Raw genomic sequence first — 144179 nt, 5'->3', positions numbered from 1 at the left:
ATCTGCCTTTGCCGTGTCACTTCCCTAGTCATAAAGGCACACTCAAAGGAATATGCATCTTCCGCAAGAGCTTGGGAATCCCAGGGTCATCAGGCGGACATTGTCCGTTCGTCGGCTACGTGAGGGCAAGAAACAAAATGGATGCCGTATCTAAAATGGAACCCGAAGGTTCAGATGGAAAACCCGTAAATAAGACGAACCCTTCCAAGTGGTGTAGCGAAAACACGTACATCTACTAGTGTCAGAAACCTGCCAAACAGAAGTAGGTACCCGTACGGCCCTACGGCCAACCCAGATGGTAGGTTTAATCAATTAAGCATCCAATTTCATATAAGTCACCTAGTTGCACAGAAAAGGAACACACATGATATGTAAAACAAAGTTAAAGAACTCAGGATCAGAAAAAATACAAATGTCCACAATATCCATAGCAACAGGGAGTGGGTAATGTAGATTCAAAAACAAAAGGGAATTTTTTATTTGTCCTTAATCACGCGATCGAAGGAAATATCGACCTTTTCCAGGTCGAGTTTGTTCTTCAAACAATGGTTCAGGTGGCAAGACAAAGTTTGATTGTTCAGATAATTGTTCAGGACTTGAATTCTCCAATGCTGAAGACAAAGGTACAGTTCCAGATGATTCAACAAACGTATCTGACTGAGCTGAATCGATCTCTACAGGTTGAGCATCACTAAATGGCACATACTTTGGGATGACATCAGTTTCAGTCGGGGCAAACCCTTTCCATATCCAATTATTTGCTGGCAATGGGAGCGGTACTCTCTTAGTGTGGGTGGCGTGCACCCAATGTTTCCTGCCGTCCATCCGAACTGCAGTCCTCATTGCCAACAAGACTTGGTAGGGTCCCACGAACCTTGGCTCGAGATTTTGTTTTCTCCCAAAGTTACGAAGCAGCACCCACTCTCCAGGTTGGAGTCGATGTCCAGGTCCTTCTGTTTGTGCCGGTAGAGCTTCAAAAACCTGTTGATGAATCAAACTCAATTTAGCAGTCAGATCGTAAAGATAGTCAATCAACATTGGATATTCAATTCTGCTAAATTCCTTAGGCCTTGGAACTCCCCAAATGTTCGCAGGACAGCCGAACACAATCTCATATGGGCTAAGCCCTACTCGAGAGTGCACAGTCGCCCTGGTTGACAGGAGAGCTAGAGGCAATGCATCAGGCCATGATAACCCACTCGTTGCTTGGATTTTGGCAAGTTTCAGTTTCAGAGTACCATTGTACCCTTCTACCAAACCCGCCAATTGAGGATGGTTAGCACTATGAAATTTTTGGCGAATACCCAAACCCGCACACACACTTTTCATTACATTTCCCACAAACTCACTACCATTATCTGACCATACGATCCGTGGCATTCCATACCTTGGGAAATACTCTTTGAGTAGAACTTTCGCTGTGGACAGGGCAGTATTATCCTTAAGAGGGCAGGCCTCGATCCATCTGGAGAACGCACAAACCACAACCAATACATATTTCAAATTATTGCATCTCTCCATATGGATGAAGTCCAACTGGATAACTTCAATGGGGCATGTAGGAGGAGCAAAATGACCAGGTGGAGTGGGAGTGCCCTTGCCAGGATTATGCATCAAACATACCATACAGTTCTTAATCACTCTCTCAGCACACTTAGCAATCCCATCATTCTTCCATACGGGAGACAATAACTTACATATACCTTTCGTGCTAATATGTGACATGCATGGGCCATAGTAACAACAGCAAGCACATACGCATCCGGTAACATCCATCTCTGATACTCTGACAAATCAACCCAACATCCATTCATGTCTAACTTCCCCGTGCTCTCTTTCCACTTAGCCTTTTCAGTTTTGGTGGCCTCATTCTGAATCGCTTTCACACTTTCAACTGTGTCCTAACACATACCAGTCTCCGCCGGCCATCTCACTGAACTCGTAACATACATTCGGTTTGTCAGATTCTTGGCCGTTTCCTTAGCAATCTCATCTGCAAACGCATTACCACGACCAACATCATCTGTAACCTTTCGATGTGCGCTGCATTTAATGATTGCCACTTGCTTAGGCAATGTAAGTGCATCTAAAAGATCGTTCACGAGCTGTCCGTGCTGAATCTTCGTACCATGAGACGTCATGAATCCTCTCTCTCTCCACAATCGACCAAAACTATGTGCTACGCCAAACGCATACTGACTGTCAGTAAACACATTCACTCGCTTTCCCTTAGACAGAACACATGCTCTCGTTAAAGCAATCAACTCTGCCGCTTGTGCCGAATTCTGACTCAATCTCGCAGTTTCCACAACCGTACTCAACGTCACTACAGCATACGCAGTCGTCACATCACCATTCGGCAACTTGAAGCATGAACCATCTACATACAAAGTACCATCGGGATCTACCAATGGAGTGTTTTTCAGGTCAATACGACCCTTCGTCTCTTCTTCAGTTCTTAATTAACAGTCATGTGGTGCTACATCACCTGATTCCATATGAATCAGCAACAATGTCGCTGGATTCAACACATTACAACGTTTTCTCTGTATATGACTTGCCAAAAGTGTCAACTCATAGCCGGACAACCTTGCACTCGTCAAGTGTTGAGTCTTCGTTCGATTCAAGAGAGTGTCAACTGCATGCGGAACCATCACTGTAAGCATATTATCCATGACCAGACCTGCGGACTGTCGAATGGACACCGCAGCTGCCGCTGTCGCCCTTAAACAACTCGGCAACGCTCTAGCTACTGGGTCTAAAGTCGAAGAAAAATATGCACATGGACGCTGTTTGCCGCCAAATTGTTGCGTCAAAACACTTAACGCACAACCTTCTCTCTCATGAACATATAGTGTAAACGGCTTACTGTAATCAGGAGTACCTAACACAGGAGCCGAACACAACGCATCACGCAATTCGGAAAAACTTTTCTGACAATCTTCAGTCCATGGCAAAGGAGTCGGAACATCCTTGCACGTGAGAGCTAACAATGGCTACGCTAACAATGAGAAGTTTGGAATCCATTGTCTGCAGTATGACGTGATACCTAGAAAGGCACGTACATCTCTCTGAGTTGTTGGCACAGTCATTCGAGCAATTGCTGCAATTCTTTCTGGGGTCAACCATCTTCCCTCCTTTGACAATAAGTGACCTAAATAGGTTACTTCTTGACAACAATACTGTAGCTTAGAAGGTGACACCTTGTGATGTAAGGCACATAAATGCTGTAGCAGTTTTACAAATTTGCTCAGTGTTGGCAGCCACTAACAGATCATCGACATACTGAATCAAGGACGCGCCAGCAGGTAACACAAATGCATCAAGTTGACTCTTAAGGGCCTGACTGTAAATCGATGGACTCTCACAGTAGCCCTGTGGTGCGCGTTTAAACCTAAAACTGCGACCACCTAATGAGAAGCCGAATAGATCTCTGCTTTCCTCGGCAATTGGAATACTAAAGAAAGCATTCTTTAGGTCTATCACCGAAAACCAGGAGGCAGAGGCTGGAATCAGGGTCAGCAAAGCTGTAATGTCAGGCACCACTGGAAACTGTGGAATCACGATATTATTCACTTCTCTCAAATCAAATACAAAACGGTACACAGGAGGCTTGGATGGGTCAGTTTGTTTCAAAATAGGTAACACAGGACTATTACACACATTTCCCCGAGTTTCTTCAATAACATCCTTTTCGATCAAGTCATAAATGATCGCTAATAGCGCTCGCTCGCCATCAAGAGAGATACGATACTGGGGGATACGTGGTAATCTCACATGTGATTTCAATTGGACTACATAAGGTGGTATGTCTAGCAGGCCCACATCATTGGGACCTGTTGCCCATAAAGAACTCAGGAAGGGAACTCAATTCCGGTGGGAGCTTATCAGTTGACAAGTACATAGGAGAGATCAATGTAAGCTCCACTCCCGTAGGAGAGCAACACAGAGTCGCATATAACCGCTTCAACAAATCCAGACCCAAGAGATTCTCACCACAACCAGTAGTTAAAATCAAAGGAGCCTCTAGCTCATGTGTCCCGATCGTAAGGGACAAAGGGCTAGAAACTGGATTGCTAACCGGGGCGCCAGAGAATCCAACAGAAACATTTGTTAAGCCAGACAAAGGTGCGCCAGGGAGTTTCGAATGCATGATGGAACTTTTTGCTGCACCAGTGTCCAACAGAAAAGGCTCAACTACGGCTGATGTGGCAACTGCGGCGTAAGGCCCTCTGTGATCAACCGGAACTGATACTAATCCCTCTCTTTGTCTATGGCTGTCCTAATAATCGTTGTCTGCACCAGTCTCATGCTCAACATAATAGTCATCCACATGATACTGTGCAGATCTATCAGACAATGCATTCCGCTGATCAAAACAATTGCTCATGTTCGATGAAGGAGCAGAACGCTCATTTTGATTGTGAGAGGTGCCACGACCTCTACCTCGAGAGACTTGCTGATAAACACCACGACCTCCTCGAACCGAGACACCATTCATTCGGTCACGTAAAACAGGGCAATTAAACTTATGATGGCCCTCACCCTTACAATATGCACACTGATTATTCCCAAGCATAGATCTGGATGCAGGATATTCTGAGCGCGACTGCATCCTAGAAGACTGCGCCTGTGGTCGATACTGCACATGCTGCTGTTGCGAGTCATTCTGATTCGAGCGCGGAGGATACGCTTGCTGCAATAATAACTTAGTTTTTAGCTCCTTCGTTTTCTTTTCTGCACGATCATTCTCCTCTTTTTCTCTATTCTCATAATATTGAGCCGTTGCTAATATTTGAGCTGTGGTTGAAACAGCCCAAGCACTTTCAGAATTTTTCAATTTGTTGCATAACTCAGGCAACAGATTGAACACGAACTTATTGACAAACAATCGCTGACCTCCCTCAGTGCTCATGTCCTGACCACTATGATCAATAAACGCCTCCTCAAACCTAGTAAAGAAATCGGAGACACTCTTGTCTTTCTTTTGTTTGCAAGCAGACAATTTATCCCAGTTCACCTTCATCGCTTGCATGAGTGTTTTCATGAGCGTAATGATTCTTTGGGGCAGATCCGTAATTAACTGATCAGGCTTGGCCCCACCAACTTGCTGTCCATCGGCCGCTACAATTGCAGGCCAATCACCACCTAACTCAACTGCATGATTCTCGTTACGAATCTTCGCCCAGATCGGTTGCGGTACTACATTACCAAACAACATGTCGATATCAGCAAGGTTCATGATAGAAGCATCCACAAATTGGGATAACTCCTTGTAATAACCTGCCGGGTACTTCCGTGGGTCAGGCAAGGATTTTTTCACCTGCAAGACTTCTGATCGTTTCCATGGGAGGTGTATCCAAACCCTCTGGAAGTGTGGCAAAATTGGAGGATTGACAGTAGCATCACCTGGCCTCCACACTGGGGGGACCTCTCGCATGGGATACTGACCAGATTTCGTTTTCGGATCACCGGAGTCGTCGTCAAACGACACTCGTGAAGGCACTGTGGACCTAAAAGCTAACAAACGCTCTAATGCACGCCGTACATCACCACCTATAATATTACTGTTCGAAAACTGACTCTGAAGTTCAGTCAAATCGGGCAGTACAATATCTAACTCATCATTATCCCACTCTTCTGTCAATGATTTGCACATCTCTTTGAACACAAATCTCTGTGTGGGCTCATTAAACTGAGAGAACGTATCGAAAACTATGCGTGAAGTGTACTTAGCAGGGTGTCTAATCCACCTACGCGCCATAGATACTAACATATCACTTTCCCTTACACCCGGCATTTGACTTCGCCTCTGAGAGATTTCAGAGATAACGGATTCGAATAACGATCCGAAAAGTGGAGAATAAGGATTAGCAATAGAATGAGGTATACGTTTACGAACAGAAGGAGAAGAGGAAAGAAGAGCAGGAGCAACAATATTAGGATTAAACGTAGGAGCAGTGGAAGTAGCCAAGATAACAGGAGTTATAGTAGCAGTAGACTGAGAGGTTACGGGCAGAGGAGCAGTAGGAAGAAGAGGTGGTAAAGGAGCAGGGCCCACTTGAAGAACAAGGGGATTTGGAGGAACAGGGCCAATTACAGGCTGTCCAGCAGCCACCGGAACGACGGGCGGAAGAACAGGAGGAACTATAGGGGCTATAGTACCCTGTACATAAGGAGGTGGTGACTTTAGTAAATAAGATAACAAAGGATCCTCTTTCGATTCATCTTCCTTCTTTTCAGAGCTAGACGGTAAAACCGGATAACAATTATCCACCGCCATGCTATGCTGTCTAATAGAAACTTCCCTTTCCTTCTCTGCCGTGTCTCGCTGATGCTGTTCTGCACCTTGCATTATCGAAAGGACACCCTCTTTCTTATTTTGCTTAGTCAGCTTGATTTCTTTCTGTCTGGCCTCTTTGCGCCACAACCGAAAGGAATCAAACATTGCTGGCCTAGCTTTCTTTTTAAACAATTTTGCTTCGAGATTATCTAAAATCTCAGTTTCAAAGCTACCATGGGGTGGCCAACTAAGGACACCATCATTTCTCGTATAACGAATCCAAAATGCGTTATATATAATGGGGCCCACTCCATGTCAAATATAGAGCTCATAAATCGGAGTTCCAACTGGAGGTATCGGACACGAGTCCTCCAGCTGGGAATCCGTGTTGCAACATCTAAGGAAACCAAACAAAATACTACGGCCAGGCATCATGCACACTAACCGACTTTCAAACTTCAAGGGTTATCAAATTACGATATCCTCGCCAAAAAAAATACAAGACCCTCGGTTTTTGGCAATTGCAATTGTCAAAGAACCCAAACAACAAAAAGAAAGAACCAACAACTAAGGACCAAAAATGCAATGGAACCATGCAATCAACCAAGTTTCAACAATCAACAACCAAGTTTCAAAGTACGAAGCAAATGTCAAGCAAATGCCAAGTTTTCAAGTTTGAAACAAATGTTCCAGAAAGGAACCAAAGAGCTAACCTAAGAACTGGGAGCGACCCACAAATACTTAACTGAAAGAACAATGGCGTCACCAGGAAGGCCCGTCTATCGTCTCACCGTACAAAGGACTACGCCAGGCGCCAAAACAGGTCGACGCAGCCGTCGGGAAGCGGGAATCTTCGCGGGAAAAATCTTCGGACCACTTATTTCGACAACAGGATCGATGAAGCGGGGTGCAGCGGGAAAAATCTTCGGACCACTTATTTCGACAACAGGATCGATGAAGCTGGGTGCACCTTCCCTCGGAGATTTCACACGAAGTTCCTCACGATCGTCAGGCTTTGGACCGGTACCGCATGATGTCGCCCCATGTTGGGCGCCAACTGAAGGACTGGGCTGATTTAAAGCCCAGCGGTGCCAGGGGACAACACCTGAAACCTTCGTGGTATACCTGTTCCGGCGTACAAATTACAGAGACACGGGACACTTCCTTCGGCGTCAAAGATCAGCGTTTATTTATTGCAGGGACACAGAAATCACTAGAAGTACAACATAGTGTATGTTCAGAGAGTCTGCTTCAAATTGCAAAAGTGGATCGCTCCTTTTATACACATTTTTACCATTGCACAACATAACGAACAAAAGGTTACAGCTCAGTTCCCACAGTAAACTTCAAAAGGATTGCATTCATGTTTTCAGAAGCCCGGAACATAATTACAGAAACATGTCGGTTCCCAACTGTAAAAGCACACTATCCCACCATTAGGCACATTCCATTCTAGTCGTAAATGACCTAAGAGAAGGGACAGAAACAGGTGCAGGGAAAACAAAGACAGACAACAGATTGAAAAGAGTGTGGGGGCAATATCGGAAGCGTGATCACAGGATCAAAGGATTCGAGCCTAACGTATGCAAGGCTGAAACAATAGACCGGCACGGCAAGATGAGCCTCGAGCGGAGCCATCTGCCTTTGCCGTGTCACTTCCCTAGTCATAAAGGCACACTCAAAGGAATATGTATCTTCCGCAAGAGCTTGGGAATCCCAGGGTCATCAAGCGGACATTTTCCGTTCGCCGGCTACGTGAGGGCAAGAAACAAAATGGATGCCGTATCTAAAATGGAACCCGAAGGTTCAGATGGAAAACCCGTAAATAAGACGAACCCTTCCAAGTGGTGTAGCGAAAACACGTACATCTACTAATCTCATCATTTACGGTTCATAGATACCAGACTCATCCATATCTGAACAAGCCCAAAACGTTGTTCCGATTTTCACCGAACCTCAATCCTGAGGGACCCTGGGGGCCAACTAGCCCACCAGGTGCATCCAGTAACAACCACTTTGCTGCATTGCAGAGAGGTGGTGCCGGCAGTACACTTTTTTATACCTCTCTGTAATGGTGCTTACTGGACGTACCTAGTGGGGTAATTTTCCCCTAGGGACCCTCAAGATTCAAGGGGAGTTACACTCTCAACTTAAAAGGCCACAGGGCGTGTTTACACAGTGCAGAAGGGAGGGGACGGGGCCTAAGATGAAATGTGCAAACACTCCCTATGGCGCGTTTTAAGTTGGGGAAATAATTCCCCTTCAATCCTCAGGGACCATGGGGGCCAACTAGTCCACCAGGTGCTTCCAGTAAGTGTCACTGTGCTGCGTTGCAGAGAGGTGGTCCAAGCATTGCCCATTTTTACACCTCTCTGCAACGCAGCTATGTGGTGCTAACTGTATATACCTGGTGGGCTAGTTATACCCAAGGGACACTCAGGATTGAAGGGGCACTTTATCACCCAAATTAAAATGGCCACAGGGCATGTTTGCAAACGTCACCTCAGCCCCCCTCCCTTCACCAGTGTCCGAACACGCCCTGTGGCACGTTTTAAGAGGTTGTTTTAATCACCCTGCCCTAACTAGGGGCTTACAGAGGAGGTCATGCTAAGAACAGGGGTACCCCAATGGATAGTGTTCCCTAGTGTATGTATGAATGAATGAATGAATGAGTACATGCTTATATAGCCCATGGCTACCCTGAGGCATCCCAGCGCTTTAGACCTAAGACTGGCAGCCACCACTCAGCGAAACAGAAAGGTCTTCAACCGTTTCCTAAAGGCAAGATGGTTAGATTCTAACCGAATATTATTGGGAAGTTGATTCCAAAATTTAGCTGCCTGAAATGCAAAACATCGGCCACCCATCCGAGTCCGCTTGACCCTGGGGACTGCTAACAAGTTGCAATGGTTAGATCTTAAGGCTCTAGAAGATTGGTAGAGGCAAAACAAAGGACGCAAGATGGCGAGGCCATCCTTTGTTGTTGCCTTGTGGGCCATGCATATAGCTTTGAACCAGACCCTCTCCTGCACCGGGAGCCAGTGGAGGGATTGCAGTGCCGCCTCTGCCGAGGTGCGTCTGGGCACATCCTTAAGCAGACAAGCTGCACAGTTCTGTACTGATTGTAATATTTTAATGGTACCTAAGGGTGCGCCCAGATAAACCGCATTGGCATAGTTCAGGCGGGACAGAACAAGGGCCTGGACCAAAAGGCATCTGGCCTCAAATGGCAGAAGGGCCAGAACCTTCCTTAGCTGCCTGAGAAAGCCATAGCATGTCGAGGCATCTCTTTGTGCCTGTACTTGAAAGCCCAGAGTGGGGTCGAGCCAGACCCCCAAATTCTTGATCTGGTTGTTAGGGGTGGGAGGGGGGCCAAGGCCCTTGGGTCACCAAGGGTCAAGATTGATGGGGGCCTTAAATCCCAGCAGCATAATTTTGGGTTTAGCACCGTTAAGCTTTAGGAAGGAGCAGTCCATTCACTCAAGAACCTTGGTCAGACAAGGGGACAGATTGGTTATCCTCATATCAACAGCACACGCCCTAGCAATGGAAACAACTAACTGCGTATCATCGGCGTAGGTGACCAGCTGAATTCCCCATGGAAAAACCACTTCAGCCAAGGGCCTCATGTAGATGTTAAACATGGTAGGGCTCAGCGAGGATCCCTGGGGAAAGCCGTACTGCAAAGGAACTTGTTTCGACATTGCTTGGTCTTCAAAGACTGCGAAGGTTCTCTCTGAGAGAAAAGACTGCAGCCATTGAAGGGCCGACCTTGTGACTCCTGCCTCCTAAAGGCGATGAATCATGAGTGGGTGGTTAACCGTGTCGAAGGATGCGCTGAGGTCCAACAGGACCACCGCATCGCAGCCTCCTGCATCCACAATTTTTCTGGCTTCCTCTATTACTGCAACCAGAGCGGTCTCTGTAACTTGCTTAGCTCTAAATCCCGTTTGGGTGGGATGAAGAGCTCAATTTTTCTCAATGAATGAGGATAATATAGAGTTGACATGTTTCTCTGCTATTTTACCAAGACCCGGCAACAGAGATATAGGTCGATAGTTGGACCAGTCTTCCGGGTCAAGGCTAGGTTTTTTCAATAGTGCCTTGACTCTGGCCTGCTTCCATAGAGGCGTTACTATGCCCGCAGTCAAGGAGGAGTTATTAACATCCCTAATGACTGGGGAAACAGTTGCTGAGACTTGTTTCAGGACAGAAGGAGGGGCGGCATCGGAGGGGGAACCAGATTTAAGATTCCCAAGGAGTCTTTCTACCGTAGCTAGCTCAAGTAACGGGAAGGAGTCGAGTACTGCGGAGGGTGGTATCAAAGGGAAGGTAGTATCAGTAGGGAGGAAAGCGGAATACATTTTGGCAACCTTCTTGGCAAAGAAATTGGCCAGGTCGTCGCAGCGTTTCTGCGGGTCAGAGGATTCATTAGAGGGACAAGGGGGGTGACCAGAGATTTAAAAATTTAAAAAATTACCCTAGGAGAGTTGGCAGCTGCCGCTATCTGAACTTGATAATAGGAGGATTGAGCTATTTTTAATTGGCTTTTGTATGTCCTTAGTGCCTGACTATTTTCAATTTTGTTATTGACACCAAAATCTTTCCTCCATGCTCTTTCGGCCCATTTTGGGAAGAGTAAGATCTAATGAGGTCTCTATCCACTTATTGAAAGCAGCATTCGCTATGACAGGATTATCCCCAATGAACGGGGGGACTTATTCAACTTGGTTACCCAGTCATCCAAAGAGAGTCTAGCCCAGATCCGACTCAGCTTTGTAGATAATTTAACCAGATGATTAGGGTCTGAAGAGGTCCAACTGAAGGAGAGTAGCGCATGGTCTGACCATGGGATAAAAAGGGACTCCTCACAGTGAATATTATCAAGATTAGTGAAGCAGTGATCGATTAAATGACCAGCTAGGTGGGTAGGTCCAGATACGATTTGTGTAAGTTGAAGCAGCCCTAGTCCTTCCAAAATATCTTGCGCGGGAAGGGCCTCTGGTTCATCTAGGTGTATATTAAAGTCACCTATTATGGAAAAGTTAGGGGAGCTGCTAATAATGTGGGTGATTCTATCGTGAAGATTATTGCAGAAATTATTATGTGCTCCTGGGGGACGGTAAACCAACATCCCAGAGAAGGTACACGTGGGGGAAAGAGAAATGGCAAACGCCATACTCCCCGTCCCCCTGAGCGGTCATACCTACAAATCACATAGCCGGGGCTTAAAGCCGAACTATGTCTGGATCCGATGTCACCGTTAGCCAAGTTTCCGTTAGGAAAAGGATATCAGGGTCTCGCTCCTTCAACAACAGACGAATTTCCAGTTTCGGGAGAGAGCGACAGTTAAGAAGCTCTAATAAGTAAGGATTGGTGTTGCCGTTGATCAAAGAATTGCTTTCTGGGGGGCCAATGGTAAATTTACAATAAGGACAGTGAGTTGTTACCTCCTTTGGTGCTATGGTGTGGGGGCAGAGAACAGTAGGGTCACCTCTCAGAGTCCGGAGCTGTTCCCCACTATATTTCAGAAAGCCTGCAGCAATAGAACCCCTAATCCCGGCCCCTGGACCCGTCCTGACACAGACAGGCACAGACGGGCTTTCCTTAGGCGCTCCTGTGGCGCGGGTAGGGCGCGCCCCCTGAGCATGTCCGCTGCGCGGAGAAGCCCCCATCTAGATTTATGCGCTTTCAGCCCGTGTGCAGAGCTATGTCCCCAAAGCCTAGACTGGCAACCTGCATACCTCCCAAGATGGCCGCTGTTTGTTGCTGGCTGCCTCAGTGCAGAGAGAGCAACTCAGTGCCTAATCGGCTGAGCGCGATCAGTCCGCTCACAAAATATTAACAAGAAAGCGGCGCAAATAAAATGAAATGCCTGCTCAGGGGAAATGGTGAGAGTAATAAGAGTTAAGTTAAAAACAATACAATGCTTTAAAAATGCAGTAAATTCTAAACTCCCTAGTTGTTTTAACTGTATTTTAAGTGTCTTTTAGCATAGCACCGGCTCTAGGACTGGTTAGTCAGAGTCAGTTACCACCAGTAGCCATCTGAAAAAGTTGGGGGTACAGGATGATTTTGCAACAAAGCTTCTTTCTGCTCGTCTTCCTTCTTCCTGCACTTTTCTTCGTCTTTGAGGACTTCTGTTGCTTCTTTCGGCATTTATTTTTCTTCTTTCTGTTTGTTTTTTCTTCTTTCTTCACATGTCCTACCTCTGTAGGCACAGTTAGAAACTAGCATTTAAAAAACCTTTAAAATTCACTTAAAAACCATAGGTTTCAGTTACGTTAACGTTAGAAATTAGCATTTAAAAAACCTTTGAAATTCACAGAAGAAAACACAGGTTTCAGACATGTTATAGTAAGGAATTAGCATTCAAAAAACCTTAGAAATTCACTGAAAAAAACATAGGTTTCAGGGACGTTATAGTTAGCTGGACATTCCACTCGTACATAACCATTGATATTGCCCCTTTATAGTGAGTTCAGCTAACTATAACTCGCCCGCCCGCAATGCACTGCTGATGACGTCACATATGACATCACTCATGATATGGTCAGTGACATCACTCATGACATCTGATGACATCATCCTTGTGATAGAGTGCCAGACCTCCTCTCACCCTAATATAACCTTTGATACACAAATTCAAAAATAGAAACACAAATTTAAAAAGAAATGGACATACCGATACCTGTAACAACAACCTATTCAGTAATTCCAAGATCTACATACACATCCGCTCATTCACCAACAGTCCTATACAGACACTCATACATCATAAGTACTCATACACCTATACATCCTGTTACACAATGACACTCATCCATAGATTTACTCACACACATAGTCACACATGTAAACAAAGTATCAAACATCTGTTAAATGGCATATACAGTTATACACACACCACCACACTTACTGGTATAGAAACTTATACACACTTACTCTCTTAAGCAGTCACCTTTAGAAACACAGACTAATTTATACAGGAACTCTTCCAATCTCTTACTCTCACATATACTCACTTATATACTCCAAAACTCACACATACTAGTTTAAAACATATGTAGTTGCTCATAAAGACACCATTTAGACAGTCATTCACTCACTTAAAAACACACCCATACATACACTCATCCACCCATACAGTCCTGCAAACATACTGTCTCAACACAGGCCCTGATTCATGCATCTATGCACCAAGTAATAACCCCACTGAACCATACACACACTCAGACACTCATACTGATACTCGAAAAACCAACTAATAACCTATATAGACACTCATGTAGCTACTCACCAACCGATGCAGCCACTTATACACAAAGTGAGAGACTGATACAGATATTTACATATTTATACATTAGTCACAAACCCTTGTAATCACTAAGATACACTTAATCAGCCCGTTATACAATCAATGTTACAAAAAAAATCATCCATTTAGGCACTTATGTACCCACTTATTCTTCCAACGAACTTGAGATATACATATATAAAAAATATTTAATTTTCAGAGAGACACACATTCACTGGATGATGTCATCAGTGATGTCATTTGAGATGTCATCAGTTATGTCATAGGTGATGTCACTGACCATGTCATGAATGATGTAATACGTGAAGTCATCAGCAGTGCATTGCGGGCGCACAAGTTATAGTTAGCTGAACTAACAATAACGGGGGAATTTCAATGGTTTCGTACGAGTGAAATGTCCAGCTAACTATAATGCCCCTGAAACCTAAAGTTTTTTCAGTGAATTTATATATTTATATATATTTCTTTTGGTTTGCTCAGAGACAAGTCTGCACTCTTCAGGCAGGTAGGCAACAACCTTTATTGGAATTAGCCAAGCAGCTTGTGTGTCCATTGGCCTAACTCGTTTCGGGGAGATTCTTTCCCCTTCATCAGAGGCCAGCGTAAGCCATCTTTATTTCTGTGCACTGCAACTTCCCCTGCGTGCTGCTTCTATTGATTATTGGCCTCCGGTGTGCCAATATGCTCATTCAGGCTTCTCAGTGCACGCTGGGACTTGCAGTCATTCCTCACTCCTTACAGGCCTCCAGTGGGTGGAATGACTTTCGCAATTTCTGGATCAGTTTCTGCAGCCCATCGTTGAGCCTCGGATGAGACTCTGCTTGCTACATCAATTAACCTGCCCCGCAGATCACAGAGAAATGATTCCCCCCATGTGGCGTGTCAACACATCTCTTTTTTTTAACAATACTAAAAAACAAAGGATACTTGGATAAGAAAAAAAATATTTTACCAACAACTCCCTGTGTATAATGTACTGTGTTTGGATCTCATGGATTACTAACAGAATATGATAACTGTATTTTGTGGGTCGTTTTGCAAATGTTTTTTTAATTCTTTTTTTCAGAAGATAATGTACTGTAGAATTTTTTTTTAAATTGTATGTAATATATCATGCCTATTAATAAGTACTTGAGAAAGTTTTTTAACTGTCTATCGATGGAGGTACCTTTTGCACTTTTTTATTAATAAAAATAATAAAATAATTTTTAGGCCACTTATCGGGGGATTATAGATGAGTATCAGGGGATAGTATCAGGGGATACAGTGACAGGGGTGGTACGGTGTGATTTGAATGTCTGAGTAAAGGGTGTAAATGTATGTTACTCTGTCTCCAGGGAATTCCTTCTCTGCTTACTGGTTTTAAGAGCTCAGTTCCCTGGAACTATTTGAGCCTTCTCTCTTGGTATTTACTTATCAAAGCTCTGAGGTCGTCAGTGTGTTGAATGCTTGTATACAGAGTATGTACATCTATTGTCATGAACACAAAATTATCTTTCCAGCTGTATTCATATATTTTTGTTAAAAAGTCATGAGTGTCTCTGATGTAAGCTGGTAGTTCACGGACATAAGGCTGGAGGAAGTAGTCTATAATTCTGCTGGTGTTTTCGAAAAGTACCCCAATTGCAGTGATAATCGGTCTACCTGGGGGGCGCTCAGCGTCTTTGTGTATCTTAGGTATAAGGTATAGCTGTGGAGTTATGGTATAATCGTTTTTTAAGAAATCCAGTTCTTGTTTGGATATCAGACCTACTCCTCTCCATTGATGGAGTGCCTTGTGGAATTTTCCTTTTATTCCTAATATACTTGTGGCATTTGTGCGACTGTAGCACTCCTGGTCCTGTAGTTGTGTATTTTCTTCATGATTGTACATCTCTATAGGCAATAGGACTATATTTCCGCCTTTGTCTGACCATCTTACCCCAATGTCTGGTCTCAATTTTATCTGGTGGATTAGGTTGTTATATTCTGTCCTTTTGTTGTGATTTTTCTTGATAAATTCTCTGCTAATTAGTTTAGATAGCTCCTTTAGATCCTTGATTAGGTTGTCAGAAAATATGTCTAATCCATCTTTGGGTAACAAGGGAGTAAAAACTGAGTTAGGTTTGAATGGTGTGCGTATATTTTCATACATGTCTATTTCAAATCTTATTGCTGCATTCAATGGGGATATTTGACTCAGTAATTCCTCACCTGCCAATGCTGTTAGGTACTTCAGCAGGCTGATGTCCGCAACACATAGGGTCTCCGGCTGTGTTGGTTCTGTTTCATGTTCTTTTGCATTCCTGGTCACATTAAAGAAATGTTTTTGCAGTTTTAGCTTCCTTATATATTGATACCCATCTACTCTGGTTTGCGTATAGTCAAAATTAGGGTCTGTACAGTACATAAGTCCTAACAATAAAATTCTTTGCTCTTCAGAATTCAGATCCCTGTTTGATAAATGTATTTCTGTGTTATCAGTGTCCGTGCTTGTCAATATCTCCATCTGTTCCTTCTGTATGGTGTTTTTGTTATGTTTCGCGCTGTGTTTTCCCCGTCTTCCGCCCTTCCTTCTCCTTCTCCTTCTCTTTGATTTTGTGTTTTGTTTTTTTGCTGTTCTTGGCTTGTCAGTCCTGGTCGCAAGCTTATCATGCGTTCCATCCATAAAAAAACAAACTCTTGGACTGGGGTCATCGTGCTTTGCGATTTGGAATGCCACTCCCAGTGGCTTATGGTTCAGACTCGGAGCTCCATTCAGAGTAACATGGTTCTATTGGTCTCCCTTGATTACATGTAGTGGTTGACAGTTATTGGCGCCTAATATTTTCAAATTTCTTTGAGAAGGTGTATATTCTACTGTTGAGACAAATCATTTCTGTCTCTTTGGAATGTTACCGCTTTTCTGTCTTTTATTGTTTACTCACATTTTGTCACTCTTGTTTGTATGTCATAAAGGATTTTTCTGACGTCCTCCTGCTTGTATAATGTTTCCAGTACTCTGCAGATTTCATATAAATATCTGGAAGCCAAAAGCCCTTGCCAGGTGGCACATTCGCCGGCGGAGAAATACAGGCATTCAATTTATGCCTTTCATAAATACTTGCTCTCAGGCCAAAAACTCCAGAAACATCCCAATTAGAAGAAAGGGGATTTATTAATCATCATAAATCCTTTGTGACGCGTTCCGACCAGAGATGGTCTTGATCACACACTGGAGTCAAGTTTCTGAACATGAACAAAGGACTAAGCACACGTATATGTAAATCATGAACAAAACATGTCCGCCATGTTGGAAAACTAAATCATATATAAAAAAACTGGTAACGTAGTGTTCCGACGTGTAACATAATCCAATAGTGACTGACCTGACTGCTTGATCTACACACAAACATGAGAAATATACATTACAATCCCCACTCAGAGCGTGTTCCTGCATACAAGGTTATCGGTAACATCATGATTGTCAACAAGTATGTGTCGCATACTCAGTGTACCTTTTTTTTTAAAATTTTATTTTATTATTTTATTGCAAGGAAATACAGCGATACGTGACTAATGCCATAAACAAGTAAATAAGAAAGAGACAATCTTCATGAAGTACATAACATCTTATAACAGAGAAATGAATATAAATCAAACAGCAAAGTAGCTTAAATCCATTCAGCAATTGGTGCCCAAATTTTCTCCCCCAGAGCTCTTTTTTTTACCCCCTTCAACTTATCTATGGCGGTTTCAATATTATACATAAAAAATAATTTTTCACCCCACATAAAGATAGACGGCGGAGCTGAGCTGATCCATTCCTTGGTAATACAAGACCTAGCTGCAGCCATGCAAATAAATAAAAAATATGAAATTGATCTTGACCTGATAACAGTATGATCAATACCCAGTAACAGCAACTCCGCTGTTAGCTTAACCTCATATTTAAGAATAATAAATAAAAAAAATTCAATATGTTGGAACAAATTAGAAAGTTTAGGACAAGAAAAAAACATATGTAAATCATCAGCTGAAAATAGACCACATCGACTGCAGTTCGTACTGGTCGTCGTGCTCCACTTGGCAACTTTACTAGGGGTATAGTACAGATTATGAATACACATAAAATGTTGTGATTTCATCATCCCTGTTATTAAACAATCTGATGCCATTTTGATCGATAGCAAAATATCAACTTCCGGTATACCTAAAATATTGGCCCATTTCTGCTGACATTGTCCTCAATCAGTACCATATTCCTGAATTAAACTTATATAAATTGCTCCTATACGGGGTTTCTTTTGCAAAAGTTCTAGCAGTGGGACTTTAGATGGGGGAATAAAAGGATGATTTTGTAGGTAACTTCGTAACTGGAGAAATTTAAAGAAATCTTTTCTTCCCACAGCAAATGTGTTCATTAGCTCCTGAAATGACAACATTTGATCATTACTAAACAAATCTCCCAGATAGCATATTCCTCTCTGTTGCCATCTATACATAGTTAGATCACAAAAAATTTCTGGTAACAAGCCCTTTGATATAAGGGGGGTATAAGAGTTCAATTTACATAATTTCAGATGTTTTCGAACTTTTTGCCAAACTCCAAAGGCCGCTTTCAATATCTTATATTTTGTTTTTTTATGGTAGCTGGGCTCTACAATCTTCAGAAAGCTACCCTTAACTTTCTCACCCAAGATCATTTCATAGATTGACGGAGTTTGATGTTTCTCGACCTCTACTCTATCTCCCAAAATCAAGGAACTTATATATTGCAGTACGGCAGAAAAATAATACAGAAGAAGTAAGGAACATTCCATCCACCACATTCATTACTCAGTATCATTTTCTTTGATGATTTCCAATGGCGTTTATACCCCCATAAAAACCAAAAGGTAGTTCTTTCTAAATTTTTAAAACAGAGCGGTTGGAATTCTAGTGGTATTGTAGGATACAAATACAGCACTTTTGGTAAGACCATCATTTTTAAAATGTTAAGTCTGCCATAAAGTGATAAATGTAAATGGTCTAGACACTGTAGTGAAGCATTAATTTGCGTTATTATGGGATTTATGTTGCGTTCTGGCATCTTCTCTATGAGGAGGGAGATCTTAATTCCTAAGTATGTAACCTCTGAGGTAGTGGAAATGTTTGACGGTGGTTTATCTCCTGAACAAAGAATTTGAGTTTTCTCCAAATTAAGTTTGTACCCTGAGAAGGATCCAAATTGCCTAGCAATATCATCAATCACCGGTAGGGCTGACTGAACATCGGTGGTGGTTATCACTATATCATCAGCGTAAGCTAAAACTCGGTAATTAACGTTAGCTAATGCAATAGGTTTAATTTTTTGCTCCAAAAGAAAACGATTAATCAAAGGATCAATATAAAAAGCAAAAAGTAAAGGGGAACAAGGACATCCTTGTCGGGTGCCTCTGGTAATTAAAAAAGGAGGGGAAATCTTCCCATTTATTCGAATATGCGCTTTAGGAGCAGCATACAACATTTTTAAAGCTCTCATTATACCAGAGCCTAGTCCCTTCCTAGATCAAACATCCCACAAGTAGTCCCAAGCAACCCGGTCAAAGGCTTTTTCAGCATCTAAAAATACAAGTCCTACATTAGACCGAGTTGCTTGGGACCAATCCAAAAATGAGATCACTCTCCGAATATGGTCAGCAGTTTCTCTAGTGGGAATAAAGCTGTGTTGGTAAATAGAGACTAAAGGGGAGATAATGTTGGACAATCGTATGGCAAGGATTTTAGAAAATGATTTACTGTCTGCATTTATAAGAGATATGGGGTGAAAAGATGAGGGTAATAACGGAGGTTTACCTTTTTTAAGAAACACAGTGATTATAGAATCATGCCATGATTTAGGGGCATTTCCCTGTTGAGCTCTTAAACATAGGTCCATTAATTCTGTTTTTAGGACAGATCTAAACTGTTTAAAAAACTCTAGAGGGATAGCGTCTGGGCCCGCTGCTTTTCCTGATGCTAAAGACATTAGAGAGAGTTCAATTTCTTCCCAGGTAAATGGTGAATCTAATTTCTCCTTTTCCTCACTAGATAGCTTGATATTCAGAGCTGAGTCAGCAAACTGAGTGATCTGATCTGAGCAGACTAACCTAACATCTTCTGTATACAATTTAGAATAAAAATCCTTAAATACTTCAAGAATATCTTCTATTTTATCAACTGTCGTTCCTGTCAGATCATTTATTTTATCAATGCTGGCAAATGTCGCTTTCTGTTTAGCCCTCTTAGCCAAATGTTTACCGGTATTTTCTCCCACTTCATAAACCTCTGTCCTAAAAACAGAGATTTGTTGAGCAAATTTTGTAGCAAATCCCTGATGAATCTTGACTTTAAGGGTCATTAGCTCCTTTATAATTGTTTCAGTAGCTGATCCTTTATTGTACGCCTGCATACGTTGAATCTCTAACATTCTTAAATTTGTCATTTCTACTACTTCTCGCATTCTGGCCTCTTTTTGTTTTCTTATTGAAGAGCCCAATGTTTCTCCCCGAACCCCACATTTAAAAGCATCCCACACTGTTTCTGCAGATGCAGCGCCTCTGTTATGTAAAAAACATTCCGGAATCCAGTTGCTCATATGTTCAATATAGGATAAATCGTATAGTAATTTGCGGTCAAAAGACCATGATTGGGGGGTGAAAGGAGTAGTTAATTCAAACTTAAAAATAATAGGGTTATGGTCTGAAATAATTTTCGGTGACACCTCATATTCCACTTGAGTAAGCTCATTGTATAAACATTTGGATATAAAGAAATAATCTAATCTAAAAAATCTCTGATGCGGGGCGGAAAAAAAAGTATAGCCACACTTCGCATCCCTTTTCTCATACCCCACATCTATCATTCTGAAATCCTGAATTATCCCTTGAAGTGCCCCAAACACCTTCTTCTTCCTACCTTTATATGGAATACTGCCATTGATATCATAGGTTTAATCTAAGTATGAATTAAAATCTCCACATAATATGATATTAGATGGCCATTGAGCTAACTCCACGTTTAGAAGAGTGGTGGGATCATCCAGTACAGATGCATAGATTGAGCAGATAGTAGTAATTAATCCTCCAATTTTAATTTCAGCAATAACCCATCGTCCTAATAAATCTTCTTTAACTTTTTTTATTCCCCCCAATCCAAATCGCTTTAGTATTGCCACTCCTCTTATAGTAGAGCTTTGACGAGAACATCCTACAACTTCCAATCCGAGATCTCTTAACCCCCTTCAATTAGGCCAAGCAATATGAGTCTCCTGTACGCAGACTATATCCAACCGCATGGTTTTAAGTATCTGAGCCAGTATACCCCTTTTTCTTTTATCATTTAAACCACACGCATTGATGGAACATATGTTCAATTTAACCATTATTTGTTTTTAGTAATTTGGTACAATTAAACTCATAATAACAAAAATAGCAACATTTTCCAAATTTCGACACCTGCCTTAAATTGATCGTAAGCTTAAATTGACAACACCTTTCAGCTGTATGTCCTTGCACCCCAAAACAAATTTTTTTTACCCACCCCCAGCCCCCCAGCTCACCCCCCCAAACCCACCCTTTCCACAAGTCCCCCCCACCAGAAGCGTAAGGGCTATTGCCCTCATCGATGGAAAGTGAGTAAGAGCTGTAAATTCCGCCTGAGCCAGCCCGACCTAAAAGATAACATACCTCTACCAAAAAAAAAAAGAAAAGAAAAGAAAAAGGCATCAAGATAAAGCACAACTAGAAGGACCAGCCACTCAATCTACGTGTAATTCTGGTCTTTATCATTTATCCTATAAGTCATTACTGCATAGTTTCTAGAAATTGTTGTGCCTTGATTTCGGAGACAAAAAAAATCGTTCTCCCCTTATATACAACCTTAAGCTTGGCTGGATTTAGAAGGAAGGCTTGTCCCCCTTTAGGGGGACAAAGAGGGGGCATACTCAGTGTACCTAAGGCATAACATGCATCAGCTAGAGAGACGCAGAACCCCTTTCGTTGTGGGTGCATGTCTGTATATCCCTATACTCAAAGTTCAAGGCGAGTGATGCATTCTGGTATACTTTGTGGTGTGCTGAGCCTCATGACTGGGAGTCCTAAGCAGATAAAGACATGTCCCACATGTGCAGAGTAAGTTCACCCTAGTGGTAAAATGCAGTATGAAATATGATGTCACTCTCATCTGAGACTCCTGAAAAGACCCAGTGGCTGAAATAATCACGCATTGTGCGTGATTCCGGGGTCATAAACCTTGTGTATTCCCTAGTTACACGTGCAAAGATGGCAATGATAGTAACACGCCCAGTGTCTGTGTGCAAGGCCCCCTCCTAGAACCGAGAAACTAGATGAAAAGTCCACAGCACATCTGTGCTTCTCTAAGAACAGTATATTCTAAATGCTCCCTATAGCAACCTCATCCAAGTGCACACTATAAAAGATAAAATACAAATAGAAACTTGAAAAGTTGTCTTATCTGGGAGATGTGATACCACCCGAGGATGTCACGAACTAAAGGGTAGGGACCCCAGATTAGCAGGTACCGGAGTTGGATCCCTTCCTTTCCTCCTGAAAGAGATATAAGAAAAGACAAAGTGTGAGAAAGTCATATAAAGGCTTTGAGCAGAGTTAGAAAAGATAAAAGTTGCAGATTCAGTGTTAAAAAATAAAGAAACAATAAAATGCTATATGCTTTCAAGAAAATACGACAGTTTAAACAAAACACAGTTTCAAGTACCGTTATCTTGATCTTTAAACATGCATAGGATATTGCCCTTGGGGTAATGGGCCTATAATTCCTGCAGATGCATGACCATTTTATGTCTATTTGGGTTACGTGCACCCATTCCTATGATGGGTCTGGACTCACGCTGTCTGAATTTGAGAATCCGATTACCCCCTTTCCTGTTGTTGACCACCTGTTCAATAGCATAATATATCAGTTTGGAGCTGTCAGAAAAATGGTCCGTAGTGTCTCACAATGAGATATTATTTGTCTCTGTTTGTAATGGCTCTCACATGTTTAAGAATTCGTTTTTTATCCATGTGTATTGTGCTCTCCATGTGTCTCAACTTACACAGACATTCTAGGACATACTCTGCAAAGGTAGTGCTGTATGTGAGGAACTGCTTAATGGGGATCATGCAATTGGTGCTGGTATTAAATAATTATTTTTTCATGCAGCTGCCACCGCAGGCCTAGCACTGGCTGCATGGAAAAAAAGCCTTGCAAGTTCACCCCCTAGTAGTGTGTTCAGTATGAGTGAGGTCTCACTGGAATGGTGCTTCCTATGACAGGATCCTCCTTACCCATGTCCCATTTCCGTGCAAGGGTTTTTCGAATCATATCCGAGTTGCCATTGTGCATAAGTATGACTCTGGTTTCACTCTTGTCCGAACTCGCTTGCTCACGGTTGTTTTTTTTCCCAAGAATGGTGTTTCTGTCTATACCCTTGATCCTGTCCACAGTTCTTTTAAGAACCGATTTGGGATAAACCCTTTCCTTGAATCTAGCAATCATGGTCATTTGCTCAATAGTAAAGGCATTTTTCGAGCAACAGTTACATTTTGTGCAGAGCAATTCCCCATAGGGAATGCTCCATTTAAGATTGTCTGGGTGGCTGCTCATTGCGTGTAGCAGTGTCTTTTCAGCTGTGCACTTGCTGAAAAGACTTGTGTGGATATTGTTGGAGATAATTTCCACCTTAGTGTCCAAATATTCTACCTCCTTCCTACTGATCACACTGGTAAGTTTGAGATTATGGGAATTGTTGTTGAGTTTAATCATAAACTCTAGTGCTTCCTGTCGGCTGCCCTTCAAAATTACAAACAGGTCATCTATATACCTGAGTCATAAGTTGGCATTGGTAAGATTGTTGTGTAGATCACTGTCCCTTCTCTTTTCTTTTCCCCATGCTCCCATGAACAGGTTGGCAAAGCTAGGAGCAAAGCACATGCCCCTGGCAGTGCTGAGGGTTTGTCTGTACAATTGATCATTGAACAGAAAAAAATGTGTTAGTTAAACAGTATTTGGTCATGTCTAATATATATATATATGTTTGTTTCAAAACTTTTTTTAAAATATAAAAATGCAGTTGTGTACCGGATGCAGTTCTGAGCGATTTGTACGCGAACCTATTTATATCTTTAAAAGTGTCATATAGATAGTGAAATTAATACTTTATGTATATCTTAGGGGTAGTGTTTAGTTGTTGAGTAATATAATGTATAAGCATTTATGCTAAAAGTTAATTAAACATTACATTTATGGATTTTGCAATACCATAGCGGACACTACAGGCCTTACCTCCAGATTCGCGTATAAATCGTGGCTCCAGCTTGATTTTCAACAGTTATATTTTACAGAATGTATAATTTACAATTGATTATTACTTTATTATTTTGGTTTAAATTAAATGAAATCTCCTTGTTTTTTTAAACTGTAAATGCAGAATTGCGACCCTGACACTACTCTTTAATTTGTATTTATAAAATGAATACATAGATATTTATAGACAATAACAATCTTATGTTCAAGACTCCAGTTTTGCTAAGATAGTAAATAAACTTGTATATTAATAAAGAAAAGTTATTAAAACATACTCGGCAGCACCACGTAGGTGTCGCAGTCCCCATCTGACACAAAATAAGAGATTTGATTGGTCAAAGATGCTGTCATCCTTAAGTTAGCTAGATCCCACCCTCTTTCTTCTACTTTTGGGTGTGGTTGGCACCAGTCAATCCCATTTAGTAGGAATCTACTTTGCAGGTGTGTTGTTGCTTTTTGGTTTTCTACTTTAAACATTTTAAATGGAAAACACAAGACTTGCAAGAGGAGGAGGAGCAGGCCCTTTTGGAAGAGGAAGAAGAGCCACCGCACAAGAGGGAGAGTGTGGTCTGGCAATTTTTTTACCATTCCATAGGGCTAGAAAAAAGTCAACGCACAGAAGGTGACCTACAATATATGCCAAAAGGTGCTCTCTCGGGGATCTGAGAAAAAATATTCTTGCGGTACATCTTCTATGTACAAGCACCTGAAGACAATGCATCAAAAACGTCTTTCTTAGAGTTGAACTTACAAGACTTAATGCAACTGAAGGTGACCAAGATGCACAGCCTTTTACATTTAGAGCTGGTGACAGACTCAAGAGCATTCCACCAACTCAAGAGTGCATAGGTAGTGGCTGAATGAATGGAGGAGTGCATGAGTGGTGGACTGGTGATTAGATGACTGCATAGGTACTGCCTGGGTGATTGGAACAATGCATGAGTAGTATCTGGGTGACTCGATGCGTTTATGCATAGTGCCTTAGTAAATAGTTGAGTACAAGGATAGTGCCTGAGTGATGGGATGTTTAATGGGCTTGAGTGAATGGATGCGGTGCAAGGGTAATGCCTGGATGATTGTCTGAGGGCATGGGTAGTGTTGAGTGATTGGATGAATACATTGGCAGCGCCTCAATTATTGCATTACTGCATGGGCAGTGCCTGAGTGAATGGAAGTGTGTATGGGTAGTGCCTGGATGAAAGTGTGAGTACAAGAGCAGCCTCTGGGTGATTCCATGAGGTCATGGATAGTACCTGAGTGAATTAATGAGTCTATGAGTAGTATCTGGGTGATTGGATGAGTGCAATGACGGTGCCTGGTTGGGTACATGAGTGCATGGGTAGTCACTGGTTGATTACATGAGTGAATAGGGGAGTTCATGCGTAGTGCCTAAGTGATTGGAAAAGTGCATGGGTAGTGTCTGGGTGACTTAATGAGTGTATGAGTAGTATCTGGGTGATTGGATGAGTGTATGCATTGTGCCTGAGTGAATGGATAATTGCAAGGATAGTGTTTGAATGATTGGATGAGCGCATGGGTTGCGCCTAAATGAATACATGAGTGGAGCTTTAGTGTCTGGGTGATTGGATGAGTGTATGGGCAGTGCCCCGGTGATTGGATGAGTGCATGAGAGGTGCCTGAGTGAATGCATGAGTACATTGGTACTGCATGAATGAATGGTTGAGTTAAAGAATAGTGCCTCAGTAATTGAATGAGTACATGGGTAGTGCTTGAGTGAATAGATGAGTTCAGGGAGAGTACCTGAGTGAGTAGAGGAGTGCATGAGTAGTGCCTGAGTGAATGGTTGAGTGCAAGGATAGTGCCTGAATGATTAAATGAGTGCATGGGCAGGACTTTGGTGATTGCATGAGTGCATAAGTAGTGTCTGGGTGATTGGATGAGTACATGGGTAGTACCTGGGTGATTGGATGAGTGCATGAATGGTGGCTGAGTGAATCGATTACCAAATACATACAACAACCTTCAGGAAAAAAACGGCAACACAAACAGTATATTGCACGAAGCACATTACAGTACAAACGGCTACGCACCAAGAGACTCAATGTCCCAGAAGACAATGTTACATGCCCACTGGGGGCGTGCATACTAATAAATGCTTTAAATGAAAAAAACAACAAGGTGGTGGGCTTTTCATTTACCTGCCTGCTGCCCATGAAGAAGGGATTTGTATCCTGAAACGCGTCGGCATGAAGTCAAATTAAATGAACTAAGAAAGCAGGCTGCATCTCACTAAAGCTATGTCGAGTGATATATATATATATATATTTCAACAGAGGAAATCGGCTGGAACAGAGATCAGGCGAGCCCACAGATCGATTTAAGCAGGTAAGGTCTTTATTTTAGCAGCTCGGGACAATGCGTTTCGACTACAGCTGTAGTCTTGGTCACCTGACCCATGCCTCCATGTTTACATTTTTTAAAGGGACAGTATGATTACATCATCATAGACATAAAATAAATATTTTTGTTATGTTTAAATCGTCACATATTTTTTTCATTTTTTAAAACAAGGTGAAAAGTGAACTTCATTACTGTGCATACTTGTACATCAATGCTGCTAATCTGACATGTTCTGCAGGTACTGGGATGGAACTATTTATAGCATATAGTATGCGTGAAAGTATGTTAGTTGGTGTCAGATTGACCTGGTTAGTGTTGCACATAACTTGGAAATCAAGCGCATAGGATTTGTATTGATTTTGCTAATTGGTCTAGTGCCCAGATTATATATGTATATATATATATATATATATATATATATATATATATATATATATATATATATTATGTAACACCAGTCCCGCTTTTGCCTTTAAATACAGGTCAGACACATACCGGAGATGACCATCACCATTCGCACTTTAAAAGCAACGCGTTGTCCTCATATAACAGCTCCGGGCAAACGCGTGTCGGCGGATGCATTTATCAATGCCGGTTTTCAGCTGAATAGTCCAAAAGTGAGGATTTTGGTGGGGTAGTGTTTAACCCTTTCCATGCTCATGACGAGCTCAGCTCGTCATGATGCACGGTTGAGCTGTGCTGATGACGAGCTGAGCTCGTCATGAAACAATGGGAAATGGGCAGCATCCAGCACAGGAGGGGAAAACACCTAGCAGCGAAGGTGTTAAATGTCTGTGGGGAGGAATCTCATTGGCTGCCTGGTGTAACTATCGAGAGGAGACAAAGAAAGTTCTGAAAAGTCAGTACTTTTCCTCTACCAATATGTCAATCAAGGTTCCTCCAATCAGCCCAGTGCGACGATCTCGCCAAAAGGAACAAACATGTCCCAAATTGCGAACGCAGTATAATAACCCGCATATAATTGTGCCCTCAATTACTCAGAATTTGTACTACTTGTTCCTTCAAACTGGCGTGGTCGATGGCGGACTTCGTCACTGTTGAGCAACTCTATCAGCAGACCAGCTGCTGCTCTTTCCCCAGTGCCTACACCACAATCCAGGCTGGGGGGGGGCGCTGCGCTGTGCAGTCCGTGCACTCCAACACAGAGTTTGTCAGAAATGCACAGAGCTCCAGAACAAGAGGAGTGCCTGACTGCGGAGCTGACCTCCGCCATATGTACAACACCAGTCCCGCTTTTGCCTTTAAAAACGGGTCAGACACATGCTAGAGATGCTCTGCAGTAAGTTTTAATGCCACCATTCACACTTTAAAAACAAAGCGTTGTCCTCATATAACAGCTCCTGGAAGACGCGTTTTGGCAGATGCCTTTATCAATGTCGGTTTTCAGCTGGATATATATACACTGAAAAAACCATAGGTTTCAGGCATGTTACAGTTAGAAATTATCATTTAAAAACCTTAGAAATTCACAGAAAAAAACATAGGTTTTCGGGACGTTATAGTTAGTTGGACATTTTTCATCTTACAAAACCATAGAAATTCTGCCGTTATATTTAGTTCAGCTAACCATACCTCTCTCCCCCGCATTGCAGTGCTGATGATGTCACATATTACATCATTCATGACATGGTCAGTGACATCACTGATTATATCACTGATGACATCTCAAATGACATCTCTGATGACATCATTCAGTGACTGTGTGTTTGTTTAAAGTTTAAATATGTTTTATATATGTGCCAAGGTGTATCGAAGAATGAGTGTGTGTTTTAGTGTCTGGATGGAGGATTTAGGAGGGGCGTGACTGACTGTTTAAGTGAGTGATTAAATATGTCTTACTGAATACATGAGTTAGTGACTAAACTGTGGGAACGTCTATATCAGTCTGTCTGTTTTTGTATAAGTTGCTGCATGAGTGTTGATATGGGTTATCAATTGGTTGCCTGAGTATTTGTATAGGCGCCTCAGTGTGTGTGTGGGTGGGTGAAAGGTGTGTGACTTTGTGCATAAATGTTTGAGTGGTTGATTCACTGCGTGTATGGTTCAAGAATGCATGTAGAAACAGCTGTATGGGTGGGTGAGTGTGTGTATGGGTGTGTTAGTAACTGAATGAATGTCTCAATAGTACATGTCCAAGTAACTACATATGTAAAAGGCAGTGAATGTGAGAGTTGGAGTATATATATGACTATACGTGAGAGTCAGTGATTGTGAGAGTGGCAGTATGGATGAATGTGTACTTGTATCAGTCATTGTATAAGAGAGTAAGTATGCATTTGTTTCTGTTTGAATAAGTGATGTGGTGTGTGTATAACTGTATACGTGAGTAAATGGAAGTGTGACTGATTCTTTGCATAACTGACTAGGTGTGTGAGTAACTCTGGATGAGTGGTGGTGTGTGGGTGTCTGTTTAGGTGTATGAGTGCATATGATAGTGTTGTATTGATGAGTGACTGCATGTATGAGTGATTGTATGGGTGAAGGAGTGGATGTGTGTGTAGACCGAGGAATCAGTGATTACATATGTAATAACTGTTATTAATGTATCGATGGTTTCAAAAAAGGTAGTCTGTATTTTACAGTGGGTGTATCAAAGGTTATATTAGAGTGTGAGGAGGTGCATCAGATTTTTTATGTGGATGATGTCATCAGTGATGTCATCATTGAAGACGGCCACTCGACAAATGATCATTGCCTAGCATTGTGGGCTGTCGCACGGAAGTCAGGTGAGAAAAATGGGAGGCTGTATTGCTACTTTGTCGACTTCCGTGCGGCATTCGACCTAGTGGATCGGAAATGCCTGTGGGAAACCCTTAGAAAGAATAACATTTCCGAAGTGCTCCTTGCTTTAATAAAAGAGCTACATACTGAGAATTGGGCTCAGATTATTACGGATAAGAAAGGGTCCTTAACTCCCAAAATACATATTGGAAATGGCCTTAGACAAGGCTGCGTGCTGGCGCCGCTCTTGTTTGCCATTTTTCTTGCTGACCTCCCAAGAATTTAGAGATTGATAGAAGCGCCAGCCCTAAAATGAATGGTATAAAATTATCTTGTCTGCAGTACGCAGACGATTTGGTGATTTTTGACCGGACAGCCATGGGCCTTCAAAGGAAATTGAATGTCTTCCAAGAATATTGTGTGTTAAAGTCCCTAACTGTGAATGTGGCTAAAACTAAAATCTTGTGTTTTGGAAAAAGACACTTAGGTTTTAGTTGGTATCTAGGCCCCTTAAAGTTGGAGGTAGTAAAAGAATATAGATACCTTGGGGTCTGGTTCGAAAGCTCCTTAAAGTGGAAAGCACACTTGACAGCCCAAAAAGCAAAAGCTCTCATTTCAGTGTGTGGGCTGAAAACATTTAACACCTTGGCTGCTGTGACTTTTCCCCTCCTGTGCTGAAATTCCTTGAATACTATAGCTTCACGACGAACCCAGCTCGTCATAAGCACAGCTCAACTGTGCCTCATGACGAGCTCAGCTCATCATGAGCATCGAAAGGGCTAATAGTGAGTTTGGCGACATGTCACATATACCTGTGCTTCAGGCGTTTAATGCAATGGTCCCTCCTCAAGCCCTGTATGGCTCAGGAGTACTTTGGTATGGTGGCAAAGATAATTGGGACTTTGAGGAGGGTAAATGCCTGAAATCCCTACTTTCACTACCCAGCTCAGCAATGGTTCAGACGATTAGATTAGAGCTCGGCACGACTTCATGAAATATACTGGCCCAAATAAATTTATTGAGGTTGTGGAGCCGGCAGGACCCGGGGGGTGCAGAAGGTCTTCCTCTGGTGTAGGAAGGAGATCGAATCAAGTCATCTAAATTGGGCCAAGGAGATAAGAAGGAAATTGATTAAGGTTGCAGAGAACTTAAAGGTGAGATTCTGCCAACAGTCACTTCATGCTGAATTTTCCAAGAAGGATCTCAGGACGCAAGGCGTTGAGCGGTCCAGAACAATTGATCAAGGCTATTTGAGCGGGAAATCGTCTGTTCAATTTATGTTGTCAGCCTGGCAAAATGAATCTTGCTAGACTTATTTGGATACCCTACCGAATAAGTGGCTTAGATCTGAAGTTTTAAGAGTTAGGATAGGTATTAATCCATGGCTGTCAAATCAGAGGGAGAAGGCCATTAGGCTCCACCCGGATGGGAATTGTAAATGCATGCTAGGCTTTAAGGGTGATATGCTACATATTTTGGTAGACTGTATGGCGCTTGTCTCTCAGTGTCAATTACACTTGAGGCCTCTTTTTGTAAAATATGAAATACGGTCTTGTGCGCAGACAATTGACTTACTTACAAAAATGTCTAATTTAGAGATTGCTATAGCTATTGGAATATTTATGAAGGCTGTAAAAAGCTCTTAGCAAAATACTGTAAAAGTTTTAGATATATTTTGGATTTTAGTGATTTTATGATGATTATTTATACATTTTAAATTAATATGAAATAATTCTTCCTTCTTGGTGCCATACGGGTAGAATTGTAATGTGTAAGTACGTTTTTGTTACCACTCTGTGAACCTTAGTTTGAATTGGACATCAAAAAGCCTATCCTGGAACAAGAATCTATTGATGAATATGTTGTTTCTTATCGTGTGTTACTGATTGTGTATTTATCCTCTGTTTTAATATTTTTATTGTGGGTACTGCAGTTTAAAGACTAAGGTCTAAATAAACATTGCTTTTGACTGACTGAATGTGTACTTGTATCAGTCATTGTATAAGAGAGTAAGTATGCATTTGTTTCTGTTTGAATAAATGATGTAGTGTGTGTATAACGGTATACATGAGTAAATGGAAGGGTGATTGATTCTTTGCATAACTGACTAGGTGTGTGAGTAACTCTGGTTGAGTGGTGGTGTGTGAGTGTCTGTATAGGTGTATGAGTGCATATGATAGTGTTGTATTGATGAGTGACTGCATGTATGAGTGATTGTATGGGTAAAGGAGTGGATGTGTGTGTAGACCTAGGAATCAGTGATTGCATATGTAGTAACTGTTATTGATATATCGATGGTTTCGAAAATGGTAGTCTGTATTTTACAGTGGGTGTATCAAAGCTTATATTAGAGTGTAAGGAGGTGCATCAGAATTTTTATGTGGAAGATGTCATCAGTGATGTCATCATTGATGTAATTTGAGATGTCATCAGTGATGTCACTGACCATGTCATGATTGATGTAATATGTGACGTCATCAACAGTGCATTGTGGGGGTGCAAGTTATAGTTAGCTGAACTAACTATATTGGCAGAATTTCTATGGTTTTGTAAGAGTGAAATGTCCCACTTATAATGCCCCTGAAACCTATGTTTTTTTCTGTGAATGTCAATGTTTTTTTAAATGCTAATTTCTAACTATAACGTCCCTGAAACCTATGATTTTTTCAGTGAATTTCGATGGTTTTTCAAACAAAAAATTCTAATTATCATGTGCCTCAATCCTATGGTGTTTTAGTTAATTTCTAAGGTTTTATAAATGCAAATATTTAACTATAACATCCCTATTAGGTCCCCTTGAATCCTAAAGGTCCCTGGCGGCCATCTAGCCCACCAGGTACCTCCAGTAAGCGCCACAGAGCTGCATTGCAGCAAGGTGTTCCTAGGCCACAACCCTTTTTACACCACACTGCAAACGCAGCTTCTGGTGCACTGCTGCTCAGGCGATGAAGTCCACGTGTTTCCTGACGTCCTGAGGACTCAAGAGAACACCATCGCCCCACCAGCAGTGCACCAGAGTTGTGTTTGCAGGGTGGTGTAAAAAGGGGCGTGGCCTCTGAACACTCCTCTTTAATGTAGCTATGTGGCACTTAATGGAGTGTCTGTATAGGTGTATGAGTGCATATGATAGTGTTGTATTGATGAGTGACTGCATGTATGAGTGATTGTATGGGTAAAGGAGTGGATGTGTGTGTAGACCTAGGAATCAGTGATTGCATATGTAGTAACTGTTATTGATATATCGATGGTTTCGAAAATGGTAGTCTGTATTTTACAGTGGGTGTATCAAAGCTTATATTAGAGTGTAAGGAGGTGCATCAGAATTTTTATGTGGAAGATGTCATCAGTGATGTCATCATTGATGTAATTTGAGATGTCATCAGTGATGTCACTGACCATGTCATGATTGATGTAATATGTGACGTCATCAACAGTGCATTGTGGGGGTGCAAGTTATAGTTAGCTGAACTAACTATATTGGCAGAATTTCTATGGTTTTGTAAGAGTGAAATGTCCCACTTATAATGCCCCTGAAACCTATGTTTTTTTCTGTGAATGTCAATGTTTTTTTAAATGCTAATTTCTAACTATAACGTCCCTGAAACCTATGATTTTTTCAGTGAATTTCGATGGTTTTTCAAACAAAAAATTCTAATTATCATGTGCCTCAATCCTATGGTGTTTTAGTTAATTTCTAAGGTTTTATAAATGCAAATATTTAACTATAACATCCCTATTAGGTCCCCTTGAATCCTAAAGGTCCCTGGCGGCCATCTAGCCCACCAGGTACCTCCAGTAAGCGCCACAGAGCTGCATTGCAGCAAGGTGTTCCTAGGCCACAACCCTTTTTACACCACACTGCAAACGCAGCTTCTGGTGCACTGCTGCTCAGGCGATGAAGTCCACGTGTTTCCTGACGTCCTGAGGACTCAAGAGAACACCATTGCCCCACCAGCAGTGCACCAGAGTTGTGTTTGCAGGGTGGTGTAAAAAGGGGCGTGGCCTCTGAACACTCCTCTTTAATGTAGCTATGTGGCACTTAATGGAGGTACCTGATGGGCTAGTTGGACCCCAGGGACCCTCAGGATTGAAGGTGAATTAATCCCCCAACTTAAAATGCGCCAGTGGGTGCGTTTGCACAGCGGTGCGAAGAGGGGACAGGGCCTGTTGTGACTAGTGTGCAAACGCACCCCATGGCATGTTTTAAGTTAGGGGATTAAGTCCCCTTGATTCCTGAGACTCCCTGGGGGCTAACTAGCCCATCAGGTGCCTCCAGTAAGTTCCACAGAGCTGTGTTGAAGAGAGGTGGTCCGAGGCCACACCCCTTTTTACATCTCTCTGCAACACAACTCTATATTAAGTAGTTATAGGTAGGAGTGTAAACAAATCAAAGCAGTAAACAATATAACCAGACATTACATGAACATTGTGCCTTGCATGCCATTAATTTGGGGCATGGATTAAACAAAAATGAGGTGAAGAACCTGATTAATTAAAGGTGTGCAGTTAATCTCTGCTTGACAAACATGGCTCATAAGTGCATCCCAATATGTGGATCTCTGCATTTCAACCTAATGAAATAGAACTAGGTTAATTGGTATTTTATCCCCCTACCCCAGAAGTATGAACTGCAAAAAATTTATTTTAAAAAAGGTATATTATATTATGAACTTAGAATGGAGCTCATAGGCATTTGCTAGCACTGTGTAACATTCACATACTTTGCAATAAACATTGCCCTCCTGAAGTAACTGGCAGAATTCCATGGGATATTACATATAAAATGACATCCCATCACCAAAGTTCCATTAAAGCTCTAACTTTTATTCTCCAGAGACACAATTCTAAATATGTAGAAATATGTTATTCTGACACTTATTGGTTGTTCCCATTATACTGTCTTCACTGTGAGACATCATCTATTAGGTTCAATGTAAAACATCTTAAAATTGGCACTTTCATTTTTTTATGGAAAGCATAAAGGCAAGTCATCAAATATGTCTATATAACGTTTTGTTTTTAAATTGTATATTTGAAAACTCTGAGAGTTTCACAGTGTGTCCTCAAATTCAGACTGATGGTTGAAGCTAAGTGTTTTTCAAAACAACGTTTGCTTATTATCCAAGCAGGATATTGTGGCAAAATATTCGATAGGTGGAATGAATTTAATTAAAAAAGTGTGTTTGCTTGAGTTACAACATCCATTTATTTTAGGATGGATCGGTATTAATGTACTTATAAATTCAATGCTCTTTGAATTGAATTTCTATCTAGCAGGAGGTTCTCTGCAATATGCCATACGAGTATTGTATTGCTTTCTCTAAAGGTGACATCCTTTTGTGTTCTTTCATACTCAAATCAGTTAATTGAATCTAAAAGTGTTAACTCTGAAAAATAACTCAATACGTTAAAAAACAACAGCAATCACAAGTGGGATGAATTGAGACTTAAAATATGTATTCCATACAATAATATTTGCATGCACATTCTGTGCCATGTCTCATACTTAATATGTGTGCCAGTCCCAACCTGGGACAGTGCGCCATTTCCCAGCAAACGTGATGTTCCCAGTGAAAGAGTGTCTATCAGTCTGAAGTTGCTTGTCTGCCTTTCATTGTGCAAGCAGAAACTGGCCGAAAATTCAAAAGGGGCACAGATCACCATGCACACAAGTTCAGTGAGTGACTGCATCCACCCACAAGGGATACCCTTGAGATTTCTGGGACACTCTTTCCACTCTTGCGAGGGGCACCATTGGGGGTGCACAAATTATATGCCACCTCTTAAGTACACACATAGTGCATCGCCTGGCGACGTATTTGCCTCTGTATTGTGGTGCAGACACAATGCAAATGATTCCCTCCTTTGCCAGGGTCGCAAACACATGAACATCTCTGAATTCCACTTCGAGAACGCACTGGAATACATTTAGTGCCAGAGAGATCTGAATTCTGCCCAGTTTAAAAAACCTTTATTGAACCTAATTTAATTCAAATTGACTGAAATTTGGTGTGCCTTCTGCTAATACGATTTCTGGCCACCCCTGATACTAAATTCTAAACCAAGGTAAACAAATTCAGGCACAACCTCCTGTTCCGTTGATTTTACAAAATTTCCCAATTGTTAGCACTTTTATTTTGCTGTAATGCAGCCAATAATTTTCAAAATGCTGCTGCATACTAGATCAGTACTGAATCCGTGAAGAAGGGAAAGACTCCTTTCCAATCCAAGCAATTTCTAGGGTAACCACGAATAACGCTTACACCAGTTCTATAATAAGGTGGCAAAATGTTTCAGGAGCCCATGTACTCCCCTGCCTAACTCCCTTATTCAAGTCAAACCGAGGAATGCATTTGTCAGACTAAACATTTTACACAGGCCATATTGTTAGAAGGAAGGGAAAATATTGTGTTGCAAATATGGAATTGGACATCACATGCACATACAATGTCATACTCAATAGATATTATTAGTAGCAGCCTGCAAAACAAAAAATGTGAAATAGATGCTGCCTTCCCCATCATGGACATACTTAGAGATATTCAGGGAGTGTTTACAACACTGTTTAATGGTGCCATAACAGCCTCGAAAACGTTCTTGGCTATTTCTCGAGGTTGCAGTCAACTGATCCAAAGGTTGGGAACATAAGAGCTTCCCCAAAAGTTTGGCCATCTTATCAAGAAGGCTTGTCCCTCCACAGGGCATGAAGACAGTTATGAGCCTCAACAGTGCTAAATGCTGGCTTGGGGCTATATGAATTATTTCTGTAACTATTCGTTGTGACTTTGGGGGTCTGACTCACAAAAATAAATGTTCACTTTTGAGTAAGTTTACGATTGTTTGCTATTCACAAACATATTTTACAAGTAGTATATTTACTGTGGAGTCTTGGCATATAAAAAGATAGGACAGACCTTTTTGGGATAACCTAAAATAAGCATTCCATCTGCTCCTGAAACTTACAGGAACCACAAATGGGGGCAGAAATGACAAACTTGTCACTTTAAAAAATACAACAACACATTATTTGACAAATACAGCATAAAGTCAAGTCACGTTTTTGGCTCAGGTGGGATTTAACATCTGCTTCAGAATAATAGCTCAGAATTTGATACTTGTCTTATCATCTAGTGTACATCAAGGTGCCATCCCACACATAATTCAAATTATGCCAGTGTTGGACCTGCGATGGGCACGCCCAGCACAAAGGGGGTAGCTTGGCTCAAGTGTCAAGGCAAGTGAAGGCTGTCGTGTTAAGCCAGCTTTGACCCAATAATATCTCCTTGTACAACCACCAAAAAAAGGACACCACACCACTGTTGTATAAAAATACGATTCCTTTATGTAAAAATTCTCTGTTGTGAATAGGGATCAATTAGGAAAGCACATACACATTTCTTTTGGCCACAATTTGCTGGGTTTCAATTCCAGGTTAAATACAATAAATAAGCTCAGGAATATATATCATCAATAAACAGAATAAATATCAGGAATAAATATCATCAATAAATAGAATAAATATCACTTGTTGTTTAGCAGAATAAATACTGGTTCATTTAAATAAACAAACACATGTTCATTCTGGTATTGCTGCCACCAATTAAATACTTCAGGAACATTAACTTGCAATACGTTTCAGGATGGAAAGATTACTCTTACAGTTTATGATGACTTCACTGAGAATGAATGCAGGCTTCTCTGGGCACAAAAGGAGTGTTGGGACTCTTTAAGAAGTACTCGGGGGATATGCGCGTGTATCTAAAAAGGCAAGGAAACACAGTGAATACTTCATTTACACTCGGCTGCCACCGGGTTGAGATCTCTGTTTGCCGGTGGGGTGTAAGCACGCCTACGGGCTTTGTCACCGCTAGCACTCAGGCGGCACCAGTTCAAAGTCTTTAGGTCTTTAGACTGACGAACGGGGCTGCCGAAGGGGTCAAACAATCTTCGCGCTCAGTCAAATAAATGCCGGTTCACAGTTCCTTTATATCACCGCTTCCCACCTGAAGAAATGGGCCCACCTCACATCGGCTGCAATCGGAAAGCGATTCAGTCAGGTTCAGTACTTCTCTCGCCAGAGATGGGTTCTCAGGGGCTCCAGGGACCTCCCCCGACTTCCTCAAACAGGGATGGTTCCCGCCCACAGCTACAGCCGCCGATTCACTGGGGAGGGGCAGAGACAGTAGTCCCGCCCAAGGAAGGCCGGCCTTTCCCCGCCCCGGCGCACCACCTCACCTCAGTCTGCGCGGGAAGCACTCTACGCCGGTAGAGCTCGGAGACGTCCGAGCTCCTCGCTGGAGGCGCCTGTCACAAAAGGGGCACTGAAGACGCTTGCGGTCGCGGCGAACTTGCTCTCGTCTCGCGACGCGAGCCTGTTGTAATTCACCACCGGGGGGCGGGGAGGCACACGAACACGGTCACAGTCTCTTTAGGGGGGTGACGAGGCACTCGCTGGGCAGGCACTGTAGGCGCGAGGTCACCGCACTCACAGCTGACTGGAACGCCAGTCAGGATCCACGCCAGTGACGATTGCTTGCTCTACTGCCCGCGCTACTAGCCGCCTCAGGGGTCAACAGGGCAGGTGTCAATCTGGTGTCAAGTCTGGAATCTCCTTCTTCACCTATATCTGGAACATCATTATCCTATCTAGTCTTCTGGTCATCTTCTAAAATGGCCGCCAGGGACTGGACCTTATATAGCCAGTGCCCTGAGGTGCTGGCTCGTGCCAGAAGGTTCTAGAACCTTCTTTCGTCTAAGCCAATGACATGGCGCTTCTAAAATGTATTTGGGACCCTAACAGCCACCATACTGGGGTTCTAGAGCAGCCATTTTGTGTACCTGAGGGAAATAAAGAAATTCCTGTCAGGAATGCGCGCCAAGCAAAAGAGCGTCAAAACCTTGAAAGGTCAAGGTTCATGGGGGCTCCAAGGGGAGTCACTCACATGAGGAAAAAGGATGGCCACCATTTTGAGGACAATCATACAGGTTGCCAAACCCAGTCTATAATGTCACAGGTCTCGCCGGGTGCCTTGTAAATAGGTGCCAAAAACCTTGTGAACAACTGGGTGTCAAGGAACATCCAGCCTCATGAAACAGCACACAAAAGGTCCTGGTAGACAAAGAAAAGCGACAAATTTTGGGAGGTACAGGGGAACAAAAGAAATCATAGTGGTGAGGGGACTCTCTGAAGCAGACGGGTCTAACACGCGTCCCCCCCAGCTGAAAGTGGGGAGAGCTACCCAACCCCTTAGGAGTTCTCAACACTAAGGTGGAAATACCTGGAGAGACCGTCTGCATTGGCGTGGTCAACTCCGGGTCGGTGTTCCACCCGAAAGTCCATTCCCTGTAGGGAGACAGACCACCTCAACAGTTTGGGGTTTTCCCCCTTCATCTGCATGAGCCAGTGAAGGGGTCGGTGGTCTGTCTGAACAAGGAAGTGTGAACCAAACAAGTATGGTCACAGCTTCATCAGTGCCCAGACCACCGCAAAGGCTTCCCGCTCAATGGTACTCCACCTCTGTTCCCGGGGAAGCAGTCTCCGTGACAGAAAGACCACGGGTTGATCCAGACCCTCTTCATTGAGTTGCGATAACACCGCCCCAATGCCAATGTCGGATGCATCTGTCTGGACAATGAATTCCTTCATGAAGTCTGGAGCCTTCAAGATGGGAGCGTTACAAAATGCTTGCTTCAGAGTGTCGAAGGCTCGCTGACAAGCCTCCGTCCAGATGACTCTCCTGGGTTGCTTCTTGGCCGTGAGTTCAGTAAGGGGCGCCATGATAGTGCCATACCCCTTCACGAACCGTCTGTAGTAACCTGTGAGGCCCAGGAAGGCTCAGACCTCAGTCTGGGTCTTGGGGGGTTTCCAGGCCATGATTGCCTCAATCTTCGCCTGAAGGGGCTGCACCTTTCCCCTGCCCACCAAGTGACCTAAGTACACTACCGACCCCTGTCCAATCTGACGTTTGCTGGCCTTGATTGTCAAGCCAGCCCTTTCCAGGGTTTGGAGAACGGCTTGCAAGTGCTGCAAGTGATCCTCCCAACTGCTACTGAAGACAGCTATATCATCCAAGTAGGCAGCAGAGAAGGACTCCATCCCGGTGAGGATCGTGTTCACCAACCGCTGAAAAGTGGCAGGAGCGTTCTTGAGCCCAAAGGGCATGACGCAGAACTGGTAGTGTCCATCAGGTGGGGAGAAGGCTGACCTTTCCTTGGCTCCATCAGTCATGGGAATCTGCCGGTACCCTGCAGTGAGGTCAATGGTAATGAGATATTGGGCAGCTCCCAACCGGTCAATCAGTTCATCCTCCCGAGGGATCGGATGAGCGTCCGTTTTGGTTACTGAATTTAGGCCTCGGTAATCCACACAGAATCGCAATTCTGGTGTGGCACCAGGTGGAGCAGCTTTGGGCACCAAAACCACCGGGCTAGACCAAGGGCTGCTTGAAGGTTCAATGACTCCTAGCTCCAGCATCTTAGCTACTTCACTTCGAATGCTGTCTTTCACCTTGTCAGACAGCCGGTAAGACATGGACTTCACAGGTGGGCTGTCTCCTGTGTCCACATAATGGGTACACAGGTGGGTCTTACCCGGGACAAGGGAGAACAGAGGAGCGAATGACCCCAAGACCTGGCGACATTCCTCCTGCTGCTCGGGAGTCAGGGATGGCGAGAGTTTCACTCCCTCCACCGACCCATCCTTTTCTTGAGACGCCAAATGGTCAGGGAGAGGCTCTGTGTCCTCTTCCTCTGATCTGTCAGTCACCATAACCAACATGACGTCGGGCCTCTCGTAGTGGGGCTTGAGGCGGTTGGCATGTAACACCCGATGTGGGTGCCGAGGGGTCTTCACGTCCACCAAGTAGGTAGCCTTGCCCATCTTCTCCAACACCTCATAGGGGCCTGTCCAACGGTCCTGGAGGGCACTCAGCTCCCCAGGCTCCATCACCCACACCTTCTGACCAGGCTCCAGCTTTACCGGGCTAGCATTGTGGTCATACCACGCTTTCATCACAGACTGGCTGGCTTCCAAGTTGTCAGAAGCTTGCTTCCAAAACTTAGCCATTTGGCTCCGGAAGGCCAGCATGTAGCTCACCACGTCCCGGGGAACTTTCCGAGGAGACTTTTCCCAGGAGTCCCTCACCAGGCTGAGAGGTCCACGTACAGGGTGCCCGTACAAAAGCTCAAAGGGGCTAAAGCCCACCCCCTTCTGCGGCACTTCCTTGTAAGAAAAGAGCAAACAGGGTAGGAGGACGTCCAATTTCCTCCGCAGGCTTTCGGGTAGACTTCTGATCATACCCTTCAAGGTTTTGTTGAACCTTTCCACAAGGCCATTGGCATGTGGGTGATAAGGAGTGGTAAACCTGTAGGTCACCCCACACTCCTTCCACATTGCCCGCATGTACGCTGACATGAAGTTGGTCCCCCTGTCAGACACAACTTCTTTGGGGAATCCCACTCGGGTAAAGATCCCCATCAGGGCCTTTGCCACTACCGGTGCAGTAATGGTTCTCAGAGGTATTGCCTCCGGATACCTTGTGGCATGATCCACCAGTACCAGGATGAACCTGTGACCGGATGATGTCGGTGGATCCAGGGGCCCAGCAATGTCGATGCCCACCCTTTCAAAGGGGGTGCCAACAACGGGAAGTGGTTCCAGGGGAGCCTTCAGTTTCATCCCTGTTTTCCCACTAGCTTGGCATGACACACACGACCGACAGTATGTGTCGGACGCCACCCTCATTCGAGGCCAATAAAAGTGGGGGACAAGCCGTGCAAAGGTCTTGTCCTGTCCCAGGTGTCCTGCCAAGGGAATATCGTGAGCCAACTCTAATAGCAAGGCTCGGTAACACTGTGGGACTACCAGGGCCTGTGACAGTCCGTGCACTGGTGCCCTGGGCTCACTGTAGAGGAGACCATCCTCCCATTAAACACGATAGTTCCCAGACTCGTTACCTGCTGCCTGGGCTTCAGACTTGGACTTCACAGGTGGGCTGTCTCCTGTGTCCACATCATGGGTACACAGGTGGGTCTTACCCGGGACAAGGGAGAACAGAGGAGCGAATGACCCCAAGACCTGGCGACATCCCTCCTGCTGCTCGGGAGTCAGGTATGGCGAGAGTTTCACTCCCTCCACCGACCCATCCTTTTCTTGAGACGCAAAAAGGTCAGGGAGAGGCTCTGTGTCCTCTTCCTCTGATCTGTCAGTCACCATAACCAACATGACTTCGGGCCTCTCGTAGTGGGGCTTGAGGCGGTTGGCATGTAACACCCGATGTGGGTGCCGAGGGGTCTTCACGTCCACCAAGTAGGTAGCCTTGCCCATCTTCTCCAACACCTCATAGGGGCCTGTCCAACGGTCCTGGAGGGCACTCAGCTCCCCAGGCTCCGTCACCCACACCTTCTGACCAGGCTCCAGCTTTACCGGGTGAGCATTGTGGTCATACCACGCTTTCATCACAGACTGGCTGGCTTCCAAGTTGTCAGAAGCTTGCTTCCACAACTTAGCCATTTGGCTCCGGAAGGCCAGCATGTAGCTCACCACGTCCCGAGGAACTTTCCGAGGGGACTTTTCCCAGGAGTCCCTCACCAGGCTGAGAGGTCCACGTACAGGGTGCCCGTACAAAAGCTCAAAGGGGCTAAAGCCCACCCCCTTCTGCGGCACTTCCCTGTAAGAAAAGAGCAAACAGGGTAGGAGGACATCCAATTTCCTCCGCAGGCTTTCGGGTAGACTTCTGATCATACCCTTCAAGGTTTTGTTGAACCTTTCCACAAGGCCATTGGCATGTGGGTGATAAGGAGTGGTAAACCTGTAGGTCACCCCACACTCCTTCCACATTGCCCGCATGTACGCTGACATGAAGTTGGTCCCCCTGTCAGACACAACTTCTTTGGGGAATCCCACTCGGGTAAAGATCCCCATCAGGGCCTTTGCCACTACAGGTGCAGTAATGGTTCTCAGAGGTATTGCCTCCGGATACCTTGTGGCATGATCCACCAGTACCAGGATGAACCTGTGACCGGATGATGTCGGTGGATCCAGGGGCCCAGCAATGTCGATGCCCACCCTTTCAAAGGGGGTGCCAACAACGGGAAGTGGTTCCAGGGGAGCCTTCAGTTTCATCCCTGTTTTCCCACTAGCTTGGCATGACACACACGACCGACAGTATGTGTCGGACGCCACCCTCATTCGAGGCCAATAAAAGTGGGGGACAAGCCGTGCAAAGGTCTTGTCCTGTCCCAGGTGTCCTGCCAAGGGAATATCGTGAGCCAACTCTAATAGCAAGGCTCGGTAACACTGTGGGACTACCAGGGCCTGTGACAGTCCGTGCACTGGTGCCCTGGGCTCACTGTAGAGGAGACCATCCTCCCATTAAACACGATAGTTCCCAGACTCGTTACCTGCTGCCTGGGCTTCAGCCTGTTGCCTCAGACCCTCAAGGGTGGGACATTCCCTCTGTCCCTTGCTCAGTTCCTCCCTGGATGGTCCCCCCTCCACTCGCCACTCAGCAGGGATAGGCAGATCCTCCAACGGAACCATGTCCTCCTCCGTGGACTCCGGGTCCATCTCCTCCGATGGCCTATCTGTCTCATGGGGCACGGACATCGAGGCAGGCTCCTCCTGTCCTCGAGATGCTCCCTCATCGGCAGCTGGGTGGGCCATTGTTCCAGGCTCCAACCCATGCGACTTCTCCTCCCGAGCAGCCGCCGACCTGGTACTCACACAGGCCCAATCAGGTGTACCCAGCATCTCAGAATGAGTCCGGTATTCCACCTCCTTCCAAGCATTGTGCTCCATATCATTGCCCAGCAGACAATCGACTGGCATGGCGGGGCTTACGGCAACTCGAAGTGAACCTGCAACCCCTCCCCACTCAAAGGGAACCTCAGCCACGGGATAGTGGCTCATTCTGCCGTCAGCCATCGCGGCTGGATGAAGTACGCCTGGAATCACCTGCTCTGAGGACACCAGATGACTCCTGACTATAGTCATACTGGCTCCTGTATCTCTCAGAGCTTCCCCTCTATGGCCATTAATGGTGACCCATTGCCCATACTCGGTAGTATTTGGGGGCACCTGGATCTTTGGAACCACCTCCCGATCACCCAGGGACACTAAGGTGACACCCACCCACTCCCTCCCCTTAACTAAGGGCATCTCCTCCCCGAGCGCTACACTAGCAACTCCCGGGGCCTTTCCTCCAGTGGGAGGGGGTGGTCACTTTGGGCATTTCGCGTCACCCTTATAATGTCCAACACCACCGCACTCAAAGCAATGGACAACCCTTGGCTGCTGACCCTGGCCAGGATTAGGGTTCATTTGCGGGCTAGCCTTAGAGTTGGAGAAGAAACCTTTCCCCTTAAAGTTATTTTGGGGGCCTTTTGAGAACTCCTGTTTCTTATTATCTCCCCCCTCTTTCTTCTGGGGGGCGCCCTGTCCGGACTTCTGAGAATCTCCTCCCGTCCCCTTCGTGGACACTCGGGTACTTACCCAAATGTCTCCTCAGCAAGCTTACGGGGGCAAGTAAGTTTGCTGTCTACCAGGTGCTGCCTCAGCTCGGGAAGACACTTCTCGAGTAGATGTTCCTTAAGTATGAGATTGTACAACCCTCGATAGTCTTCCACCTCACTACCTTGGACCCACCCATCCAGGGCTTTCTTGGCATAATCCAGGAAGTCAACCCAATTCTGTGAGCTCAGTTTGTGGCTGCCCCTAAACCTCTGCCGGTATTTCTCGGGGGTCAACCCAAACTTTCTGATGAGCGCCACCTTCATGGCAGGGTAGTCTACCTGATCCTCCCGGTCTAGGGCCAATAGGGCATCCCTACCTGTGGGAGGCATATAGCGATACAATCCACCAACCCAATGCTTCTCATGGATCCCATGGGCTCTTAAGGAGACCTCATAGGCTGCCAGGCACTTAGCTATATCATCTCCAGCGGTATAACTGGCGACCACGTCCTTGGGTAAGTGAGGCCTGAGCTCCCTGGCAAATTCCTTAGACTCGACACCCTCCGGAGTGATGTTATGGGCCCTGAGGTCGAGCTCTCGTAGCTTGAGCTTGTGTTCTATGCTCTTCCCTTCCATCTCCAGCTTGGCTAACTCTCACCTCAATTGTCTTTCCTCTCTTCTGTCAGCTAACACGGTCTCTGATAATCCTCCTGTTGATGCACTGCTGCCCTCCCGTGAGGCTACCTTGGGGCTGATTATCATATCACCCACCCCAGGGAACATTCCGCAGTCCTCTCAATGACAGTACCCCTGTCTGACTCTTCCTCCTCTACCATTCCCTCCGGATGCGCTTCCACCCAGGCTCGCAGACTAATACGGAGCTCCTCCCTTTTGGCCCCTCGCCTAACGAACACTCCCCTTTCCTGACAGAAATCCTTGAGCTGCGCCACAGTATAGGTCTCCAGCTCTGACATATCGAATTCCATCTTGTCAGTGAAAAGTGTGGACAACCACCTCGAAGTAGGTTACAAGGATAGGAACTCTGAGGGTCACCTCCACCCACCTCCAGAAGAGAATTTGGAAAAAGCAAAATATTGAATTGGAGGGCCGCTGGGAGAAAACTCCGGGTGTGTATCTGTGGCGCACACTGAATTATTATGGGGTCCAAAAAAAGCACGGCTCGTAATCCCACCCGCTGAGCACCAATTTTATGTTGGACCTGCGATGGGCAAGCCCAGCACAAAGGGGGTAGCTTGGCTCAAGTGTCAAGGCAAGTGAAGGCTGTCGTGTTAAGCCGGGTTTGACCCAATAATATCTCCTTGTACAACCACCAAAAAGAAGGACACCACACCACTGTTGTATAAAAATACGATTCCTTTATGTAAAAATTCTCTATTGTGAATAGGGATCAATTAGGAAAGCACATACACATTTCTTTTGGCCACAATTTGCTGGGTTTCAAGTCCAGGTTAAATACAATAAATAAGCTCTGGAATAAATATCATCAATAAATAGAATAAATATCAGGAATAAATATCATCAATAAATAGAATAAATATCAGGAATACATATCATCAATAAATAGAATAAATATCACTTGTTGTTTAGCACAATAAATACTGGTTCATTTAAATAAACAAACGCATGTTCATTCTGGTATCGCTGCCACCAATTAAATACTTCAGGAACATTAACTTGCAATACGTTTCAGGATGGAAAGATTACTCTTACAGTTTATGATGACTTCACTGAGAATGAATGCAGGCTTCTCTGGGCACAAAAGGAGTGTTGGGACTCTTTAAGAATCACTCGGGGGATATGCGTGTGTATCTAAAAAGGCAAGGAAACACAGTGAACACTTCATTTACACTCGGCTGCCACCGGGTTGAGATCTCTGTTTGCCGGTGGGGTCTAAGCGCGCCTACGGGCTTTGTCACCGCTAGCACTCAGGCGGCACCAGTTCAAAGTCTTTAGACTGACGAACGGGGCTGCCGAAGGGGTCAAACAATCTTCGCGCTCAGTCAAATAAATGCCGGTTCACAGTTCCTTTATATCACCGTATCCCACCTGAAGAAACGGGCCCACCTCACATCGGCTGCAATCGGAAAGTGATTCAGTCGGGTTCAGTACTCCTCTCGCCAGCGACGGGTTCTCAGGGGCTACACGGACCTCCCTCCGACTTCCTCAAACAGGGATGGTTCCCGCCCACAGCTATAGCCGCCGATTCACTGGGGAGGGGCAGAGACAGTAGTCCCGCCCAATGAAGGCCGGCCTTTCCCCGCCCCGGTGCACCACCTCACCTCAGTCTGCGCAGGAAGCACTCTAAGCCGGTGGAGCTCGGAGACGTCCGTGCTCCTCGCTGGAGGCGCCTGTCACAAAAGGGGCACAGAAGACGCTCGCGGTCGCGGCGAACTTGCTCTCGCCTCGTGACCCGAGCCTGTCGTAATTCACCACCGGGGGGGGCGGGGAGGCACACGAACACGGCCACAGTCTCTTGGGGGGTGACGAGGCACTCGCTGGGCAGGCACTGTAGGCGCGAGGTCACCGCACACACAGCTGACTGAAACGCCAGTCAGGATCCACGCCAGTGACCCTTGCTTGCTCTACTGCCCGCCCTACCAGCCGCCTCAGGGGTCAACAGGGCAGGTGTCAATCTGGTGTCAAGTCTGGAATCTCCTTCTTCACCTAGATATGGAACATCATTATCCTATCTAGTCTTCTGGTCATCTTCTAAAATGGCCGCCAGGGGCTGGACCATATATATCCAGTGCCCTGAGGTGCTGGCTCGTGCCAGAAGGTTCTAGAACCTTCTTTGGGCTAAGCCAATGACATGGCACTTCTAAGATGTATTTGGGACCCTAACAGCCACCATACTGGGGTTCTAGAGCAGCCATTTTGTGTACCTGAGGGAAATAAAGAAATTCCTGTCAGGAATGCGCGCCAAGCAAAAGGGCGCCAAAACCTTGAAAGGTCAAGGTTCATGGGGGCTCCAAGGGGAGTCACTCACATGAGGAAAAAGGATGGCCACCATTTTGAGGACAATCATACAGGTTGCCAAACCCAGTCTATAATGTCACAGGTCTCGCCGGGTGCCTTGTAAATAGGTGCCAAAAACCTTGTGAACAACTGGGTGTCAAGGAACATCCAGCCCCATGAAACAGCACACAAAACGTCCTGGTAGACAAAGAAAAGCGACAAATTTTGGGAGGTACAGGGGAACAAAAGGCCGCGGCTTGGGCGACTGACTCCGGAATCTGGGGATCACGGTTCGATCCCCGGCACCGGCGGCAGATTAACCCAGCACCATGTGACTCTGGGCAATAGCTTGCTTAATCTTCAAGACGGCCCCCAGCGCCTAGAGACCCTTACGGGTGATTGTGCACTATACAAATGTGGATTATTATTATTATTATTACTCTCAGAAGCAGACGGGTCTAACAGCCAGCATTTAATTTCAGAAAACTGACATTTAACTTGTTAAATAAAATTCTCAGAATTGTGACGTTTGCGGCAATGCCACTTTGCACAATTATGCAACATTGGTGGAAAAATGCGCCATGACAGAAGCAATTTGTGGGAATTGGTGGTAGGCATTCAAACTACAGAGCACAAGTGCCTGTTGTTCATGGTGCCAAGAACTGACAGGAGGATGCATTATGCATGAAAATGTAGCATGAAATGATGGATTTGCATCTCAAACAATTATGCGTAATTTCACATAAATATATGAAAGCACATTGGCGAATTTGCAACCCCCTCATTTTCAAACACTAGTAAAACGCACGTGTAACGTGCTTCATAAAGAACAGGTCCTCATAGACTTTAATACACCGAAATGCAAAGGGTAGCAGCAGTGACATCACACACCTTTTGACCTCCACTTTCACTCACACTTGCATACTCACAAACACAATTTCACACATACACACTCTCACATTTAAACTCACTCTCACCAACAAGAGAACACACAACATACATTTAAAAACATTTTTAATTACCTCCGCTGCTATGGAAGAGCATATTTCAGTTTATTGTACTTCATTGTTATTACAGTATTAGTGAATAATATATTTTATTTATTCGCTATTAGTGTAATGAAAATTTGACATAAAGTAAAGAGAGTGGACCCCCAGCTGCCCCAGTGTTCCTGCCACTGAATTTGCCACCTCTGAGGCCAGGGTTCGCACAGGCACTGCAAGGGTCGCAGCTTCGACCACTGGCGGCCCCTAAATGACGATCCAATGTTTGCATTCCTGTTAAAAATCGAGTAAGGCTGCTTTCTGCATTTTTGAGGCACTGTGCAGCCAGTAAAACAACAATTCAAATTAATGTTTCCTTGCTGAAACAGTGAAGCAGCCTTTATGGTTAGCTGAATTTAAGGCCATAGTGCCCCTGAACACAATGTCGAATTGGCCTCAAAGGGCATGATTACAAAGATGATAATGTCAATGATCTGATCTGGTTTTTACAAGGGTTGCACCCTGGTGACACTGGGCGAACAAGCACTAATTGAACATAGTTGGCATTCTACCCTGTGTACTAAAGCTCTCGTTGTCTGATTTGTTCGAGGTCCTCCGAGGTATAAAATGGTCTTCTCGTTCCCAGAGCTATTAATTCTTCGGTGCTCTTCCCTGGCTTTGTGGTTTCTCATTTGCATATTCGCTGTGAGTAGGCTGTTCACAAAGTGAGACACCGTAACTTGACATTGCGCTTTGTTATAATAATGAATGTCCTAGACAAAATACCAGAAAATGTAATTATACCTCGTTAAGGTTTAAGGAGAAAAATAATATGGAACATAGCAGAAGGTGTTCAGTCAGCGGTGCCTCATTAGTTTCTGCATTGTTGTACTGTTAAATACCTTAAGCTGATGAATACAAATTACTGAGGGAAAATTAATTCAGTTTGGAATGTTTTTGTCTATCGGTCTCCTCATCTGTGAAAACAATTACAGGTTATAATGTGACGCAGTATTTTCAAAACATAAACTGAACGCAGATCAATATTGAAGCATGTTTCAAGGTATCTGTAAGAAAAGGGCACACGTCACATGTTTATGCTTTAGCATTTGGCCAACGACGAAACGCTAATATTTCGGGACTAGTCAAAATTACCAGCTGTTAGACAAGCATCTCACGAAAACTGGCTCATAATATAACTTTAAAAATCATTTAAATTATTAAAAATAAGGACATTCGTTACTTTGTACTACTTGATCTTCTTAGGAGGATTTTGATATTGTTGCCTTTTCATTATCACAGCTGCAGCAGTGGATTGTGAATATAACCAGCATATTTGACCTTGTCCATCTGCCCTTTCCTAATGTGGATTAGATAAATCTCCGTAAACCTGCGATAAGAAAATGTTTTTTATGTTTCTCATTTAAACAATGCATGGCTCTCAAGAGCAGGCTAAAAATATCACTTCACCTACTCTATGGCAAGATGTCATTTCCCACAGTTGCAGAGCCTTTCTGATCATTTCTGAAATAACCCAATGGCAGCCATTGCCCATGAAGGTAAGAGCGGTGCGGCTGGGTGGGAGGTGTTTCGATGGACGACGACGAGGGAAAATCAATTATTAATTCGTTCATTTTTTAACGAATGCGGACTCCCTCACTTGATTTTTTTTTTTTGCCCCCCATACAGTCCAGGTCCCGGGTGGATCTTTATAATTAATATATGGGGTAGGGAGATACAGGCGATCCCCTCCCAGGTTTGCTTTCAGCCGCTTGGGCCCATTCATGCTGTAAAATGGGGAGGGCACATGCAGCCTCCCTCCCTGGGCCGATATCTGCACTTGGGGCCCCGTCCCCCAGGGCCTAGTCAAAATTAAAAAAGGGGGTGGGGCTGCAGGCACCCTCTCTCTTAGCCATTAAGGGCTCTGGGGACCCCATCACCGAAGGCCAGCTTCAGCTATGTCCTGGGCTTCCTAGCCCTGGAATGTAATGTTTTTTCTGCCTGCACTGGCACAAGCTAGGGAGCCAATTTCAAAGCTCCTGCCAAGTGAGAGCAAACACCAATCCTTCTCCCAGCTGGCAGGAGCTCTAAAAATGCTCCTTCCAGCTGGGAGAAGACTTCTAACCTATTTACCTGCCGACAGTGATGCGGGCAGGAAAACAGATCTGAATATTGCTCCCACCCACAGGGAGCATCCTTTTTGGCTGTTTCTTGCCAGCAAGAGCAATGCTGGCTCCTGCTGGAGGCAGGAAGCTGGCTGGGACTGTGGTGGCATGTGGGCTCACCACATAGCCCCTAACTTGGAAATGGTGGGTGCCCTAAGTGGGCACAAGTTTACTCACCCTTAGTTGCCTGGGCCCAAGCGGATTGGGTACCTGGGGCAGATATCAGCCCACGGAGGGGGGCTGCTTATTCTCCTCCCCTTGAACTATTCTCTGGGCTTTTTGGGTTGCGGTCCACAGGGCCAAATAGGCCTGGAAAGGGGGGTTGGTTTTCCCCTTTCCCAATTAAAAAAGGTGGCGGGCCCTCCTAGATGGGGTTCACAAGGCAAAATTTGGCCAAGGAGGGGAACAAATCACTCTTCTCCCTTTACATTATGGCCAGACCCTTGGAAATGGGGTGCCTAGGGCAGAAATCCCCCCTGAGAGGGGGGGTGTATCCACCTCTCATTGCAATATGTCTGAGCCCCAGATGTGGAGGCCCCAGGGCCCAAATTGGCCATGGAAGGGGAGCTGTGTTCACCCCTCCCCATGCTAATTGTGGTGGGCCCCAGGGGATGGTGTCATAGCGGCAAAAGACAGCCCACTAAAATGTTGCCGGGTCCCAGGAGAGGGAATCCCTAGGGCCAAAGCCAAACTAGGGAAGGGGAACACATGCACCCCTTTTCAACAAAATATGGCAGGCCCTGGGGGATGGGAACCTGTGGACCGAATCCACCCAGGTAGGGGGGCTGCATGCCCTCCTATTTGATTGGATGCCTTTGGGGAGTTGACTGCATGTAGGTTTTGGTCACAGAGCCTAGTCTCAGGTCAGGCTCTGCAGCTGATCTCCCACAATGCACACATGGCAGGGGGTTGGCTGCATGTGTGGGGTTGGCTGCATTAACTTAATTATAACTTGCACCCTCACCATGAAGTGCTGATTACCCCATATGTTTCATCACTCATGACATCTTCTATGTCATCATTGCTAATATCAATGCCGCATTTGCTATGAATTATTGATGAAAGAGCTGTGCATGGTGGCGGTAGGGGTCATAGTTATGTAAGAGCATGAGCTATATGGCCTGATTACGAGTTTAGCACTGCCGTGCTTGCGCAATAGTGCTTCTGCTGCGACAGAGCCATGCAAGAACCGCTGACCATATTACGAGTTGAAAATGGGCAACTCATAATGGGGTTGGCAGTCATTTGGCTGTTCCCATGGCAGTGCCTTGGAAACAGACACCCCAACTGGAATGCCCCAAAAAAGTTCCAGCACAGCATGGACAATGACATCCATGCCATGTTGAAACTAGGGAGAATACAGACAGGGTGGCACATGTTGTGCCGCCTGAATGTATACCCCTGGCATGGGGGACGTTGGGACCCGTTAGGGCCCCCTTTCTTCTTGCACCACAAGTTTTTTCATGGCAGGGCTCCACCATGAAAAGGCTGGTGGTGCAAGAAATCAAAATATGCTGAGCGGGACTGCGCCAGTCCCAGCTCAGCATTATGCATTGCAGCATTCCTGCGCCGCTGCCAAGGAATTAATGTTCCCTGGCCCAGCAGATGGTCCACTGCCGATCAGCAAAATGGTGAACCGCCTCTCATGTGCCACCACGAGTCTGGCGGTCACAAGACTCCCAGACTTGTAATCATAGTTAATTCAGATAACTCTAAGTATAACTGCTTAATTTCTTTGGCTTTGTGTGTGTAAAATAAAAATCTAGCTATTATGTCCCTGTAAGCTTTGTTTGTTTTACTGAATATATATATATGTGTGTGTGTATATATATATATATATATATATATATATATATATATATATATATATATATATATATATATATATATATATATATATATATATATATATATATATATATATATATATGTATATATATATAACCTACTGGCGGACGCCAGTAGGTAGTTATAGGTAGGATTTTTTTCAATGTTTGAATCTCAAAATTCTATTTGGAATAACGTTGGCGCCGGTTGACGAATCTGCCTGAAAATTTCCTCAAAATGGCCTCTTTGAGCTCCGGTCCTTCCCTGAAAGTTTGGGGGGATTCGTCAAGCGGGGGCCGAGATAAAAGGGGGGTCCCAAAACGCGTTTTCCCCATGTTAATTTCCATAGGGAGGTCGACCTCACTTTTAGCCCGAACGGCTGAATGGATTTCCACCAAACTTGGCAAAATTGTAGGGACTGGTTGCCCGATGTGCCTTTGCTATGTCTCAAGATATGCGCTCCAGTGGATTTTGAGTAATTTAGGTTCAAAAAAATATATATCTGTAAGCGCGCCCCGGTACGCGCACCTGGGAGGGCACCGGGCGCGTTACGCGACTTGCGCACGGAAAGCTGATTGGGTCACGGGTGTGTGTAAACATTCTAAACAGTCCGGAGCGGCCGCCATCTTGTGTCTCGGTAGGATCGAGACATGAGAGGTGGCCAAAACAAAGGGGGAAATGACCATAAGGGGGCAGAGTAGACCCTCCCTGACCCCCTAGGTTTGATGTGGGGGCTTTAAAAGGGCCCCGCAGGGCCAAAAAAATAATATTTTTTTTTTCGATTTTTGCGGGGGAAGCACCCGGTACACGCACCGGGGAGCGGACCGGGGAGCGTACTATGGGGAAAAAAGAATGACACTTTTAAAAATTGTATGTTTATTAATTGTTGTTTTTGTTGTTGTTTTTTTTTTATTTAAGTACCAACATGTAGGTACCAATGCAGAGTCTATAATTTAATATACACCATCTCCTTTTTAGATATCTTGCATGTTGTTAGAGAAGTTGTTGTGGTATATGGAATTCATAGCGTAGTCTGTCAGGAAAGCAGAAACAACATGGAGGGAGGAGATGATAAAGAGATGTTAAATACACATTGGAGATAATATAGTGGGAGAAAGGAAGTAACTATGAGCAAACTTACTATGTAACACAAAAAAGTTGCACAGTATACTATAAGTCTCACTTTATATTTTACATTTTTTTTGATCTACTTGATGAATTACATATAAAAATGAATAATGGCTCGAACAATTTTTGATTATTAAATGTAAATTTATTCTTCTAATTCTTTTTCATAATTTAATAAAACTTCTAATAATATATTGTCTGGAATGTCCTCATTTGTATTCTGTGATTCCATTTATTCCACACACTGAACTAATTCATGGCCCAGAGACTCATCCATAAAATCAAAGTCATCATTTTCAGCAATTCTTTCTTCTGTGTTGTTGTCCAAAACAATTTCAAAAGAAATATCCTGTTTTCCTTCCATTTTGTTGCTGTAAATTGCATAAAAAAATATATCAGTAGAATTAGGGCACTGTTGTGTTTAAGTTCAGACAGGCAGTTTGGATTTTTAATAGTGAAGCTATCTTTGGGTAGTGTATGGTATTAGGCTGGAATTTGAAATATATAAAAGTGTATGTGATAAAGCCTAAGTAAATTTATAATATTACAAGGGAAGCCTAACTCAATCTATAACTATAACAGAGAAGCCTATCTCAATCTATTTCTATTACAGTGGGATAGTATATAACTAACAGAATATTTTTTCTCAAATTAACTGAAAGTGCACAACATACTTCACTTTTCCAAATAACAACTTACCTTTAAGAAAGCAGTTGAAGTTGTCAGTGTAATTTCTTTTCAAATGTACTTCAGGAAGTAGTAGTCAAAATGGCTGTGTTTCCTTCTCTTTTTTTATATATATTCATGTACATATGTATCAAATGTCAGGAAATAATTGTAGAAAATGTAAGAAACTTTTTAATTGGTTGTCAATTCTAACACTTCATATGTGTTTTGGTCATGTAATTTACCTTAGGATATTTAGACAGGTCTACAGCCTAAATGTCTCAATGGAATTTCACCAAATTTGGGCAAATGGTAGGGACTGCTATGTAGTAGGGCCTATTCTATATTTGATGAAAGTGTCTCCAGTGGTTTTTCTGTAAATTACTTTCCCACCTTTTTTTATGGAGCGTTTACCGGTGCGCGGTCCAGGACGCGCACCTGCAGCGTTATGGGAGTCCTCCATTTTGTGTGTCGGTACAATCGAGACAGAAGATGGAGGAAAAACAACGTTGGGAATGGGTAGAAGGGGGCACGGTAAACACTTCCTGACCCTCTAGGTTTTCTGAGGGGGGCTTAGGACGCTAATATAGGCCAAAAATAAAAAAAAATTGAAATTTTTGCGGGGGGAGCGCCCGGTACGCGCACCGGTAAGCGTACTGGGGAGCGTACTTTGGTGAAAAATAGTGAAAAAAGTTAGACAAAGATAAACGTTTTGAATGATCAGAGGTAGGGTAGCTCTGAAAAGAGCTTTTGGGTTCTGTGGCTGATTTAGGTACCTACAAGTAGGTTCCAATGCACAGTCTTAAATTCAGGAGGAATATTCTATTCCCCTCATCTGAGAAGTGCACACCATCTCCTCTGTAGATGTCTTGCATGTTGTAACCCAAGTTATTATTGTATATTGAACCCATTCCACAGTCTCTCATGTAAGCAGAAACAGATTTATTCACATGTTTCCGTGCTTTCTCAAATTGTGGACAAAATTGGTTGGACCAGTTCCATTTCTGTCTTTGGCATATATTGGAATATACCAAGGCAGTTTGTGGAAAAAGTGTCATCAATTGATCAAAGGTGTCCTTTAAAAGCATTTCCAGACCAACCCCAGTCATAGTGCCCAAATCATTTCCACCATAGTGCACTATTAAGAGGTCAGGGTTTGGCAGATGCAAAAAGGTTTTCACCAATTCTATCAATTGATGACACCTCAATCCTCTCTGGCCAATCCACTTAATTTCCACATTTGATAAATCAAGGTTGTAATAATTTCTGCTTGCTGCATACCTTTGAGCCCAGTGGATGTAGCTATGTCCAATAATCCATACAGAATACATGATGTGAGAAGGTTCTGGTGCAGTCAGATGAAGTGTGGGAATGAAATGGCAGTTGGAACAGTAGGAGTTTACAAAACAAAATTGTGGAGTTTCCCTGCTGTTGAATCACAAGCAATGATTGGTGGATTCAGTTAGTTGAAAACAGAAAGTTAGGGTGCATGGTTGTGTTGTGTGTAAGAAGCAATTTGAATGGTTAAGAAAAAGTCACTAAAAGCAATAATGCCCTGGATAAGCTGGTGTATTGAGAGGTCAAACATCCTTGCTGACTTAATTTGCAACATTGTAGAATAAACTTTTGAACCTGAGAGTTCAGTTAGGAGGGAGTTGCTATGGTAACAGATAGAAAGGTCTGAGAGGGGGAAGGGTGTTGGTTTGAAAATAGTTAGGGAAGACTTTTGATTGTTTGAAATAAGGCATATGTGTGTAAAGTTAGAGATTTTCTATGCCAGTCTTGGTTTCAGTGTATTGAGTGCACACCTTTTGCTCTGCTAAAGAAAAATTGGTGTGTGTGTCTTACACTATTTTCAATCTCCCAAAGCATTTGTAAAGGTAAGTAATGATTTATTTAATTTAGATAGAGACTTGTTTGCTCTATGGAGACTATTTGGAAGCAGATAGTTATGTTTCAGTAGTGAAATTGTATGCTTGTACATAGGTCCTGTGTTGTGTTTCTAAAATGTTATTCATAAAACGATTTTGGGTGCAAATCAATTGTATTTTCATTTGGCCCTTATTTATGATTGCCTTGTGCAGCCGGTGCATCACTTTAAACATGGGAAATAAGTGACGCTCTTGTGGCGCAAGGCCTTCATAAATAAAGCCCTGATTTTTGTTGTTGTTGGTTAGTGTTTTTGCTTTTTGATAATACTAGCTATGAACATTTGCAAAATAGAGGATTTGTATTTTGGGAAACAGTGAGTTTTCAAAAGTGATATTGAGTGCTTGTACATAGGTTCTGCGCAGTTTTTCTGAAATGTTATTCAAAAAATGATTTTGGGTGCAAATGAATGGTATTTTCATTTGGCCCTTATTTATGATTGCGTTGTGCAGCCAGTGCATCACTTTAAACATGGGAAATAAGTGACGCTCTTTTGGCGCAAGGCCTTCATAAATAAGGCCCTGAGTTTGTTGGCTGTTGATTTGTTTTTTGCTTTTTGATAATACTTAATATTAACATTTGCAAGAAAGTGGATTTGTATTTTGGGAAACAGTGAGGTTTCAAAAGTGATATTGAGTGGTTGTACATAGGTTCTGCGCAGTGTTTCTAAAATGTTATTCAAAAAACGATTTTGGGTGCAAATCAATGGTATTTTCATTTGGCCCTTAATTGTGATTGCCCTGTGCAGCTGGTGCATCACTTTAAACATGGGAAATAAGTGACACTCTTGTGGCGCAAGGCCTTCATAAATAAGGCCCTGATTTTTTTTGTTGTTGGTTTGTGTTTTTGCTTTTTGATAATACTAGCTATGAACATTTGCAAAATAGAGGATTTGTATTTTGGGAAACAGTGAGGTTTCAAAAGTGATATTGAGTGGTTGTACATAGGTTCTGCGCAGTTTTTCTAAACTGTTATTCAAAAAACGATTTTGGGTGCAAATCAATGGTATTTTTATTTGGCCCTTATTTATGATTGCCTTGTGCAGCCGGTGCATCACTTTAAACATGGGAAATAAGTGACGCTCTTGTGGCGCAAGGCCTTCATAAATAAGGCCCAGAGTTTGTTTGCTGTTGGTTTGTTTTTTGCTTTTTGATAATGCTTGCTATGAACATTTGCAAGATAGAGGATTTGTATTTTGGGAAACAGTGAGGTTTCAAAAGTGATATTGAGTTGTTGAACATAGGTTCTGCGCAGTTTTTCTAAAATGTTATTCAAAAGACGATTTTGGGTGCAAATGAATGGTATTTTCATTTGGCCCTTATTTATGATTGCCTTGTGCAGCCGGTGCATCACTTTAAACATGGGAAATAAGTGACGCTCTTGTGGCGCAAGGCCTTCATAAATAAGGCCCTGATTTTTGTTGTTGTTGGTTTGTGTCTTGCTTTTGGATAATACTTGCTATGAACATTTGCAAAATAGAGGATTTGTATTTTGGGAAACAGTGAGGTTTCAAAAGTGATAATCAGTGGTTGTACATAGGTTCTGCACAGTGTTTCTTAAATGTTATTCAAAAAACGATTATGGGGCAAATCAATGGTATTTTCATTTGGCCCTTATTTATGATTGCCTTGTGCAGCCGGTGCATCACTTTAAACATGGGAAATAAGTGACGCTCTTGTGGCGCAAGGCCTTCATAAATAAGGCCCTGAGTTTGTTGGCTGTTGATTTGTTTTTTGCTTTTTGATAATACTTATTATGAACATTTGCAAGATAGTGGATTTGTATTTTGGGAAACAGTGAGGTTTCAAAAGTGATATTGAGTGGTTGTACATAGGTTCTGCGCACCAACGTGAAATTTTTTAAAAAAATGAATATACTTCAAAAAAAATATTATATTAATATACAATATAGGGTTCATTTTTATAAAAACATACCTTTCTCAGCTATAGACATTTGCGGAAAAAAACCTTAGAAATTCACTAAAAAGTACATTGGTATGAAGCCCTATGAAAAGTTAAGAATTAGCAGTTAAAAAACCTATGAAATTCACAGAAAAAACCAAAGGTTTCACACCAGTTATAGTTAGGAATTAGCAGTTAAAAAACCTTTGAAATTCACTGAAAAAACCATAGGTTTCACACCACTTATAGTTAGGAATTAGCCTTTAAAAAACCTATCAAATTCACAGAAAAAAACATAAGTTTCACACCAGTTATAGTTACCTGGAAATTTTACTGACATAAAACCATTGAAATTCCCACGTTATAGTTAGTTACACTCACTATAACTTGCGCGTGTAATGCACTGCTGATGACATCACATATTACATCACTCATGACATGGTCAGTGACATCACTCATGACATCACTGATGACACCATCCTTGTGACAGAGAGACTGACCTACTTTCACTGTAAAGTAACCCTTGAAACACATTTTGAAAAATAAAAACTAACATTTAAAAAAAAGTGGACATACCTATACCAGTTACAACAACCAATTCAGTAATTCCACCATTTATATACACATCCACTCACTCACCAACACTTCTATATAGTCACTCATACATATACTATATCCGTTAACACACCGACAGTCTTCCAAAAGTTGCTCACACACATACTCACACATGCAAATAAACTATTGAACATCCATTTATTTGCATATACAGCTATACACACACTACCACCTTACTTCTAAGGAAACTTACACATATTTAGTCTCTTAAACAATCACGTATAGAAACACATACTTATTAAAACAAGAACTCTTTCAATCTCTCACTCTAACATATACTCAATTATATACACCAATACTCACATATACTAGATTAAAACATATGTAGTTACTGATAAAGACACTAGTGAGACATTCATTCACTTACTAACACACAAAAATATACACACTCATTCACCCTTACAATCCTACACATATGCTGTCTTCAAAACACATACAAACAGTGAGTCAGTCATTGATGCATCTATGTGCTAAGTAACACCCCCACCAAATCAAACAGAAAATAAAAAAAACATCTAATAATCCATATACACACACATGTAGCTACTCACCAACCCATGCAGCCACTTATACACAAAGTGAAACACTGATACATATATTTAAATATTTAAACATTACTCGCTAATATATGTATTCACTAAGATACACTTAATAAGCTAGTTAACCAATCATTTTTTCTTAAAAAAACATCCATTTAGACACTTATTTAAACATTTATTCTTCCATTGACCTATACATATACATATACATATATAAATCATATTTATTTTTCAGAAAGGCACACATTCACTGGATGGTGTCATCAGTGATGTAATGAGTGATGTCACTGACCATGTCATGAGTGATGTAATATGTGATGTCATCAGCAGTGGATTACACGCGCAAGTTATAGTGAGTCCAACTAACTATAACGTGGGAATTTCAATGGTTTTATGTCAGTAAAATTTCAAGGTAACTATAACTGGAGTGAAACCTATGGTTTTTTCAGTGAATATATATATATATATATATATATATATATATATATATATATATATATATATATATATATATATATATATATATATATTCACTGAAAAAACCATAGGTTAGAGACCATATATAGTTAGCTGGACATTTTATTGACATAAAACCAATGAAATTCCATATATAGTTAGTTGCACTAACTATATATCGCGCACCCGCAATCCACTGCTGATGATGTCACATATTACATCATTCATGACATGGTCAGTGACATCACTGATGACATCTCAAATGACATCACTGATGACATCACTGATGACATCTCAAATGACATCACTGGTGACATCTTCTAGTGTCTGTGTGTTTTTGTAAAGTTTAAATATGTTTTACATATTGAAGAATGAGTGGATGTATGGAAGACTGAGTGTGTGTATGGCTGGCTGGGAGGTGTGTGACTCTGTGCATATCAATGTGTACTTGTATCAGTGATTGTATAAGAGAGTAAGTATGTGTGAAAAGTATGGTGTTCTGTGTTTAACTGTATAGATGAGGAAATCGAAGTGTGATTGATTCTTCACAGGACTGACTAGGTGTATGAGTGCATATGATAGTGTTGTAATAATGAGTGACTGTATGTATGAGTGATTGTATGGGTGAATGAGTGAATGTGTGTGTAGACGTAGGAATCAGTGAGTGCGTATGTAGTAACTGGTATTGGTGTGTCATGATGTCATCAGTGATGTCATTTGAGATGTCATCAGTGATGTCATTTGAGATGTCATCAGTGATGTCATCAGTGATGTCACTGAAGTATGGTGTTCTGTGTTTAACTGTATAGATGAGGAAATGGAAGTGTGATTGATTCTTTACAGGACTGACTAGGTGTGTGAGTAACTCCATGGATGAGTGGCAGTGTGTGAGTGTCTGCATAGGTGTATGAGTGCATATGATAGTGTTGTAATAATGAGTGACTGTATGTATGAGTGATTGTATGGGTGAATGAGTGAATGTGTGTGTAGACGTAGGAATCAGTGAGTGCGTATGTAGTAACTGGTATTGGTATGTCATGATGTCATCAGTGATGTCATTTGAGATGTCATCAGTGATGTCATCAGTGATGTCATTTGAGATGTCATCAGTGATGTCATCAGTGATGTCACTGACCATGTCATGAATGATGTAATATGTGACATCATCAGCAGTGGATTGCGGGTGCGTGATATATAGTTAGTGCAACTAACTATATATGGAATTTCATTGGTTTTATGTCAATAAAATGTCCAGCTAACTATATATGGTCTCTAACCTATGGTTTTTTCAGTGAATTTTCAAGGTTTTGTAAATGCAAATTCCTAACTATATATGGTCTATAACCTATGGTTTTTTCAGTGAATTTCATTGGTTTTTTAAAAGCTAATATCTATAGCTGTAAAATATATTCTTTATTACATGACGTATCACGTAGCCACGTGAGACGCCTCATGACGCGTCGCATAACCGTGACGTATCGGCTCTGCAGCGCAAACAAAACCCGTAACGTAAGCGTGCCGGAGCACGCTTACAGATATATATATTTTTTTTAACCTTAATTAGACAAAATCCACACGTGCACATATCTTGAGGCCTTGCAAAGGCACATCAAACAAACAGTCCCTACAATTTTGCCAAGTTTGCTGGAAATCTATTCCCTTAATTTTTTTTTTACTGTTTCTCTTGGTTTTCCCCATGTTACGCTTACCAGGACGCTACCCGGTACGCGAACCGGACGCTCCAAAAACACAAGATGGCGGACTCCCGTTACGCTGCCGGTTAGCTGCCCGGTTCGCGTACCGGGAAGCGCCTCTACCGCGAAAAATCGCGGGGGACTTTAATATCCCCCTCATCAATCCTAGGGGGTCAGGAGGGGTTTACCTTGCCCCCTTTCCTTCATTTCCCCCTTCTTTTTTCACCACATCTTGTCTCTCGAACTTACCGAGAGACAAGATGGCGGCCGCTCCGGACTGTTTACAATGTTGACAGCTACGCTGCCGGTTAGCTGCCCGGTGAGCTGCCCGGTTCGCTGCCCGGTTCGCTGCCCGGTTCGCGTACCGGGACGCGCCTCTACGGCGTAAAATCGCAAAAAATATTTTTTTTTTAATTATTGCCCCGCGGGGCACTTTAATATCCCCCTCATCAATCCTAGGGGGTCAGGAGTGGTCTACCTTGCCCCCTTTCCTTCATTTCCCCCTTCATTTTTCACCACATCTTGTCTCTCGATCGTACCGAGAGACAAGATGGCGGCCGCTCCGGACTGTTTAGAATGTTGACAGACACCGGAGAGCCAATCAGCTTCGCTTCGCGAAGTTCCGTTACGCGTCAGGTACGCGAACCGGGGCGCTAACCGGAGCGCTGTCACAGATATATATATTTTTTTAAACGTTAATTTCTCAAAATCCACTGGAGCACATATATTGAGACATAGCAAAGGCACGTCGGGCAAACCATATCTACAATTTTGCCAAGTTTCATGTAAATCTATTCAGCCGTTCGAGCTAAAAGTGAGTCCAACCGCCCTATGGAAAAATGAATGGGAAAAACGCGTTTTGGGACCCCCCTTTTTTCTCGGCCCCCCCCTTGACGAAACCCCCCCAAATTTTCAGGGGCTGCTCAGAAACAAACTGTGCCATTTTCCTGAAAATGTCAGCCAATTCCGTCCACAAACGCCAAAGTTATTAGACATAGAATTTTCAGAAATCCCATAGAGAAAAAATCCTAACTATATATACCCACTGGCTATCGCCAGTAGGTAATATACATATATAAACATATATAATCTGCATATCTATATAAATATAAATGCATGCATACATATACATATATGCATACATATGCATGTTATTTACATGAAAGTTTTAAAAACACTAATAAAAGCAAAGCTAAAAAGCTACCTCATTACAAACAGAATGGCTTTAACTTAAACGAGGGCGAGATCTATTGCATTTTCAATGCTTGTTTACTTTGGTTCTATCAAGAAGGCATTCAGATGTGTCACACATTTGCCATAAATTCTGAATGTTAGCACTCTAGTTGCTCATTAGATCACTGTAGTAAAGCTAGTGCTCACCAGGGAAGTCTGCTGCTAATCATGGTTTGCAGCCATTTTCCCGCATTTTTTATCCCGCAGACTTTCAGTCCGCATACCATTATCCCGCAAGGTCATTGACCTCGCATACCATTATCCCGCATTTTTTCAAAACGCATGTGCATTTATCGCGCATGCCTTTACAAAGAATTACGTTTTAAAGGCATGTATGGTAAATGCATTTGCGTTGTGAAAACCACGATGACGAGAGAGGTAAGTGGGTTTGTGTTAATTTTTTCGTGGGTTAGTGATTGTGTAGTGTAGTGTAGTGTTGTGTAGTGTAGTGTTGTGTTAGTGTAGTGTAGAGTTGTGGTGGTTGTTTAGTGTAGGGTCATGCTGGGGGTAGTGTTTTAGGGTTTAGGGTTGTGTTGTAGTGTTTGCGTAGTGTAGGGTCATGCTGGGGCTAGTGTTTTAGGGTTTAGGGTAGTGTTGTAGTGTTTGCGTAGTGTAGGGTCATGCTGGGGGTAGTGTTTTAAGGTTTTGGGTAGTGTTGTAGTGTTTGCGTAGTGTAGGGTCATGCTGGGGGTAGTGTTTTAAGGTTTTGGGTAGTGTTGTAGTGTTTGCGTAGTGTAGGGTCATGCTGGGGGTAGTGTTTTAGGGTTTTGGGTAGTGTTGTAGTGTTTGCGTAGTGTAGGGTCATGCTGGGGGTAGTGTTTTAGGGTTTAGGGTAGTGTTGTAGTGTTTGCGTAGTGTAGGGTCATGCTGGGGGCAGTGTTTTAGGGTTTAGGGTAGTGTTGTAGTGTTTGCGTAGTGTAGGGTCATGCTGGGGTAGTGTTTTAGGGTTTAGGGTAGTGTTGTAGTGTTTGCGTAGTGTAGGGTCATACTGGGGGTAGTGTTTTAGGGTTTAGGGTAGTGTTGTAGTGTTTGTGTAGTGTAGGGTCATGCTGGGGTGTAGTGTTTTAGGGTTTTGGGTAGTGTTGTAGTGTTTGCGTAGTGTAGGGTCATGCTGGGGTGTAGTGTTTTAGGGTTTTGGGTAGTGTTGTAGTGTTTGCGTAGTGTAGGGTCATGCTGGGGGTAGTGTTTTAGGGTTTAGGGTTGTGTTGTAGTGTTTGCGTAGTGTAGGGTCATGCTGGGGGTAGTGTTTTAGGGTTTAGGGTTGTGTTGTAGTGTTTGCGTAGTGTAGGGTCATGCTGGGGGTAGTGTTTTAGGGTTTAGGGTAGTGTTGTAGTGTTTGCGTAGTGTAGGGTCATGCTGGGGTGTAGTGTTTTAGGGTTTTGGGTAGTGTTGTAGTGTTTGCGTAGTGTAGGGTCATGCTGGGGGTAGTGTTTTAGGGTTTTGGGTAGTGTTGTAGTGTTTGCATAGTGTAGGGTCATGCTGGGGGTAGTGTTTTAGGGTTTTGGGTAGTGTTGTAGTGTTTGCGTAGTGTAGGGTCATGCTGGGGGTAGTGTTTTAGGGTTTTGGGTAGTGTTGTAGTGTTTGCGTAGTGTAGGGTCATGCTGGGGTGTAGTGTTTTAGGGTTTTGGGTAGTGTTGTAGTGTTTGCGTAGTGTAGGGTCATGCTGGGGGTAGTGTTTTAGGGTTTAGGGTAGTGTTGTAGTGTTTGCGTAGTGTAGGGTCATGCTGGGGGTAGTGTTTTAGGGTTTAGGGTAGTGTTGTAGTGTTTGCGTAGTGTAGGGTCATGCTGGGGTGTAGTGTTTTAGGGTTTTGGGTAGTGTTGTAGTGTTTGCGTAGTGTAGGGTCATGCTGGGGGTAGTGTTTTAGGGTTTAGGGTAGTGTTGTAGTGTTTGCGTAGTGTAGGGTCATGCTGGGGTGTAGTGTTTTAGGGTTTTGGGTAGTGTTGTAGTGTTTGCGTAGTGTAGGGTCATGCTGGGGGTAGTGTTTTAGGGTTTAGGGTAGTGTTTTAGGGTTTGCGTAGTGTAGGGTCATGCTGGGGGTAGTGTTTTAGGGTTTAGGGTTGTGTTGTAGTGTTTGCGTAGTGTAGGGTCATGCTGGGGGTAGTGTTTTAGGGTTTAGGGTAGTGTTGTAGTGTTTGCGTGGTGTAGGGTCATGCTGGGGTGTAGTGTTTTAGGGTTTTGGGTAGTGTTGTAGTGTTTGCGTAGTGTAGGGTCATGCTGGGGGTAGTGTTTTAGGGTTTAGGGTAGTGTTGTAGTGTTTGCGTAGTGTAGGGTCATGCTGGGGTGTAGTGTTTTAGGGTTTTGGGTAGTGTTGTAGTGTTTGCGTAGTGTAGGGTCATGCTGGGGGTAGTGTTTTAGGGTTTAGGGTAGTGTTGTAGTGTTTGCGTAGTGTAGGGTCATGCTGGGGGTAGTGTTTTAGGGTTTAGGGTTGTGTTGTAGTGTTTGCGTAGTGTAGGGTCATGCTGGGGGTAGTGTTTTAGGGTTTAGGGTTGTGTTGTAGTGTTTGTGTAGTGTAGGGTCATGCTGGGGGTAGTGTTTTAGGGTTTAGGGTAGTGTTTGCGTAGTGTAGGGTCATGCTGGGGTGTAGTGTTTTAGGGTTTTGGGTAGTGTTGTAGTGTTTGTGTAGTGTAGGGTCATGCTGGGGGTAGTGTTTTAGGGTTTAGGGTAGTGTTGTAGTGTTTGTGTAGTGTAGGGTCATGCTGGGGGTAGTGTTTTAGGGTTTAGGGTATTGTTGTACTGTTTGTGTAGCGTAGGGTCATGCTGGGGGTAGTGTTTTAGGGTTTAGGGTAGTTTAGTTGTTTAGTGTATGCTAAAGGCATATTCGTTCTAAAAGTTTTTGTTATTTTAATTTGCGGCCTAATAGTACATGCGGGATTTTTTTTGCGGACTGATGGTATGCGGGATTTCCTCATATATTCGCTAATCATACTTTCTATGGCAAAATGAACCCCCTCATTTTGTTCCTTTTTAAATTAAATGTTTTAAGAGTTACCACTTTATTCCAATCAAGATGGCTTCAGGTGTGCCATACCTTTGTAATAAGCAGGACTGTTAGCACTCTAGTTGTTCTTTAGAACTCTCTGGGACATTCTGTCATTGGGCTATAGTTGGGCTACATCTGGCTGATATTTGGGCTACATTTGGTTTTTTTTGTCTCTGGTGGCCATCTTTGGGCTACATTGGGCTACATTGGGCTACATTTGGGCTCCAACATATATATAGCCCAATGTAGCCCAATATATATTTTTCAAAGTTAATTTTCGTAAAAACCACTGGAGCCTATATCTTGAGACATAGCAAAGGCACATCGGGCTACCAGTCCCTACAATTTTGCCAAGTTTGGTGTAAATCCATTCAGCCGTTCAGGCTAAAAGTGAGGCCAACCGCCATATGGAAAATTGCATGGGAAAAACACGTTTTGGGACCCCCCTTTTTTCTCGGCCCCCCCTTGACGAAACCCCCCCAAATTTCCTGGGGCTGCTCAGAAACAAAATGTTCCATTTTCCTGAAAATTTCAGCCAATTCTGTCCTCAAACGCCAAAGTTATTCGACATAGAATTTTCAAAAATCCCATAGGAAAAAAATCCTAACTATATATACCTACTGGCTATCGCCAGTAGGTAATATATATATATATATATATATATATATATGAATCCAAAATTCCTGTCCACCCTCCAGGGTACAGAAGAAAGGTCGGGACGCTCCGGGATGTTCAAAAGTGTTTATTTACCAACAAAGGTTAACAAAGCCGACGCGTTTCGCCGTTAGGCTTGCTCACGGTAATGTTAGCACAGTTTCAACCCGTTTACATACACCCTGTGATAGTAATAGACATAGGACTATGTTAGTTTCATAACATCATTTTGACCGCCATCTTGTAATGGTTCTTTACACAGACTCTCGCCCCAGTGGGCTAACGGAAAATGTACACGCAATGTAAATACATAATATAACAACATTGTCACTCTATATCATCAGAGTTATGTTGACTGGTATGCGTACAGTAGTTAAATTATTAAATCAAAAGTCTGGCCCAAGTGGGCAAAGGTTGCGAGAGTCTTGCCAGGTGGTCTGATTCACTTCCCCAAAATATTTTCTCTTCATCAGACTGCATAGTCCTAAAAATACAAACAAACGTGGTGCTCACATAACATTGCAAAAGAAAAAACGTTATTTGATTAAAAACATATATTATCTACCATTAAAAACTCTTATGTTTGCAGCAATATGTATATACAAGAAGTTCATGACTGTGTATTCTCTTCATTTCATCACAAATGGACTGCTAGTTCTTCACTGGAATTTAGCCCGATGGGCATTAGGGATTCGAAGTCTATAATATATTTAGACTCCAAAACTCTGAGTTGGTGTTCTCTGTCCCCACCAGGGGTTTGATGTTTAATAATCACAGGGTCTATGTAAACGGGTTGAAACTGTGCTATCATTACCGTGAGCAAGCCTAACGGCGAAACGCGTCGGCTTTGTTAACCTTTGTTGGTAAATAAACACTTTTGAACATCCCGGAGCGTCCCGACCTTTTTTCTGTACCCTGGAGGGTGGACAGGAATTTTGGATTCATTTCTTCAAAAACGCCGGTTTTGAGGGAGGGACTGCTGTGCAGTTTGAGCCCAGGATTACCGGCACGCTGTGCAAAAAAAAAAAAAAAAAAAAATATATATATATATATATATATATAACCTACTGGCAGTTGCCAGTAGGTAGTTATAGTTAGGACCTAGTTTCCATAGGAAATCCGCAACATTCTATTTGGATTAACTTTGGCCCGGTGGACGAATCTTTGCGAATTTCTCAAAGAAGATGGCTCGGTCCGCTGCGCTCCTTCCCTGAAAGTTTTGGGGGATTCGTCAAGTGGGGGCTGAGATAAAAGTGGGGTCCCAAAACGTGTTTTCCCCATGTTGTTTTCCATAGGACGGTTAGACACGGCTACAGCACGAACGGCTGAATGGATTTATAGTCCGGCTCGCAGATTACGCTTTTCTTTGAATGGTGTAAATCCGTTCAGTAGTTGCTGAGAAAATTAAAGTTGAACTCAATTATATATCTGTAAGCGCGCACGGGTGCACGCACTAGTGCGGCTGTGCGAGAGCGGAATTTTGATTAGCTGTTTGACGTCTGTCAACATTCGATTCGGAGGAAATCAGGAAGTGTTGACCGCCATTTTGTTAGTGCGAATGAATATATTGTACAGAACAAAGGGTTAGAACATGGAAAGGGGACAAGGTAGAGATTGTCTGGCCGAGTAGGTTTTCTCAGGGGGAGCAGTAAGGACCCTGAACGCGAAAAGAAATTTTTTTTTTTTGAAAAAAAGTTGCGGAGTGCGCGCACTCGGTCGTGCACCCCTATTTACAAGACTGTGAAAAACTATAGTGGAGAGCATGGAAAGGGAGCAGGGTGCAGACTGTTTGATCTCGTAGGTTTCCTCATGGGTTTATTAAGGACGCCGAAAGTCTAAAAGTAGCTTTTTTTTGCACAAAAGTTGCGGGGTGCGTGCACCCGGTCGCGCACGGCGAACAAAAAAATAAAGAAAGATGGAGATAAATTACAAGTTTGAGTGTTTAGATGTAAGGTGGCTCTTAAAAGAGACCTTGTGTTAATTGAGTTTTTTCTGCACTTATAAGTAAGTACCGATGCAGAGTCTCATGTTACAGAGGAAGATTCTATTTCCCTCATCCGTGAAATGAACACCATCTCTCCTATAGATGCCTTGCATGTTGTAACGCAAGTTGTTGTGGTATATAGAACCCATGCTATATTCTCTGAGGAAAGCAGAAACAGATTTATTTACATGTTTCCTTGCTTTCTCAATCTGTGGACAATGTTGATTGGACCAATTCCATTTCTGTCTTTGGCATATATTGGAATACACCAAGACAGTTCGAGGAAAAAGTGTCATCATTTGCCGAAAAGTGTCCTTTACAAGCATTTCCTGACCTACCAATGTGCCTAGATCGTTCCCACCACAGTGCACAATTATAAGGTCAGGTTCTGGGAGATGCATAAAAGTTTTCACCAATGGTATCAATTGGTGACATGTCAATCCTCTCTGGCCAATCCACGTAATCTGTACATTTGGTAAATCAAGGTTGGAAATTCGTCTGTTTTCTGCATATTTTTCACTCCAGTGAATATAGCTGTGTCCTAACAGCCAAACCTTCATTGTCAAGGCATATGCAGTAGTACTCCGATGGGTTCTGGTAGTGGAATGGCAGTTAGAAGCTGAAAGTCAGGATAAAAAAGTGGATGAGGTTTGGTGTGGTTGAAAAACTAAAAATGATTGGTTGATTCTTATACCTCAAGATTGAAGACTACGTTGCATGTTAATGTTTTTTTAAAACAAAAACTACTATTGGTTGTGAAAAAAAATGAAATGTAACAAAGCAGTGGATAGGCAGGTGTTTTTGGAGGGAAATCAGCCTTCTTGATCTGATTTAGAACATTGAGATATGAACTTTTGACCTGTGCCTTCAGACAGGTGCAGAATGAGGTGTTACCATGGTAACAGCCATAGAAGGCAGAGGGTCAAGGGTGACCTTTATGTGACTTTGAAAATATTGAAAGGGACAACCAACTGAAATGTTAATTTGATTTTAAAATTGTGCGGGAACAAATATGATTGGTTGAAGAGACATATATGAGTCTGAATTGAGAGGACATCTGTGCCATTAATCTTTGGTTGCAGTGATAGAAGCATTATTGAGAGTTCCGTCAAACGAATATCTGTTTCGTGACTGTCACTGTTCTACATCTTATAAAGCATTGGTAAAGGTGAGTCTCTAACTGTTTCTTTTGTGATGTACCGTAAAATGTGGTGTAGTCACTATAATTGTTTATTTCCTTCACAGTCTCTGAGTAACCTCATTTTTGACTTTGGCACTGTTTTGTATTTTTTCAACTATTCTTCCATTTCGTTTCATCACTCTTTATATACATTATTTGTTTGCAATTATTAGTTTTACATTTCGATTAATAAATTTGATTAAGCTGAATGGTCTTCAGTCATGTTCTTATGTAATCCCTTACTGTTAGTTCTTTTCATTCACTGTTAGTCAGAGACGGAACTGGAACAAAATTTCGGGGGGGGGGGGGAATAAAAATGTTTTTGTTAGGGGGACATGAACGTTTAATTAGTAGGCAGAGTAAAGCTGCAGGGGCTCTTAGAAGGGGTAAAACAACTGCAAGGCCTAATTAACATTCAAATGGTTCTTTACAGAGATGTGAAACGTTCAGGTGCGGCTCTGTGTGTATCTGGGATCTATGTTATCTTGGGCTGCCACACCAGACGGGAGGGAGGGGGGGCTGAAGTCCTGTGAATTTAATGGGGGTTGCGCGCCCTTTCTTCACTTTCTTTCAAGTGTGAATTATAGTTTTGCATATATTTTTGTTATACTGAAAAAATGGTATATAAAATATGTTTAAAATAGACAGTAATCATTTGAGTGATTTGGAAGCGTTTCCATATAATCTGTAAAGTTGGTTTGGAGATCAAAAAATGGTATTAGCAGAGACACAGATAATGCAGGTAGGGAGAGAAATGGTAGATTACTTGTGATACCGTCGTCAAAAAGTGCTAATGCTTAAGGTATTCATAAACTTTCTGTCAGACGATAAAATTACAGTTTGGTTTGTGTCTGCGGGCTGCACTGGTGGGGGTGGGGTGAGAGGGGGAGGGGGCCGAGTAAAATAAAATGAAAACTTGTGACCATGAGGTTGTACACAGGTTCGTGGAGTACATGCCTTCATACATTGAGGTAACAGATGGAGTATACATAGATCTCTCTCCCTCCTGACGTCTGACTCCATCTTTATCTCCCTCCTGCTTTCCGTCTCCGTTGCCCTGTATTATCTTAGTGTGTGTGTGTCTGTCTGTGTCTGCCTTCAGTCCAGGCTGAGGAAGTTTGCTCTGAAGGCACACACAGATAGTCGCATCAAAGTACTTGGCAGGTTTTCAAAAGACTATTTATATAATTGAGATGCTTTTTTGAAGCGCTAGTGAATGTCTACTTTCACAATTACCGCTCGCTCGGCTCCACAGAGCAGAGGGTTTGTCGTATTTCACTTCTTAGTCTGTTTGATTTTCCACTCTGTTCTCTGGTAACTGGCGGAGAAGTGTTTGTTATAGTGGAGATGAAAGGGTGATAAGTAGTGAAATACAACATAGCGTCTGCTCTGTAGAAGCGGGGGAGCAGTGATTATCAGTGTGAGTGAAGCGCAACTGCGGCGGTGCTTGGTAACAGTAATACTTTTTTTTTTTTACCAGAGGTACGATTGTTTGCATGGTCTGCGACCCGCTAAGACAGGCTTGACGGGCCGTCACAGGCCCGCGGGTTGCAGTATGAGTAACTCAGGTCGACAAAAGAAAACATGAACTTAGTACAGCTGAGGTTACGTGGAACACATGAATACACTTTTATACAATAATTTCAGATCAGAATATGGATTAAAAGTGGGAACGTGTATATTTGAAATGTTTATTCACTAATGCAATGCTTTCAAGCTAAGTTTCTTATCTAATACGAGTAAAGCTATTAAAAGAAACAAAGTAATCTGCATAGTTACTAGTCCATAGAACACAAACGGTGCAAGCATAGTATGATGTAAAATGAATAGGGTTTAACAAAACATATTCTACACCCTCCTGAGGAAGTATATTAAATTATATTAAATCTAAGAAGGTGTCTTTTGACTTTAAGTTCAGCAACCATATATGAAAATGCTGGTGGTTAGACATCACCTCATTAACAATCAGCTCTCTGCATGCGAAGCACCATCAAGTTTGTGTTATGCTATTGTGTAAGGAAATAAAAAACGCGCCAAAAGCGACAAGTTGGCTGGAGCTGCATGTATGTTATCTGTAGGGACGTTCGAAAATCAGTGTTGAGAACAACTACTGTATTGAGATATCTTTTGAAGGTTTCAGTACTCCATGTGAGATACAGCTCGATAAGCAAGGCTAATAGCAATGTAACAACATATTTTTCTCGTATGAATCAAAAATATTTCAGTAGGCAGAAAAGTAAAGCAGCAGATGTGTGTCAGGCGCAAATAAGCAGCAGAAAGGGAAAATGGCGTTTAAACTTATAAAAAAACTCATGCTAACTTTACACAATAATCAGGGCACATTTAACCATATATTACCCTGCCTTGCTCCACTGTTAGTAAAGCCAATAGGTCTGTTTATATAAAAAAAGAAGTCCAAAAAAACGTGAGAAAGCTAGGGAGGGAAAAAAAAATTAAGACGTCAATGGCTTGCATAAGAGTCATCCAACAACTGAGTAGGCGAAATAAGCAGCTACCGCTTCTAAAAGGAAGTCACTGTTATCATCCGAAAACATGTCAGCCATCCATTTGAAAAGAGGAAAAGAACATACATGCTCTTGAATTACCGGAGCCTCTAGTACCATCAGAGGATAACTCGGTGACTTTTCTATGTAGCTGTGTGCCAAAAAATCTTGCGCCGCTGCGAATATATTCCAATGACCCAGAACTCCATGTATCGCTGCAAAGGCCATAATCCCTCCGTCGGAACAAAGCTGTTTATGATCAATTAACGGATTCATGAGATGATTGTAATTCACTTCAGGAGATACCAAGTTGCAGAGACATAAGTCCAGGGCCCACATCAAATCACAGCTCAGGCCATGAAATACAGGCTGCACACAGGTGAAATAGGAAAATCAAAATGATAATCCATATGATGCACTCAAAGTCGCGAGTGGCAGGATGCCACAGTACTCAAGCATCCTGTGGAGCAACAATGTTCTAAGTGCTCCGGCTCGTTTGCGAAGACAGGACGGACATCCATTTTGTAATAAACAAAATAGGAACACAAAAGCAGCAGCCACAGGTAGTAGAACAGGAAGTCCACAAAAATAGGTCGGAGAATATGAAGTGAAGAGTAGCAGAATGACTTCAAATAATTTCTGGCAAAGAAGTCACTAAACCATTGCTTAGTACTTATAAAAAAAATAGGTCAGCTCTGAAGTGAAGGATGCTTTAAAGATTACGGGAGTCACCTCAGCAAATTGTAAAGGAAGGTCAATATTTAATAAGGTATGCACTACCTCTCTGCGAGTGTTAGCTAAGTGAAGGAGATATGTTTGTGAAGAGATGCTAGGGTAACTTGTTTTTGTGACAATAAGGCTTTTGTTCATGTCTTGTGATGGAACTTTGAATTCAAGGCCGGAATTCGCGGCCAGATGGAAACATCAAGGTTCCCAAGCGGGGGTGGATAAACTACATTCTTACAGGGAAGCCTATGCAGAGTGACTATTACAGCGTAAGGTTTGTCGTTTAATAACTCATAGAAATTCTCATTGTTTGAAAATAAATAACCACTGTTGACCAATACGGTAAAAGTCGACATTTTAGCAGGCACCGGTGTACCTTTGAAAACACATGCAACATTACAGCGGTTCTAGTTAAATAAGTCATGCAATTGGAAGTGCCTGGATGTGAACGACTAATCCCATGTTTCTGTACACTCATCTCTATACAGATATAATTTGTTGCCGTCTCTAAGGCATTTGTAAGTGAAAGGGAGCGACTTGGGTTCATGCCAGTAGGAGGTACTGAGCCGCTCGTATCTATTTATGTGAAAAAAAATTATGGAATTTGAACACTGAAAAAGCGCAAAAGATAGACTAATTAATTTGTGGATTAGCCATGTTGCAGCTGCGGCTTCTGATACTAAAAAAGGGTAAAGTGTCTAGGCGTTAAACCGAAAAAGAAGCGCGTGTCATGGAAAGCAAACGTGGTTTGAAAGTCAAATTTAAAAGTCCAAAGAGAGAGGAGACATTAAGATAGTTTCAGGGCTTTAAGTTGGCCGGGTCTCTTCGGGTCTCAGCAGAGGCAGTTTCTTAAAGGTAGGCTCGGTGTCTATCGGGCTCCACTTTTGAGCCCTGGCATAGGGAGACTGTTTTTTTTTACCGGCCTGTAGTGGCAGCCTGCTGTTGCAGTAGTTCAAGAAAAAGTGGCAGAGCAAAAAACAGAGCCCGATACAGACACGTTCAGAAACTGCAGGTAGATTATGTGTGGTATTGATACTTTTGACACTGCCTAGTTGTGACTAGTGGAGAAGTGACGCAATGAGATCATGGTAGGTGAGTGTAGTAAAGGAAGGGAAATTCTTTAAAGAGAGTCATTTTTAGTGTGGATTTCCCTTCTTTTTCTGAAACTCAGGTACAAGAATATTGTTGTGGCGTCACCCGGACTGTAAGTTGAAGTTTTCTGAAAATTATTGAGAGGTCAAAATGTATGTTTATTTAACTTGTGCAGCTATGAATCTGTGTCAAAGGCAATAGTCCTCAGTTGCTGTAGGTATGATGTTACCTGTTGTACCATACCTACATGCAATGATATGGAGAGCAACATTTACAGTGTGGTTTGTGGCCGAGGGCTGCACTGGTGGGTGAGAGGTCAGAGGGGAAAGGGTTGGGGCTAAAGGGAGACAAAGAGTTGTGACTATGAGGTTATGCAGAGGTTCCTGCAGCAGATGCCTTCATGCACTAAGTTAGTGGAGTCAGCATACATATATCTGTGTTCCTCCTCCGCTTTTCTCAACATTTCTGTTTTTGTGCTGCTTACTTCATATATTGCAGTGTGTCCGGCTCGCCCTCTGTATCTCTGTCTATTGTGCAGTTTCTCTCCATGTTGCCTACCCTCTGATTTCTACCCTTCCTGTCTCTCATACATTTTCTCTCTATCCTGTTCTTGTTCTCCCTCACTCTGTGTCCTATTCTTTCTGTTTGTCCTGCACTCCCTCTCTTTGTTGTCCTTTTTACTATTCTTTTTTTCTCTTCTGTCCTTCTTTTCCTTTCTGGCCTGAATCACGCTCTTGCCTTCCCTCTCCCTTGTGATCTCTCTCTCCTTCCCGTGCTCATTTTGTATCTCTCTCTGTCTCCTGCTCTCAGTCTTTCTCCTGCATTGTCTCTATGGTGGTGTATCTCTCTCTCCCTCCTATTCACCCTCCTTCTCTCCATCTCTCTCTCCCTTCTTCTCTGCTTGTCCATTTCTGCGTTCCTTCTGCTCTCTCTCTCCCTATTGTACTGTTTGCCTGCTGTCCTCTCTCTCCCTGTGCCTCCTGTCATTTGTCTCCTTTGTGCCCTGTCTGTTGTTTCTACTCTGTGACTCCCTGTCCATGTTCATCTTTTTCTTTTTTGTACCTTCCCTCTCTTTCTTGACTTTTCTCTGCTGCTGTTATTTTTCTCTCTCTCCATTTGTGCTTTCAATGCTGGTCTCTCGCTGCATGTTCCTCTCCCTGCTACTGTCTCTCTCTCTCTCCTGTGGTCTGTGTCCCTCCTGTCCTGTGTCTCTTTCCTACTCTACATCTGTTTCCATCTCTGTCATTAGTTTTGTGCAACTAGTGATTGTCAAAATGAAGGAAAGAAAACAAATCACTATAATTAGCAGAATCTAAATATAAAACTCGAAAGCAAATTATTCACCCAAAATTATGTAAAAAGAAGCTTTAATCACAGTGTGATGTTGGTGTTCCATGGTGATTTATTTTGGCAAGTAAGATGGGTAACAGATATGCTAAGTAAGATTGTCTAGCAGTGCAAATCATAAATATTGCATGTAGTATCCTGGAAATGTGTGGGAGATTACACTGTAAATGAAGTTTGATTTTAAATAAATCTGGGTGAAAAATTTGGTTATTTGATGTGTTTAAAAAACTATTATTGAACTTAGTTAAGCATTTTGATATCTAATGGTAGAGAATCTTAGGGAATATATCTGTTAGGCTTGTTGTTTGCTACAATGGGTGTAATAAATATGTCTGTAATATGTTAATTAAATTTCAGTATTTTTCTTTTTTATAGTGTTTGGTGCTGAAAAGCAACAACCTGTCTTCTACTTGATAGACTTTTCAACGATAAAATTCTTTTTTACAGGTGAGATGGTATTTTTTAAAGGCAATTTTTTGTGCAGATTAAAATAATAAGCAAGATTTTTTAGAATATTTGCACTGTTTCTCTTTTGCTGGATGATTTTATCTTCTATTTTTGCCATGTCTGTATCTGCGTGCACTAGATATGTATTTTGACATAGTTTTCCACTGTCTGTTGGCACTATCTTTTTATGGGCCTGGTCCATGTGTTCTTTTCTATGCAGTTCTGGTTCATCAATCCTTTGACTGTAAGAGTTTGCTGTTTGCGTGGATTCATTCTTGCTAAGTCTTCATTATCTCTCTAACTCATGCTGTATCATCTGTGTGCAGTCGTTTACAGAGGTGTATTATGATATGGCTGTTGGTGTGATGGGCATCTTTTCTGCATATCTGTGACTGTACTATCAGTCTGTACCCTTTTATATGCATTTGCAGAGGTCTATTATGATGTGGTTCCTCATGGTTAGCATGAAATGTTGTACATGCTATGAAATTCACATGCTGAGTATGCTGTTGAAACGTAAAAGCAACTGTCTCTGTGGGAAGTAGTAATCTGTTTAGTGAATCTTTTAATTTGTACATTGTGAGCCCCCCCTTCAGACTGTATATAGTTTGAATAGCAGTTTGTAGTGGTGAACTCAGAAAATCGATCCCTAAAAATAAATTATAAAGTCTATCAACAGTTCTACAGTCCAGAAAAACTAAAAACAAATCTCACAGTAAGATGTCTTTTTACAGCAGTAATTATTCAAAAAAATTAAAAGGGATAGTGTAAATGTCTAGGATCATAGTGTCAGTTTGTTTTCAAACAAGAAGAAGGTGCTATCTTAATCTATGTAGTTAATGTGTTACACAGTATGACAATGTATGTAGTTCAAAAAGTAGTACAGGTAGTTTTTAGTTATCTATTCATGAAAAAGATATAATTTAGTCTTTATATTTTTTTAAAAGGATACAGAAGAAACAAAAAGATTCCAAAAATGGAAAATTACTCCGAGAACACTGAATTAAATTTTGAAATTGCTAATGAATTAATCGAGCAATTACTAGATGGAGTATTTGAGGAGGAAATGAGGACTTATGGACAATACATTCGACAGTGCTTACTTAGAAATGGTGGAAGGGGAAGAACAGAATTTGGATGATAAAAATTTTGATTATGAAGAAGTACCTGATGAAATTATGCTACAAGTCCTTTTAGAATATGAATTTTTAAATGAATAAAATTATTTTTGATACTAAAACATTCTTGAAGACAGTTTTCTTATACTATTCGTCGTTGATCTGCTTTCTGAGAGTGAGAATAAATGTTTTCATGAAGTGTATAAGAGATTATAGTAAAAAAAATTAAAAGCACTAGGATCACCTACAGTGCTTGAAAATCAGTGTACTGTTGGTATGCCTGAAAAATTTGAATCAGAAAATACGTCTATAATGCTGACACAGCTATGGACTGTCATAAATTTAGAACCAACATTCACTACATGATTTCCTACTCTGTTCAGAGACTGTTTCTTTGTCTTTATTCTACTTATAAAATAAACCAGTGGTTATAATTTGTATGTTATATGCTAGTAGAGGTCTATAATATTTTTTATCTTATTTCTTAACAGATTGTCATTTTTATCAGAAACATAAATCAGTATGCCGACCAGAAATGAAAAAAGAAAGCTGTATAAACGGACATACCATTTGAAGAGGAAAGAATTAGAAGAATTACCTAATCAACAAAGGACGGATAAAAACAAGAGTGCTCCTGGTAAGAGAAGCAAGGATTTCATAAAAAAGTTGTCTCAAAGGAAAAGTAAATTGGATAATGTTCAAAAGGAAAAACAGTTGTCAGTATCTACAAGGAGAAATGCGAGAAAAAAGAAAAATGTTTCTGAAATCAGCGGTGAGGAAAATATGTACAGTAAAAGACGTACTAATCAGTTTGCGGAAATCAGGAAGCGTATGTTTTATAACAGAGTAGTTTCGAATTTATTAAAAAAGGAAAATGTTTCTAAAAGGAAATCTGTGTTTTATAAGAAAAAAAATATATAGAGGATGTTGTTGAGCGCGCGTTTGAGACACATTTTTTAAAATGTATTTTAGTAATTAATAGAATAAATACACTGAATAAGGCAATCAGAGTTTTAAAAGCTAAGAGTAAATGGAGGAGACACATAAATAGAAGTAATTTTTGAAAAGTGTTTTCTGGGAAATGGATGCATACTTCAACTTCTGAGCCATTTTTTAATGAAGAGAGTTACTTTCAAAGTAACGATTTGTTGCATGCAGTTGACACCAGTGGTCGAGCATATGAGGTGAAGGATGGTTGTCCTATTGAGAAAGAGAAAATTGTGGTTAGAAATGCAGAAGAGGTGATTGCTGGAGAAGTTTTAGAGGGACGTCCTAATGTTCCTGTTTACAGTTGGAATTGTAGTAGTATTTTCAGTGTACGACAGGATTCAATTGATTTCTTTCGCAATTTATTACGTAAGTCCACTAAGGAAAGTCTAAAAAAAAGATTGTAATGTTGCAAGAATTAGACCGTTGCAGAGTGAGAGAAAAAATAGGTCTGCAAGGCCATTCTCTGGCTTGTCTTTCTAAAAAAATATGCCAGAGTGTTTTTCATCACTTCAGGATGTTAGCAGTGCATCATACCAAAATGAGAAAATTTGTGAGAAAGTTGTATTATGCAAAAAGTCCAGCATTTAAACTTAAACAGTTAAATAGTGCTCTTTTGCATGGATGTGAATTAGATGTTAAGAAGATTTGTGCAGAAATTGAGGTAAGTTATTTTGGTCCAGATGAAGACAATGCAGAAACTGATATAGTTATAGAAGGAAATGTGTTAGAAAATGTCGGAAATTTTAATACTGAACATTTTTAACAGGAAATACCAAATTTTAAGGTCATTGCAGGTGAAAAACCAAATTTCCCTTGTGTGTGTTGTCGACGCATTCCTTACAAAAGTCAAACTAGGTTAGTTGATTTATATTTAAAAAGTGAAGAAAGATTTTGCGACCTATTTGTTGGTAGAAAACTATTTTGATTTAGGTTTTGAGCAACGTATTTGTAAGTATTGTTATAATAAATTAAATGAAAATAGAATGCCTGCTAGAGCTGTACATAATAATCTTGAGTTGATAAATATTCCATCGGAACTGATTAATTTAAATACTTATGAGACTATTCTGATTTAATGTGTACATCCTTTTCAGCCTATTGTTCGTATGGAGCCTAAGACTGGGAAATTAAATCCTTCAGATTTACAAAGAGGATTAAAGGGTAGAGTTGTATATTTGCCACTTGAGTTAAAAAACACAAAAGGAGACAATTGGTGTTGAAAATGTAGAAGAGGAACCTCTAGTTATTCTAGTTAATGGTGTACCTACAGAGTAAGAAAATCTGGCAAGATTTAGTGAATGTTAGAAAAGTCAAAAAGGCAACGTTGTATTTAGTCAAAAACAATAAATACTATAAAAATGTATATGTAGAAGAAGAGGAAGTAAGTGAAGAAGAGGATAATGACTTGTCTATTGGACAAATTGAAAAAGTCGACTTGTCCAGAAGTGAAGAAATTTATGAACATTACAGTGTTCATCCACTGCATTCCAAAGAAGCAATGGGGAATGCTATTGAATTATTTCAGATGAAAAAAGCAAAAGGAAGTCCTATTAGTGTATGGGAAGAAAGTTTGGAAGGTCGTTGTTTCCCACAGTTATTCCCCACAGGTGAAGGTACACGATATGATTATCGACCTATGCAGATTCCTGCATCTGAGTACCGGACAACAAGATTATATGCAGAAGATCCGAGATTTCGTCAATGTATTCCAAATTTGTTTCATCTTCTGTTTGAGAGTAACTTATCTGGTCTTTCTTATGCGGTAAACCATATCTTAAAAAGTGGAGTGCATCTGCAAAATGTTTCAGCAAATGAATTTATGGATAAAGTGCAACAGAAAGACAGTGTTTTGGATTCTCACCTAATTAATTTAATGGCATGTCAGCGTGGTACTAATGAGTATGGGTACTGTCGTCATGGAGATTTGAAATGCATGCTAAGAAACTTAGGAGCACCTACATGGTTTTTAACTCTAAGCTGTGCAGAGTATGCTTGGGAAGATTTACTTGAATTTCTTCGGGAGGCGAATGCAAATATAGAAAATATAAACTACAAGACACCTGGAGAACTGTGTTCGTTGGATCCGGTTAATGTTTGCAGATATTCTAATCATAGATTTGAAGCTATGATGTCTTTTATTACAAACAAGAAAAATCCACCTCTTGGTGAAGTTCTGGATTTCTTTTGGAAAAAAGAGTATCAAGTGAGAGGTGTTCTTCATATTCATATGCTATTATGGATCAAGGATGCTCCCAAATTTGGAACAGACTCGGATGAGACTGTACTGTCTTTTATTGAACAATATGCCACTTGTGAGATACCTAATAGTACAACTGATAAGGACTTAAGAGGAAAGTGTTACGCTTTCAAAGCCATCGTTGTGGAAAATATTGTCGGCGAAAATTCAAATCAAAGAATAAATTCTATACCAAATGTCGTTTTGGATTTGCACGACCGGTACTTTCAAAAGGAAGAGTCAACAATTTTATGTCATCTTTGCGACATAATATAACAAGAAGATTACCTAAAAATACCTACAATTTAAGCAGAGGTGAAGAGTCCAAATATATAAATGACTATAACCCAGTCGTTTTGTCCATGTGGAATGCTAACATGGATATACAATATGTTGCAGACAACTCTATTGCTGTGGCTCGATATGTAACATCTTACATCACAAAATCTGAAAAGACGGAACTGAAGGAGATGTGGTAAGGCATTTCTCATGAAAAGAGCCTTAGCAAGAAATTGTATATGTACAGTTTGAAGATGTTATCTCATCGAGAAATTGGAGCATATGAATGTTGTGATCGATTATCATCAGCAAGTCTTTATGTGAAATCTAGAACTATCCTGTGGGTGAGTTTAGGTCTTGCAGGAACACAAAACCGTTTTTTAAAACCTGTGCAAGAAATTGAATATTTAGCACAGAAAGAACCAAACAGTACAGACATTCTGAAAACAAATGTGTTGGATACATACTATCCAAATAGAAGTACTCTGCTTGAAAACATTTTTCTGTATGACTTCAAAACTACAGTTTTAAAAGGAATATTACAGAGAATATTGATAAAGGTGTACACGCTGTAATTGGACATGAAGGATGTCTGGTCAAACAAAGAAAAGGACACTTGATTAATCACCGAAAACTGAGTTGCGAATTACCTGACAAAAGAGAATTTTACTATTGAGCTCTTTTGCAACTCTTCAAACCATGGCGCACAGAAGAGGAACTACTTGGTGACTTTGATAATTGTGAAGATTCATTTAACACATCTAAAAGTAGTATAGAATGTCCTGGTTTTAGTAATAATCTCCAAATGTTGAATGACGAAATAGAGCAAGAAGCAACAATTGCAGCGGAGATTGCTAGAGACAGTTCTCAAGATAGTCAAAGTTCTGCTTCGTTTAGTCAAGATCCACTGGGAGAACCAATTATCCAAAATGAAGCAGCCACTGCCATGGATGAGGTGGAAAGAACAATGCAGCAAGGTCAAGAGGATGTAATAAACTTAGAAGAATTGGAGAAGCAACTTAATCTTGAGTAAAGACAGATATATGATAATCAGATCCCCAGACCTGAGGCGGAAGCCGGGTTCTGGAGGTATGCTATTTATTTTAAAACTGTGCAATTTGCTTTTTAATTGTGTTGAATTGAAAACCTCTAAAAAGCTTACCGATCTCTGTATCCCGCCTTCTTACCACGCAGCCGATTGAGCGCTGCTGCGGTAATTGTTTGGTGTCATCCAGCGGCCGCCATCGCAGGCGTGCTCGCTAGCCACGCCCCCTTGAGGCCACGCCCCCTGCCCCTTTATAAGGCGCCGCTTCAAAAACATTTTCAGAAATCAGATCCCCAGACCTGAGGCGGAAGCCGGGTTCTGGAGGTACGCTATTTATTTTAAAACTGTGCAATTTGCTTTTTAATTGTGTTGAATTGAAAACCTCTAAAAAGCTTACCGATCTCTGTATCCCGCCTTCTTACCACGCAGCCGATTGAGCGCTGCTGCGGTAATTGTTTGGTGTCATCCAGCGGCCGCCATCGCAGGCGTGCTCGCTAGCCACGCCCCATTGAGGCCACGCCCCTTCCTTTTCCTTTATCATGTGCCTGGGCAGGAAGCACAGCGGACGAGCGCAGCGGGAGCGCCGTTTGCGCGCCAAAGGCGCGCCTAAGGCAAGCCCGTCTGCGCCCGTCCGCGCCTGGACGGGCCCAGGGACCAGGCAGAATGAAGAATTAATCAGGTACTCCTCCCTAGAGTTGCATTCTCTGCACAATCCCGCTCCTCAACCCCTCGACCCGACCACTCACGCCCGCCTAAAGGCAAGCAATATCCTTTCCCACCATCACTTACGTAGTTAATGTGTTACACAGTATGACAATGTATGTAGTTCAAAAAGTAGTACAGGTAGTTTTTAGTTATCTATTCATGAAAAAGATATAATTTAGTCTTTATATTTTTTTAAAAGGATACAGAAGAAACAAAAAGATTCCAAAAATGGAAAATTACTCCGAGAACACTGAATTAAATTTTGAAATTGCTAATGAATTAATCGAGCAATTACTAGATGGAGTATTTGAGGAGGAAATGAGGACTTATGGACAATACATTCGACAGTGCTTACTTAGAAATGGTGGAAGGGGAAGAACAGAATTTGGATGATAAAAATTTTGATTATGAAGAAGTACCTGATGAAATTATGCTACAAGTCCTTTTAGAATATGAATTTTTAAATGAATAAAATTATTTTTGATACTAAAACATTCTTGAAGACAGTTTTCTTATACTATTCGTCGTTGATCTGCTTTCTGAGAGTGAGAATAAATGTTTTCATGAAGTGTATAAGAGATTATAGTAAAAAAAATTAAAAGCACTAGGATCACCTACAGTGCTTGAAAATCAGTGTACTGTTGGTATGCCTGAAAAATTTGAATCAGAAAATACGTCTATAATGCTGACACAGCTATGGACTGTCATAAATTTAGAACCAACATTCACTACATGATTTCCTACTCTGTTCAGAGACTGTTTCTTTGTCTTTATTCTACTTATAAAATAAACCAGTGGTTATAATTTGTATGTTATATGCTAGTAGAGGTCTATAATATTTTTTATCTTATTTCTTAACAGATTGTCATTTTTATCAGAAACATAAATCAGTATGCCGACCAGAAATGAAAAAAGAAAGCTGTATAAACGGACATACCATTTGAAGAGGAAAGAATTAGAAGAATTACCTAATCAACAAAGGACGGATAAAAACAAGAGTGCTCCTGGTAAGAGAAGCAAGGATTTCATAAAAAAGTTGTCTCAAAGGAAAAGTAAATTGGATAATGTTCAAAAGGAAAAACAGTTGTCAGTATCTACAAGGAGAAATGCGAGAAAAAAGAAAAATGTTTCTGAAATCAGCGGTGAGGAAAATATGTACAGTAAAAGACGTACTAATCAGTTTGCGGAAATCAGGAAGCGTATGTTTTATAACAGAGTAGTTTCGAATTTATTAAAAAAGGAAAATGTTTCTAAAAGGAAATCTGTGTTTTATAAGAAAAAAAATATATAGAGGATGTTGTTGAGCGCGCGTTTGAGACACATTTTTTAAAATGTATTTTAGTAATTAATAGAATAAATACACTGAATAAGGCAATCAGAGTTTTAAAAGCTAAGAGTAAATGGAGGAGACACATAAATAGAAGTAATTTTTGAAAAGTGTTTTCTGGGAAATGGATGCATACTTCAACTTCTGAGCCATTTTTTAATGAAGAGAGTTACTTTCAAAGTAACGATTTGTTGCATGCAGTTGACACCAGTGGTCGAGCATATGAGGTGAAGGATGGTTGTCCTATTGAGAAAGAGAAAATTGTGGTTAGAAATGCAGAAGAGGTGATTGCTGGAGAAGTTTTAGAGGGACGTCCTAATGTTCCTGTTTACAGTTGGAATTGTAGTAGTATTTTCAGTGTACGACAGGATTCAATTGATTTCTTTCGCAATTTATTACGTAAGTCCACTAAGGAAAGTCTAAAAAAAAGATTGTAATGTTGCAAGAATTAGACCGTTGCAGAGTGAGAGAAAAAATAGGTCTGCAAGGCCATTCTCTGGCTTGTCTTTCTAAAAAAATATGCCAGAGTGTTTTTCATCACTTCAGGATGTTAGCAGTGCATCATACCAAAATGAGAAAATTTGTGAGAAAGTTGTATTATGCAAAAAGTCCAGCATTTAAACTTAAACAGTTAAATAGTGCTCTTTTGCATGGATGTGAATTAGATGTTAAGAAGATTTGTGCAGAAATTGAGGTAAGTTATTTTGGTCCAGATGAAGACAATGCAGAAACTGATATAGTTATAGAAGGAAATGTGTTAGAAAATGTCGGAAATTTTAATACTGAACATTTTTAACAGGAAATACCAAATTTTAAGGTCATTGCAGGTGAAAAACCAAATTTCCCTTGTGTGTGTTGTCGACGCATTCCTTACAAAAGTCAAACTAGGTTAGTTGATTTATATTTAAAAAGTGAAGAAAGATTTTGCGACCTATTTGTTGGTAGAAAACTATTTTGATTTAGGTTTTGAGCAACGTATTTGTAAGTATTGTTATAATAAATTAAATGAAAATAGAATGCCTGCTAGAGCTGTACATAATAATCTTGAGTTGATAAATATTCCATCGGAACTGATTAATTTAAATACTTATGAGACTATTCTGATTTAATGTGTACATCCTTTTCAGCCTATTGTTCGTATGGAGCCTAAGACTGGGAAATTAAATCCTTCAGATTTACAAAGAGGATTAAAGGGTAGAGTTGTATATTTGCCACTTGAGTTAAAAAACACAAAAGGAGACAATTGGTGTTGAAAATGTAGAAGAGGAACCTCTAGTTATTCTAGTTAATGGTGTACCTACAGAGTAAGAAAATCTGGCAAGATTTAGTGAATGTTAGAAAAGTCAAAAAGGCAACGTTGTATTTAGTCAAAAACAATAAATACTATAAAAATGTATATGTAGAAGAAGAGGAAGTAAGTGAAGAAGAGGATAATGACTTGTCTATTGGACAAATTGAAAAAGTCGACTTGTCCAGAAGTGAAGAAATTTATGAACATTACAGTGTTCATCCACTGCATTCCAAAGAAGCAATGGGGAATGCTATTGAATTATTTCAGATGAAAAAAGCAAAAGGAAGTCCTATTAGTGTATGGGAAGAAAGTTTGGAAGGTCGTTGTTTCCCACAGTTATTCCCCACAGGTGAAGGTACACGATATGATTATCGACCTATGCAGATTCCTGCATCTGAGTACCGGACAACAAGATTATATGCAGAAGATCCGAGATTTCGTCAATGTATTCCAAATTTGTTTCATCTTCTGTTTGAGAGTAACTTATCTGGTCTTTCTTATGCGGTAAACCATATCTTAAAAAGTGGAGTGCATCTGCAAAATGTTTCAGCAAATGAATTTATGGATAAAGTGCAACAGAAAGACAGTGTTTTGGATTCTCACCTAATTAATTTAATGGCATGTCAGCGTGGTACTAATGAGTATGGGTACTGTCGTCATGGAGATTTGAAATGCATGCTAAGAAACTTAGGAGCACCTACATGGTTTTTAACTCTAAGCTGTGCAGAGTATGCTTGGGAAGATTTACTTGAATTTCTTCGGGAGGCGAATGCAAATATAGAAAATATAAACTACAAGACACCTGGAGAACTGTGTTCGTTGGATCCGGTTAATGTTTGCAGATATTCTAATCATAGATTTGAAGCTATGATGTCTTTTATTACAAACAAGAAAAATCCACCTCTTGGTGAAGTTCTGGATTTCTTTTGGAAAAAAGAGTATCAAGTGAGAGGTGTTCTTCATATTCATATGCTATTATGGATCAAGGATGCTCCCAAATTTGGAACAGACTCGGATGAGACTGTACTGTCTTTTATTGAACAATATGCCACTTGTGAGATACCTAATAGTACAACTGATAAGGACTTAAGAGGAAAGTGTTACGCTTTCAAAGCCATCGTTGTGGAAAATATTGTCGGCGAAAATTCAAATCAAAGAATAAATTCTATACCAAATGTCGTTTTGGATTTGCACGACCGGTACTTTCAAAAGGAAGAGTCAACAATTTTATGTCATCTTTGCGACATAATATAACAAGAAGATTACCTAAAAATACCTACAATTTAAGCAGAGGTGAAGAGTCCAAATATATAAATGACTATAACCCAGTCGTTTTGTCCATGTGGAATGCTAACATGGATATACAATATGTTGCAGACAACTCTATTGCTGTGGCTCCATATGTAACATCTTACATCACAAAATCTGAAAAGACGGAACTGAAGGAGATGTGGTAAGGCATTTCTCATGAAAAGAGCCTTAGCAAGAAATTGTATATGTACAGTTTGAAGATGTTATCTCATCGAGAAATTGGAGCATATGAATGTTGTGATCGATTATCATCAGCAAGTCTTTATGTGAAATCTAGAACTATCCTGTGGGTGAGTTTAGGTCTTGCAGGAACACAAAACCGTTTTTTAAAACCTGTGCAAGAAATTGAATATTTAGCACAGAAAGAACCAAACAGTACAGACATTCTGAAAACAAATGTGTTGGATACATACTATCCAAATAGAAGTACTCTGCTTGAAAACATTTTTCTGTATGACTTCAAAACTACAGTTTTAAAAGGAATATTACAGAGAATATTGATAAAGGTGTACACGCTGTAATTGGACATGAAGGATGTCTGGTCAAACAAAGAAAAGGACACTTGATTAATCACCGAAAACTGAGTTGCGAATTACCTGACAAAAGAGAATTTTACTATTGAGCTCTTTTGCAACTCTTCAAACCATGGCGCACAGAAGAGGAACTACTTGGTGACTTTGATAATTGTGAAGATTCATTTAACACATCTAAAAGTAGTATAGAATGTCCTGGTTTTAGTAATAATCTCCAAATGTTGAATGACGAAATAGAGCAAGAAGCAACAATTGCAGCGGAGATTGCTAGAGACAGTTCTCAAGATAGTCAAAGTTCTGCTTCGTTTAGTCAAGATCCACTGGGAGAACCAATTATCCAAAATGAAGCAGCCACTGCCATGGATGAGGTGGAAAGAACAATGCAGCAAGGTCAAGAGGATGTAATAAACTTAGAAGAATTGGAGAAGCAACTTAATCTTGAGTAAAGACAGATATATGATAATCAGATCCCCAGACCTGAGGCGGAAGCCGGGTTCTGGAGGTATGCTATTTATTTTAAAACTGTGCAATTTGCTTTTTAATTGTGTTGAATTGAAAACCTCTAAAAAGCTTACCGATCTCTGTATCCCGCCTTCTTACCACGCAGCCGATTGAGCGCTGCTGCGGTAATTGTTTGGTGTCATCCAGCGGCCGCCATCGCAGGCGTGCTCGCTAGCCACGCCCCCTTGAGGCCACGCCCCCTGCCCCTTTATAAGGCGCCGCTTCAAAAACATTTTCAGAAATCAGATCCCCAGACCTGAGGCGGAAGCCGGGTTCTGGAGGTACGCTATTTATTTTAAAACTGTGCAATTTGCTTTTTAATTGTGTTGAATTGAAAACCTCTAAAAAGCTTACCGATCTCTGTATCCCGCCTTCTTACCACGCAGCCGATTGAGCGCTGCTGCGGTAATTGTTTGGTGTCATCCAGCGGCCGCCATCGCAGGCGTGCTCGCTAGCCACGCCCCATTGAGGCCACGCCCCTTCCTTTTCCTTTATCATGTGCCTGGGCAGGAAGCACAGCGGACGAGCGCAGCGGGAGCGCCGTTTGCGCGCCAAAGGCGCGCCTAAGGCAAGCCCGTCTGCGCCCGTCCGCGCCTGGACGGGCCCAGGGACCAGGCAGAATGAAGAATTAATCAGGTACTCCTCCCTAGAGTTGCATTCTCTGCACAATCCCGCTCCTCAACCCCTCGACCCGACCACTCACGCCCGCCTAAAGGCAAGCAATATCCTTTCCCACCATCACTTACAAGAACCGAACCCTATCCTCTCTCTAAACTCTAAAAACAATAAGCCCCCCCCTAAACCTAATCTCCGGACCCTCCGATGTCTCTATCTCAACACCAGATCCCTGGTCAAACACCAACTTGATATATTCCTGCTCCTGAAAACGGATACCCCTGACATACTTTTTGTCACTGAGACATGGCTCACTACAGACCACTTGCCAGATATACTCTCGGCTTTACCATCAGATTATTACATCCTGTCTGCAAATAGAAAATCAGGAAAAGCTGGGGGAGGTGTCGCCACCATTATTCATAAAGACCACACGTTTACCACCTTACCTCCCCTAGACTTACCAGATACGGATAACCTAGTTATCAAATCTGATACCGGGACAGGCACCATGGTGCTAGCATTGATATACCGTCCACCTACATCTATGCCTTCCTTCCCTGCCTCCTTGTCTGAGCAAATAGCAGGTCTAGTCGTCGACTACGACAAGGTCATGGTCATAGGAGATTTCAATTACTGGTACAACAACGCGGAAGCTGGACCTCACGCCACAGAACTTTTCGAACTCCTCTCCAACTTAAACCTCCACCAACATGTCTCGATCCCCACCCATGAAAAGGGACATATCCTAGACCACATCTGGTCTCACAACATCTCTACCTCCTGTCCCACGGCCTCACCATGCATATGGTCTGACCACCACTTATTGCAATTCTCTATTACCACTCAGGGTCACCTAAAAAACCAAGCGCCCCCGGGAGGATCAGTCAGGAAATGGAGATCTCTAAACCTCCAAGATTTCCTCTCCACCCTGACCAACTCCATCCCTACCCAGGGATCAGACATCAATCTGATGGACAAAGCGCACACCGAGTGTCTCTTCTCCGCATGCAGCGAACATGCTCCCCTTACCAAGTTCTCCCGCGCCCGTCGCATGGACGCCCAGAAATGGTTTTTCGCTGACCTAAAAAATCGGAAACTAGAACTCCGCCAACTAGAAAGGAAGTGGAGACATGGCTACCATGCCACAGACAGAGCACTTTATAAGACAGCCCGCAAAAATTACAAGGACTCTATCTTATCTGCCAAAGCTACCTTCTTTTCAGATAAAATCTCCAACGCCAAAAACAAATCACGGGAAATCTTCAGAGTCGTCAACGACCTATGCAATGATGCCAGTACCTCTCCCTCTCAACCTGCATCAGAAATGATGTGCAACCGACTCAACGACTTCTTCAAGGAGAAGATTGACATCATAAAAAACAGCATTCAAACCAGCCATGCTGTAGCAGACGATTCGGACATCTGCAGAAATCCTAATACCCTTCAGGACATCCCCCCATTGACCCACCCAACTTTTTGGAACTAATGAACCGAGTAAAATCGGGCTCACCCAACGACCCCTGCCCCCCGCATATTCTGAAAGAAGTCTATGCCACACTCCCTGAGGGCATACTCCCCATCCTGAACACCTCCCTATCACGAGGAATAGTACCCGGTTCCTTCAAAAATGCCACCCTGGTCCCTCTTATCAAGAAACCAGGTGCCGATCCCTCCAACCGCGTTCGACACGGTGGATCATACCATACTATTACACCGTGTCGAACAAGCCGGCCTCAGTGGCGCGGCTCTCTCTTGGATTAAGTCCTTTCTGACGGACAGATCCCAGGCTGTAAAGCTGGAGAACTTCACAGCCCCCACACTCCCAACCACTTGCGGTGTCCCACAGGGCTCCTCACTGTCTCCCCTACTTTTTAATCTTTATCTCAAACCCCTACTACACTCCCTGAAAAACAGAAAAGTCATTTTATTTAACTACGCAGACGATTTGCAGCTGGTATTCCCCCTCAACTCCCCGGACTCCGTCGAGGAATTCCAAAAGACCATGCTGCACATTCAGAGCTGGATGGATCGGAACCACCTTAAGCTAAACCCAGGAAAGACTGAGTTAGTACTCCCTAGCAACAGCGCACTCAGCTGGGGGCCCCACTTCTGGCCACCTTCAATGGGCACACCCCATCCCCCTCCCAGTCAGCTAAAAGCCTCGGGGTCACTCTTAGCGCCGATCTCTCTCTGAAAACCCAGGTCGGAACAGTGATCTCCTCCTGCTTCTTTCAGCTAAGAAAGATTAAAAAAATCGCTAATTTGCTGACCCATTCTGCTCTCATCCAGGCAGTACTCGCACTGGTTCTCTCACAATTAGATTTCTCCAACTCTACCTACCTCGGCCTTCCCCTCACCATCTCTAAACGCCTGCAGATTGTTCAAAACCAAGCAGCCAGATTAATTTTCAAGAGCAATCGCAGGAAGTCAGCCAAACCTCTGCAGGCCTCCCTCCATTGGCTCCCCATCACCCATCGGATCACCTTTAAGACAGGCTGCATAATTTTCAAGGCTCTTCACGGAAAAAGCCCCAGGTTCATCAACCAACTCATTAACAAACACGAACCTACCCGCGACCTTTGCTCTGCCCATCTGTCCCTTCCCACGGTGCCGACATTTAAAAAGAAACGACTCGGCGGATCCAGCTTTGCATACCTCGCCCCAAAAACCTGGAACTCTCTGCCCTTGTCTATCCGGAGCTGCACCAAGTTGACAGAGTTCAGGCGAGCATTGAAGACCTGGCTATTCAAACAAGCGTACGGCTAGAACACTATACCTTCTGACCCCTCACTAACCATCTCTCATCTGTTTTCTTCAGCGCCATGAAACCCCTGGGTGCCCGCGCGCTTAACAAATTCCGCATAAATAAATAAATAAATGAAGTGACAGAGCACATTGAGCATGGTTTTCGTCATGAGAAAAAAGAATGCTCATGCATGTCATTTGAACCTATTCGACTATATGTAAGTGGAGTAGCTGGAACTGGTAAAAGTTTCCTAATAAAAGGAATTACTACATATCTACAGCAAAGAGCTCAGTCAACACTGTCTTGTGTTGTTACTGCTCCAACTGGATTGACAGCACATAATATTAAAGGTATTACTTTACATCCTTTACTGATGCTGCCAGTTGAACATGAAAATAAATTACAATATCACAAGCTATCTGGAGAAGCTTGTTGTGAAGTTTTCAGAGTCCTTAAAAAAATGAAACTTCTCATTATTGATGAGGTAAGCATGGTATCCAATTTAATGCTTGCTTTTGTGCATTTAAGAATGCAACAGATACTTAAAACAGAGTATGATGTGTTATTTGGAGGCAAACATGTCATAGTTTTTGGAGATCTACTGCAGCTAACTCCTGTGAAAGGACAACCTGTATTTGAAACTGTTACACATGAAGACACCAGAAAGTGCCTGGGCAGTATTGGAAATGTTAATATATGGTCACATTTCAAATATACTGAACTGATTCAAAATATGTGACAGGCAAAGGATACTAAATATGGAAATATTCTTCAAGATATAAGGATTGGAAAACTAACTGAAGATGCGAAAGAAACTCTACAAACACGATTACTTTCCAAGTTGTTTCCCAATGAAGATAATGTACCTGAGAAAATATATAGTAAAGAGGTAGAAGATAAGTCAGTCATATGCTTGATGCCAACTCTAAAAGTATGTTCGGTTTTCAATGAAAAAATGTTGAAGTTAGAAAATCAAGAAATTAAGAAACTGGAAACTAAAGATAGAACAGAGCATGAAGGAAGTACTATTGTTTTGTCTCAAAGGTTGAAGTTAAAATTGGATTCTCTTCAGAAATCTATATCTAAAACTGCTGGCTTAGAAAAGAATCTGTATGTATGTTTAAATTGTCGGATTATTTTACGGAGAAATTTACATGTAGAAAGAGGTTTGGTGAATGGAGCAATGTGTAATGTTGTTGGTTTTGTGAATTACCTAAATAGAGATGAGATTGAATTTTTAAGAACCAAATTTGATGGAATTGAGGTAGTTCAACAATTCAGTCGCTGTTCAACTCGTTTTTTGCTTGTGAAAGACTTATATGTCCGTCGGAAGCAATTTCCAATTTGTTTGGCATATGCAGTGACTATTCACAAATCTCAAGGTTTAGGTGTAGATTGTGCTTTGGTAAATATTGGAAGCACTGTATTCAAAGAGGGTATGGCGTATGTTGCTTTATCTCGAGTTAGAACTTTATCTGGACTATATCTAATTGATTTTGATGAGACAAAGATTAGTGCAGATTTAAATTGTGTAAAGGAGTATAATAGGTTAAGAAGAGAATATGCTCCAAGTTTACCTCAATATCCTTTAATTCAAAAGTGTATGGTTGGTCATAAAAGGAGAAATGAGGAAAAATGTAGTGAAGTAGTAGAGAAACGAAGAAAAAAAGGTGAAGCTGTCATTGGTAGCAGTAAGAAAAAGGTTAGTATTGAAGAGATTGTTGGATTTAAATTTGTAAACAGGTCTGGTGTCAACTGCTATGCAAATGTAGTGGTTAATGTTGTTTTTTTCTAAAAAATTTACAGCAACAGATTGTACAAAATCGGGAGCAAACATTTTGTTGTTCGTTAAATTCTGTCTTTGAAAAATGTAGCAGTGGTAATAGTGAAGTAGCAAGTGTTTCAGAACTAAGGAATGTTTTAGACATATGTGCAGGACTAAATCAATTTTCTCATAATATTCAGCAAGATTGTCAGGAATTTATTGTGTATATGCTTACAGTTTTGGAAGATGAAGGTGTAGATATTGATAGTCTTTTTGGCATTTCTTATTAATGGGAACATAATTGCGATAATTGTTCATTTTCAAGTAGTACTGACATACACACAGAAAGATTTATATATTTAACATTACCAGACTGTAAAGCAGTGTCCTTTAATAAACTAGTTAAAGATGCGCATCAGACCATGGTCTGCTCTCAATGTAACTCAGAAATGTTATCAACATTATTTATCCACAGATATGGACAGTATGTCATTTTAATGTTTCAACGATGCAGAGCTGATGGGAGTAAATTGTCAACTTTAATTAAAAATGTTGTGGCTTCTCAAATATCTATTTCTAGAAGAACATTTGTAACTGTTACAATTATTTTTCATGAAGTGCCTTCAACATCATCAGGACATTACACAGCTTATTTGAAGTCTCCAACAGGCTGGACGCTCTGCAATGATAGTCAATTGACTTTTAAGAAACAATTGCCTTTTGACTTAACTAATTCTTATCTACTATTTTTGCAACCCAAATTTCAGTAAAATTACTTGGTGTACGAAGATTAATACTGTAAAGATATGAAACTCTGTTGTATAGAAATATCATGTGACTGAGGGTGTGCAAATCTAGAAATGAAACTTGTATTTGGCATAGTGATAGTATCAGGTACAGGTTTACTTAATGTTTGATGGTACAGAACACATTGGAATATTTACTCGAAAGGTTGAGTAAAGAATGGATAAGACTCCGATTAAGTAATTTGGGAAAATAACGAGTTAACTCATACTATTTGGCCACGCGGAAAAGTATGAGACAACAAAATGTGTACTTGAGATAAATGTTTTTAGAACAAACTTGGACGGAAGTTTGTTGAGAGGTATTTAAAAAATAACGAGTTAACTCATACTATTTGGCCACGCGGAAAAGTATGAGAGAACAAAATGTGTACTTGAGATAAATGTTTTTAGAACATACTTGCACGGAACTTTGTTGAGAGGTATTTAAAAGTAATTGGTATGGTTTAATTAGTTTGTAACTGTGGAATTTGTATTGTGCTTACTCAAGAAATTGCGAATTAGAGAAAAACATTTAAGACATATTTTTTTCAGGTATTTATATTATGTATAGAGATCTTGTACGGGTTTTTTAAACACAATCATTTAGATTGTGTTTTTTTTTTTCCACTGTTACATGATGATTACATTGAAATCATGGTTTATAGTAAAAATCAATATATTCTGAGGACAGCAAAAATAAACCATGTAATATGTTGTCTAAGTTATTTTGTTACATTGGATTTAGAAATATGTATTATAACAGATTTGTTTATTGTCTTCCACAGATATTACATTTATAGGGTAAGTACAACTAATAACATCCGATAGTTTCCTCTGCCTCTCTCTTATCCTTATTCCTTTCATCCCCTTCCTTTGTCAGTGCTGTTCAGTCACGCTTATTCCCTTTAACTCATCCACATTTTGCGTTGTTTAATTTTCTTTCCTGTTTCTCTTACATCTTTTCTGTCACTATTTCATTCAGTCTATCTATCTCTTCAGTTTGTTACTTCCGTTGTCTCATAGTGACTCACCTTTATTGACCCTGTATCACCTTTTTTTCCTGAATCTTAATTCCTTTTTCTTACTGTACCTTAATGTTTGTTCCCTTACTCTGCTTTCATTAATTATGCTCAATTCCCAAACTTAAATCTATAATTTAGTTCCCTTACCCTACTTCATTTCTGTTTATCTGTCTCTTACAGTCCTTGTCTGTTTCTACCCCGTTCATCTTCTGTTACTCACCCTTTATTTTATCTATCTCCTTAAGACATTCCCGTACTCTTAGTCCGTTTCTTTTAGAGACTGTTTGTTTCGTGTACTATCACTGATCATACTATCATTTTCTCTCTCACTTTCCTTTCCTTTAGACAGTCATTCCTTCAGTGCTATTATCTCTTTCAATTAATTATCTTACTCATTGATTTATATACTACACATTCTGTCTCTGTCTCTCTCTCTCCCTCAGTCTTTTTCTCTTTCACTTTCTGTTTCGTTCACTTCTACTTTGTTTTGTTTTATGAAATGTACATTATAACCTTATTTTTACTTTTCTTCCACAGATACTATGTTTTTTAAAGAATTTTAGTTTTACTTTGTTACTATTTCTTAATAAGTATAAAAAATAAAAATACTTTTCCATCACTGTGTTATTTCTTTGTCTATCCTGGTCATACCAGTGTCATGTTTTATGTGAGCACTTCCACGAGGATTGGCTGCACTGTCACAAGGAGCCCCTTAAAAGTGATTTTATGAAATCAGCAACATTTCACTGAGTCAGTTTACCAACGCTGATATGTGAAAACATTGGAGGTAAGTGATGTGTGTTGGGCATATTATCAATGGGGGTTCATCTCCGCTTTTTTGGCTTTAAAAGACAAGAAAGCGGAGATAAAATTATCTCTGTAGTACGTAGCTGTTTCTAACACCAGTTAGGGACATCTAGTAGGAGATAGCGACCATCTTGGGCCCCACTTTGCTTGTCAGTGATATTTATCCTTAATGACATTCAAAGTGGGCGTGCCAAGATGTTAGCGACTGGAAACAGCCGCTAACATTGCCATCTCCTATTACCCACTTTTGGAGATATTCGCGCTAAGCGTGAATATCTCCAAAAGCTAACACCTGCATCCTGAGCAGTTCTTAGTTTTGTTATGGAATGGTAGGTGGATAACATGACTAAGAGCAGTAGCTTGGTAATGCATGAATATAGCTGACTTTACGGCAATATTCATGCATTTTGACTGATTTTTATCGCTTAGGACAGTGGTTCCCAAACTTTTTTGACCTGTGGCTCCCTTGACCTAATCGGCAGTTGGCCGTGGCTCCCCACCATTTTTTTTACCGGTGGGTGAGTGGTATGTACCTCCTGTTATCTTCCTTAAAGTAATTGGGACACATTCTTTCACTTATCCAACCATCCGTTCACTCACCCAGCCATCGCTCTCTCATCCATCCACCCTTTCACTTCACTCATCTATCCATCCTTTTGTCCATGTACCCCCTTTCACTAACTTATCAATCCTTACATTCACCGTTTCACTCATCCATCCATTCACCATTTCACTTATCAATTAATCCATCCACCCATTCACTTGTCCATCATCTACCCTTTCATTCATCCATCCATCTATCCTTTCACACGCCCATCCACCAATTCACTCACCCATCAGGTGCCCTTTCACTCATCCATCCATCCTTTAACACACCCATCCATCCTTTTACCCATCCATCCCCCGTTCGTCCCATACATCCATCTATTTACCTTTTCTCTCATCCATACTTCCACTCATTCGCTTATCCATCCATCCTTTCTTTCATTATCTATCCATTCCCCTTTCATTCATCCATTCATCCTTTCAGTAATCCATCCAGCCATTCAGACATTCCATACTTATTTACTCACCCACCTTTCCACATTATGAGCTGAGCCTTTGTCTGCAGAGTTGCAGGGAGAAGAGGCCTATCAAGAACGAACTACAGCAAGGGGTGGGGTGCGGTGGGGGAGAGTTCACTATGCCCCTGCACATAGGCAGACTGAAAACGTAGAAGTCATGAGTCACACATGATGTACAGTGCCAGGATGTGAGGTTACTGTAAAATGGTGTTGTTTCCAGGGCTTTAAGAGGTGTTACAAAAATGGGGGGGTCTCTTCAAAGGGGGTGTTGGATGTAATTCAGAGGGCAGCTTAAAACACCTAGGCTAAAAATCTGCGCTTAGCATAGTGTTGCGCCCGACTGGTGTTATGTTGTTTCTGTCATTGCATGCAGATATATAATACAGAAAGTATCTTTAGACCAACAACAAGCCAGGACTATTGGCTTTGTCAATGGTTGCTAGTTTCTTAAAATAAAAAAGCAGCAACCATGGCATTGTTGAATATAATATTGAAAATACTTCTGTTCAAAAATGATGAGACAGTGAAAGAACGTTAACCTGTTCTTTTAAACTTATTTCACAGGCTTCTTTAAATGAAGTGTTCTCTAACATTGTAGCGTGGGCGTTTTACTTTTTTTTATCTAACAGAATCCCTTCTGTACGCTGAGGCAGGTGGAGCGCCATATGCTTGAACACCCCTGACTGCCCCATTCTCATTCAGTAAGTGGCAATCAGCCCCATATAGAATTTCAATGTGCGGGAGGGGCTGCTCCTGTGCTCCTGGAGGAGTGCGAGGCCGCTCCAGCAGCGGGGGTGAGGCCTCTCACAGGGAAGCAGCGCTGCTCGATGTGATGGCCACAATTACAGATAACAGGGTAGGGACGTCCATGGAATTTATGGATGGTTGGTCACCCTAGTGTGCGCGGCGTCCCTGGCATCTCATTACGGCGCACTGGGGAGCCGCAGTGCACAGTTTGGGAACCACAGACTTAGGAGATAAACCATGATAATCGCAAGGCTCCTAAGTGATAAAAATCGCCGCAGCTAAATAATTATCGCTAGTTGTTGGTAATATGCCCCGAAGATCGCACATTTGACTTTCGCCGGCTATCGCCGAATTTTCTGCGGTGTTAGTGCGTTATTATCAATGTGAACACATATGTGATGGTAAATCCTGTAACAGCCGGCGGCAGTTAACATTACCGCGTGAAAACAAGTGTTGTTTTCACGCACTAATGTGTGCCTTGTAATTAGGGGAGGGGGTGGATTCAGTTTTATTTTCCACATCCCCATGTTAACGCTGCCGAATGCTTGATCAGAGCAGGCCTTGGCAGTCCTACGATAAACAAATTTATTCGAGCTCTTTTTCTCGCAACGCCTGTCTTCGTGATAGGGTCTTTTCCCCTCCAACCACATTTTGCATGTTGTTTGACGTACGCCCACTTTGCATGTCATTAACTTTCTGTGCGGCAGACATGCAAAGTGGTCTTACGGCAGGCGTTGTAATGCCGTTTTCAATAAGGTGCTGGGGAATATTTACAAGGATAGGCAAAAAATTATCGCCGCTTTTATCGGCAGGAAACTGCAGATATAGTGGCGATAATGGCCTTGATATTATGCTCTATGAATTGCAATCAAACGTAATGCTAGATATAAAGACATCTAACATAGGTTTCGATTGGAATTCATAGAACATATTATGAAGGCCATTATCATCGCTTTATTGGCAGTGTCCTGCCGATGAAACCGACGATAATGTATCACGTCTCCTTCATAATATGCCCCAAGTATCGTCGCTTTTTTTAATAATTGTCCTGAGAAACATCGATACTTCAGCTTGTGCATAGAGCTCTTTTTGGTACAATGAGTTAGTTCTGAAAATAACTTTTTTTGTTGGTTTGTAGTTTTTTTTTGACAAGTTTTATATTGTTTTTGATTTTTAAACTGGAACCGAAATTTTGAACTGTAAAACTGTGAAACAGGAACAAAATAAATTGAAAAAAATCATCTTCTGTCGAAGCATTGATGTTCATTCATTCTTTTTTCAATAAGAGTGAGGCTCTGCTCTCCGTACACAATAATTTCTGAACACAAGTTAAATTTCATATGCACCGATGACAAACATGGTCTCAAGTCCAACTGTGCAGTGGATGGAGATGCAGGTCGTCCTCCAGATGATATGCTGGCCACAGCTGGTGGTTGTTGTGTTGCCAGAGCTCTTGTAGATGCCTGTGCAAATTTCTCAGGATGCACTTGTCTGACATGCCTCATCATCGTATGTATCGAAAAGGAATACTTTTTCGAAGGATTTCCTCTTGAAAGAACTGCGTTACATATTGTGCAAGTAACTTTGGGGGCATTCACTTTTTTTTGTTCCTAAGGAAAAGTAAAAAATTGCCAGATGAAAGATTCCTTCGTTTTTGTTAAAGGTAGCCGATAATTTTCCTCAGATTCAGAAGATGAATTCTGTGCGGCCGCCATTTCACCAAAGTCTTCGGAAAGATGTAAAAGGTTCTTCTCCCTTGAGAGTAAAAAAGATAGGGAGGGAAGTGGGTGGGGTTCTGTAAAATTCCAGAACAGAAACTACTATGAACCAATAGGAAGTGTTGTTTTCGAGTCGCATGACTTGACATGCGTGCATTAGGACGTGTACGCGGTGACAGTACCCGGTCACGTACGTCATTTGGAAGTATCGGTCTAATTTACTGAAGTTTCAAAACGTGAAAAGGAGGAAAGGTAGACACTCCCTGACCTTGTACGCCTTCTGATGGGGCTCCAAGAAGAATATTGATAAAGTATAAAACCTTTTTTATTCTTAAAAAAATACCGGGATGCGCGCACCCGGTCACGCGCAAAAGTTTAAAAAGGCGTTCTGCTCCATTTAGTGAAAAGTTTCAAAACGTTAAAAAGGAGGCAAGGTAGAGACTCCTTGACCTATTACAGCTTCTCTGGGGGTGTATGAAGAATGTCAATGGGTCGAAAAACCCAATGTTTCCCAAAAAATATAGCGGGGTGGGGGCACCCGGTCGCACACAAAATTTTAAAAAGGCGTTCTCCTCCATTTACTGACAAGTTTCAAAATGTTAAAAAGAAGGCAAGGTAGAGACTCGCTAATCCTCTAGAGCTTTACAAGGAGTCTCTAAACAACTCTGCCAGTCAATAAAACATTTTTTTCGGATAAAAACATTTGCCGAAATTCATTGATAAAACTATAGATTCAGTCACGATATAGTTAACAATTAGCATTTAAAAAACCTTTGAAATTCACTGAAAAAACCATAGGTTTTAAACACGTTATATTTAGGAAGTAACATTTAAAAAACCTATGAAATTCACTGAAAAAACCATAGGTTTTATACACGTTATAGTTAGGAAATAGCATTTACAAAGCCTATGAAATTCACTCAAAAAAACATAGGTTTGACAGATGTTATAGTTAGCTGGACATTTCACTCATATAAAACCATTGAAATTCACCCGTTATAGTTACTTCAGCTAACTATAACTCACGCGCCCGCAATGCATTGCTGATGACTTCACATATTACATCACTCATGACATGGTCAGTGACATCACTCATGACATCACTGATAACATCTAAAATGACATCACCTATGACATCATCCTTGTAGAAGAGTGGCAGACCTTTACTCACCCTAATATAAGCTTTATTACACACACTCAAAAATAGAAAATAACATTTTAAATACAATAAGCATACCAATGCCACTTAGAACACACCTATTTAGTAATTTGAAAATATATATACACAACCACTTATTCATCAACAGACATATGCAGTCACTCATACATTAAATACAGTGACTCATATATGTATTCAGTCATCATATGTTCTTATACATTGATACATCCAAATCATCCTGTTACACACTGACACTCAACCATAGAGTTACTCACACATAACTTATATGTATTAGTTTAAAACAGATGTACTTAGTCAGAAAAACACTATTAAAAACGTAATTTATTCACTTAGACAGTGATATATACATTCATACAGAAAAGAAAGAAATAATAACCTATATATCTTCTACCCACACACAGTTATTCACCCATACAGTCTAGGACATATGCTGCCTACAACACATAGAAACAGTATGTCACTCATTCATGCATGTATGCACTATGTATGATCTCCTAATGTAGCATATTAACACTTAGACACTTAGACACTCTAACTAAGAATCAAACAAACAATAACCTATATAGACAAAATGTATCACTCATATAGCTACTCACCAACACATGCAGCCACTTTCACAGAAACTGACAGACTGACACAGATATGTATATATTTAACCATTACTCACTAACCCAGATATACATATATAAAATATATTTAATTTTCAGAACTAACCCATTTAATAGATGATTTCATGAGTGATGTCATGAGTGATGTCACTGACCATGTCATGAGTGATGTAATATGTGAAGTCATCAGCAGTGCATTGCGGGCGCGCTGGTTATAGTTAGCTGAAGTAACTATAACGGGTGAATTTCAATGGTTTTATATGAGTGAATTGTCCAGCTAACTATAACATCTGTCAAACCTATGGTTTTTTAGTGAATATATATGCATTTATGCAGTAACTTAATTATGTGACAATATGGAAATAGTAGTATTTTTTCCTTTTCCATGACATGTGATGGCACTCTTGCACTTTAACTGGGTGGTCAGCCCCCATGACGTTGTCATGTGATCATGGGGGACTGGTGCTGGGTTGAAATCTAAATAAAGAAAAAATTTTGCACCATCCAGGGTCTCGCTGGTTCCTGTCTGTTCGTGTGGTTGTACCTGCTGTACTTGCGGACCTTGGAGCTTCACATATCTCGTATCTGCATCCGGGACTGCTTCCCCGGATTTTGCGAGACCCCTCCACGTTCTGGGCAAGCTGCGGCAAGAAGCATTGTTCTTTGGGACATATTCAAAACCTCCGTGTAGGAGACGCCGCCAACGCCCCAGGGAAAGCGGAATTGTTTGCAGGCGTGCTGTGGAAAGACCGGAAGTAGTTCAGGGCATCGGGTCAGCTTTGGCTGGTTGGGAATCCTGGGCTCACCGAGCAAGTACCTGTAAGGCTGTGACGGACTAACTGCGATATCCCCTGTGTGGAGTTACAGAGTCGACTCCGAGGAGCATTGCCGGGTAGGAGTTGCGACTGTTTTGTGCATTTTGACATTTGCCCACCGTTACGCACCATGTCAGCAGACACGTTAAGGGGGCATGTGGAGGCATCCAGGGGCATGTTTACGGACCCCCCGGCTGGGGAGTCTATTCCTAACACTAGGTCTATTTCCGTGCCTGAACACAGCAGCGGTGCAAAGGGCTTGTTCAAGCGGCTTGAAAAATGCAGCAAAGGTGAACAATCTAAGTGGTGGGAGCACACTTCATTAACGGGCTACCTAGAGGTGGGGCGGGTGCCGCGTGGACTGCGCATCATGTTAGCCCCCTCCTATGAGAAACCCGACCCACTAATGTTATCTGACTGGGCGCAATGTAATCTTGACAATTCGAAACGCCTAATGGTCATACTCATCCAGTATGCTGAAAGCGATAGGATTAAGCTTTTGGATGAAATAGCCTCAATCAATGCTGATATTGACAAACTGCCTCCCTCACCTGAACTCACCAAATACAGAGAGGAAATGAATATATGCCTCAAGCGAGAGGAAGATGTCATTAAAAAGAGGAAGGCGTACAAGTTCCTACGCGACAGGCTGGACTATGAAAATGGCCAGATTTTCACGTTCGCGAAAAGATATGACAACATCAAACAGCGCCAGAATAATAACATTACTGCCGCCAAAAATAGTACAGGCACTACAGCAATCACAGGGCAGACTGAGGTGTCCTCGATCTCAGGGGATAGCTTGCAACCTGAAAGTGAATCTGACACGGAAGCCAGGCGTCAATTATGGTCGGGGTTTCGAAAATTTACCCCAGCGCAGGAGCTGGAGATGGTCCAGCAGGACCGCAAGCTAACCCTGCGCTCAGGAACCCAGGCAGCCGCCGGCAGCACGCCAACAGGAAACATGCAGAGAGGCAGAAAAGCAGCAAACGCCGTAAACGCAGGAGGAAGACAAAGGAAACCTCGCTCCAGATGGCAGTGGAACAAGGCGCAGCCAGCGCAACCACAGCAGTAAACGTTATCAATGACGCCAATGCCAATGTTCATGCAGTCATCAATTTAACTGACATTGCTCTGACCCCAAAGGAAACATCTATTTTAGCTTTAGGATTAACATATAGTCCACGTGGCGATTTTGATTATGCAACAACTAAGATAGATATGTTTAAATATGTGCAAAAATTAAAATTGCGTAAATATCATGCTTCACGCACAACATTGAACCCTAACACACCTATTGGGACTCAGGACGCTCCCATTGCCTACAATGAATCCAGTGAAACCAGTGAAGTAGCCACTGTGGGAGCAGCCTTAACGCAAGAACTTTTGGAGCTCCAGGAGGAGGAGTTTCCTTCTCATACAGACAGTCAGGCAGCACTTGGAGGTGAACCTTTTCCTGTATTGTGTCCTTCACCTTTCAAACTCAAATCAAAATTTTATCCTCTGATGATTAAGGACAATGTGGATATATTTCACGACCGTGTAACCACACAACTGAAGGAATTGCAGATCAAAAATGCTCATGCAATTAAACGCTACAACTATAGGGACAGCGAGTACCACAAACTTATAAAGAAGCTTAAGGCAAATAAACATTTGGTGGTAAGACAATCTGACAAAGGTGGCAACGTGGTCCTATGGCCACGCAAAATGTATTTAGAAGAAGCTCTTAAACAGCTCAATGACAGGGACTGTTACAGGCATATTACTATGCAAGATGCCCACATGGCCAGGAATGAAATCTATTCCAAGCTCTCTGCCTGGAGGAGTAAAGGCTTGCTGACCATGGATGAGTTTACATTTTTAAAAAAGGATTACCCAGTTACCCCTGTAATCTATTTCATCCCTAAAGTGCACAAGAACTACCAGCAGCCACCGGGCAGGCCTATCATCTCTGCCTGCAACAGCCTGTTGGAAAACATGAGCAAATACATTGACGTTTTTCTACAAGATGTTGTAAAAGGATTGCCATCCTTTATCCTTGATACAAGTGACTTACTTAGGAGACTCATTGACTTTAGATGGAATTCTAACTACATCTTGGTGTCCATGGACGTTACCTCATTATACACCAGTATATTCCATCAAGATGGACTTAAAGCTACTCAACATTTTCTTGGGAAGAGAGAGGGTTGCTTCCAGGAACATTCGAAAATATTGTTAGATATGATCTCCATATGTTTAGATAATAATGTCTTCCTCTTTGCCAAGCAACTATTCTTACAGACCAGGGGTGTGGCAATGGGGGCCTGCTTCTCTCCCAGTTACGCCTGTCTGCACATGGGGTACTGGGAGGAGCAGGTCCTCATGACTGAGTATGCTGCCACAATGAACACCAAAGTGAAACTCTGGTTAAGGTACATTGATGATTTGTTCCTTGTATGGGATGGCACCGAGATTGAAGTGAGCGATTTTATAAAAGAACTGAATGTTTAACAATCTTAATATTCAGTTCACCAGTAGGTTTATCACTCAGTCCATTGTGTTCCTGGATGTGGAAATCTTCGTCCAGGATGGTAGCCTCCATACCAAGCTGTACCGCAAGCCCACAGCGGGTAACACACTGCTACATGCTGGTAGTCACCATCCAGCACACCTGATACGGAGTATCCCCTATGGGGAGATGCTCCGTGTCAGGAGAATTTGCAGCAGTGAAGAGGAATGCCGGCTGGCACAATCCCACTGTAGGGCCCGATTCCTTCAAAGGGGTTACAAACCAGAAACTATAGACAGTGCCACACAGAGAGCCAAAAAAATGGACAGAACAGTACTCCTGGGCTCAGGAGCTAAACGGGTGCAGTCTCCCGCTAATAGATCCTGTGAGGAGACTAGATTTATTATTGGATATAGTAATCAAAACAAAAGCATTCACAAAATAATCAAGGACAACTGGTCCCTTATATCCAGTGATCCTGTCATTGGCCCTGCCATGCCCAAATACCCTAGTATAACCTATCGTAAAGCCCGGTCAATGCAAGATAGCTTGGTTTCGAGCAGCCCAGAGGTGATCATGGGATCCTGGTTAGACGATAGCAAGGGCTTCTTGAAATGTTTTACTTGTAAAGCATGTAAACATGGCACCAGCAAGTCTGAGGTAAGCACACCACTTTCCCCGTTTCCCATTAAAATCAAGCAAAAACTAAACTGCAAATCTGAATTTGCAGTTTATGTTTTAGAATGCCCTTGTGGGCTCAGATATGTGGGCAGTACAAGGCCACAAGTCCACAAACGAATCTTACAGCATCTGCGAGTGATCACCAATCCATATCCGGCATATCCAGTAGCCAGGCATTTTGAGAAGACTCATGGGAAAGATGCTTCCTTGCTGAAATACTTTGTGATAGATTGTGTTCCTCCCCAGAGGAGGGGAGGTGACAGAGAGTCCTTGTTGCGTAAGCTAGAGACTCGTTACATCATATCACTAGATACCAAGACACCGCAAGGGCTCAATATTGGGGAGGACTGCCACACCTATCTATAGTATTCTGTTTATCCTGTGATTTGCACATTGCACTTTTTCTTCAGTACTGTGACTGTCCTGCAACTTTGAATTTAGGCTAGGGAAATGATATTCCAACATGCATCCTGGACCCCTCCTGACCTTTTTTGTAACTGATTTTTTAACATTTATTGATTTAACAAATTTGCACTTTTCTCTGGTAGCACTTTATTGCCATCATGACATGTTTGCACTAATTATGCGTATTTGCACATATCAAATTTTATCTTTTACCTCAGTGCCAGTCTATAGCCCACACGGGAATTATTTCTTCTGAACAGACATGAAAGTATGATAATTGGGATTAACTGTTATCCTCTTGCATTGTTCCATTGTTGCCTCTTTTAATATATGTATGGCATTGTTTTCTGATGGATTTTAATGGCAATAATTATATATAAATATTTATAAGGTTTTTAACTTTTATATCTATTTTAGAGGTTTTAACTGTATTTTGATATAGTCGTTGCCATTAATTCACACATTGACATTTGGTCACTGAGGTTTTACATTTGGGTTTGTAATATGTATTTTACAGATGATTTTAAATATTTATTACCTATTTGTAAATTGTGTGTGCAATACTGGCATTTATGCAGTAACTTAATTATGTGACAATATGGAAATAGTAGTATTTTTTCCTTTTCCATGACATGTGATGGCACTCTTGCACTTTAAATGGGTGGTCAGCCCCCATGACGTTGTCATGTGATCAAGGCTATCTCTAGCCGAAATGCGTCATGGCGGACTGGTGCTGGGTTGAAATCTAAATAAAGAAAACATTTTGCACCATCCAGGGTCTCGCTGGTTCCTGTCTGTTCGTGTGGTTGTACCTGCTGTACTTGCGGACCTTGGAGCTTCACATATCTCATATATGTATTTAAATGTAAATGTAAATGTATAGGCATTTATATAGCGCACTACTTAACCGGAGGGTCCCAAGGCGCTTCGACCACTGCAAAACCCTTCCTGGCTTCCCTGAGGGATGGTCCCTTAATGGGTATCTCCAGGGTGAGACCAGGCATCCCCAGTCTGGTGGGGCCGTTAGTGAAGATGAGGCAAGCTAATGCCCAGAGTTGCCGAGTGTGATCGGCAATCAGAGTGGGCACCGAGGCGAGAGAATTATCGAGTCCGCTGACCCTGGTCCAGAAACCTGTCGCGCCGGGTATCGAACCCTGGTCCCGGGCCGTCCTCTGCTCTCGGGTCTGCCGCCTCTAACCGGTGAGCCACACTACTTCACTATATATATATATATATATATATATATATATATATATATATATATATATATATATATATATATATATATATATATATATATATATATATATATATATATATATATATATATATATATATATATATATATATATATATATATATATATATATATATATATATATATATATATATATATATATATATATATATATATACCTCACCTGCTAGCAAATAAAGAACCTCTCCTTCTAGTCCTCGCTTGTGGCTCCTTCTTTCAGTTATCACTGGAGGTGGATTGTGATGTTGTTCGTGTCGTTCAGAGACACGTCAAGGAGCTCCCGCTTCGGATAGTTGGCTGCCTAATCCTGGTGCCTGCGCAAGCAGTTTATTTCGTCAAGCTATTGACATTTGGCAGCCCACCTACAGCAAAGCAGGAAAGCACGGGACGTTGCGCAAAAGGCAGTCTGTGATCTCACGGATGGTGTTTGGTGCCTTGTTACCGACCCACGACCTGGCGGACCTGTACCCTGCAGGTTGAAGCGGTACAGCGGGGACTCGAGGGGTTCCTATGTGCCTAAAAACTGAATGAAGCTCGCCGAGCGCTGCAGACGCCTGAAAACACAAGATTTCCACTTTGGTTTCCCCACGTATTCTCAGCCCAGGTATGAAGAATCCTGGGAGCTGTAGTGTTTGCCATTCTACACTACAACCAACGATCACATGGCTGGGGGAGGCGTGCTCCTATTAATTAGGAAGAGCTGCAGAGACTTTAACTGCTGGGTGTATGACCTTTCAGTTAAGCAGGGGCGTCTGAGGAAGGCTCACGCCGAAATGCATAACGCCTCACCTGCTAGCAAATAAAGAACCTCTCCTTCTAGTCCTCGCTTGTGGCTCCTTCTTTCAGTTATCACTGGAGGTGGATTGTAATATATATACATATATATATATCACCAAAACCATCTTCCATGAAGAAGAAATCAGCCGCACACCAGCAACGTAGCTTGCATTTATAATTATTGACACCGGCGGTAGTCCTGACATGTTTCGCTCTGTCGTGAGTTTTCTCAAAGGTACGCCGTTTAACTTCTGTTGCTTGTGAATATATATATTTATATATATATATATATATATATATATATATATATATATATATATATATATATATATGCACAAAGTGAAGCTCTCTCCTGTAATTATCGCAGCCGCCGCCGCAGCAATGTTGAAAAGAAGCCACGCCACTCCAACGTTCGTCATGGGCCAGAAAAACAATTTATTAGCGCTCAAGCCACCAGATCCTACGCGTTTCGGGCATCCGCCCTTGTTCACAGATCGTTAGTCAGTACAATCTCAATAGCTTAAATACAAAGAGTTTTCCCGGGCATTTTTTTCACAACCACGTGGTAGTAAACATTAAAGACACACTACATATCTTAGGCTTAAGCAGTCTTTTTTCTCTGAATCAGTGCGATAAAGAGTCATTACATGAGAATTATAGCAGCATAAATGCATGATCATGTTAAAATCACGATGATAATACAATTTATTTTATAGATAAAAAAATAAATACGTTTTGGTTTATAAAAATATATTATTCATTTTTATAAAAAACACGCAACAGAGACAATGTGCAAATATCGCAACCAGCAAATTTGTGCAAAAGATGCAGCAATAGTGCAAAGAATAATGCATTAAAGTGCCATCGTCAGAAAGTGCAATATTGTTTAAAAAGTCAATGACTAGAATGTGTAAACAAAACACTCTGTGCACAAAGAATTATTTATACATGCTCTTTAGCTAAGACCTGGTATATATGCATGGTTGTGCAATGTCTCTAAATCGTTAGATAAGAAACTTATCTGATATCAGCATAAATGCTTTATATATCCATCATGATTTTGTATTCTATTCATGTATGGTCACTGAAGTAAATCGTACAATACGAAAGAGCCTTGCCACTGCTTATCATCATGCCCCCTTTGTCTGTGTCAATGTTAAAGTGCTATAGAGAACCCAAAATTATATGTGCCCCCAGAGGGAAAAATATGGAAGAAATCCAAAATGGTGTTCTTCCAATGTGAATGGTGAGTGAGAGAAAAACTCTTACCCAATTCCAAACATATGTGCCAAAATTAAGGAGATAAAATTAAATATATATTTCATAAAGAGACTTCAAAAGAGGGAAGGGGGGCGAGTAATGGCAGGAAAGCTTTAAACTAGATACATCATGGTCAACAAATGGTTTTTACAGGAATACATGGAGGTCTTCAGTTGTGTTTAGACCGTTAGGAAAACGACTGCCTAGTTCTAGGATAAACTGAGATTCCAATCTCCTGAGCATAAGATCCCTGTCCCCTCCCCTGATAGGTTTGGGTATGGAGGCTATAACAAAATATGTCAGGCATTCAAGGTTGTTGTGGTGAATAGCTTTAAAATGTCGAGCCACGGGGTATGTGCTGTCGTTGTTAACGATAGCTCGCAGGTGTTGCAAAATTCTGACATGCACCTGTTGGCGTGTGCTGCCAACATATCTTAAGCCACAGTTTCATGTCAGAACATAGACTGCAAACTCAGTCTTGCAGTTATGTTTGCCCTTAATTTCCACTGGATCAGGTCTGAAGGGTGTGGAGTACTTGGTAGTGTTTACCCCGAACTTACAGGCTCTGCAGCTAGAACAACGGATGAAGCCAGGCTTAACCATCCAATTGTCTTTTTTAATCACTTCAGGAAAATCCCTGCTCAGCTGGGTTCTCAAACTTAAGCCTTTCCTATATGTGATGTTGGGTCCTGCCGCTATTCTAGGTGCCAGCACCAAGTCAGTTTTTAAAGCCGGCCACCTTTGGTTAATAATAGACCGAATTTTGCGTTCCTGTCTATTAAATGTCAATATCAGTCTAGGTGCACTGATGTCTGAATCTGATGTTTTCTCCATGATGGATTCTGAATTAGATAAGAGGGAGTCCCTGGGTCTGTTCTTAGCTTTCTCAATAGATTGCTTCAAGACGGATTCTTTATATCCCCTCCCTCGAAATCTATTGAGGGCTTCTGCAGCACAAAGTTCATAATCTTCATCAGTGCTGCAGATTCGTTTGAGCCTCAATAGCTCACCAAAGGGGATGTTGTCAATGGTGTGACGGGGGTGGGAGCTGCTGGCATGGAGTGTACTATTCCCGGCAGTACTCTTACGATGTAATTTAGTGCATAATTTGCCATTTTTTATAAATATCTTAACATCAAGGAAATCTGCCTCTACTTGGTTGATGTGTGATGTAAAATGTAGATTTTCATCGTTGACATTGAGTGATTTTATATTGTCTGATCCCCCCTCCACACCAAAAGAACATCATCAATGAATCGCATCCAGTGCAATACATTGTTCGCCATAATATCACTGTAAGTGATGTTGAGTACCTGCTCCTCCCACCAGCCCACGTGTAAACACGCGTAGCTGGGGGAGAAGCAGGCACCCATCGCCACCCCTCTCTGTTGCAGATATATTTCCTTACCAAACATAAAATAATTATGATGCAAACACCAATTTGTCAATTCTATCAGCATCTTATTATGTTTGTGGCAACTAATGGATCTAGTTCCTAAAAAGTGTTCAAGCGCTCTAAGCCCAGTTTGATGATTAATACTGGTATAGAGTGATTCTATATCTAGGGTGATTAATAGTAGATCATCACTCCAGGGAACATTTTTGATCTTATTAAGAAAGTGGCCAGTGTCCTTAATGTAAGTTGGCAATGCTTGCACCAAACTTTGAAGGAAGTAATCAATATATTCCCCAATATGTTCAGCCACACTGGAGATAGCAGAGATGATGGGCCTGCCAGGAGTGGGACTCACCATTTTGTGCACCTTGGGTAAAAGATATAGTTTGGGCAGTACTGGATTTTCAACATTTAAAAAGTCAAATTCCTGTTTGGACAACATGTTTTCCCTTTTCCATTTAAACAATAGTTTTTTGAGGACCTCTTTTGATTCGTTATACGATCTCATAGTAGTTCTCATGTAGCAGGTCCCATTGTTTAATTGCAGCATTGCTTCATCAAAATAGTCTTTCTGCGGCCAAATCACGACGTTGCCGCCTTTGTCTGCCATGGTGACTATAATACTTTGGTCCTTGCTTAACTTATTAACCCAAGTTGTGTTAGCCTGTTCTCTACTGCTTCTGTATCTCTTTCTGTGTTTCACTTTATGGTAACGTTGTTTCAAATCTTCGATGACCATATCGTGAAATGTATCTATTGAGTCACGGGGCATGATTGGGATGAAACTAGATTTTGGTTTGAATGGACTTAAATTCATTCCTACCTGTGGTATTTGTGCTGCATGGAGTTCATCCTGTGTTGACACATCCTCAGCAACCGGCGCATCATTCATTACCAATTGATGTATTGTCAAAAAGGCTCTGGTGTCTCCAGCCGGGACATTGAGCGGGCTCGAGGTTGATGCAATTTCAGGTTGCTTTGAAAGGTTGTTTTTATTGCCCTCCTTAATGTTGAAAAACTTCATGAGCTTTAGCTTACGAATATAAAGAAAGATGTCTATACGTGTTTTGGTGTAGCTGAAGTCGGACATAGGACAATAAGTAAGCCCCAAACTTAGAAGCTGTTTTTCTGCTTCAGTCAGTACAATGGTGGATAAATTGATAATTGCATTGTCCATTACTTCCTTTTTTGCCAGTATTGCCATATATATGTCCAAGGCTTCCTTTCCCAGTTAGAAAAAGATAAGGGGATACGGCAGGGCTTCACGGGATTCTTCTATTGGTGTTCGGCAAGACGCGTTTCGGCGGTAGCCTCATCAGATGCCTCCGTTGTTGTACTCCCAAGAATGTCTTCTCTTGTTTTATTCGCTATGCCCCTCCTCTGAAGTAGTGAGGGGCTCACCTGCACCGCATCTCATACCTGAGCGCTCCTCCCAGTTCATGGTTAAGGACTGCATGCTCCAGCATGCAGTTAGTTCTCAGCATGGAAGAGTGCTCACCACACAGCCAGAGTGTTTTCTATTCTCAATTGAGAGGCTGAGTTAGAGGTCGGTCAGCTTGGGATGGTAAAACTGTGTCGAGTGATTGTTGGTTCCTACCCCTGCGCTTCCAGCTTTGCAGTTCCTCCTTTGGCTTGGCTTGGAGACACCGTTAAAGTAACGTGTTCTCTCCGTGTATGTCACGGACTGTCAGCTGGTAGCAACCCCTTTGCTTCCGTCGGGTGCGGGGTGGTCTGGGTTACGCCAATGAACCCTAAACACTACCGGAAGACCACTTAAGGAAGGCTCCCCTCTGCGTGTCATTTGTCTCACGCTATTATGTCCAAAGCTTCCTTTCCCAGTTAGAAAAGGATGAGGGGACGCGGTAGGGCTTCACGGGATTCTTCCATTGGTGTACGGCATGACGCGTTTCAGCGGTAGCCTCATCAGATGCCTCCGTTGTTGTACTCCCAAGAATGTCTTCTCTTGTTTTATTCATTATGCCCCTCCTCTGAAGTAGTGAGAGGTTCACCTGCACCGCATCTCGTACCTGAGCGCTCCTCCCAGTTCATGGTTAAGGACTGCATGCTCCATCATGCAGTTGGTTCTCAGCATGGAAGAGTGCTCACCACACAGCCAGAGTGTTTTCTATTCTCAATTGAGAGGCTGCGTTAGAGGGCGGTCGGCTTGGGATGGTAAAACTGTGTCGAGTGATTGTTGAATCCTACCCCTGCGCTTCCAGCCTCGCAGTTCCTCCGTTGGCTCGGCTTGGAGACACCGTTAAAGTAACATGTTCTCTCTGTGTATGTCACGGACTGTCAGCTGGCAGCAACGCATCCGCTTCCGTCAGGTGCGGGGTGGTCTGGGTTACGCCAATGAACCCTAAACACTACCGGAAGACCACTTAAGGAAGGCTCCCCTCTGCGTGTCATTGGTCTCATGCTATATGTCCAAGGCTTCCTTTCCGAGGTAGAAAAAGATGAGGGGACGCAGCAGGGCTTCACGGGATTCTTCTATTGGTGTACGGCAGGACCCGTTTCGGCGGTAGCCTCTTCAGATGCCTCCGTGTTGTACTCCCAAGAATGTCTTCTCTTGTTTTATTCGTTATGCCCCTCCTCTGAAGTAGTGAGGGGCTCACCTGTACCGCATCTCATACCTGAGCGCTCAGAAACTGACATACTGACACAGATATGTATATATTTAACCTTTACTCACTAACCCATGTACTCATTAAGATATACTTAATCAGTCCGTTATACAATCTATTTTTCATCAAAAAAGTAGCCATTTATATACTTATATACTCAATTCTTGTTCCACCAACCTTCAGATATACATATATAAAATATATTTAATTTTCAGAACTAACCCATTAAATAGATGATTTCATGAGTGATGTCACTGACCATGTCATGAGTGATGTAATATGTGAAATCATCAGCAGTGCTTTGGGTGCGCCCGAGTTATAGTTAGCTGAAGTAACTATAAAGGGTGAATTTCAATGGTTTTATATGAGTGAAATGTCCAGCTAACTATCCGCTTGTAGATGCCGCTCCATAATGGATCACCCCAACGCGTTTCGAAGCTCCATATGCTTCTCTTCAGGGGCTTTAACAGAAGCGTTGTGCGCAACCTCTAACCCACTTCTCCATTTTCCATATGACACACCCACCAGTGGGAGGCTCAAATGAGACTGTGTATTACAGGAAGTGTGGTGCGGAAAGCACACAATCAAGTCCTGTATGGACCCCGCAAGTGGGCCCTACCTCGATCCTGTGTACGGCTGCTGTTTCACTTCCGTGACCCCCAATGATGACGGGGTGGTGCATACTCAGCGGCAGGACGGTGCGTATATATTGTCGCTCCAAGGTTGTCCACCTTTGAGTAGCATACGAGCATTAGCTTGATTTATGTGTAGGCGAGGACGGGTATCCGCTTATAGATGCTGCTCCGTAATGGATCTGCCCGACGCGTTTCCAAGCTCCATTTGCTTCTCTTCAGGGGCTTTAACGGAAGCGGTGTGCCCAACTGCTAACCCACTTCTCCATTTTCCATATGACACACCCACCAATGGGAGGCTCAAATGAGACTGTGTATTACGGGAAGTGTGGTGCAGAAATCACACAATCAAGTCCTGTATGGACCCCGCAAGTGGGCCCGTCCTCGATCCTGTGTACAGCTGCTGTTGAAACTTCCGTGACCCCCCAAGGATGACAGGGTGGTGCATACTCCGCGGCTGGACGACCGCGTATAAATTGTCGCTCCAAGGTTGTCCACCTTTGAGTAGCACACGAGTAGCAGCTTGTAGATGCCGCTCCGTAATGGATCTGCCTGATGCATTTAGAAGCTCCATATGCTTCTCTTCAGGGGCTTTAACGGAAGCGGTGTGCGCAACCGCTAACCCACTTCTCCATTTTCCTTATGACACACCCACCAATGGGAGGCTCAAATGAGACTGTGTATTACGGGAAGTGTGGTGCGGAAAGCACGCAATCAAGTCCTGTATGGACCCCGCAAGTGGGCCTGTCCTCGATCCCGTGTACGGCTGTTGTTTCACTTCCCTGACCCTCAAGGATGATGGGGCGGTGCATACTCCGCGGCTGGACGGCCGTGTATAAATTGTCGCTCCACAGTTGTCCACCTTTGAGTAGCACACGAGCAGCAGCTTGATTTATGTGTAGGTGAGGACGGGGATCCGCTTGTAGATGCCGCTCCGTAATTTATCTGCCCGACGCGTTTCGAAGCTCCATCTGCTTCTCTTCAGCGGCTGTAAAGGAAGTGGTGTGCTAACCCACTTCTCACTTGCGGGGTCCATTCCACTGACCCCGCGTTCCCAGGGATAATGAGCAGACAGAGATAATAAATATTACAGAAATGAGTAGAGAGAGGCAGAATAAATTGTCAGCAGTGAGCAGACAGAGGCAGAATAAAGGACAGCAAAGAGCAGAGAGAGGCAAAACATAGGAAAGAAACAAGCAGAAAGAAGCAGAATACAGTTGGGGAATGAGCAGAAAGAGGTGAAATAAAGGTCAGCAACTACCAGAAAGAGGCGCAATAAAGGTGAGAAACAAGCAGAAAAAGGCATATAGAGGTTGGAAACGAGTAACAAGAGGCAAAAAAATGTCAGAAACAATCAGAAAGAGGCAAAATAAAGGACACCAATGAGCAGAAGCAGGCAAAATAGAGGTCGGAAACAAGCAAAACAGACAGATTATAGGTCAGCAATGAGCAGAGAGAAGCAAAATAAAGTTGAAAAATGAGCAGAAAGAGACAAAATAAAGGTTAGAAGTGAGCAGAAAAAAAGGAAGAAAATTAAGAGAAACTAAGCAATAGGGGTTCTTGACCCTGAACCAGTAGTACGCAGGGAGGCCCCTGTGCAGAATGGTTGAGAAAGGGGTGGGACCTCAGACGAGGTCTCGGCAATCTCGCTTTGGGGGACTTACTAGAAGCAACAATAGGGGGTTTTGGCCCCCAACAACCCTCAGCAGCCAAGGGGAGGTCATCCCCCAACCAGGTGCATTTGCACAAGGTCACAGCAATACCACTGTAGGGCACATACTTCTGGCACCAGTAGGAGTACTTGGCTCTCAATGACCTTTAGCAGACAAAGGGGGCGACCTTCAGCAGACAAAGGGGGCTGCATTCCCCAACCAATAGTGTAGCAGAAGGCCCATCTGCAGAGTGGTTGAGAAAGGGGGTGGGACCTCTGACAAGGTCTCAGCAATCCCGCAGTGGGGGACTTTCTTGTTTCAACAATAGGGCTTCTTGAGTGACCCACAGCAGCCAAGGGGAGTTCATTTCCCAACAAGTGGTGCACCAGGGTATTTAGACAAAATATCAGAAAAAAAATATCCCTGTATCAAAATTTTGAGTCTAAAAATATTATGATATGGAAAAATCGTCAGCAAGAAAATCAATGTCAAGAATATCGATTTTAAGGTAGGTAAGAGAATCGATGTTTAGATTATTGAAGTCATTAATATCGTTTGCAAAAATATAGTTGTTTAAAAATATATATTTTTTTTACTATTATGTATTTTAGTATATATTGTAATTGTGTATGATGTAATTTTTTTGTGTCATTATTGTTTATGTTTTTTATTATGTGTTACTTTTTTGTAGTTATTAAATTAAATGTAATTACATTTTGTGTTTTTTTAGTTCCGTAGCAGGTTGTGAGTTTATAGGGGTATAGGGTGGTACGTCTTTTAATTATAATAAATTAATGATTATTTTAAAATGAATATCATTAATGTAATTGATATTTATTTGTGTTAATACTGCTTTCAATTTTTTTGGGGTACATTTTATGTGTGACTTGTGTGGATTATATGGGTAAGGGGTCGGATGAAATTTATTTTTAATTATTTAAAAATTGGGGGCTAATTACGATGTCAGGCAGACTTAAGTCCGCCCGTCACCGTTTCTGTTCTGGGACTGAGCGACCTCTGGTCAGCGGTCCGACTGCCTAATTAGAATGCCACCGAACACTGTTTGGTTGCATTACTACATTTCCCTATAGGAGCATGCATTACGGCTAAAAACCAGCTAAAATACATGTTCCTGCAGAGAAATGGGTTGTGCTGTTGATCTCTGCACCTCTTGGCAGGCACCTTGAGCCCTGCCACAGGGTGAAGGGATCAACTTGGGGGCACCATAAGTGCCCTCTTAAACCTCAAACGGAAGCCGCGCATCCAAGGGGCCCTCCTGGAGGCCCACAAATATGCTTTATGACATGGGCCTTAAACCCCACCACTTACACCTAAAAAATCATGGGACGGACGAGTCGGCATGGAAACCATATCAGAATGAAACCATGCATAGTAACCCCAAGGGCAGAAAGGCCTCCCCTTTTGGATTATGAGCTGGTTCTGACTGGGCGACGGGCTCTTTGAACCCATCTGAAGCCAGCCAAAATGACAGGATGGTTTAGTTTCTGACTGCCAGCATTGTAATGGAGCAGTCAAAACTAAACCTAGGTACAGATTACAATGTGGGTCAAAAGGCTCCAACCGTCGGTCGGACCCTTTAGGGGCCGCAACGTAATTGGCCCTTTAGTTGTTAGTTAATATAAATCAATGAATTGATAATTAACTATGTTATTATTTTTTTTTTTTTAGGTGTAAGTGGTGGGGTTTTAGGGCTAAAGGGTGGGAATTCATTTATTTTTGACTAATTAAGAATTAGTTGAGAAGTAATATTATTTAATTTATTGTTAATTAATAGTGTTTATTGTATAAAATATCATTTTCTCTAGGTGTAGGTTGTGGGTTTTAATGTCGTTTTTAATTAATTAGGAATGCGTTTTTAATTAATTGAAAATTAGTTATGTAAATTGCTTAATTACATTTTTTTATGTGCCGGTTTGGTTTAGAATGGTGGGTGGGAAGGAAATTGATTTTAAATAATTTATAATTAGTTGTTAAATACTATTAGTTATTTAATTCAACATTAATTATTTTAATTGTATAATTCTGGGGCTTGGAGGGCACTTGTAGTGCCCCCTAAACATCCCTGCATCATGTGGCAGGGATGCATGGTGCCAGTCACAAGGTGCAGGGATGCTTAAAAAGGGTATATTTCCTACTGTGGCTTGTGCTGCAGCTGTCGCATCATTGTTAGGGAAGCGGGACCTCCGACTTCTTGTTGGGTGGTTCATTTCCGAAGCAATGCCGGTCAGATGCTCGTGTGACCAGCATCGTAACAAAGCCTTTTGTTTTTAATGAATAATATTTGTTGAATTCATAATTGTTATGTTAATTGTGGAATAAAATTATTTTTCTTAAAGGATTTTAGATGTGGTGTGTGGGTTTTTAGGGGAATGGGGTACTGAGTAGATTATTTTAAGCAATTACTGTTTTAACTAATATTAAATATTAATTTAATAATGCATTATGTTAATTGTGTATATCATTTTTTGTTACATTTTATGAGTGTGTTGTGTGTTTTGTAGGGATATATTGTGAGAAGTACACAAATTATAATAAATTAATAATTAATAAATACGAGTTTGTTGATACATATTTATTTGAATAGTGTAAATAATACTTTTGGCCTGATTCTAATGGTGAACGGACTTCTGTCTATCTGCCATCATCCCTGGGATGTTCCCACATATGCAATTACAATACGATGCCACCAACTCAGCCGCAAAAGGATTTTTTTCCATTGTGGCGGGTGCTGCTGACTGCAGTACCTGCCGCAATGGAAAAAAAGGCAGGTTTTGCTTTTCTCTGAACTACGTGACATGCACCATGCGGAGCCTGCCACATGGTGCAGGGAAATGTAGGAGGCACCATAGATGGCCCCCAAGTGCAAAAGCAAACTGCCCCTGAACAAGGTGAGCCCTCAACGGACCCCCAAAGGCCATCCCTGCCAGCCTTTCCATGGCTGGTGAACCACCATGGAGAGGCTGGTGGGGAGCCAACATAGTAATCTGACCGGCAGTGCCTGCTAGGCACCGCTGGCATGCATTGCATGATAAGGTCCTCTGCAACACCGAGGGGCTCAAGGAGCCAGTCGGATACGTGGTGGTCAGTATTACCGACTGAAACGGTAGCGCCCACCATCATAATATGGGGGGCAAAATATGGCCGCACAAACGTGGACAACGCATAACTGACAGCCTGTCGGTGGTGGGTTCACCGCCATTGTAATGGCCCCATTTGTTTTTAAAGTAATTTTATTTTGTTGAAGATATTTTGTTTTGTTTTTAATGTTGAATGACTGGAGTGTGAATAGTACATTTTACCCATCCACTATCCAACACTTTCCCTACTATTGCATTTATTAAAGTGGGAATAGTAAATTTTACCCAATAGACAGTCCAATACTTTCTGTACTGTTTCACTTATTGAAATGGGAATAGTAAATGTTACTCCTCCGCTATGCAACACTTTCCCTACTGTTGTACTGACTGGAATGGGAATAGTAGATTTTTCCTCTCCCCATCTAACACTTTCCTCACTATTGCACTTTTTGGGGTGGGAAGAGTAAAGTGTACCCTTCTGCTACCCAACACTTTCTCTACTGTTGCACTAGTTGGAATGGGAATTGTACATTTTACTCCTCTGCTATCAAACACTTTCCCTATTGTTGTTCTGATTGGAGTGGGAATAGTAAATTGTACCCCTCTGCTATCTAGCACTTTTCAATCAATCAATCAATCAATCAATCAGGGAATTGTAAGCCCATTACACACCCGTAAGCTTCTCAAGGCGCTGAGGGGGTTCCGCAGATCCATTTAGCCGAAGAGCCAGGTCTTGATGGTCTTCCTGAAGGTGTTCAGGGAGGGGGCACGTATGATGTCTGCCGGTAGCTCGTTCCAGGTCTTGGCTGCAATGTGAGAGAAGGATCTTCCACCTTCCCTGGCTCTGTGGATCCACGGGGTTTTAGCTAGTACGAGGTTGGAAGATCGGAGGTTTATTTTGGGTACGTGGAAGTTGATTCTGTTGTTGAGGTTTTTGTGTCCGTTGTTGTGTAGGCGTGAGTGAGGATTTTGAAAGTGACTATTTTCTCCACGGTGAGCCAGTGGAGACTTTGTAGGTGTTGATTGATGTGTTCATGTCGGGGGGTGCCACAGACGAGTCTGGCGGCGGTGTTCTGTATTGTCTGGAGTTTGCAGAGTAGGGACTTGTTGATGCCGGCATGGAGTGCGTTTCCATAGTCCAGTCTGCTGGTGATGACTGCATGGGTGACTGTCTACCTTGTATCAGGGGAGATCCACTTGAAGGTCTTGCCGAGGATGCAGAGGGTGTTGAAGCAGCTGGAGGTGATGGTGTTGACCGGTAAACAACCTTTACAACGCAACTTTTACCACGCAGTGCCTTTACGACGCAACTTTTACAACATAAACCATTACAACGCATTGCGCTGGGAGGCGCTCTAGGATAGGGAATAGGTTTAATTTACTATCCAACACCTTCCCTACTATCCACAAGGACTGGAGTTGGAATAGTAAATTAAACTATTCACTATCCAGCGCCCCAAAGCACTATGCGTTGTAAAGGCATGTGTTGTAAAAACCGCGTTGTAAAGGCATGCGTGGTAAAAGCATGCATTGTAATGTCATACATCCGGCGTTGACCTGTCGGTTCATGAGGTGTGATGAGTCAATTACGATGCCGTGTTTCTTGTCATAGTCTGAGGGGGTAGGTGGGCTTCCCAGGGCTGCCAGCTACCAGGTGCTGTCCCATACTGAAAGGGTGGTACCAAGGACAAGGACGTCTTCTCGGCGTTGAGCTTCAGGCAGCTGTTGGTCATCCAGACTGCAACATCTTGCATTCCTTTCTGGAAATTGAGTTTGGTAGTGTTGGCCTCTTTGGTGAGGGCTAGGTGTAATTGGCATAGGATATGATGTTGAGGCTGTGTTGTTGGAAGATGGTTGCGAGGGGGGCCTTATAGATGTTGAAGAGGGTGGGGCTCAGGGATGAACCCTGTGGGACTCTGCAGGTGATTTTTGTGGGGTTGCAGAGGAAGGGTTGGAGTCTGATCCTTTGGCTTCTTCCGGTAAGGAATGATTGGATCCAGTCCAGGGCTGTGTATGCCTGCGTCATGTAGTCTGGCGACTAGTGTGCGCTGGGAGACGGTTTTAAAGGCAGCTGATAGGTCTAGTAGGATGAGGGCTGAGGAGTGGTCTTGGTCCAGGAGGGTGCAGATGTCATCTGTGACAATGAGTAGGGCAGTGTCTGTGCTGTGGTTGCCTCAGAATCCGGATTGGGACAGTTTGAGGACAGCGTTCTCTTCATTGAATCGTGTCAGTTTCCTGTTGGCAGTTTTCTATTGAACTTTGGCTGTGAAGGGGAGGAGCGAGATGGGCCAATAGTTTTTGAGGTTGGGGGGTCAGCTGTGGGCTTCTTGAGCAGAGATGACTTTTGCGTGCTTCCAGTCATCTGGAAAGGTGCCTGTTTTGAAGGTGGTGTTGATTGTGCATTGTAGTTTGAGTGCGATGGCAGCTGAAGCTCTGTGGTAAATGTGAGGGGGCATAGGTCGGTGGGGGCCCACAAGTGGATACTTTTCATGATTGAGGCAGTGTCTTCAGCTGGGATCAGTGTCCAGTTGGAGATTGTGGGCTGGCTAGTGTTTCTAGGGGGTGGGGGGCATTAGTGGCACCTCGTGGATGGTCGATGAAGTTGTTGTAAAGGTTTTTGATCTTGAGGTGGAAATAGGTTCCAAGCTTGTTGCAGAGGTATTGGGATGGGGTGATGTCTGTGGCTTTGCTGCGTGGGTTGGTGAATTTTTAAATGACAATGAAAAGTTCCTTGAAGTTGGTGGAATTGGCCAGGATTTTGTGGTGGATGAAGTTCCTCTTGGTGGCTCTGATCTGGTTGTGGTAGTCCATCATGGCGTCCTTGTGGGTGGAGTGGTTTTCAGTTGTCTTGGTGTTTCCTCAGTTCTTTTCCAGGCATCTGCAGGTGTGTCTGGCTTCTTGGAGAGCAGTGGTGGAACAGGCTGATTTCCTGGGTTGTTTTTGCCAGCGTTGCTTAGCTGGGAAAAGCTCATCTGCACAGTTGGAGATCCAGGTGTGGAGATCTCTAGCTGCGTCATTTGCGTCGGGTGCCCAAGTGTTATTGTCTCAGGTGAGGATGGATTTAAGTTGCTCGTCAGTTATCTTGCTCCAATTCCATCAAGGTAGGCCTGGGGCTGCTTTGGGTGTCTTGGGTTTGTTGATGGTGAAGTGTAAGCAGTGGTGGTAGGTTCATGGCAGCTACGTTTTGTGGCTTAGTTGGAAGGGGTCAAGGGTGTGTCCTGCTCTGTGGCTCAGTGTGTTGATGAGTTGTTTAAGTCCAATGCTGGCGATGTTGTCATGAAGGATAGTGTAGTTGGGGTCACTGGGGTTGTCCAGGTGGAAGTTCAGGTCTCCAATGAGTATGTAGTTTGGTTAGACGATGGCATCTAGTGTGATGAAGTCGGTGATGGTGGTGGCGAAGGGTGTTCGGGGGCCGGGGGGTCTGTAGACGAGGGTTCCTCGGAGTATAGATTTGGGGGTGGTCTGGATCTGGAAGTGCAGGTGTTCAGTGGAGGGGAAGGTTTTGCTGGAGGTGATAAGGCGTATGGTGCTCTTGTGGACGATGGAGAGGTCCACTCCTGGGTGGTTGGGGGCTGTCTTTCCTCTGGATCTTGTATGCGTCCTGGATAGCAGTGCTGATGTCGGAGGCGGAGGATGCATTGGTCCAGGTCTCTGTGAATAAGGCGATGGTTGGCGAGAGAGAGTCAAGTAGTTCTAGATTTCCATGGCGTGTTTGTGTACGGAGCATACATTGAGGAGGATGCATTTTTGGTTGTCGCTGGTGTTTACGTCGGCAGTGTTGGAGAACTGGCTGTGGGTCGTGTTCAGCAAGGCCTGTTGGAATTCTCTACGTCTTCCAGAGTTGAGTGCGAGCAGGTTGGTGGTGTCGTAGTGATGGGTAGTGGGTGGTCCAGGGTGCCTGGCACTGGTCGCAGTCAGGTCGCTGATGCATGCAGATGGGCTTGCCTTGGGCGAGCCTTCAGCACATCAGTGGCCTGACCATGCAGCGGCTACCATTAAGTAGGGAAGGTGGGAGGGAGGAGAGGCTGGGAGGTGGGAGCAGGGGAATTCCAGTTTGGAATTCTGGGGGGAAATTCCTGGGGGAAATTCTGGGGGGGGCTGCAGGGGCAGCAGCGGCAAAAGGCAAAAGGAACAGGCAGGTACAATAAATTGAAAAAGTGGTGGAATTAGAGCAAAACACAGACGGGCACAATACCAGTGGCACAACCGGGAAAAATTAAGAAAACAAAAATGGCTGAGAAAGATTACGGGGGTTGCAGGCAGTCTGGTCCCAGTTGGAGCAGGCAACAGGCGCAGGAGTGGATAGCAGCCTTGAACCTCCCAAGGAGGAGGTCGGGGTCTGGAGACAAGAGACGGCACAGCAGAGCTGCCAGTAGAGAGTGGACCTAGACCAAGGGTCTTACACTTTTCCTACTGTTGTACTGATTGTAGTGGAATTAGTACATTTTACCTATCTGCAATTCAACACTTTCCCTACTGTTACAGTCAGTGGAGTGGGAATAGTATATTTTACCCCTCCGCAATCCAACACTTTTCCTACTGTTGCACATATTGTAGTGGGAATAGTAAATGTTACCACTCCAGAATCTAACACATTCCCTACTTTTGTACTGACTGGAGTAGGAATAGTGAATGTTACCCATCTTCTATCCAACAATTACCCTACTGTTGTACTGACTGGAGTGGAAAAAGTAAATCTTACCACTCTACAAACCACACTTTCCCTACTGTTAAATTAATTGGGATGGGAATGGTACATTTTTCCCATCCTCAATCCAACACATTCCCTACAGTTGCAGTGATTGCACTGGGAATAGTAAATTTTGACCCTCTGCTCTCCAGCAGTTTCCCTACTCTTGTACTGGCTTGTAAAGGTGTGGTAAATAATATCTATCTACAATACAAAGCATTTACTACTGTTGCATTTATTGGAGAGAGATTTGTAAATGTTACCAATTTTTATTATTTTAGTGTCACGTTAAGTGGGAAAAATACATTTTTTAAATATTTATTTTAATAGTTTGCGTATTTTTTTATAATTGTAGTGGGAATAGCACAAGTATTAAATTTGATATTACATAATTTATTTGCTATTGTTACTATTTATACGTTGTATTTTTGTTTATTGAAAATTTAAAAAAAATGATTAATACTTTTGATTTGTAAAATAATTTGTATTCAATTTTAAGAATTCGAAGTTGCTTCATTTTTTAATTTAATTAGAATTATATATATTTATAGAAAAACTAAAGGTTACAGGGACGTTATAGTTAGACTGACATTTCACTCGATGAAAGCGATAAAGTGCACGCAAGGTAAAATACTTACTTTACTCCTGTCCATCGTATGTCGGATTCCACTACTCCTCACACTGCCCCTCCCTTCGCCCTGCCCACCGCCCCACCGAGCTCCCTCAGCGAGCCACCACTGGATGAAAGGTGCAGAAAGAGGCGAGAGAGGTGCGGAAAGAGGAAAAAAGGCGCAGAAAGAAGCAAGAGAAGTGCAGAAATAAACACAAAATTATCAAAAAAGGCAAGTGAGATACAGAAAGAATCCATAGAGGTGCAAAAAGATGCAAGAGAGGTGCAGAAAGAGGCAAGAGAGGTACAGAAAGAAGCAAGAGAAGGGCAGAAAGAAGAAAGAGAGGTATAGAAAGAGGTAGGAGAAGTGCAGAATGATGCAAGAAAATGTCAGAAAGATGAAGAAAGGTACAGAAACAAGCAAGAGAAATACAGAAATAAGCAAGAGAAGCGCAGAAAGAAACACAAGAAGTACCAAAAAAGGCAAGTGAGATACAGAAAGAGGCGCATAGAGGTGCAAAAAGATGCAGGAGAGGTGCAGAGAGAGGCAAGAGAGGTACAGGAAGAAGCAAGAGAAGGCCAGAAAGAAGCAAGAGAGGTATAGAAAGAGGTAAGAGAAGTGCAGAGAGAAGCAAGAGAATGCCAGAAAGAGGAAGAAAGGTACAGAAACAAGCGAGAGAAATACAGAAATAAGCAAGAAAAGTGCAGGAAGATGCTACAGAGGTGCATAAAGAGGCAAGATAGATACAGAAAGAGGCAAGAGAGGTACAGAAAGAACCAAGAGAGGTACAAAAAGAAGCAAGTGAAGTGTAGAAAGAAGAGAGTGAGGTATAGAAAGAGGCAACAGGGATGCATAAAGAGGAAAGAGAGGTACAGAAAAAGGCAAAAGAAGTGCAGATAAAGCCAAGAGAAGTGCAGAAAAAAGCAGGAGAAGTGAAGAAAGAAGTTAGAGAGGTGTGGAAAAAACATGAGAGATGAAGAAAGAAGAGAGTGAGGTGCAGAAAGAGACAATAGAGGTGCAGAAAGAGCCGCAAGAGATACAGAAAGAAGGAAGAGAAATGCAGAAAGAGGCAAGATAAATGCAGAAAGAGCCATGAGAGGTACAGAAACAGGAAGTGAGGTGTAGATAGAGGGAAAAGAGTTGCTGAAAGATTCAAGGGAGGTTCAGAAAGGGGCAAGAGTGGTGTAGAAAGTAGCAAGAGAGGTACAGAAAGAGACACGAGAGGTACAGAAAGAAGCAAGAGAACTGCAGAAAGAAGATGAAAGGCGCAGAAAGAGGCAAGAGAGGTGCATAAAGAGGAAGAAAGGGGCAGAAAGAAGCAAGAGAAGTATTGAAAGAAGCAATAAAAGTACAGAAAAAGGCAAGTTATGTACCGAAAGAGGCAATAGAGGTGCAAAAAGAGACAAGAGAGGTGCAGAAAGAGGCAGGAGAGCTGCCGAAAAAAGAAAAAGGCACAGAAAGGTGTAAAAAGAGGCAAGGGATGTGTATAAAGAGGCAAGAGAAGTACAAAAAGAGGCAAAAGAAGTGTAGAAAGAAGCAAGAGAATGTCAGAAAGAGGAAAAAAGGAGCAGAAAGACAAAAAATGTGCTGAAAGTAGCAAAAGAAATGCAGAAAGAAATCCAGAAAGAAGCAAGAGAAGTATAAAAAGAAGCTAGAGAAGTATACAAATAAGCATGAGAGGTGCAGAAAGAAGAGAGGGAGCTGCAGAAAGAGGCAAAGAGGCAAGAGACGTGCAGAAAGAGTAAAGAGAGGTGCAGACAGGCAAGAGAGGTACAGAAAGAGGCAAGAGAAGTACAGAAAGAGCCAAGAGAAGTGCAGAAAGAAGTAAGAGACGTATAGAAAGAGGCAGGAGAGGTATAGAAAGAGGCAAGAGAAGTGCAGAAAGAAGCAGGAGATGCACAGAAAAAATCAAGAGTGGTGCAGAGAGGTACAGGAGAACTACAGAAAGAAGCAAGAGATATTCAGAAAGAGAAAGGAAGGTACAAAAAGAGAAAGAAAGATATAGAAAGAAGCAAGAGCAGTGCAGAAAGAAGCAAAAGAAGTATAGAAAGAAGCAAGATAGGTGCAGAAAGAAGCAAGAGATGTATAGAAAGATGAGTGAGGTACAGAAAGAGGGAAGAGAGATGCAGAAAGACGCAAAAGAGGTGCAGAAAGAGGCAAGAGTAGGGCAGAAAGAGGCAAGAGATTTGCAGAAATAAAAAAGAAAGGTGCAGAAAGAAGCAATTGAAGGGCAGAAATAAGTAAGAGAGGTGCATAAAAAGGCCAGAGTGGTGCAGACAGACACAAGAAAGGTTCAAAGAAAGAAGCAAGAGAGGTGCAGAAAGAAGCAAGAAAGGTATAGAAAAAAGAGTGAGGTGCAGAAAGATGCACGAGAGGTTGCAGAAAGAGGCATGAGAGGTACATAAATAAAAGAGAAATGACAAAAGAGGCAGGAGAAGTGCAGAAAGAAGAAAAATGATGCAGAAGAAAGCAAGAGATGTGCAGAAAGAAGCAAGAGAGGTACAGAAAGGAACAAGAGAGGTTTAGAAAGAGAAAGATGGGTGCAGAAAGAAAAAGATGTGCAGAAAGGAGCAAGAGAGGTACAGAAAGACGCAAGAGAAGAGCTGAAAGAAGCAAGAGAGTTGCAGAAAGAAGAGAGTGAGGTGCAGTAAGAGGCAAGAGAGGTATAGAAAGAGGCAAGAAAGGTACAGAAAGAAATAAGAGAAATGCCAAAAGAGGCAGGAGAAGTACAGACAGAAGCAAGAGATGTGCAGAAAGAAACAAGAGAAAGGCAGAAAGAAGCAGGAGAGGTGCAAAAAGTAGCACAAGAAGTGCAGAAACAAGCAAGAGAGATGCAAAAAGAAGCAAGAGAGGCACAGAAAGAGGAAAAATGTATGCCTGGGTGGAGTTTGCGTGGCATTGCTATACAGAACTCTGCCAACGGGTGGAGTTACTTGCTCTACCCGTTTGCATGACTTTTCTGACATTCGGCAATGCTGATTGCCTGCTCGGGAAATATCGGACAAACTTCACCATGCATTCGCCAATAGGCGCTTCCATCTTGTTTTTCTACTCTTTGTTCTGGGGCCTGATTTGAATCCTCCCTATATCTTTTCAATCCTTTTTTCCTAAAACTTTTTTTTGATCTTTTGTATTTATTATCTATCCTCTCTCTTCCTAAGTGTATATTTTGTGTTTTGTTCTACTTTTTGTGTGTTTCACTTTGTTTTTGTACTTTTTTTCCATTACTTGATTTTTTTTTTAACTCCCAGCTTTTGGTCCTGACTTTTTACTTCTACTTTTTGTTTTCTGATCCCCGCCCCTCTGAACCATGGCTAGGAAAAAGAAAACAATGCAGAGTGTGACCAGGTACCACCTTTGTTGCGAAAGACGTCGCCCAGAAGGGCATCTCACCTTAACCCCGGCAGTAGGCGGCATGGCTGTGTCTGAATACAGGATCCAGGAGTGTCACAAGCAGTGGACAAGGGTTTGCTGGCAGTGTTTCACTCATCTGAGGTCCGGCACACCCATAACAAACTCTTGCATGGGTAGTCCGACATCCTGGCTGAGAGCAAGACCTGCTTGACCAAATAGGTCTTGAGCTGTTGTGGGGTGGGGCTTGGTGAGTAGCTAACTATTTATTACTATTGTGTGTTCTGTGTTATTGCGAATGTAATCTTTTTTAAAATAGTAAGAATGCAGCTGCTGCTTACATGCAGGTAACTTAAATTTAAATATCTTATATTATTTGATTGTTATTCTTCTCGACAGGTACTTAGAACTACTAATCTTACTTGTTTGCAACTTTGCGCTCGCTTGGGATGATTATGTAGGTGCGGTTAGAGAAATTAACTTACGTAATGCAGACTAGAGAGACTACTTCCCTTTGTCTCCTTGTCACTAAGTTAGTGGTAGTTGGTAAACAACGTTTACCCCAAAACTTTTACAATGCAGGGAATCACAACGCGGGCCTTAAAATGACTGCGTTATGATTCCGCATTCCATTACTCGGCAAGTCGGAACAACAACTAGCGGGGGAGGTGTTGGATTTAAAATCCAACACATTCCTAAGTGTCAGCACAGATTGGAGTTGGAATAGAAAATTATACTATTCCAACATCAAGCGCCCCCCCTCCACAAGTCGTTGTTCCGTCTTGCGGAGTAATGTGATTCCCTGCGTTGTAAAAGCCAGTGGAATACCGTCACATATTCGTGGTAGTTATTTAGTAAGTTACTTATTATTAGTTGGTCATTTAGCAGCCTGGGTGATGCCTTCTCCTCTCATGTGCTGACTTCTTAGTCCTTAGTAGAACCTGTTGTAGTTTGTATAGTGAGTGAATATAGAAAGCAACCAAACAGCTTGGTGTATGCAATAAGCATGCGTCCATCTATGCATTTAAGAATACTAAAAGTAGGCTTAGTGAATTGGCCCGTCAATGGGGGTTGAGATGATTGTCTATGAGAACAAATATAATTTTTTTGCATTTTATTCCAAAGTCTTTGGAAGAGGTGGGCTAGGTAGGTTTAGGATTCAGGAATCGGAATGGAACTGTGGAATAATGAAGATAGGGTGGTCCGTGACCCCGATACTAGTCTACTACTAGTAGATCTGATTCGATAGGTCAATATTATTGCAATTGCTGTTTCCTGTCAAAATATCTTTTTTGGAAAATTTGTTTAATCTTTATTTAACACCAATCAATTTTTGTCTCTTTATTTATGTCTTAAATTTATCAGCATCCAGGGGCAAGAAGAAGACAGAATCTGCCCCCTTTTCTGAATCGATTTTGGCCACTATAGGTGTGGCAGGGTATACTCAGACATGAGTCCCTTTCTCACTGCTCCATCAGGATTCAAGCAAGCCGGGCCGAAGACGGCTGAAATGCCAGAAACCGGTCCCCGGTAGCTTGTTTCCTTTCTGGTGAAGAATTGGCTTGGTAGTTTAGTCTGCCCTGTTCCCATGATGCACTGGGCCAGGGACAGACTGATTTGCATATAGCCAGGTTCTGAGCTGGGATGGGGCAGTGAGATAAATAACAGTGATGGATCAAGCCCTGATCTTTGGACTGGGTAAGAGTGGTCTGCTCAATTCAGACACTCTGTTCATCACCACCCCCTTTTCTGAATCGATTTTGGCCACTATAGGTGTGGCAGGGTATACTCAAACATGAGTCCCTTTCTCACTGCTCCATCAGGATTCAAGCAAGCCGGGCCGAAGACGGCTGAAATGCCAGAAACCGGTCCCCGGTAGCTTGTTTCCTTTCTGGTGAAGAATTGGCTTGGTAGTTTAGTCTGCCCTGTTCCCATGATGCACTGGGCCAGGGACAGACTGATTTGCATATAGCCAGGTTCTGAGCTGGGATGGGGCAGTGAGATAAATAACGGTGATGGATCAAGCCCTGATCTTTGGACTGGGTAAGAGTGGTCTGCTCAATTCAGACACTCTGTTCATCACCACCCCCCTTTTCTGAATCAACGTGTGTGTGGTAGCTGGCGGTGCCTCCCAGCAGAAATGTTCCTCTGTAGATGGCTCTGCTGGCCCCAATAAGTCCTCCTGTTGCTAATATTAATACATATTTACCTAACTTTTACCACACCTTATTTAGAACTTTTATTTCAGTTTCCTAATTGTATTTTTTACCAAATCTTCTTCGATCTATCTGTTACAACATTTTTGTTATCTCTGCATTACCGACCTACTTAGTTATTTAAATGTATAATGTCAGATTTTTTTTACATCAAATCAAACTGCCTCTGACTCTGTATCAGTCAGCGAAGTTTTCCCTCTCCCCTTATATATATTGTGGACTGCCTAGTGGTGGTACTATAAGACTCAGAGAACCCATTGGTCCTTACTACTACAAGTATTAGTACTACTACTCTGCTGTGCAGATTGAATGCCCAAGTAAGGTATTCTACGCATGTTTGTTGAGATGAGATGGCTATCTTTTACTTTTTCATGCTCAGTCAGTAAATAAAATGATGGTCATGTTGGTCACCCCAAAGTGGCGTACTTTACTTTTTCACATGTAGGGCTAGTACTATTTTTATTAGCAGCAGTTGATGGTTAACAACTGATTACTGTGCACCATAGCTGGAAGGAAGTATGAGGAGGAGGACTAGAAGGAGGAGGATGGCACCGCAATATTTTCCTACCAAGAGAGACCCCATGCCCGATTGCCAGGAAGTTGGCCACTCTTTTACTTTTCAAAAACTCAGATTCACCAATAGCTCTAGCCACTTAGTCCAGTCCTATAAGTTGTCCACTTCTTGATAGGCTTTTCAAAAATTGCCACCAACAAAATGCCCAACCAGATATTTTATTATTTTTGATAGGACAGACTGTGCACTCTACTCTAGTAGTACCCAAATTATAATGAGGCGTGTGGTGTGAGTATTGTATTTCAATATTGCAAGTGAAAATAAAATAGGGAGAGGCGTATAGGGCAACTAAAAAATGTGAAATGTTTTTTCTAGTCATACGGACCACAAGGGTTGGGGCCAGCAGCGAAGGCAACACAAGTCAGGAGGGAGCTGATGCTGCACTCGCCAGGCTTGTAAGATCGTTTGGGCTGGAAGTGTTATCATACGCTGATGACACCCAGATCATGGTCTACGTTTCCCAATCGGTGAGTGCCACCGCCCTCAATTTCAGGAACTACATGGAAGCAGTTTCGTATTGGATGATTAAGACCTTCCTGAAATTATATGGGGAGAAAACCGAAGTCCTTATCTTCGGGGGCAAACAGGAGATCTGGTCCACCGATTGGTGGCCCTCCACCCTCGGAGCCTGCCCTCTGCCCTCCCATTCTGCCCACAACCTTGGGGTTATCTTAGACACCATGTTCTCCTTCGACAAACAAGTTAGTAGGATGGTGTCAACATGCTGGGGTGTGATTAGAATCTTGAGGAAGATTACACACTATCTTACCCCTAAAGGTCGAAAACAGGTTACAGTTGCTCTCGTATCCTCAAGGCTGGACTACTGCAATGCACTGTACCTAGGCATGAACAAAAAGCTGGTTTATCGCCTACAAACAGTGCATAATGCAGCTGCCAGGTTTGTTGTCGACGCCCGAGACGTTCTTCAGGCTCTCCTATTATGAAAATCCTGCACTGGCTTCCTATTCAGTCCAGGACAAATGACAAGATTCTATGTTTCACCCATAGTGCTCTGTATGGGTCGGGAGCAGAAGATATTAAGTCCCTTGTGTCCTTCTATGCTCCCAGTAGGGCCTTACGCTTGGCCAATAAGAACTCTTTGTCTGTTCTGCTAGTTGTCAAAGCCAGATGGCGAGGGAAGGCTTTCTTCTCCCTCGCTCCTAGATTGTGGAACAAGCGTCCTAATGAGCTTAAAGGACAAACATCGCTTTTGCTTTTCCGCAAGGCATTAAAAACCTGGCTCTTCTTAGAAGCTTATCCATAGTCGGCGCACGCCTTACACCTACAGCAGTGGTATCATCTTTTATGCGCCTTGACGCCCTTGGGCATAGTTGCACGATACAAATCCTTATTCATTCATTCACCTGCAGGGGGTAGGTCAGCAGCAGTGGAGGGTGGTGGTAAATCATATTTTACTTATTGACAATACACTCCCTGCAAGGTTGCATACTCCTATAGTTGAGACTAAGTTGTTGTGAACAGTTGAAGAAGAAACTCTTTACTTAGCATTAGCCGGAGTTGAGTAATTAATGGCCTCTTCTATCTTCAACTCAGCAGAGAAAGTTTTATGAAGAAGACTAAGAAGCATACAACCTTGATGGGTTGATGGAAAAGGGAAAGAAGGATGGAAGGAGGAAGGACGGACGATGATATGTAATATATGACTGGCATAGAAGGATATATGGGTGAAGGAAGGTGCCTCAGGATGCAGATAGGTGGCTGATAGGATGCATGCGTGATTGAAAGATGGGTGAAAGGTGAAAGAAACTAAGAAAGGATGTCTGCCAGGGCCTGGGTCGGTGAGATTGTATGGGTGAAAGGAATCCTCCGGGGTGTTTGTTGAGTTAAACTCAAAGGCAAGCAAGGACGCTTGGTGGTAGTTAAAATGACAAATGTATGTTGTTGGTGAAAGATTTGCTGGGATTGAGAATGATAGCCATGTTTGAATTAATGGAATCCTGCATGGTATTCAATCATAGCATAGGTGGAGACTGGAAGAAGAGATTGTAAAAGAAAATTAAACTGTGCCAGAGTAGCAAAGCCCAGGGTGAAGAATAAAAAAATAATGCTAGAAGAGCAATGCAATGATGAAAGGAAAAATCGCTGGAAAGAAGAATAAACAAGGGTTGTTTTTTTCTCCAGGTTTGTGATTCAAGGATGTATTTCAGAATACCCCCTTGACTCAAAGTAGTTTGCAAGCAGAACATATATATTGTGTACGTACCGACCCATCATTAATCACCTCCCTCCAACACCAAAGCCAACTCCAGCTCCCTACCCATGTCATTTCGACTGTGTCAGCCATGGGTGGCCTATCGGCTGCATGGTTGCAATCAAACACTAGTAGTACCTCATGTTGTGCCAAATATCATCATTCACATTAGTAGTCATATAATCTGCCTTCTTTTAGTAGTCAGGGTGAACGTTAAATTGATCATTTGCCATTGCTTTTACAGAGTATGGCCATTATAGAAGAATAAATAATTGCGTAGTACAGCTGCCCCACCTGCAGACAGCAGTAAAGTAATGTCAGTCTGCTACACTAGTATGTCTGCCTAGGGCTCAAGCTGACTGAGCATTGCTTGCCTACAAGGTTAATTTAGCTAAACAAGAGAGAGAAGAAGAAGAATACTTGTCTACGGCATAGTGCCTAATGCCTGAAACTCTAATCAAATCCAAATCTTAGGGGCCGAGGAAGTGAGGAAACCACAAATGTTATGTACTGCTAGTGCTACTGTGCCACTATAATTTTGTGTTACTATTTTGCTAAGAGTATTGGTTACAATGGTCATATTTCTTTCTTGATATGGCTACTCCTTTCCAACTCAACGGGCAGGAGTTAGCAGCCAGGGCCCAGCAACGGAAGATGGATGCCATCAGGGATGAATATTGGTGGCTGGTGGTTCTGGTGGAGGAGGAGGAGGAGGCAGCAGCTGCAGTCTCCAATGCCCTGGGCCCCAGCCAAGTGCCCCACTGCCTCTGGTGGTACAGCACTGTGGTCTGCCACCTGCCCACCATAATTCAAACACTTCTGCCCACCCCTATTGTCCCTGAAAAGAGTGTCTGTTCCGTATGCTCCTGTGGATGGCATGCCTAGATGCCGAAATTGAGGTCCGGTTCCAGGCCCTAGAGCGCAAGTTCTGGCAAGCCCACTGCTAAACCTCAGTCTTGACCCTTGCCCCTTATTCAATCTTTTTTTGGTCGGTGGTACTCGCTCGGGAAAGTGTGGGAATGTGGGAGTTGGGGAAAACTGGTGTGTTCTTTTTCATGGACATTTATGGACAATTGCACTTTTTACTGGACATTGCTTGGGGTTAAGGAGAGGAGTGGGTCAGGTGTTGTGGGTTTCTTTAATTAATTCTAGTTTATTTGTTAGTGGACTCATTTATTTATAGTTTTTTACATTCTGTTTCACTTCGAACTGATTCCTTTGCTGCAGGGCCTGAGCCTGTTTTTCAAAACTGCGAATAGTGTAACACACCAACAGATAAATGTGGTACCCTCACTTGTCCTACTACTGTCAGTCTCTCCTCCTGGTCTATGCATTCTGCAACTAAAACCCCTATGGACCTGGAAAGTTGTGGGTTTGTGATTTAAATAATTTCCATAGTATATCACATTATGCCTCACCCATACTTCTCTTACCTGTGATTGATTCTTAGGCGAAGCAACGCATACAGGGTGATGGATTGGTTTCCCAAGGCACCCTGGTGGTGGTAGAAGTAGTAGACACTGACAGTAGCATTTGCAAAAAAAGAAAATGAGACTGTCAGTCACCAAAGGGATACTATGGAATGAGTAGTAGAAGAACAGTATACAAGAAGAAGACTGCCAAACAAGAAACCCTGATGATAAGCAATGCTAACATAACATAAAACAGAATATTGGGCTAGCCTATTACAAATTAAAATACAAACTGAAGTCAACTTGAGTTATGAAGTGGACAAGCGTAATCTTCAGTGCTGGAACTAGGATGATGTATCGATGTTGGAAAATAATTATGAGGGATTATGTTCCTCTGGAAAAAAATGTAATATAGAATACTCTGCATGGGTGAGCAATCCAATGTATATAGTGCTAGTGTGGGCTAATATATATACTTAGAGCAGAAGAAGATCCTCGCCCTGCCTTGAGATAGAGTTGCTTTAACCACATCCACCCCAGCAAGTGTGTGATCAATTATTGGTGTAAATTTGATTTACTCACATCTCAATATAAATCACACAGCCCGGGGGAAGAGTGTTAGGGTTTGATGAATGGTTGGGAAGGGGGATTCAGGAAATGTTTGACAGAGAAAAACACTACATATGGACAACACACATTCATCTTGGCAGCCGACCAACATAAATCTGTTAAGGGAAAAAAAGGAAATGCATGCAGGATGATGATGACCTGATGATGAGTAGTGCTAGACTAGTACAGGGCAGTATATTAATTATGCAATTCCCTGTCTGCCCCCAGAGAGACCCAGGTTACATTCATTTTATGTTCTGCTGTACTGGACTTCCTTTGAAACATAGCAAGTAAAATTAAAAAATATCTGCAGGAGTCAAATACAAGCAAACATAAACAACACACACAGTTGTAATGAGTGAAGAGAAGAAATCCCCAAACGGGATTCAGGGCCACCAATAGCACAAAGGCTACATTGCTGGCCGTCACAGACAATATCAGAAATTTCCTGGACCAAGGCAAAGCTGTGGCCCTGATCCTGTTGGACCTGTTGGCGGCATTCAACACGGTCTCCCACCACCTCTTGCTAGAAAACTTACATGAGAAAGGAATAAACGGAAAAGCCCTAGAATGGCTTAGTTCCTTCCTGTGCAATAGAACCCAAACTGTACAGCTAGGAGTCTTCTCATCCAAACCCAAACATCTGAAATGCGGTATCGTACAGGGAGCATCCCTCATCCCCACACTGTTTAATGCCTACGTTTCACCTTTGGCAAAAAATGGGAAAAAATGGGGCTTCGGTGTATGCTCCTATGCGGATGACACGCAACTAACAATCACCATCGGGAAGGAGCATGAATACACCAAAACAAAACTTAACAACTATCTTACTGACATGGCTACCTGGATGGCAGACCACTGCCTAAAGCTGGACGCAGAGAAAATTGAGATCCTGCTCCTTGTGGAAGCCAAACATATCTGGGACATTTCCTGGTGGCCCTCCTCCTTTGGAGATGCCCCTGCACCCAAACACTGTGCCAAAAACCTGGGCGTAACCATTGATGACAAACTATATATGCAGGCACACTTACGAACTCTATGTGGGAAAACTTTCGATACTTTGAAACTCCTAAAAAGGCTGTTCCCAGGGATCCCCTGGAAAGCAGGAAAACAGTCACACAAGCCCTGCTAGTCAGCAGGTTGGACTATGGCAATGCCCTCTTTGTGGGCATGCCAGAATATCTATTCAAATGACTGCAGGTGGTGCAGAATGCTGTGCAAAAAAAGTGTGCAATGAAGACAAATATAGCTCAGCAAAAAACTGCTTAAAGCAACTGCACTGGTTACCCATGCGTCAAAGAGCCTGCTTCAAGCTCCTTGGACATGCCCACAGGACACTCCACGACACAGGCCCCATGATCCACAAGAACAAAACATGCTTCTACACTCCCACCAGATCACTAAGTTCACAACACCTCGCTCTGGCTGAAACAAATTAGATAAACAAATCTAGAACGGGAGGATGAGCATTCTCATACCTGGCAGCACAGCATGGGAACGACCTTCCAATCGAACTACACTGTCTTTAAGAGAAAGCTTAAAACACACCTATTCCCCAAAGACTGAAATCTGATCCATCAACCTCACTGACTATACTCATTACCGTAATCCTTAGCACCGTGATATGCCCTGGGATGAATGTTGCGCTCTATAAATATCAATATAAATAAATAAGTATAAATAAGAAAGGAATCAAATGAAATGATACTATATTATTGCCAAATTGGGAGCTTCATCTCTAGATTCATCTAGGTCCTTCCTTGGACTGTATGTCCATCAATCTTGGGTGCCTGGCAGATGCAGTTTGGTAAGGTAAGTGTGAGTTGTTTTTGCCAGTATGGTGCAGGGTAAAGGGCCTGTAGATGGAAAAACAAAATGATATTGAAAAATCAAGGAGAAAAGTTAAACTGCATTATTAAGGAGGAGTGCAAAAAGAAGACTTTCAGAAGTAGCATGGCTAAATCATGTCTGCTTCTGGCAGTTATGTACAACAACAAGAGCAGGTCCCCCACCCAACCTTAGCTTTGAATTTGAGCTAGACATCACTGACCACAAACAAGCACAGCAACATAACATTTTCCAAATTAAGTTAAATGAGCAATGCACCACTGTCAGTCACACCTCACTTGCCACCACCACTATACAGACATGTAGGTCTTGTGTTGTTGTTTACCTTTATGCAAAAAGAACAATTGATGGAGAGAAAGCAGAACAATGTCATAGATTCACCCCTGTACAGAGATCTGGACCAAAATCCATCATTTTTTTGCTCACTATAGGACCGGTTTCAGACTTTCAACCAGGGTAGCTTGACTCCAGTGGCATGGAGAACACAGGACCCACGTCTGGGCATACCCGTCCCACTCAGGGTGACAAATGCATAAAGAAAAATTGATGTACAGAATGCAGAACAGTGTCATACATTCTGTACTGGGCCTAAATCCATCGTTGTTTTTCTCACCATGCCATTCCAGTTTGGACCCAGCCATATGCAAGTCAGTCTTGACCCTGCGCCCAATGGGAACAGTCAGCCCAAACTGCCAGAACAGGTCCTCCCTGGACTGGAAACAAGCATCCTAGGATTGTTTTTGGGCTTTCAGCCCTCATCAGCCAGGATAGCTTGACTCCAGTGGCGTGGAGAGCATGGGACCCACGTCTGGGCATACCCGTCCTACTTGGTGTGACAAATGCAAAAAGAATAATTGATGGACAGAATGCAGAACAATGTCATACATTCACCCCAGTACAGAGATGTGGGTCTAAACTCACCATGACATTCCAGTTTGGACCCAGCCATTTACAAATCATTATTGACCCTGCACCCAATGGTAACAGTCTAGCCCAAACTACCAGGGCAGGTATTCCCTGGACTGGAAAAAGCATCCTAGGTCCGGTTTTGGGCTTTCAGCCCTCAGCAGCCAGGATAGTTTGACTCTAGTGGCATGGAGAGCATTTGTTTGCATAGCACTTTTCACCCTAAGTGGGATGGGTATGCCCAGATGTGGGTACCTTGCTCACTGTTCCACTGGATTAAAGCTAGCCTGACTGATGTAGGGTAATACGTAGAAACTTGTCCCAGGATGCTTGTTTTCGGTCCAGGGAGGGCCTGGCAGTTCGGTCTGGAGTGTTCCCATGAGGCACAGGGTCAAGACTGATTTGCTTATGGCTGGTTCTAAACTGGGGTGGCATGGTGAGCAAATGAATGATGGATTTAATCCAGGTCTCTTGATTGGGGCTGAATGTATGATTTATTCAGCATTCCATCCATCATTTGTATGCGTGTCACTTTTTACCCTAAGTGGGATGGGTATGCCCAGACGTGGGTCCCTCGCTCACTGTGTCACTTGATTCAAGCAAGCCTGACTGATGAAGGGTAATACCCAGAAACCGTTCCCAGGATGCTTGTTTCCAGTCCAGGGAGGACCTGGCTCGGCAGTTCGGTCTGGACTGTTTCAATGTTGTACAGGATCAAGACTGATTTGCATATGGCTGGGTCTAAAATGGGGTGGCATGGTGAGCAAATAAATGATGGATCTAAGGGTGGGCGTAGTTCGCGAAGTAGCGCTACGCGAAGCTATGCGAAGTGCACTTCGCACTACGCGAACTTCACGTAGCACTACGCGAGCTGCGTAGTAGCATGTTCGCACTGTGCAAGATGTGCTTTCAATGATTGCACAGTGCGGACAAGCATCCGGCACTGTGCAATCATTGAAAACAACACAGTGCGAGCTGTAGTTTTCTGCTGCTCGAGTAGATTTTTACTCGAGCTGCAGCTTTCTCAACGCGAACTGGTAGTTTCTCTTTGCGAGCGGTCGTGAGCATGCACAACCACTCGCAATGAGAAACCTGACATCCCCGCGTTGAGAATCTCGCCGGGATGTCCTTTTGCTTGCTCGCGGTCGCGAACATGACGTTGAGGACCGCGAACAAGCAAAAAATGACCGCTGTACTACGCTACACTGCACTACGCGTGTTCGCACTGTACTATGTGCAGCTCGCGTAGTGCGTAGTTGTGCAAACTTCGCAAACTACGCAAGCGTAGCGTAGTGCTTCGGCCAGGGTTAGATTTAACCCTCATTTCTTGACTGTGGTGAATGTATGATTTATTCAGAATTCTGTCCATCATTTGTTTGCGTAGCACTTTTCACCCCTGGGATAGGTATGCCCAGACGTGGGTCCCTTGCTCACTGTGCCACTGGATGCAAGCTAGCCTGGCTAATGAAGGGTAATACCCAGAAATCGATCCCAGGATGCTTGTTTCCGGTCCAGGGAAGACCTGGCTTGGCAGTTCAGTCTGGACTGTTCCCATGAGGCAAAGGGTCAAGACTGATTTGCATATGGCTAGGTCTAAACTGGGGTAGCATTGTGAGCAAAAGAACAAATGGTTTAACCTAGATCTCTTGACTGGGGGTGAATGTATGATTTATTCAGCATTCTGTCCATCGTTTGTTTGTGTAGCGCGTTGTTTACATTTAGAGCACTTCATGCCCTGAGTTAATTCATCAATCATCTCCAATCCTCCTGACTCTGATTGTGAGTTGAGTATGGTATGGTCATGGTATCCAACTCTGTACCAAAAGTGTCCCAAGTGAGTCCAGACTTGTCCCAACCCAAAATGCAACGGATTGGCCTGCAGTAGTACAATTTTGTTATTGAACAACAAGAAGGGAAAGATTGACTTGAGTCACTTTTTTGGTGTGAAGAATAGTAGACATCATGCAAAACAAACAACAATCACTCAGCGTGCAATGCATTCCATCATTTACCTGTCCTTCCAGGGGAGTCCCTCAAGGCTCAGAAAGAATAGATATATATAGTCATGGCTCAGGTTTGGAGGCAGGCACACATTTAGCATTTGTATTCTCCAACCAATGTCTGACTTGAGGGAAAGGGCTTTAGGGCGAGTCGGGACTCAGGAGTAGACTTACTTCTTCACTGACTGCACACAGTTTGTTGTAAATCATAAAGACAGTGACAAACACAAACAATAAAGTAAATATTGTTCCTCAGCAATATCTTGGGTAAAAGATAGAAATAAAGTAACTGGAAAATGAAAGAGCCCAGTAATTGTCAGGTATGATGCAATCTGGTGGCACCAAGTGCTGATTTATTTTAATCATGGTTAACCTCGCCACGTTTTGGGGTGAGAGACTGGTCTTTCTCAGTATCAAAATGGCACCAGCAGCACTTAAAACACGCTCAACAGAGACACTTGCTACTTGGCAAGCCACATAGTTTATCACCAGCCTGCTGAGCACTGGCCATCTGCGCCTTTTCCCATACCAATACAGCAATGGGTTTTGATCAAAGTAGACCTCTGTCAGGTCATCTAGGTACACCTGGACCATCCACCTAATGGTCATGGGTGCTCCACTTTGCTCAGCCTTTTTTGCCTTTGGGCGAAACCACCTGTTCTTGTTGATGCTGTTCTTGGTGTTGTTGATTATTTTGGCTGCTGTGAGGTAACTGCTCTGCCCTCAGGATCTGAAGTGTCACATGAAGGCTGCCCTGCAGTACCTGTTGTGCCCTGGAGGAGTGAGCCTCTAATTCCCGGCCGTGCTTATTCTAGCTGAATGGTTTGTAGAGCTATCCATGTTTTGTAGCTGACAACACCCCATCTGAAAAAGGAACAAAAGTGTCCAGTAATGGTTGGTACATTGGATCAAGAATTGTGGCAGAAATCTAATGGTTTAATTACACAATGCCTCATTGCATCCTTGCATTTTCAGGTAAGCAAATGATTAAGCTCTCCACCAACTCACATGCTTCTTTTTTCCACCACATCTGCGTACATTGCAGACATCTCCTTCAGCTGTCCCTGAAGCGTATGCAACAATGGGATAGCTTGGCCTATAGTACAGTACTCCTTGCTGACTTCAAGTGTGAAGACCTTGACAGGAAGCAGCATCTCTGTCAGGCATTTAACTAGGCCTCATTGGTCCATCTCAATGATCATGCCTTTCACAGTAGGATCCCCTTTTTGCATGATATATTCATTGATTGGTCTGTACTGCTCAAATAGACACGTGTTGGCACTTCCTGAATGAGTGCTTTAACTGGCCTTCCATTATCACGTTGAATGATCCTCAGCTGCTTCCGGGCTTTAAAATAATGGCTTAAATGTGTACAGATTCTGCTGTAGGTAGTCAGTAGGTTGCTGACTCAGTCTTCTTTATTCGGAAAGTCTTGAACAATTATGTTAATGCAGTGCGTCAAACACAGGACCCTGATATATCCACCATCAGTCATGGCCTTAACTATATTACTGCCATTGTTCGTGGCAGCAAAACCAATTTAAAGCCTCTTGGTCACAGCCATTCAAATATCTTGTTGTCGAAGTGTTCCAAAATGTTTGCAGCAGTATGAGATTTCTACATGGCGAACATGGCTACAGTCGCATGTTTTCGAGTGGTACTTAAAATCTAAGCAGTGTCAACACCTGCAGATATATTTTCTGTAACCCCCACAAAAGAGATCCAGTGTACAATGATGCACATGTAATCAAAGGCTTGGAAACTGGTCCACATGTCTGTTGTCAGGTGAATAATGTGAACAGCTCTCTGCTGCAAAGCTTGTCCAAGCAATTCCAGCACGTCATGGTGTAGTGCTGTAACAGCAACTCCGGTGAAATAATACTGGCTGGGAACCTTTTATTTCAAGCAGATGGCAGACACAAATTCAAGAAAACACACCCCTTCCACAAAAGAAAAAGGGAGGAGGTCCAGCGCTACCATTTTAGCCAGCTTTGCGTTGTGCAAACGTGCCGTTGGGTGGTTGCGTTCGTACTGCCTCTCTGACCTAAACATTCGGAGAATGGTAGGCTGGATTTTTTTCTTTTCTGGTGCCTCTGATGCTGGGGACTTCTCGACACCAGTTATTATGGTCACTGTGCATTTTTTCATTGTGGTAGACTCTTGCCTTTGAGCCCTTAGTGTCTCAGAATGACTCTTGTATCATTGCGATTTTGCTGAAGATGATGTGGGCAGTAGGACTGCACTGCTGGTGACGGAGCTGCTTTGCGTGCCAGAGAACATGTTTCCCTCTTGTTCACCTTACACCATGATTGGATCTTCTTCTTGCTGATGATGGCTAATTAGCCAGAAATCAGTCCCAGGATGCTTGTTTCTGGTCCAGGGAAGACATGGCTTGGCAGTTCGGGCTGTACTGTTCTCATGAGGCACAGAGTCAGACTGATTTCATTATGGCCATGTCTGAACTGGGGTGGTGGATTGAGCTAAACAGTGATGATGGAATAAACCCAGATCAGTTGACTGGGGGTGAGTGCTTGCAATGTTCAACACTTTGTCCATCATCCCCTTTGGGTTTGCTTTGTTCGCCCTAGTTGGCAGGGTATGCCCTGATGTGGGTCCCTTGCTCACTTTGCCACTGGATTCAAGCTAGCCTGGCTTATGACGGCTGATTAGCCAGAAACCGGTCCCAGGATGCTTGTTTCCAGTCCAGGGAAGACATCGCTTTGGCAGTTCGGGCTGGACTGTTCCCATGAGGCACAGGGTCAGACTGATTTGCATATGGCCATGTCTGAACTGGGGTGGCGGATGGAGCTAAAGAATGATGATGGATTAAAAAGTTGACTGGGGGTGAGTGCTTGCAATGTTCAACATTCTGTCCATCATCCCCTTTGGTTTTGATTTAATTTAACAAGACACATGGTGAAATACATACCACCCAAAAAATCAGTTTTTAACTTTCTAATTCAATGCCATCCATGCCCTAAATTATGTTTAAAATCAACAGACAACATAGAAACAGGTATTTGAATCACCCATGAGTAGCTTTGGGCCTATTGGTTGGAAACTCCATTGGCAGACAAGGCCACATAGTGTATCAATTAAAATCAATATTGCAAATTCATTAAAAACATGGAGAAATAAATAATAGCAAACTGTGCTACTTGTTTATGCTGAATAAAAGAAGAAAAAATTGCATGCAAAACAACAACCAGCAAGAAAGAAGACATGGCCACCACAAAGAAGGCATGTCGGCCTATGGTAGAAGCACAATGGCTGCCTTCAGAAAATCGCCACCAGCCACATGGCCAGGCCACAGCAACAAGCAATAGTAAGTCTACAAAGAGAAGACAATGCAGGCCTATGGCAAAATCACACTGGCTGCCTTCAAAAATGGCTGCCAGCCACATGGCCAGGCTACAACAACAAGCAATAATACTCCTACAAGGGGAAGACAATGCAGACCTTTGGTAAAAGCACACTGGCTGCCTTTGCAAAATGGCCGCCAGTCACAGGGCCAGGCTACCACAGCAAGAGGCAATAAGCCAAGAGGAACAAAGGAAAGACATGCAGTCTATGGCAAAAGCACACTAATTGCCTCCACAAAATGGCTGCCAGCCACATGGTCACAACACAACAACAACAAGCAGGAGGCCTGGAAAACAATAAACTCAAGTGGGCCTATATGGTTGAACACAGACTTTACAAAATGGCCCCTGGCCACAAGTTTGTGGCTTAGCCAAGAAAAATGATGGCCCACTATTACAAACAAACTCTGATACTGGCCAGACAAAGGAGGTATGCTAAACAACACGGGGTTTATTTATGAGCCCTTGCATCACTTTTGCCCTGCTGGTGCTTCACTTTTTGTGATGACCAGCAGGGTAAAAAATGCGCCATGCTGTGTCATATTTACAAAGTGACGCATCTAGGTAGATGCATCACTTTGTAAACCCCTGCACCACATTATACCTATGCCACTAAACTCCAAAACCCATCACACCCTGACCCCTAAAAATATCCCAGCACCTCAAAACCAAAATGTACCCTGAACCCCAAAAATACCCCAGCACCCCAAAACCTTAACTGCACCCGGAACCCTAAAAATACCCCCTACACCCAAAAACCCTAACCCACCCTGATCCCTGAAAATATACCTGTGCAAAAAAAATGAAATGCACTCTGAACCCCAAAAATAACCCAGCACCCCACAACCTTAAATGCACCATGAACCCTCAAAATACCCCATGCACCCCAAAACTCTAACCCACCATGACCCCTAAAAATACCCCAGTACCCCAAAACCTAAATGCACCCTGAACCCTAAAAAATACCCCAACACCCCAAAAACATAACCCACTTTGACCCCTAAAACTACCCCATCCCCCAAAACCTAAATGCACCCTGAACCCCAAAAATATCCCAAAACCTTAAACGCACACGATCCCTAAAAATTCCAAACACCTCAACAGACAGCACAAAAATAGTTATTTCATGCACCCATGAGGAGCTCAAGGCCTACTGGCTGAAAGGCCTATTGGCAGACTACTGGACTACATAGTGAATTAAATAAATATTGGAAATGTATTTCAAAGGTTGTAGTGAACTGTGCATCATGTTTCCGTTACAAAAGTACTTATAAAGAAACAACTAAGCCCCTACTAAAACTTCAGGCCACCCATCACAATGAATTAAAAAAACAATGAAAAGTACGAATAAATCTAGATGAATAGCCCCAATCAAACAAACACAAATTTTCCAACTTACTTGTGAAATCTCAAATCCAAAAGTCATCAAATCCAATGACATATGATGCAGCACACACAAAGAGGGATCCTTTCAGCTCAAAATCCAAATTAATTGTGACCAGGAGATGTACAAAGCACTGGGAGGAGCCCGCCGAACAGGAACAGGAAGCTGTAGACTATGGGGCACTTCCTTCCTCTAACACAAAAAAGAAAAAAAAAGGACTTCTTGCACAAAAAAGGATAGCCAAATGTCAATTTGAGGAGTTTCTTCAATTCACATCTTCATTTCGAGAAGGTTTTGATACTGTTCAGGGAGAGAACCATCTCCAGATTGCAGTCACAGTACATTCTGCGTGTTCAGGATCGCGTTCTTCACAAACCTTCAGTTGGAAATCTGATGGTGCCCCAATGAAATGTTTGCAATCACACTCACAGGACCAAGCGGCCACCTAGTAAACCTTTTAGAACTCGCAAATGGCTCTGGAAATCTCATTGGTGATCATAGGCACCCAGTAAGTTTCTCCAGCATGCTCCAAAAATCATTTCGGGCACAAAAAAAATAAAAAAATTGCTCCGTCGCGAATTGCAGAGTTTTTGGCAACTCTGTGTTCTACACGGAATGCGGAGTTGCCAAAACATTGAAAACTCTGCGAGCAGAGCTGAATTTTACGCTCATGGATAGAGGAAAAGTGGCAAAAGAGAAAGAAAAGTGCAGAAAGAGGAAGAGAGGCACAGATAGAGAAAAAAGTGCAGAAAGAAGAGAGTGAGGTGCATAAAGTGGCATCTGAGCTGCAGAAAGAGGCAAGTGAGGTACAGAAAGTAGAAGGAGAGGTGCAGAAAGAAGAAAGAGAGGTACAGAAAGAGGAAGAAAGGTACAGGAAGAGGAAGAAATGTACAGAAAGAAGCAGGAGAAGAGCAGAAAGAGTCAAGAGGGGTGCAGAAAGAAGTGACTGAGGTGCAGAAAGAGGCAAGAGAAGTACAGAAGGAATGAAGTGAGGTGCAGAAAGAAGAAAGAGAGGTACAGAAAGAAGAGAGGTACAGAAAGAGATGTGCAGAAAGAAGAAAAAGAAGTGCAGAAAGAGGAAGAAAGGTGCAGAAAGAAGCAAGAAAAGTACAGAAAGAGGCAAGAGAGGTGCAAAAAAAGGAAGGTGCAGAAAGAGAAAGTGATGTGCTGAAACTGGCAAGAGAAGTGCAAAAAGAGGAAGAAAGGTGGAGAAGGAAGCAAGAGAAGTATAGAAAGAGTCAAGAGAGGTGCAAAAAGAATGGAGGTGCACAAAGAGAAAGAGATGGGCAGAAAGAGGCAAGCGAAGGCAAGCAAAGTGCAGAAAGAGGAAGAGGTGTGAAGAAATCTGCAGGAGAGTAGCAGACAGAAGCAAGAGCAGTGCAGAAAGAACCAAAAAAGGTACAGAAAGAGGCAAGAGGGGTACAGAAAGAGGCAAGAGAATTGCAGAAAAAAGCACAAGAGGTGCAGAAAGAAGTAAGAGCAGTACAGAAAGAACCAACAGAGGTGCAGAAAGAGTCAAGAGAGGAACAGAAAGATCAATCAATCAATCAATGACACTTATAAAGCGCGCTACATACCCGTAGGGTCTCAAGGCGCTGGGGGGGGGGGGGGGGAGGTGCCGCTACTGCTCGAACAGCCAGGTCTTCAGCTTCTTCCTGAAGGAGAGGTGGTCTTGGGTCAGGCGCAGGTCGGTCGGGAGGGAGTTCCAGGTCTTGGCGGCCAGGTAGGAGAAGGACCTTCCTCCTGTAGTCGCTCTTCGGATGCGGGGGACGGCGGCGAGGGCGTGGTTGGCTGATCGGAGGTGGCGTTTGGGAGCGTAGAAGTTGACCCGGCTGTTGAGGTAGCTCGGGCCTTGGTCGAGTAGGGCTTTGTGTGCGTGGGTGAGGAGGCGGAAGGTGATTCTTTTGTTGACGGGGAGCCAGTGAAGGTCTCTCAGATGTCCGGAGATGTGGCTGGTTCGTGGGATGTCGAGGATGAGTCTGGCTGAGGCGTTCTGGATCCGCTGGAGTCTCTTCTGGAGCTTGGCGGTGGTACCGGCGTAGAGGGCGTTGCCGTAGTCCAGTCGGCTGGTGACGAGGGCCTGGGTGACGGTCTTCCTGGTCTCGGTGGGGATCCACCAGAAGATCTTCCGTAGCATGCGTAGGATGTTGAAGCACGCCGAGGAGACGTTGTTGACTTGCCTGGTCATGGAGAGGGAGGAGTCCAGGATGAAGCCCAGGTTGCGTGCATGGTCTGTCGGTTTGGGTGCGGTGCCCAGGGCGGGAGGCCACCAGGAGTCGTCCCAGGCGGCATGAAAGGTACACAAAGAGCCACAAGGTATACAGCAATTTTCAAGAGAGATGCACAAAGAAGCAAGAGAAGTGCAGTAAGATGCAACAGAAGTGCAGAAAGAGGCAAGAGGGGTGCAGAAAGAGACAAAAGAAGTACAGAAAGAGGAAGAACTGTGCCGAAAGAAGCAAGTGAAGTGAAGAAAGAGGAAGAAAGGTGCAAAAAGAAGCAAGAGAAATGCAGAAACAAGCAAAAGAGGCGCAGAAAGAAGCAAGAGTGGTTTGCACACCATTAGTACCAATGTAACACTCACATTTAGAAATAAGTAACAGGTGACCATTCCAGCTTAGCTAAGGACCTTCCGCCGTGCATTAATACACGTTGCTGCTTTTTTGGTAATGTTTAAGCTTGAAACAAGATTGTTTTCCTTTCAAATCTTCAGATTATGCAGCAGATGACGAATTATGTGCAAATACAGAAAATGTATGCGAAAATCGGTGCGGCTGAACAGTCACATAATTCCAGTGGTTTTCTCATACCTCTGACTAGGTCCCGAAGTTCTCCTCAGTAGTTGCTTCTTTTTTTTTGTCTATCATTGAGTTTATTGTTTAGCTTCTATGGAAATGAGGAAGACTAAACCTGGGGTTACCAGTCCACAACACAGACAACCATACCGCATAATTACAGTCACAACACAAAATCCCACTCTATATAATTCCTATACACTAAATGCACATACCTTCTGTCCACATAATTTCACT

The sequence above is a fragment of the Lissotriton vulgaris genome, chromosome 8 (assembly GCF_964263255.1).
Source record: "Lissotriton vulgaris chromosome 8, aLisVul1.2, whole genome shotgun sequence".
NCBI classification, from domain to species: Eukaryota; Metazoa; Chordata; class Amphibia; order Caudata; family Salamandridae; genus Lissotriton; species Lissotriton vulgaris.
Note: the sequence above shows the minus strand (reverse complement) of the source record.